This window comes from Phoxinus phoxinus (genome assembly GCF_949152265.1).
Source record: "Phoxinus phoxinus genome assembly, chromosome: 9".
Taxonomy (NCBI): Eukaryota; Metazoa; Chordata; class Actinopteri; order Cypriniformes; family Leuciscidae; genus Phoxinus; species Phoxinus phoxinus.
Window position 1 is genome coordinate 32,629,009 of NC_136884.1, and position 144,179 is coordinate 32,773,187.

Here is a 144,179-nt window from a genome sequence, read left to right on the forward strand (position 1 = left end):
ATGCAAGTACTCTGAAATAGAGAGTATAAAAAACTGAGTGACTCTAGTGTATTTAATCTTCAATGAACACAGCTCATTAATTCCATTCACTCCCACCTAAAAACGGGTGCGCGTCTGCGCGCACGTGGGCAGAGTCAGTAATAGCGGCGGTAGTCATGGCGACGGAGAGTGACAGTCGCGCAAGCCAATCACTTGTTTCGTCCCGAATGGAATTAATGAGCTGTGTTTTTTGAAGATTAAATACACTATAGTCACTAAATTTTTATACTCTCTTTTTCAAAGTACTTACATTTTAATTATGTATTGGTATATAAAGACAGTTTAAGCCAATTTGAAAAAAAGTTCTTTAGACAATTCTTACCTACACAACCTTTAAAAAGTCTTATCCGTCAATGACCCAAAAATAGCCTAAAGATCTCAAATCTATACATATAAATGTGTGTGTTTTAATCTTTTTTCCTTTTTTTTACAATAGGAAACAGGCCAGAAGTATACACAGTAGGCCTACACAATCATTTAGTTATGCATTATAAAAACACAAATACACACACAGTGGAGTTGCTGGAGGTAGCCTAGTCCAGATAAAAGTCTTTACAGATAATGTTAAAAAGGGGATTTATAGACATTAAATACATTTATGTAGGTATAGAAACAACTATTAAAAATTATAAATTTAATAGGCCTATTTATTTCTTACCAGAGCTTTAGAAAATTGCGATGACGTTGGGTCTATTATACTAGGCTAAATTAATTTGCCTTTTGCGTCTTAATCTGACGCATAAGGCAAACCGTTGAAATTAATCAAGAGTTCCTTGTTCGTCAATGCGGGGCACCTTCGACGTCTTCTCTGTGGCACTTGACCATGCTTCAGTTTTTGATGCCCTGGGAGTGAGAATGGGTTGGGTATGTGTAACCATGGAATAAAGACTAAACTTGTGAACAGTATTGGATATGAAGGGGTGAAACCGACAATATCAGTATAAAGAGAATGAGGCCATGCTCCAATAAATACAAGTGAAAATACTGGGAATTATTTTTTGTTTTTGTTTCATGTTTTACTGATGGTACTCAACCAGAATAATACTTTTACCGCCGCCGTTCCCGCGGCAGTAAAATTGCGGGTGTGTATTTGCTGCCTTTGACCGCTAAGAGGCGCTGCAATCGCAGACTTGCGACTGAAAAGTGTCAGTTTATTCTCTCTATTGCGTAATCTGCCGCCGCGCCGCGGCTCATTGAGAGTGATTGAAATGTGGTACTAGCAGATCAATGCAAGTGAAACATGTAGTTAAACGAATTCATATAATCACAAGACTGAAATTAAATGTAATACATTTAATAAATAATGAAAACAATTCAACACAAAACATTGCACTAGAAACATATTAGGCTACATCAATGAGGCTTTGTAAGAGCATAAGACGTGATCTTAACAGCGGTCCGATGATAGCTCTGTGGACAACGCAACAGCACGAGCTTCATGGAGCTTCAAGCGATGCGAGATCGAATCTCACTAGACACTGACAGCGTTAAATGTTTACTATTCTTCATGCTTAGATAGGTAACTGTTTATTGAAGTCAAGCGTTTTGTTTAATTATCAATGGCACATTACAACATACATTTGCTACTTTCCAGTAGAGCCGCAGCACAGATGACAAAACTGATGAAGGAAGATTATCAGCCGATCGCGTCAGAAAATGAAAATGATGAAGCTATCTTTAATCTGCCAAATTATTGTTTTGTGAATCATTCACGAAATTGAGATGACTGACATTGATACCCGCCATAGCAAAGGAAGACATTTTTTAAAACAGATCCTGGACATTTCAAGGTTTAAATAAAGTGTCGGGGGCAGTTTATTTATTTAAAACAGGGTTGCTTCGAGTTAGAGTTTATTAGAGTTTCTTAAAACAGAATCTTATTCTTGCGACATTTTTAATTTGTTGTGCTATCGTGCTGCTGCTAAACTAAATAACATTTATAGAATAATTATGAACTTAAATGAAACAATATCGCAACATTTCGACATAAATTATCTGAACTGTTTTTATAATTTAATTCAGGGCGATTTAGCCTAGACTACATTTAATTATAGCCTAGAGATTTTCACCCTTGTCCGTTCCTCATTGGGAAGCACTCACATGATAGCTAAACATGTCTGAGTAGATCCTCTGCACCTCTCGGTTTCATACGGATTACCTAATCAGATAACATTTATTAAATATTTGGACATTTAAAGGCTTTAGACATAGCCGATTTCTTATCGTGACTGAGCGGAGGCAAGTGGCTTTCGGTTCATTTTTGTGACGCGCAGTTCCCGGAGACAGAGACGACAGATAAACTTTTATCCTTAGCCTAATACGAATAAAAGTTTACAGTTTTGAACGATGTAGGCTAGGCTACTCTGATCTGTATGACTAAAAAACTACGGAGTAGCCTATTAGGGCCTAAGTTATTTTAGATGTCTGTTATGAGAAAAATAAATCCAAATAAACACGCTGCCGCATCTGCCGAACACTAATTCAACATACCAGAATAAAACCCGACTTTAGAACAATGGATAGCGCCACTCAGCGTGGTGTGCCAAAATACTTAATTATAAACTTCAATATTTCATTCAAAATAATCTCAAAACGCTTTGTGACATTTTGAAAGCCGTGCATGCATTAAGGCACTGGAACCATGAACTGAAACTGGTTCTGATTTTATTGTTTGTCGTTTAAACGTGCCTGTTGCATATCTTTGTTTTATATATTTTAAATGGTCTATTGGTGAAGTAATTTATAGCATTGATTACTGTGGAGGGAGGGGGGATTAAAATAATTCAGCAGAAGCGGGGATGTTTAGACCAGAAGGAAATCCCCGTCCCCCTGGCAAATCGCACCTTGCTTAAAACCGTGTTTTTACAGACTCTTTATAGGCTAGGAACTAGTGATGTATGTCTCGAGACCGGTCTTGGTCTTGAGACCGGTCTCGAGACCACTTTTACGTGGTCCCGGTCTTGTCACGGCCTTGACGGTCTTTGGTCTCGGTCTTGTCTTGGTCTCGGACCTCTCGGTCTTGTCTAGGTCTCGCTGTCTGACCGACATAGTGGTCGGGGGATTTTGCAATACAATACTGCAATATCCACAACGACACAACGTTCGATAATGCAGCATTATTAATTATTTCGCGCCCTTCAAATGCAACCAATCACATGCATGTATTTGTTGTTACAGAGCTGTTTCGCCTTTTTAGAATAATGTATATCTTAATGGTCCAGTGGTAAAACTTTCGCCAACCGTGTCAGAGGTTCTGGGTTCTACTCCGCACTCGTATAGGTTTTTTTTTTTCTCGTATAGTTTTTCTCTCTCATCAAAACCGATTATGTTCATCAGTGGTTGTATATCAAGCAGGGACACATTTGTGTGCATTATGTTTTGTAATTTCACCAGAACGAATAGAGAGTATCCGCAACGGATTGAAGCGCGCGTCCGAGTGAAGACAGTGCGGCGTGTGCGCGAGCCACACGAGAAAACACTGTATCCGCGCCACTGATCGCAGCGCAACGAGCACTTTGATCACTTGATTTAAAAACCACATATCAGTGACATGATGGGTTTTAACTTCATTCAGGAGATTTTGGGTAACTGCACAACTGACAGATGACTTTGAGCGCACCGCCAATGTGTGTGTGTGTGTGTGTTGTTTGATTTCAGTATTGTATTTAAGATGGTGTTAGACTAAATAAATGGTCTTAAATATTCTCTGCATATCTCCGTTGTGTTGACTAAACATTAGGCCTAATCCAAGTTTATATTTGTGTATCTTTAATCTGATGTTACTATTTCATCAACACATTAAGTATAATTTCGATTGGTTACATATTTCTCATTCTTAGACAGTTGTTGGAGGAGCAAGATGGTGTTTGATGTTTTGTCAGATGAACCAGTACCAGTCATGTCAGTCCTCAACAGTACACACAAGTTAAGGGAGTCTCAATCCTCTAATAGTGCAGTAACAGCCGTCATGCAATTGCTACACAGTTGATCTCACCCAGTCTGCAAAAAACATTTACAGTGAGCTCACAGTCACACACATGACATGGTCTGTCTCTGTTGTTCTGAATGTGTAGTTGAGGTAATACTGTCTAATATGTATTGAATGTAAACTGCGGCTGAACCCTAGTATGCTGCTGTTCTTGAATTCATACAGGTTATTGCTTAGCTTCAACACTAGTCTGTTTTTTTCCCCTCCGGTCTCGACTTGGTCTCGGTCTTGGTCTCGTCTTGGTCTCGATACCCTCTGGTCTTGGTAGTGTCTTGGTCTCGGTTTAGGCGGTCTTGACTACAAGTCTACTAGGAACCAAAAAAAAAAGAGGCTATCCTGTATAAAAACATTTTTTGTTTGTTTGATTGTCTGCATTAATAATAGGCTATGACATGCATTATATAAAATGTACCATAAATGTTTGTCGGGGATTTGAACCCGTGTCATCCAAATGATCGATACGTAAGTTCTGCCACTCGGCCATGAATTTATTCACTGAGAAATGCCCGGTTTCTCCAGTCTTCTCCAGAGAAGCGCTCATCAATCGTCTCATTCCTCAATAGAATAGTAGACAAATAATCAGCTTCATTGCACCTAATTAATTTATTTTTTGTTATTTTTGCTGTTATTATAAAAAATATTTTTTTATCACGCTGCTCCCAACGGGCAATAGGTGTCATGAACCGGGGTTTCCTTCCTTATCTCTCTGTCTCCCTCTCGTGGTTTGTTTTCTACTTGCATTTACACTTCTACTCATTACCCTCTCATTATTACTCCCAGCTGCTTCTTATATCCTCTGCTCATCTCTCTCTTCTCTCTCCACCTGTACGCCCTTCTCCCCTGATGAGACACGCTATTTCTGGTCTTCCTCTCCCCTTTGTTCTCCGCCAGATTATTGATTCATGTCACATACGTTACTGTTTGCTTACCTGCTGTCTTGTCGTGTCCTGTCTGGAACGTGTCGTTCTGCTAACCATCTCTACACAGCCTCCTGCTGACGTGAGTTTGCTGAGACCTGTTGTGCCCACTGGTTACCTGGACCCGCTCTCTGTACTCGCCGGTCTTCCCCGCTACTGGCAGTGCGCCAGCCTTCTCGTTTGCTTTTGAAGAGAAAGTTTCTGTTGACATTATCGCCTTGTTGGCTGCCTGTGTCCCCTTTTGTGGATTACCTGAGTTTATTAAAGAGACATTATCTGCCTTTGCGTTTGGGTCCTCTCTCTCTCCTTCTGAACTGTGACAGAATAATCTGGCCAACATGGACCCAGCGAAGGATGATGCTCTCCAGACCGCCCTCGAGATGCAGGGAGCCATGCTGGGCCGTCATGAGGATGATTTGGTCTCCGCCCGTCATGCCATGGAGGTTCTCGCTGCTCAGATGACCGACTTGACCCAGCAGTTTCACCACCTTCGCGCTGGAGCGCCTTCTCACAAGAATATCGACGCTCCAGAACCAAGAGTGAACAATCCTCCTTGCTATGCAGGTGAACCGTCTGAATGTCGTTCATTCCTAACGCAATGCGAGGTTGTGTTTTCTCTTCAGCCCTCGACATACAAGCAGGATCGCTCCCGCATCGCCTTTGTGGTCTCCCTCCTTACTGGCCGGGCACGGGAGTGGGGTACTGCCGTATGGAGCTCCGACGCCGACTGTTTAGACCGTTATGGGCTCTTCAAGGAGGAAATGTTAAGAGTTTTCGATCGCTCCGCGCACGGGGCTGAAGCGTCTCGCCTCCTCTCAACTCTCCGCCAAGGGAAGAGGTCTACAGCCGACTTTTCCATTGAGTTTCGCACTCTTGCTACCTCCTGTGACTGGAACGAGCCCGCGCTGGTGGCTCGCTTTCTCGAGGGTCTTAATGCCGACATCAAGGACGAGATCTTAGCCCGCGAGACCCCGCTCAACCTCGACCCACTCATCGACATGGCTATCCGCGTGGAGAAGCGTTTCGAACTTCGCCGCCGAGCCCGCCGCCTTGAAGGATCTCTACTTTTCGCACCTGTCTCTCCATCTCCGTCCGCCACCAACCCAGAGGCGGAGCCGATGCAACTGGGCGGGTTAAGGATCTCCGCAGCGGAACGTCAGCGCCGGATTACTGGGCGTCTCTGTATGTACTGTGGTTCGTCTTCTCACTTCCTTTCTACCTGTCCGGTAAAAGCCAGAGCTCACCAGTAGAGAGAGGGTTACTGGTGAGCGCTTCAACTTTAGTCCCTCCGCCACGCACCCGCACTACTTTCCCTGTTCATCTTCGTTGGCCGGGCTCCGCTGTCTCCTGCCGGGCATTGATTGACTCTGGGGCTGAGGGAAGTTTCGTGGATGAGGCCTGGGCTCGTGAACAGGGCATTCCTCTCATTGATCTAGAGAGCTCTACCCCGGTTTATGCTCTTGACGGCAGCCCTCTCGCCAGGGTTCGCTGTGCCACGGTTCCGGTGAGTCTCACCGTCTCCGGTAACCATCGAGAGACTATTTCTTTTTTTATTTTTCATTCTCCCTATACTCCTGTTGTGTTAGGACATCCCTGGTTAGTCGAACATAATCCACAGATTAATTGGTCCAACAGCTCCATCCTCTCTTGGAATTTGCCTTGTCATGTGAAATGTTTAGTGTCTGCCCTTCCTGCTGTGTCTTCTGTCCCTGTGTTTCAGGAGGAGCCCGGCGATTTGTCTGGCGTTCCGGAGGAGTACCATGATCTGCGGGCGGTCTTCAGTCGTTCCCGGGCCGCTTCTCTTCCTCCCCATCGATCTTATGACTGTGGTATCGATCTCTTGCCGGGTACCACTCCTCCGCGCGGGCGTTTGTACTCTCTCTCTGCGCCGGAACGCGAGGCACTTGAGAAGTATCTCTCTGATTCTTTAGATGCTGGTACTATTGTTCCCTCCTCCTCTCCTGCCGGCGCTGGTTTCTTTTTTGTTAAAAAGAAGGATGGTTCATTACGCCCCTGCATCGATTACCGAGGTTTGAATGACATAACAGTCAAGAACCGTTACCCCTTGCCTCTCATGTCATCCGCCTTTGAAATCCTGCAGGGAGCTAAGATCTTCACAAAGCTAGATCTCCGTAATGCATACCATCTAGTCCGGATAAAGGAGGGGCACGAGTGGAAGACCGCGTTCAATACCCCCTTAGGCCACTTCGAATATCGCGTTCTTCCTTTCGGGCTGGTCAACGCTCCGGCCGTTTTTCAAGCGTTAGTTAACGACGTCCTCAGAGACATGTTAAACATTTTCGTTTTTGTTTATCTTGATGATATCCTGATTTTCTCCCCCTCTCTCCAGGTACACACTCAGCATGTTCGCCAGGTTCTCCAGCGTCTCCTGGAGAACCGTTTGTTTGTAAAAGCGGAGAAGTGTACTTTTCATGCTATTTCCGTCACGTTCCTTGGTTCCGTAATTTCCGCTGAGGGCATCAGTATGGATCCCACCAAGGTTCGTGCCGTTACGGAATGGCCTCTGCCCGACTCGCGCGTCGCCCTACAACGTTTCCTGGGGTTCGCCAATTTTTATCGTCGGTTCATCCGTAATTTTAGTCAGATCGCCGCTCCTCTCACTGCCCTCACTTCTGCCAAGACGCGATTTTCTTGGTCCGATTCGGCACAGACTGCCTTTGATCGTCTAAAATCTTTTTTTTCATCCGCTCCTATTCTAATGACTCCAGACACTAACAGGCAATTCATCGTCGAGGTCGACGCTTCAGAGGTGGGCGTGGGAGCTATCCTCTCCCAGCGCTCATCTGCTGATGAGAAGGTCCATCCCTGCGCCTTTTTTTCTCACCGCTTGTCACCCGCAGAGCGCAACTATGACGTTGGCAATCGCGAGTTATTAGCCATCCGGTTGGCCCTCGGTGAATGGCGACACTGGTTAGAGGGTGCTTCTGTTCCGTTTATAGTCTGGACGGATCATAGAAATTTGGAGTACATTCGTTCTGCTAAGAGACTTAATGCACGTCAGGCTCGTTGGGCACTTTTCTTCGCACGTTTCGATTTCTCCATATCCTACCGACCTGGTTCAAAGAACCTAAAGCCCGACGCTCTTTCTAGGCAGTTCGCTTCCCCAGAGGTTGCTTCCACCAAGGAGGAGATCCTTCCTCAGGGCATGGTGGTGGGAGCCGCGGTCTGGGGAATTGAACGGCTCGTTAAGCGCGCGCTCTCGCACTCCGTTACTCCCCGTCTTTGCCCCAGAGACCGTTTGTACGTTCCGCCTTCCGCGCGTCTCGCCGTAATTCAATGGGGGCACTCATCTAAATTGTTCGCTCACCCCGGTGTCCGAGGCACGATTGCCTCTATTCGATCTAGATTCTGGTGGCCCACTCAGGAGCGCGATATTCGGCGTTTTATCGCTTCTTGCACTGTCTGCGCTCAGACTAAGGCCAGTAATTCGCCTCCCGCTGGTCTTCTTCGACCCCTACCGTTACCGTCTCGACCGTGGTCACACGTCGCCTTAGATTTCATTACAGGTCTTCCCCCATCCGAGGGAAACACTGTAATCCTTACCGTCGTCGATCGCTTTTCTAAAGCCGCTCACTTTATCCCTCTTCTTAAGCTCCCATCCGCGAGGGAGACAGCCCAGATCGTTGTCGACAAGGTGTTTAAGATTCATGGTCTCCCCTCTGACATAGTCTCCGATAGGGGTCCTCAATTCTCGTCCTTGTTTTGGAGGGAGTTTTGTCGCCTTATCGGAGCCTCTGCCAGTCTCTCCTCCGGGTTTCACCCTCAAACCAATGGTCAGGCCGAGCGGGCCAATCAGAGTATTGGTCGCATCCTTCGCAGTCTTGCGTTCCGTAACCCCGCCTCTTGGTCCGAACAGCTTTCCTGGGCTGAGTACGCCCATAATTCCGCTCCATCCTCCGCTACCGGTTTGTCGCCGTTTCAGGGTTGCCTTGGTTACCAACCTCCGCTCTTTCCTTCGCAAGACTCCGAATCTAATGTACCTTCCGTCAGGGCTTTCATTCAGCGTGCTAGGCGTACCTGGAGAGGAGTTAGGACCGCTTTATGTAAGACTCGTTCCCGCACTCGACGGGCGGCTAATAGACGTCGAGTTAAGAGTCCCCGTTACACGGTCGGACAGAGGGTTTGGCTTTCCACCCTCAACCTTCCACTTCAGTCCATGTCTCGCAAATTGGCCCCTAAATTCATCGGTCCTTTTCGTATTCTCAAGGTGCTCAGTCCTGTCTCTGTCAAACTAAGGTTATCAGCTAATCTCCGACGCGTTCACCCTGTTTTTCACGTTTCTTGTATTAAACCCGTTGTGCGTGCGCCTCCCCGTCCTGTCTCTACGCCCGTGCGCGTTGAGGGCTCTCCCACCTACAGAGTCCGCAAGTTACTTGACGTTCGTCCTCGAGGGCGCGGTCATCAGTTCCTGGTCGATTGGGAGGGATACGGTCCTGAGGAGAGAAGCTGGGTTCCAGCTCGGGATATCCTGGACCGCTCGCTGATTGATGACTTCTACCGCGCTCGCCAGTCCTCCTCCTCGGGTGCGCCAGGAGGCGCTCTTTGAGGGGGGGGTACTGTCATGAACCGGGTTTTCCTTCCTTATCTCTCTGTCTCCCTCTCGTGGTTTGTTTTCTACTTGCATTTACACTTCTACTCATTACCCTCTTATTATTACTCCCAGCTGCTTCTTATATCCTCTGCTCATCTCTCTCTTCTCTCTCCACCTGTACGCCCTTCTCCCCTGATGAGACACGCTATTTCTGGTCTTCCTCTCCCCTTTGTTCTCCGCCAGATTATTGATTCATGTCACATACGTTACTGTTTGCTTACCTGCTGTCTTGTCGTGTCCTGTCTGGAACGTGTCGTTCTGCTAACCATCTCTACACAGCCTCCCGCTGACGTGAGTTTGCTGAGACCTGTTGTGCCCACTGGTTATCTGGACCCGCTCTCTGTACTCGCCGGTCTTCCCCGCTACTGGCAGTGCGCCAGCCTTCTCGTTTGCTTTTGAAGAGAAAGTTTCTGTTGACATTATCGCCTTGTTGGCTGCCTGTGTCCCCTTTTGTGGATTACCTGAGTTTATTAAAGAGACATTATCTGCCTTTGCGTTTGGGTCCTCTCTCTCTCCTTCTGAACTGTGACAATAGGCTTATGTCGCCCACCGACGTCTAGGCTACAATATGAAATAAAGGCTATATTGTTCTCGTCTCTACTTTTAAATTATGATTATATTTTTCTGTCCTAAACAATGTTCTATAGTAGCCTATTTCATCTGTTAATTGACAATAACCCCGCTTACATTTCAAAATACGGCAATAGCTGCTGTTTTGCACAATGTCCCTCTGCGCCACCTGGCGGTCATTTCGCGAATCTGGCGTGGCGTTAATAGGCATTCTGGTTGAGTACCATTTGTAAGTGTGGGCAGGGCCGTTTGAAGGAATTTGGGGGCCCCAAGCAAAATGGACATGGAGGCCCCCCCGTGTTAGATAAACATTATCTGGAAGGTTATTATAAAGTTGCGACAGATGACTATAATACCTTGTTAAATAGTTAATAAACAGTACCAGTAAAACACGTGGGTTGTCCTGATACTGTACTTCAAAATGTAACAGAATAAAGTAACTGTTCAAGGTCCATTGGTAACTTATAAAAATAATGTCATATGCGTAAACTGTTACTACCGTATATCACACGACACTAAGCTATGAAAAAATCATGTTCCTCTGCCTCTTTCTGGTTAGATACTGTTTATAGATGGGTAAAAAGACTGTTTGCTAACTGTTAAATGACAATTAACTAAAGATTAAATAACTAACAATTTACCATCTATTAATGATGGTTATTATAAAGTGTTACCGAAGAGATATGTTAGCATTTCCATATTTTGATATTAGAAGGGAAGGGATGCAGCTGCTTTCACAACTACCAATGCTTAAAATCATCCCAAGCTAATGTTTGATGCACAGAATTTATTGTGTGGTTTTCCTAACCCCCATAAATAGATTATCACGGTGGAATAGTTAGTAGGCTATAGCATGCTATGCCACTTTCATCAAAACCTATTACAAGCTATAGCAATGTCATGTCATTAAATACGATAAACAGTGATTCTGGAACAGATCTGCGTCTTCCTTATCCCGTTAAAAAAACATATTACAGCAAAAGAAAAGTTGCACTAACTGTTCGTTACCAGCAGCATTTGCCGTCAGGCAGGTAAAGTTAGCTAACATAAACATATTTTTGCTAGCCTACCTGCTGAAAAATTACACCATTTGTACAAGACAAGTAGAGCTATTTTATCCAGTTTATCACTTACCACTATCTTGTTTTTCTTTTTCTTTTCTGCCTTCCTGAAGCATAATTCCGCTTCATTATGACTACCGAGGAGGTTTTGTATTTTGCCGGTGTTCTGTCGATGTAGTATATACTGTATACTTTGTCAGAATAGCATACCGGAAGTTGATTTTTATAGCGGGTTCTGTCAATTTAGCCTACTTTATCAAAAAAGCATACCAGTGTTTGTGAAGGGTATGCTGTTTTGATAGCCCCTGGTTTAATAAAAATACAGTTTATAAAGGGGTATGCTGTTTTAAAGCCCCTGGTTTAATAAAAATAGAGTTTCTACAGGGGTATGCCGTTTTGATACCCCTGTAGAAACTGTATTTTTATTAAACAAGGGGCTATCAACATAGCATACCCCTTTATTAACTGTATTTTTATTAAACCAGGGGCTATCAAAACAGCATACCCTTCAATTAGGTAATGTGTATATATTATGCGATATAATACACAAACACTTACCGCTTCTTAGGTATGCTGAAATTATGGTTTAAATGTAACGCATGCGCAATTCCACAAATTTTACTGCTGCGCATGCGCATTAACCGAAGGTATCCCATTCTGATGGGTATGATCATAGATATTATATAGAGACTAGATGCCCTATTGGCTGCTGGGCACTGAGAAATACGGCCGCCATCTTAAACCGGTCGTACTCCTAGTTTCGTTGCTTAGCAGCAGTCAGATTCCAGAGCACTGTGGAGCATTTTCCTGTTCTAATCGGCGGACCAGCGCAAATAGGGCCCGGGATTACTTTTCACAAGTACATTTTAACATTACCGTACTTTTGGTTGTGTTTTGTGAATAGAATATTACCAGATAATTGAGAAGGAGCAAGGATCTTTGATATTACTGTACAGAAATCGTAGCCAGCCAACGTTCTAGGCTAGGTTTACTGCACCACTCGGCATGGAGAGGTTGGGTAAAGTCAGTTTATATACTGTCTATGGGTAAAGTAATTATTACAAGAGCTTCTCGGTTATCAGATACAAGCATTCAACGGCCCTGTAGCATAAACATATACAAATATAGGTTATTTGTGTTTGCGCACGTGATATCAGGAAGCAATTAACGTTAACTTACCTGTGTAATACACACATGACGGCGATGCGCAAATCGAGTGTGTGTGTGTGTGTCACAACTTATTAAAATATCTTACTTTACTGCAACTATCTGTTACTGCTTCTTTATCATATTTATAGTGTGTGCTTTATAAAATACCTTATCCTGTATCACATATTTTGATTTTGGACGTCTGGTCACTTTATATCTTTATTATTACTGTTAAGCCTACTATGAATATTAAAATATGCCGAACCATGTGTCATTTATCATATTTATATTGTGTGATTTATAAAATACCTTATATCCTACATCACATATTTTGATTTTTGACGTCTGGTCACTTTATATCTTATATCAGAATATTATATTACTGTTAAGCCTACTATGAATATTAAAATATGCCGAACCATGTGTCCTGTATCATAGCTACATGAATGACATTTGCAGAAAAAAACCCTGCGTGAAAATCAGTTCGGTATTCAGTGAGATATGATTAATTAAATGCGCTGACAGCTCATTGCACCTGCCATACAGATTACACTGAGTGGAGCGGGTGACCGGTTTAAGATGGCGGCCCCACGGCTCGACCGCGCTAGTAGGCAGTAGCGGTCGATAGGGCGTCTATCTATATGATGTCTATGGGTATGATGTTCCGTCAGAACACCGGCCGCAGAGATCGCGTGGTTGGCTGGCTGCTGTCAGCGAGAGGGGCCCTCTTGAGGGGTATCCCGATAACAGTGTCATTGCACTTTACTGCATTGACTATCAAAGGGGTGCTCACGCAGTTTGTCGTTGCATTTTATTCTTAACCAGTCGTTGTCTTGGGGCCCCAGGCCAGCTCGGGGCCCCAAGCAATTGCTTGGTTTGCTTGCCTTGTCGCGACGGGCCTGAGTGTGGGGGGGAAAAATCCAAATCTACTTCGATTCGATTCTATTCATGTTGTATGGATTAGTTTTTACATTGTGCCCCATCAGCATATTAAAATGTAAATGACTGAAACACTAGATAAAGGGTGAAGGTGTGTTTAGATTACGTACTGTCATTCTTCTAGTTTTATTCTCATGTGTCATGTCAACCTTAAAACAAGTTTAACTTGTTTTGCCGAAATGGTCTACTGAAAAACTCCCTCCGGTCTTCATAAACATGTAGAAGGGAAAGAAAATTAAGAGCCGCTGCTCAACACGACAGTTTAGAGGAAGAAAAGAAAGATCTACAAATATTATGTATTATTTGAGGTGAGTGTATCTTCTTTTTTTTACTTGTCATCATGTATGTGTCATCTCATGAGGTTTCAATCTTTTTGCTTCTGTTTTTGCTTCTGTTACGAATTCGGCAGGAAGGTTCAACATGATACAAGAAACATATCATAGCAAGGAGAAAATAAAACAAACAAACAATAATAGCTGAAAACGACGTGCCTGTAGACTGAACACGTAATACGCAATGACAACTCACCAATTTCACAAATTTGCTTTTTTTTGTTTTCATCATTTTCAAAATCTTGTACTTTGAAACCTGATTGCAAAAGTTAACATTTTCAGGCCCCCAAAACACCATTGTCGTGTAAATTAATGGCCAAAACAAAAAAGTTTTCCATTTTTAGTTAAAAAATCATGACGTCACATAGAGGAGAAGAAAGACCTGTAATGGAGTCACCAGATCAGCTCCGCCCACTCGTTCACTCTCCCCAGTGATAACCATCCAACATTAAAGTAATTGAAAGCTATACATTTTTTAACATTCGGCTTCAAAAAAATATAATTTAAAATATCCTAATAAATTATAATAAAAAATCCTCACATAAACCTATAATAAATGTCATATATCTTTGCCTTTCCTGTCTAACCGATAAGACGTATACAGAAATTTTATAAAAGTTATCAAACAGTCTGCACTGCGTAAATTATAAATTAAATATAGACTAATCCTTATTAAAGATTCAAAAGTTCTTTGACTGATTAACTTTACTGACAGACAGAATTATTGGCTGCTGTCCCTTTAAGATCTGCTGCTGCATGACACATCTGACACGTGCCTCATTCTCTCACAACCCTGTGTCCATTTAAGACTTTTGCCCTGTTTACACGAGGGTGAAAATGTAAAAATATTTTATCAGATGTGCCTTTCATTAGGTGGTGACGGCGTTTTTGGGGCTTAAACAGGAACAGTACAGGAAAATAACAAAACATTATCAAACTAAAAAAATATGATACTAATTTCATTGAAAAAAAAAAAACTATCATTTTTGATCGACACGCGAAGAGCAGCGAGGGTTAAAGCAGCAGCTTTACCGTATTAAACATGAAAAACAATGTAGGCGTCTCTTTCACTTTCAGTGCTTCACATTGCCACCTAGCTGACCAGTGTTGCCAGATTGGGCGGGTTCCCGCACAATTGGGCGGTTTTGAATTTGATTGTGCGGGTAAAAAAGGGTTTGGGCGGGTGGACAAAATTTGGGCTGGTTTGGGGTCAGTTCGGCGGTTTTCAAACATCTACATTTTAAAGTATAATTGGTTAACTAAACTAAAGTGTGCATGTAGTGCATAAAATCAGTCATCGTGACATTACAGCACACACATGCAGTGCAGAGTCAGCTGGCGTTGGTGTTGACGTCACCGACGAGCACGCACTTTTAGCCAATCAACGAGCGATCAGCAGAAGGACGCGATTTAGCGCGATAACTTGTAGCTGTATATTCAAGTGATCGCTAATGCCAAAGTGACATGCAGTAAGTTGCATCTACAGTAAAGAGTAAGATAGTGAGCAACTCTATAAACGTACACATGTGGGGCTTGATGACTCGATGGTGAATAACTGATGAGGAGAGCACAGTTGAATGACTTGAATTGAAATTGAATATGGGACGACTCCGAGCCATTTTCATGGTCATGTGCACACTAGCCTAACCAGACATCTGCAACATTTACACCGTCCAGACTGCATGCACTCTACTTGTCCCTGAAAGCTGCTGAAAAAGGTTTGCATGAACGATGAATCAGATTTGACTGCTAAATTCTGCGTTATAATCTGCAATGTGCAATCTGCTTCCGAGGCTTAAAGTCAACGGTTCATTTCTTGAGTGCCGTTTTAACAGTGTCCACCTGGACATTTAAATTCATATTTGCTAATTCTCCTTGATTATTGCCCTGGTTTGATCCGTTTTCCTTGATTTTTTTTTATTTTTTTATTTTATTTTACCATCGTTATTTTGTTTTAAGGAGATACAAATTGTGCTTATCAACCTTGAATGACATGGCCATAAAATTATATCACATTATTTTGGTAGTAAAATTTTGGGCGCTTTTTTCTTGGAGTGGGTGGGTTTTGGTGAGCTTTTGGGCTGGAAATCACCGTCCCAATCTGGCAACACTGTATCTGACTAGAGTGCACACTACATCGAATTTCACACACTTTTGCGTCGCCATATGCACGCAGATTTTTCCCCCATAACGCTCGTCTAAACGCAGAACAAAAAGTGATAACTTTTGCGTTTTCTCTTCAGATCGTTTCCGTGTTAACAGCCTGAATTTCACTAATTTAACTGCTCTTATGAAAATACTCTACAAAACAGACATTTTGGCATAATTGTGTATGTTAATGTTCTTTCAAGCGAGAAAGAACCGTTTTCTGGTTACGCTACCCAAAGTATGACAAAAATGAATGGATGCTGCGTTTGCGTTAAATATGCGTTAAACTGGACAAAATGTATTGAATGCGTTAATGTTGACAGCCCTATATGTGACCCGCCACGGAAAATAAGGACACAAGTCTGCAGCACAACTTTTGAGCAAAATGAGAAAGAAGTGTTTTTTTTTCGAAACGGGTGATTTTCGCTTTTTTGCAGAATCTGTTAGTTGAGATCACGAAGAAGCCTCTCCATGTTTTAGATATCAATATTGGTATATTTAAAATCGTACATTTTTAGGTTGAAATCGGCTTGTTTTGTGAGATTATAGCTTGCAGCAGGGGCGTGTCATTGTCTGTGTGTATTTCCATACTGGATAAGCCGGCTTTTGTTTCTTTTGTTATTGCCCTCGCCATCCAAGGGAACAGCGTGGTAGGACTGGGCGATATAATATCGATATAAAAAATATATTGATATATTTTTTAAATGGGATATGGAATTAGACCATATCGCATCGATATAGTTCAAAGTTGCGCTGTGATCCTTGCTGCAAGCTGCTGCGTGCTTTTGTAGCAGTCTGCGTCTCAACAGCCCAGTGTACAACGCGACAAATACTCACATTAAATGTTTACGCAGAGGAACAGGACACTGCAGTTCTCAAAAGTTTATTATTTGCATGTGCTTTAAAGCCTTGCCGGTTAAACATGTCGTTCGCTGCTGAAGCGCTGTTCTAATGCGCTTTTCTGCGCGCAAACAGCCGACGCGCTAATGCACTAAAAGCCTGTCTAACAGCGCCTGTATACTGGACTAAGTTATCTTTCGAGTCTTTTTGAGCTAATACGGTCAAATACACTCAAGGTATACATAAAGAAAGTTGGTTATGTCTAAATTGAGAGAAATCTGCGTGTCATATTATGCTACATATTAGACGCGTTGCTTTCAGGTCTTAAAGAGACAGTAGCCCTAATAGTAAACATACAGCCGCTTGTCCTTAAAGGGATTGTTCACCCAAAAATAAACATTTTGTCATTCTTTACTCACTCTAATGTTGTTCCAAACCTGTATTCATTTATTTCTTGTGCTGAACACAAAAGAAGATATTTGGAAGAATGTGGGTAACCAGACAGTTGCTGGTCCCCATTGACTACCATGGGAAATAAATATAGAAGTCACTGGGGAACATCAACTGTTTGGTTACCCACATTCTTCCAAATAACTTCAACAGAAGAAAGAAACTTATTCAGGTTTAAAACAACTTGAGAGAGTAAATGATGACAATTAACTAAACATTTGGGGAGAACTATCCATTTAATGTTAATAAAACAACATGTGCTTTACAGCTTTACAGGGGGAGCTTTACAGGGGGTATGGCTTATCTAAATGAGATGTAAATGAGCCCTATTGTCACTCCCAGCAGCAGAGAGGTGAGAACTGCTCAATCTTTAGAGGCAGATTTCTCCACTTTGAATTTTTTTGAGTGCCTACCTTCAAATGGCCACAACTTCTCCAAATATTATCAGATTTCCATGTGTTACACATCGTTGGAAAACTTGGAGACTACACTTTCAGAATCTGTGAATAACTCAAAATGCTCCAGAACCGACTTGTGTCCCTACTTTCCGTGACCGGTCACATATATATATATATATATATATATATTTATATATATGTATATATGTATTAGGGCTGTCATTAATGCAAAATTAGCTTTAAGAGCAGATGTCAAGCTGATGAGGGAAAGTAAACAGTTAATTGCTGTCTGCCATTTACTGTCAATTTGTGGCTATCAGACTGCATATTGAGAATGAGGAGATGTCGTCACGACACAGTGCCCTGCCCCAAGAGGCCGCGTCATCCTCCCCTTTCCGCCATTTTGGGAGGATACCTGCCAGCACCGTTCATTGTTTGTATTGGTAGTAGAGGAGGTTGTCGCACTATTTTATCACTCCGCTCAAGTAGCAGTGCTTCGCCTTCAGAGAACATAGTTCCCAGTATTTATACGGTTAAAATATGTCTGTGTCTCATGTGACTTTGTTTTTTGTACACTCTGTGACTATACAAATCACAACATGTAAATAGGAAAATGTTTGCGTTATTTTGTCACTTATTTGGATTAGTATGCTAGCTGCAACCATTTACATCCAGTCTTTGTGCTAAGCTAGGCTAGCGGGGGGTGCGTCAGACAGAGTTACGGCACGCACAGAGATGAAAAGGGTATGTATACTATGGACTTATCTAACTCTGGGGGATAAGGTGAATAGGCTAAAGTCCCAAAAAGTCGGAGTGTTCCTTTAAGACCTCACGTATGAATCTATTATACTGATACACATGCCATTTCTTTCTCAACTGTTTACATTTGGAGGAAATGAAACGAGTGAGGAGAGGCAGGTTTGTGTGTAACTCGCAGAGAGAGAGAGAGAGAGAGAGAGCAGCTGGTATTGTGTGTATCTATTCTGTGGGATTTGGTATTGGAAACATTTAATATATTTCAGTATCAATATGTATCGAGAAATCTATATTTTTGACAACACTACTTTGCAATTAGTTTATTATTTCAGATACCTTTTTAAAAGACTACAATTGTAAAATGTATCTATTATAGTGATGCACCGATGTGAAAATTGTGGCCGATACCGTTAAAACCGATTAATATTGCTGTTATGGCCGATACCGATATTTACCGATGTCGATATCTCTGTATAGAAAACACATTTTTATGATAATCAAATAAAGAGCTATTTTCCAAAACACTTTTTTTTTTTTTTTTACTTTGGTCATTTATTTTCTGAAATTACTGGTATTGGGCACCTTTACCTGTATGCAAAATATGTCATCAGATTTTCAGAATAAAAAATAAATATTTATATATGAATAAATTTTTATAAAGGATACAAGTGTGTCCTGAATTCAACACTATAGAATATAGGCTATAAGTGTTTTGTAATGAATATTAACCTTTATGCCTCATTATATATTTGACGACGTTGAGTGCATTAAGGGACAAAAATGTCCACTCTAAACACTACCATAAAACAATTATATATTTACATTTTTTTCCACTTTCACTGAGTTAAATATTTTAACCAACATCAGTCCTGAAAATAACTACCAAATATTTATTTAATTTTCAGAATTTTAACCCCTTAAATGCCATTTGTTTACATGATGCCACTGTTTTTATCGATGGAGAAAACATAAAAAAATGAAAAACAATTGTGTACTACATGCTAGGTGGATTTCTTGGGAGGGAATTATCACAGCCTGCATATGTCCATGATTAGCAGCAACATTGATTTTTACTCATTTTTATTTTTTGTGTTATGTCAGATTTTAAAAAAATATCACACTTAGCGCGTTAAGGACCAAAAATGGTCACATATTAAACACTGCCTAAAATATTATATATTATTATTATTTTCCACTTTTACTGAGTTAAATCTTTTAACCAGCATCAGTCCTCATCATAACTACCAAATATTTATTTAATTTCAGGATTTTAACCCTTTAAATTCCAGTTTTGGTGACTATACCATCAATTTGTATAAGAGGAAAAAACACTAAAACGTAATTATTTTCCATATACTAAATGCAAAGAGAAAACTTTAGCTTTGGATTAGCACAGTCTTGAATATGTCAAAGATTAGCTGCAACATTATTTCTGGTGCATTTAAAGATTTTGTGTTATGTCAGATTTTTAAAAAAAATCACACTTAGTGCGTTAAATACCAAAAATGGTCACATATTAAACACTGCCTAAAATATTCTATATTATTATTATTTTCCACTTTTACTAAGTTAAATATTTTAACCAGCATCAGTCCTCATCATAACTACCAAATATTTATTTAATATCAGGATTTTAACCCTTTAAATTCCAGTTTTGGTGACGATACCATCAATTTGTATAAGAGGAAAAAACACTAAAATGTAATTATTTTCCATATACTAAATGCAAAGTGAAAACCTTGGCTTTGTATTATCACAGTCTTGAATATGTCAAAGATTAGCAGCAAAATTATTTTTGGTGCATTTTTATTTTTTGTGCTGTGTCAGATTTTTAAAAAAAATCACACATAGCGCGTTAAGGACAAATTTGATCCTATTTAAACCCATTAAAATATCAATTTTTGAACCCACTGTCATAATATCATAAAATCATACTTTCTATTCAAATACCCTGTCATTACCAAGCCTTGGGGTAAAATATTTACTTTTTACTGTTTTCCACCAGTTGGTACCATTTTTCATACAATTGACATACTGCAAACATCTGCAGTATTGCAAACATTTTCCTGATTTCTACTAGGTGACTATAACCTGTGCCTGTCTCCCTACACATCAAAAATTGCTTGGTGACGTGGAAACATCACTTGTGACCCAGATCTTGATTCCATATTTTGCTGGTTTGCTGGGCATATACTGCCGGAATCTGCAGCGGCCTCGGAACCCGACCAGCTGCTCGTCCACACAGACGTCCACCCCGGGGTTCAAGAGAAGGGGGAGGCGGTACAGCCACTTATCCCAGATCGGCCTGAACGCCGCCAGCTTGTCATCCCGGTAATGTCCAGGTCGGGTCAGCCTGTCGTCAAATCTTACATTTGAACTGAACTTCTGGAAATTGCGGTGAGGCATGGTGGCCCTGAAGATGGGCCGGCCTGTGTGGTCATCCCACAGGCTCCGGGTGGACTCATTTCTGGACTTGTAGACTCCAGCCAGAATTAGCACCCCAAGATAAGCCTCGACTTCTGTTGCATCCACATTAATCCAATCTGTCTCGGACCGTCTCCCCTGGAGATTTGTTCTGTCCACAATTAACTTTACCATCTCCTCCGTGAACAGTAGCTGAAATGCAGACCTAGGGTCCACGATGCGAGCTGTTGCGTAATGTGTTGGTCCGGGTCGCAGTACCTTAGCTGGCACGTAGCGGAGCGTCTTGGCGTTAGTGGGTGACCAGTGAAGTCCATTTTTTGATGTCCACATAGGATCGGCAGTCTCCTCTGTGTCATCCAGTTCATCACTCGGAGTTAGAATCCGAATTCAGCTGAAACTCCACAGCATCATCTGAGGCGCTCTCCGTTACACTGCCATCAGACTCCGGCTCGCTGTCTGTTAGTTCAGTAAGGTAGTCGATTGCTTCGGTGGTCGTGTAGGTTTTCTTCATCTTGTCGAGTGTGAAATGGCCGCACCAAAGAGGTGCAAAGCTTTATAACTTTTGCATCAACCGCACTTGTATAAACACTGATTTCTCAACTATTCTAATCCAAAACAAAGGCAGACTTTGTTTTGGATCCCTCGCAGCTACATCTTTGTGTTGCCGCAAGATGCAAGGTGTTATTATTGTCTAAGGACTGACTGCATGGCTGTGTTTGTGCCTCTACGTAGGTGAGAAATTATAAATTAACTTTGAAACATAGACTGCAAAAAAAAACAAAGCTGTGTCAAAGGTTCATGTCTGTGCGTAAAATACGCATGAATCAAACCGAAAGAAAACAATGCATCGAGAAGCGCTTTCTCTTGTAAATGCACACACACACACACACACACACGCCTACACACACATCCTACACCACCGACACACGCACAAACACACACACACAGAGAAAGGGAGAGATAGAGAGAGTATAGACATAAGGGGTAAAATATAACCTTCAGGATATTATGATTTTTGTCACTCGCCTAAACACCATGTATTATATTTAGGCCCTACACACACACACACACACACACTTTTGTCAATGCAGACACACATTGCTCTCCGACATCCACACATACTCAGAAACATAATTTTAGATCATTGAGCCATTAAAATGCTTCATAACACCTTCAATAGTGCCCCTAGTGGAAACCAGGAAAATAACGTGCATTTCCCCCCATAGGGAATACCTATGTAGTGACGTCATCTGGTGGAATACACTATATAATGCAAATATAATGCTTTTGCTTCAAAATGAAAGGATGTTTCAACATAAGTCATGATTCATGTATTAATGACGGCCCCGGCTTTAAACTACGTTTTAATGGGTTTCAATGGGCCATTTTTGGTCATTATGGTGCTAGGTGTTCCTATTTGATCTACACAGTGTGTGTTATACATATTATGCAACATGGGATCATTTTTTAAAAATTTATCCAAAAAGTCACAATTTTGCCAAATTACATACCATTTGCATTAAAACAGCGAAAATGGTCAAAGAAATTAAACTGAAAATGACCAAAAATGTCCTAATGCAGCATAAAGGTTAAAATAAGAAAGAATAAATTGGCAATGTCAATAGCCGCGTTTCCGTTACAGATTTGCGCAATGTCCATCTCCCATGTTAAGCAAATGCGCTTTTAGATAACTTTTATTACATAATCAGAAGGTATTAGCTTTCGATTCGAATTTGTTCGTTTTAAAGTGGACATTTCAAGCTTTAGCCTACATAGGCTATATTTTGTTTCAGTTCTCGCGCTCCAGTTCACGGAGATCATGAAAGCACGCCTGATTGTTTTATTTTATTTTACAAAAGCACAACATTTTATTGTTATTGTGAGTTTACACAAATAAAAGGTGCTGCGAATAATGTATTATTATTTTATGTATGACCAGAAATGATAGAGTATTTTAAGCTATTTCCACTGTTGATAGGAAAATGCAAGTATTTGCGCCCGCGCCTCCTAGAGGTGGGGGGTTCGGGGGCATGCCCCCCCGTAAGCAAATTTTGTGCATTTTTATGTTAAATTCATCAATCTGGTGCAGTTTGAGAGTTCAAAATTAAAAGCTCCAACCCATATTAAGTGTGCAAATTAAACAAAGAAAAAAATAAAACCTCTTTTAGTAACAGTGTCTGTCTACATTACACTACTACATAATAATAGTTATAATATTAATCTCATGACAGTAGTCTAATAGCCATATATTGTAAAACAAATGCACTGAAGAATAATGGAAATTTTCATAATTAGTTTTGTACTAATTTCTATACTTGAAAGAGATAAGCACGTGATCTTTTATTTTGGCGGAAACTGCATCAAGCTTTTATTTTGGCGGAAAACATGGATACAAATGCGTCTTATCAAACTTCTCCTTTTATCCCATAATTTAAAGCGCTAAAACCAGCTGTCAGATGTTTTTGCGCCACTCCCGGTTGCTGAGCAACGCGCGTGAGTTTGACAGCTGCCTGTCAGAGTGAATCAGTCGTTTTTTGGGATTGTATAATCTAGTAAAAGAAATGGACAAATACAAGCAGTGTGTGGACAGTGCACAGTAAAAGTTTACAGCGTGTGCGCAGCTTTCATAATACGATACATACATTTAATTAACTTTTTATTTATTTTTTATTCTGCAATTTTGCGCCCCGTCCAGCAGATGGCGCCCCAGGTGGCCGCCTGTGTTGCCTGTCGGCAAAGCCGGCCCTGATTGTTAGCATGCTTTTCATCCATTCAATGGTGAAACGAAACTCTTCTTATAACTCAAGGAAGATATTTTTCCACATCCACATAGACTGTTTTTTTACTAGGGTGACAATACATCAAGACTTTAGAGTAAAAGCAAGCTGCAGCCGATCGATACTGTATAGGCTACTGACCTGGAAGTGAACGTGCATAGCCCGTTGCTTAGGACGTTAGCTTAATTTCTACTATGTTGCCAAATTTATGGATTGAGCCAAACTGGACTGTTTGGCAAGACGACTGCTGTTCTTTGCAATTCCTATTACGACTATATAACTACATTCTGCCTTATACACAGTTATATTTAGCCTACCGCGAGAGATATGTATTTCGCTTTGGACGCGCGAATGCATTCAACATGTTCAAACGTCAAACGCAATAGACGCAAATTTGACGCTCTCGCGTTTGGTGTGAACGCAGCATAAGCCTACACACACGTCAAATACACAGGAATGATTATCGGTCTGTTCACATCGGCACTATTTTGACATCGGAACGATACCGATGTATAAAAAAAATTACTCTATCGGCCGATATTATATCGGCGGCCGATATATTGTGCACCATATAATAATAATAATAATAATTAATAATTCATTACATTTATATAGCACTTTTCTCAGTACTCAAAGCGCTTTACATAGAAGGGGAAATCTTATACATTTATATATTATATATAAATTCCCACTCATAATGGTACAAGCTGCATAAAGCAGTTTCAGCTTTTTTTCTCTCTCTCTCTTTAAGAAGCATGCATCCAATAATAAAAAAGTTGATATCACAATGAAAGAAGACAGCAGGTGGTTTGGGCTTTCCGATTTTTAAATGGAATGCATGGGAATTTGCATTGAGACCCTTAGCATACTGGTAAATCTATCAGCATCTGTTTCTTGACGTAATTTGGAAAAGAATATTGTTATTTTATCTACTCCAATATTCTGGATGAAAAACTAGCTAAATTTGGTCCGCTGACTCCGCTCATATCTTATTTGATCAAGTATGGAATTTGGTTGAGAGGACAACAAATCTTCAATCAAGATTTTATTCTGAGCCCTCATTATTGCATAACTCAAAAATACCATGGAATAACTTGATGATGTTAGCTTCCAGGAATCCAAATCATCAAAATATTCATTTTAACTTTGTTCATCGATGATACTGTATCACAAAAACTTTTTCAGATGAAGAGATCATCTTCATCAAACTGTCAATGTTGTTCTCAACAGCCAATTCGCACTTTCTTTTTTTCTTATTTTTTTAACATATGGTTTTCATAGTTGAAGTATTAAGGACAAATCTTTTTCTTTTGGTCTAGCTGAGGTGATTCAGGGGAAAGATGACATCTGTTTCACAGCAGCTTCTGGACACACTAGATGCTCTTGACAGGGTAAAACTGAAGAGGTTTAAATGGCACTTAAAACATGATGGTCTTGCTTCAACTGCTGATGTGGAGAAGGCAGATGTCATTGACACAGTGGATCAGATGGTGGCACGTTGTGGACCAAAAGGAGCTGTGAAGATCACACTGGACATCCTTAGAAAGATGAAATACACCCATCTGGCTGAACAGTTAGAGGACAAAATCAAAGGTAACAAACTCCTGGTGAATTCAGCATTACAATAATTCTAGGCGAGAGGATCTTTTGAAAATCCCACGATTCAATTCAAATCAAACCCAAATTTCTATTCGTTATTTGCATAGATTTAAAATCTATGATCAAATCTAAAATGTATGCATATATCAAAAAATCGAGAATTGAACAGCAGAGAAATGAACAGTCTGTAAGTGCCAATTGGCTTTATGCACAGCTGCGCTATTTCCTGAACTTCAGGCAGCTCCTTTGTTTCCTGTCTGCCATTATTGGACAAGCTGATTAATCCAGGTGTGTCTGATTATTGTTGTTGGTCAGGCTCACCTGGATTAATCAGTTTGTCCAATAATGGCAGACAGGAAACAAAGGAGCTGCCTGAAGTTCAGGAAGTAGTGCAGCTGTGCATAAAGCCCATTGAGTGGGAGTTATTTAGTTTAAATTATACACGCTGCATAACTGCATTAATTTAATCTGATTTAATCATTAAAATGAGTGAGCATCAAGACAGACAGACATGTATATGAAAGGAAGTGACTATCATCTAGATATGGGTTGCATTTTCCAAAAGCATCGTAAGCCTAAGTTGATTGGTGGAAATCGTTTTACGATCAATTTAAGCTTATGATGCTATGGGGAAATGCAGCCCTGATCAGTGGCCGATTGTTTGGAGTTGGAGATATAAGACACGGGCCATTGCATTCTCTATATTTATTACTTTAGCCTCAGACACAGAACACATTCTCTTTTATAGGCGGGTATTTGTTCGTTAACACAGAAAACTGTGTGTGCGTAAAAACGAAAATAGCCTTATAAGTGTACATGGAAAGATCTTAATAAAAATTTGACGTGTGCTCAACTAACTAAATGAAACATTATTTAAGACTATTTTCTATTTGTTAAGTTATTGATATGAACTGCTGTTGTCAAGTATAAGCTTAATTCATAATACTTCCTCCGTTGCTCTCTAAACTGTCTGGTGGGTGCTGCACTGTCGCCTTCTTTGAAATGACATCACATTATTTAACATTTAGAAAATATATTTTTTTTAGCCACTTAGAGAATCACCTTATAGAATCACGCCAATTGATTGGCTGATGGCGTCCGCGCGACATGGCTCCGCCCCGACGCACTCACGTCGCGTCATCACATTCGCGCGCGCGCCATCTGCTCCTCAGATTTCTCTGCCGAAAAGAAAACTGTCAGCAGCGTGAGGAGCTTGGCCGCTAACGCAGCGTCTCGTTCCCTATTCAGAGAACATAGGTTACGTAAGTAACCAGAGACGTTCTCTTTCATAGGTTCACTCAACGCTGCGGATAGCGCAGTGGGAACGGACTACCAAACTCGCCAAGCTAGAACGCTTTATGACTGGTAAACAAAAGAGACAACGACCAAGAAGAGTTCAAACAGAAAGAACCTGGGAACCCGGGGTCATGTCAAGATCCAAACTATAGAATCGTACAAAAGTGTGCGGAGAGGACCAACCTGCCGCAACACAAATGTCCTCCAAGAGTGCTCCTCTAAAAAGCGCTTGAGAAGATGCCACACTTCTGGTGGAATGAGCTCTAATGCTAAGGGGTGAAGGTAAGCCACGCACCCCGTAAGCCAACGAGATAGCCTCTGTAACCCAGTGGGAAATCCTCTGCTTCGATGCAGCAAGCCCACGGCGGCTAGCACCGAAGCAAACCAAAAGCTGATTAGATTTCCTCTAACCGCCTGAGCGGTCTACATAAATCTTGAGAGAACGAACTGGGCAGAGCAAGTTAAGCTTCCTATCTTCCTCAGAAGAAAATGGAGGAGGGTGGAAAGCGTTAAGGTTAACTACCTGTGAGCGAAAAGTTGTGGAGAGAACCTTGGGGACATACCCTGGTCTCGGCCTCAAGGAAACTTTGACCAGGCCAGGGGCAAAGTCCAGGCAAGACTCGCTAACAGACAGGGCTTGCAAGTCTCCCATCCGCTTTAATGAGGACAACGCTAGCAAAAGAGAGACCTTGAGAGTCAGGATCCTATCCGGAGCTGACTCTAAGGGCTCAAAGGGGGCCATCGTCAAACCCTCTAGGACAACAGAAAGGTCCCATGAGGGAACTCTAGGGGAGCGAGCCGGTTTCAGGCGCTTCACCCCACGCGTAAAAGCAGAAACTAATCTTAATTTACCCAGGGGAATCTCATCCGATTCCCTATGTGCTGCAATAGCTGCGACATCAACTCTGAGAGTGGTAGCAGCCGCCCCAGCAGCAAACTTCTCCTGCAGGAATTCCAGCACTGAACCAACAGGGCAGTTAACTGGGTTCCTATCATGCGCTAAGCACCAATTCTTAAAAACCTTCCATTTGGAAGAATACAGTCGCCTTGTAGAAGGGGCTCTGGCACTCGCAATGGTCTCCTGAACGTCAGTTGGGAGACCAGAGCTTAATGTTAACGGCCTTTGATCGGCCAAACATATAGCTTCCATATGTCTGGGCGAGGATGCCAAATCTTGCCCTGCAGCTGTGACAGCAGATCTTCTCTGACTGGGATCCTCCAGGGGGAAGATTCCAGTAGAGGAATTAGCTCCGAAAACCATGGCTGAGATGGCCAGAACGGAGCCACTAAGAGGAGGCGGACTCTGCTCTCTCTCACTCTGGCCAAGACCGCCTGGATCAGTTTGATGGGCGGGAAGGCATAGAGTTTCTGCGTTGGCCAAGGGTGAGCGAACGCATCTATCCCCAATGGGGCCGGGTGACTCCGTCTGGCGGTTCAACATCCATTCCCCCGATCTGAGTTTCTGTCTCGACAGAAAATCTGCTGCGAGGTTCAGAACCCCTGGGACATGAACCGCTCTTAGAGAAAGGAACTTGCTCTGAGACCACAGGAGAAGGTGACGCGCATGCCGGTCTAGGCTGCGCGACCGAGACCCTCCCTGCCGGTTCACATGTGACACCACTGCCATGTTGTCTGTTCTGACAATGACATGGTGCCCCTCCAGGAGAGGGAGGAATTGCTGCAGAGCCAGAAAAACGGCTCTTAACTCCAGGCAGTTTATGTGCCAAGAGAGAGCCTCTCCAGTCCAGACCCCACACGCTGGTCTGCCCTCGAAAACTGCTCCCCAGCCGGTGAGAGAGGCATCCGTCGTAACCATCTGGCGACGAAATACCGCACCCATGCTGACCCCTTTCCGAAGAAAAAGAGGGTCCCGCCATACTGACAGGGCTCGAAAACAACTGTGCGATACCTTCAGTAGACGAAGGGTTGACCCGGAGGGTCGAACCCCTGAGAGCTTCACCCACCACATGAAGGGTCTCATGTGGAGTAGGCCCAGCGGTAGTACAGAGGAGGCCGCGGCCATAAGACCCAGCATCCTGCGGCAGGTGCCCACAGACACATGATGGCCTAGTGAAAAACGAGCCAAGCATGTCGTCAGGCTGGAAATCCGTGCAGGGGCCAAGCGGGCCTGCATGAGAACGGAATCCATGTTCACCCCATAGAAAACGGTGCTTTGAGCCGGAGCAAGAACACTCTTCTCCGAGTTCAACCTCAAACCGAGAGACTGGATGTGACTCAGAACAATGTCTCTGTGGTGGGGGCCACTAGCTCCCTGGACTGGGCTAAAATAAGCCAATCGTCCAGGTAATTTAGAACACGGATGCCCTGGAGCCGCAATGGGGCCAGAGCTGCATCTATGCACTTTGTGAATGTCCTCGGGGCCAAAGAGAGGCCGAAGGGAAGGACCTTGTACTGGAACGCCCTTTCTCCAACGGCGAACCTGAGGAACTGCCTGTGTCGCCAAACAACCTGGATGTGAAAATAGGCATCCTTTAGATCTATCGTCACAAACCAATCCCCTGGCCGAATCTGAGATATGATAGCTTTCAGCGTCAACATCTTGAATTTCCCTTTGTAAAGGGCGAAGTTCAGTCGGCGGAGGTCCAGTATGGGACGCAAACCGCCGCCCTTCTTCGGGACCAGGAAATAACGGCTGTAAAAGCCCCTCTCGGATTCCCCTGGAGGGATCTCCTCTATTGCCCCTTTGAGAAGGAGGGAAGAGATTTCCTGCTGCAGTACAGAAGCCTGAGTGGCGCGGTCTACTACAGTCGGAAAGACCCCGTTGAAACAGGGGGGATTGCGGCAAAACTGAAGAGTGTAGCCGAACCGAATTGTGCGAAGAACCCAAGACGATACCCCTGGTAAGCGCTCCCATTCTGGAAGGAAATGAGATAGAGGAAGAGGAATGTTGTAGTTCAGACGACATACCTGAGTGAGGGTGCCGTGTTGACGTTCCTGGGGTAAAAAGGTTGGCTGTGCAGGAAGGCTCTTGGCGTCCTGGCACGTGACGGGAGGCATCGATGCTGGGGTCATGGTGACCCGGTCCGCCTGCTCCAGAGGAAAACGGAAAGTGCCTCCGAGGGTGCGGCTGGCAGTTATAGAGAGTGTGCGGGGTGAGGGGAGAAAGCAGAAAACGTCTCCTTCCTCCCGCACTGGACTGAGTCGATATGGTGAAATATGGCCTGCACTTCGAGACACTCTGAGTGGCGAAGGTGACAGGGCAAGGAAAGGAGAGCTGGGGGGTGGGCAGAAACGCTTGCGCGGTCTGACCCAACCCTGAGAAGGCAGAGGAGCTCTCCTTTTTCCGACCGGAAGGTCAGGAACGGCTCTGGGCCGCCGAAGCGGTCGGTTTGTCGGACCGCTTTAATTGGAGGCGTTTGTGAGGCCGTTGACGGGGAAATGGGCGACCGCGGGCTCCCCAAACCGTGGTAGGTGGGGGATGTCCCTGTTCGCTCCTCCTGGAAGAGAACTCCGGTCAGGAGAGGGACGTTCTCTGGGTTGCACCGGGGGTGGAGCAGAAGGTTCCCTAGCCCTCCTGGGCATGAACTGCCTAAATGCGGCCGACTGGGATTTGGAGGAGCGGAATTTCTCAACCACTGCGTTGACCGCCTCACCAAACAACCCCGTCTGAGAGATGGGGGCGTCCAAGAGGAAAACCTTCTCTTTGTCCCGTATTTCCGTGAGATTAAGCCATAAGTGGCGCTCCACCGCCACGGAGCCGGCCTGCAAAAAATGCTTTTCTTACTTAGTATTTTTGTTTTGTTTCCAGTCCAAATATCTAAAAATGATTAATTCAAGAAGCATTTACTAGAGAAGTAAAATGACATAAGAAATTCTATTTTGTTTTAAGATAAAAAGAAAGTAATTTAAGTAATTTTTGCTTAAAACAAGCAAAATTATCTGCCAATGGGGTGAGCAAAAAAATCTTAATTCGAATGGAAAACAAGAAAAAAAATCTTAATTCGAATGGAAACCAAGATTTTTTTGCTTACCCCATTGGCAGATAATTTTGCTCGTTTTAAGCAAAAATGACTTAAATTACTTTCTTTTTATCTTAAAACAAAATAGAATTTCTTATGTCATTTTACTTCTCTAGTAAACGCTTCTTGGTTTAAGAATTTTTAGATATTTGGACTGGAAACAAAACAAAAATACTAACTAAGAAAGTATTTTTTGCAGAGCGACCTAAAGCACGTGCGGTATGCTTGGTGGCCCTTAATGCTAGATCAGTAGCCTTACGAAGCTCCTTGACCGCTTCAGGGGTCACGCCGTCGCCCTCGTCCATTTCTTTCAGGACGTCCGCCTGGTAGGCCTGGAGAATGGCCATAGTGTGCAGAGTCATGCCTGCCTGCCCAGCCGCCATATAGGATTTTCCAATGAGAGAGGAAGTAGTCCTACATGCTTTAGAGGGAAGGAGGGGGCGCGACTTCCAGGACGGCGCAGACGACGGAGCAAGATGGTCGGCTAAAGTCTCCTCAATCGCCGGAATGGCGGAATAGCCCTGTTCCACAGAACCTACTAGGTTGGTGAAATCAGCAGCTTCCGCATTAGTGAGGCGCGAAGAGAAAGGCTGCTTCCAGGATCTGGAGATCTCATGATGCAGATCACTGAAAAATGGTAGCTTCCTCCGTTGAGGCCTAGAATTAGGGCCGCTGAGAAGCCTCTCGTCGAGTTTAGAAGATTGAGACTCACGTGGCTCGTCGGGCCAATCAATAGTAAGCTTCTCCGTAGCGCGAAAGCACGTCCACGAGCTCCGCGTAGGCCGCAGTAGGCCGCGCTTCCTGGCCGCTCGGCGGGATAACCTCGTCGGCGAGAGTAGGCCCGAAATCCTCTGAGTCGGATGCCTCGGTAAAAAGTATATCCTCCAGCCCAAAAGAAACCGCGTCGCGTGCTCCCGGGCTGGGGCGCAAATAATCATGTGAAAATTCGACTGGCATGCCACGTGCGTGCCGAGGGGAGGGAGGGAGAGAAAGAGCGGGGCTCGTCTGCTCGAACTCCACGTCCTCAAGCTCTACATCCGATCCCCAAGCCGCGGATCCTCGAGAGGCCTCGGGAGCGCGGCAGGGGGAGACGAATGATTCTCTCTCACAGACCGCGAGCCGCGATTTGAGGGTTCTGAGCAACAAATTTTCACAGAATTTGCATTTAGACGATCCTATAATAGCCTCACGCGCATGTGAAAAACCCAAACATTTAACGCACTTACTGTGTGGGTCGTCGTTAGCGATGTAACGAGCACATGGCGGAGTACAGCGTCTGTAATCCATGGCAGCTTCACCGTAAGGAGAAACAGAGTTCCGCTTAAACAGTCGCAGAAGCGCCGAGAATAATCCTTGTAATAGTTGTTAGCTTTCAGAAAAACCACGAGCGAAGGGCAAACGTGACCGCTTCGTTCTGAAGGTAGAGAAATCTGAGGAGCAGATGCCGCGCGCGCGAATGTGATGACACGACGTGAGTGCGTCGGGGCGGAGCCATGTCGCGCGGACGCCATCAGCCAATCAATTGGCGTGATTCTATAAGGCTTCAGACAATCGCCACATTCAGAGAATATCCCACTGCGCTATCCGCAGCGTTGAGTGAACCTATGAAAGAGAACATCTTCCCTGGTCACTCCCACTCCATACCTGTAACCTATTCACTGACTAATACTCCCATTCCAACATAATCCTGTTGTAACAGAGTAAACTATCTGTCGCTGTTTTTCCATATCCATAGGAAGGGAATTAAAAATGATATGTCTAGTAATACTACGAGGCACTAGAGGGTGCTTGTTAGACTCACATGGCTTGTAAATAAGGTGAGTGCTTGCCTTAAGAAGTAGATGACTGGGAGGATTTCCGGAACGGACGGGCGTGACATGGTAGATCTATGGTTTCAAAAAAAGAGATGGAGATGCTGGTTCATGCTTCTATTTCCTCACGATTGGACTATTGCAATGTGCTGTACACTTGTCTGAATAAGTCTTCTATAGATCGGCTACAAGTCGTGCAAAATTCTGCTGCTAGGCTTCTGACTAAAACCAGCAAGAGGTCACACATTACTCCTGTGCTGAAGGCCCTTCACTGGCTTCCTGTTGGTTTTAGAGTACATTTTAAGATTTTGATCATTACTTTCAGAGCCTTGCATGATCAAGCGCCCTCTTACGTCCAGGATCTTTTACATATGCATACTCCATGTCGGTCTCTGAGGTCTTCTGGGCAGGATCTTTTAACTGTCCCCAGAACACGCCTTAAGACTAGAGGTGACCAGGCTTTTAGTGTTATTGCTCCAAGGCTTTGGAACTCGCTTCCTTTAGCTCTGAGAACTCTGAGTTCTGTGGAATCTTTTAAAAAACACCTAAAGACTCATCTTTTTGGACAAGCTTTTAACTAACAATATGATTTGTCTGTTATTGATGTGTGATGTTATTTTATTTTTTAAGGAATTTGATGGTGGTAGAGTTGTGCTTGGTTTGTTTTTTGTACTGTGCAGCACTTTGTGACCCTTCATTGTCTGTGAAAGGTGCTATACAAATAAACTTTACTTACTTACATGGCAGAGGGATCCGTTTGAACGGATTGACGGCGGATTGCAAACAAACTGTATCATGAGTGTAGCAATGGGTAACAGTTCAGATGGGGATAGTGATGAATGGTCATCAGACATGGAGGTTAATCAAACTAAAAAGGCACAGAAAAAAATAATGGACTGAAACGAGTAGTGGAGGAGAGAGTGCTTCAAGACAAACAGCTAAAAAGATTGGAGCGAAACCTAGTGGGAGCAGTAGGTCTGATGATGACAAGCAGGAAGAGTGGAAATGTATTATTACGCTCAGTAATGATAGAGGCCACGTTCATCCAGTACAGATAACTACAGCAACTGAGAGGGAAATAGGGAAAATTAAATATGCTAAATAGCTGAGTAATAGAAGAATTCTAATATAAACAGTAAATAAAAAGCAGCAGGAGATGATTCTGCCTTTGGGGTGGAAAGATTAAAGTGCACATACCAGGAGTGGCAGCAAAATTAAGAGGAGTGATTTCAAATGTACCGCTGGAAATGTCCATTGAGTATGTGAAAAATGAGATAAATGGTAGAAAAGTACTAGAAGCTAAAAGACTCCAAACAAACAAAAATGTTGTTAAAACGGATAGCTTGTCTGTGCTACTTGTTTTTGAAAAAATAATGCCTTCTGAAATCCAAATGGGATGGATCTGGTAGACAGCTGCGTTGACTGGATTTAATAAAGCACAGTGGACGAAAGCCCTCTTTTCTGATGAGAGCAAATTTTGCATCTCATTTGCAACTCCAGCCGATGACATGGCTCCCCAAACCAACACAGACTGTGGAAACTTCACACTGGACTTCCTCTCTTCCTCCAGACTCTGGGACCTTGGTTTCCAGATGAGATGCAAAATTTGCTCTCATCAGAAAAGAGGACTTTGGGCCACTGTGCTTTATTAAATCCAAAGTCAACGCAGCCGTCTACCAGGACATTTTCAGAGCACTTCATGCTTCATTTCCCACCAGGATTTGCACCTGTCCACACTGCCAAAAGAACCAATGACCATGGTATTACTGTGTGATTACTGTGTGATTTCATGTAATATTCAAATTTTCTGGGATTTTGATTTCGTGGGTTTCATAAGCTGTAAGCCATAATCATCAAAATTATAACAAATAAAAGCTTGAAATATCTCACTTTGCATGTAATGAGTCTATATAATATATTAGTTTCACTTTTATTAGTTTCATTCTTGAAATAAATAAACTTTTTGATGATATTCTAATTTTATGACCAGCACCTGTATATCACAAACAAAACAACATGAAAAATGTTAGCTCATTGTTATGTTAACTCAAACTCTCACATCATCAAGTTTTAAAATGAATTGCCTGGACTTGCTAACTTAGGTTCCATGAACAATAAAATTCCTTGGAGTGACAAACACATGTAACCTTTGCTATCTGACTTGTGAAAGGGCCTTTCGAGAAGGGATTCAGGTTTTCACTTTCGTTTGGAATGCTGTTCCCTTCCCGGAGTGCCCTTCAAGGGTGCAAATATGTAATTTTGAATTTACGCATAAATCTCTCTCTCTCTCTCTCTCTCAGAACAATTCCAGATGAGCAGCAGTGCTCAGATTAGAATCAGTGTTGATGTGAAAGCTGAAACAGGTGGAAATGTAAATGTTCCTGTATTCACTGGAAACACCATCACAGGTCCAGTAAACATTTATGGCTCAAATGCTTCAGCAAATGGTAAATTTTCTTTACTATGACATGATACAGTACTTGTAATAACATCTGAATAAAGACTGGCTATGTTACAACCTCTGTAATTTTAGTGGGACACACATGATTTAGCACCATTTTCCGCATATTTCACTTAATATTTATCTGATGCTGTATTTCTGTAATTTACATAATTTTTGTCCTCACAGATCAACAAAAATGCACAGAGACAGCAGAGAAACACACAGAAAAACAAGGTAATCCAACATAAGTGTAACAATAAAAACTCAGAGCAAATTGATCAGATACAACAAAGTATTTTGCACAGCCATACATTTTAACAATATGTAGTAGCACCTGCGATACAACTACACCACACCAATTTCTCATGGGAATCCTAATTAAGAAAATACCAAAATGCCTAATATAATACTATTAATGATTGGATTGCAAGCTTTACCAATACAGAAGATAGTTCATTAATTCATAGCTGATGTGATACTACACAAAGAATGAAAGAGGGAATTATTAAATACTTGATACTGAGTCCCTTCAGAAACAAGTATGAAATCAACAAAAACTATCATACAAAGCAAAAAATTAAAATAAAATGCGGTGTACATGGGTGGATTCACTTTTTTCTACACAACAAAATATCAAGAGTGTTAAATTAACACTACTCAATATTTATAATTAATGTTAATAATTATATTGCAGTTTAGATAATTAAGTGGTGATTGATATTAATGATGGCACCAGCTGTTAACAAGCAGAATCACTGAAGAAAATGGGGACAACAAGAATAAAAAAGAGAAGTCACAACTACAACTGATGAACTGTGTAAAACACAATGTGAATGTAATCACTCTGCATGAGTCATTAATAATGATCATTGGGTGATCAAAACATCAGTCAGTTTTGTTTAATACTATTTCCTCAGTCCTGTTTGTTTGTTTATTACAGAATTTTTAAAGCTGCAAAAGTTTATAGAAACTCACAAAACCAGCATGAAAAAAAAAGTAGAACACATTTTTGAGGGGAAGATGGAAAATGAAGTACATCTTAAGGACGTTTACACAGAACTCTTCATCACAGAGGGAGATATTGAAGACGTCAATCAGGAACATGAGATTCTGAAGATTGATGATGCTTTCAAGATGAAGAAATCACAGGACAGACTAATCAAATGCAATGAAATATTCCATTTATTGAGGGAAAACAATGAGACAAAAATTGTGCTGACCAAGGGAATCGGTGGCATTGGAAAAACTGTTTCTGTGCACAAATTCATCCTAGATTGGGCGGAAGGAAAAGCCAATCAGGATATACACTGTGTGTTCCTGCTTCCATTCCGAGAGATTAACATGTTAAAAGACAAAGAGGTCAATCTCCATGAGTTTCTACTGGTATTTTACCCTGAACTGAAGGACCTGGAAAATTCAAAGTTATATTCTAAATGTAATCTAGCATTTATATTTGATGGACTTGATGAGATTCGACTGCCTTTGAACTTCAAAAGTGGAATTCTGTCAAGTGTCAAGGAAAGATCATCTGTAGATGTGCTGTTCACTTGTCTCGTAAAAGGGAAATTGCTTTCATCAGCTCTTGTATGGGTGACGTCACGACCAGCAGCAGCCAATCAAATCCCTTCTCAATATGTAGGTTTATTCACAGAGGTGCAAGGATTCACTGACCAACAGAAGGAAGAGTACTTCAGAAAGAGAATCAAAGATGAGACTCAGGCCTCTAGAATCATCTCACACATTAAGACATCTCAAAGCCTTTATATAATGTGCCATATACCCGTGTTTTGTTGGATCACAGCCACAGTACTTCAGAATATTCTCATCAGGAACAATGTAGAGAACATCAGCACAACACTCACTGAAATGTACATTCATTTCCTGCTGATACAGATGAACATGAAGAGCCAGAAGTATGATGGAAAAGAAGAAAGAGAACTTAAAAAGCTCCTGGATTCAAACAGAACAATGATTTGTAAGTTAGCCAAACTAGCATTTGAACAGCTGAAGGAGGAGAACATTATGTTCTATGAGGAAAATCTGATAGCATGTGGTATTGATGTGAGTGAAGATATTGAGCTCACAGGAATGATCGCTGAGATCTTTAAGAAGGAAGATGGACTTCATGAGACTAAGGTCTTCTGCTTTGTGCATTTGAGTGTTCAAGAGTTTCTTGCTGCAGTGCATGTGTTCCTCTGTTACCTGAACAAGAACAGTGAGGGGCTTCAGTTTTTCTTTGATGACCAAGAAGAAAGCATCACTCTGAAGGACCTACTAGAGAATGCAATTGATAAAGCTATGAAGAGTCAGAGAGGACATCTGGACCTTTTCCTGCGGTTTTTGCTGGGCATTTCACTGGGATCCAGTCAGAAACTACTCAAAGGCCTGCTCACATACAATGAAGACACCACAGAGAGCCTCCAAAAAATAAGTAAATACATTAAACAATTACAAGACAGGTGCCCAATCTCAGAAGAAGCGTCAGTCAACCTATTTTACTGCTTATTGGAGCTCAAGGATCATTCATTATATGAGCAAATCCAGAAATGCCTCAGTTCAGATGCAAATCCAAGAAGAAAACTCTCATCTTCATTATGTTCAGTGTTGGTCTATGTACTGCTGATGTCAAAGAAGGTGCTGAACGAGTTCCACCCGAAGAGGTTTGTGTCATCAACAGCAGACTGCAAGAGACTTGTCCCAGCTGTAAGATGTTGCCGAAAAGCTCAGTGAGTAATTTCATTGGCCAATGTTTAAGCAACAGTTTTACTTAACAGCACTAAGTAATTGTGTAAAAATACAGTATTTGATTTTGAAGGAAGCAATGTTTAATTGCAGATATAATGAACATTAGAAATTAATTCTAATAAGTATTGGTCAGAAATAGACTCAAGTATAGAGGAAATCTTAGAGATTGAGATTGGGGAAACAGATTATATTCTATATCTTGGTAATATACCAGATTCAGTTAGTAATACGAATAAATATTACTACTAGCAGCTGCAAAAAAGTGATTACTTGTTTATGGCTCCAACATCTTGCCCAAACGAGAACTCAACAAATTTATACAGAAATTTATAAAATGGAAAAGATGACATTCAAGTTAAAGGGATAGTTCACCCAAAAATGAACAGTAATTACTCACCCTCATGTTGTTCCAACCCCGTAAGACTTTCGTTCATCTTCGGAACACAAGTTAAAATATTTTTGATGAAATCTTAGAGTTGTCTTACTCCTCCATAGGCTTCTTAACCCTCTGGGGTCTAATATGTATTTGGGGTCCTTGAGATGTTCTGACATGCTCTGACATTTGTGCTTTTTTCAGTTGCTTATAAACATATTAATGACAAAGGTGTAATTACACTCTATTTATCACAAACATGGCTACCATAATATGTGAGCAACATGCATGTACATGTTTGTATTTTTGAGAGAATAATGTTTATGCACGTTATTCAAAAAAACAAAAAATTAAAGTGTCTGAAATAACGCCACAAAACACATAGTAAATATGTGTCCACAATACTTTTGAGTGATGGATGTTGTCGCCTAGAGTTTTTCCTTCAAAATGATCTGAAAATCATCCTGACTAATCATTGACATAAAACAATACATTGATTTAAATTTGGTAAAACACTTTTTGTTTGGAAAGGGAATATGCGCAGGGGCGTGACTGATCCAACACCATCATGAAAAGTGAGTGGTTCACACCTGAGAAGACAATGCCCCGCAATAATGAGCTTGCATAATGAGCCTTTCATTCAGGTGTGTCACACAAGAAAGAATGTGAGGACAAAATAAATAAATATATATATATATATATATATAGTCATACCTGGAAGCAAATCCTGTTCAAATAGGCTATATGGGCCATTCTACAGAATGGGTTCAAAGTTAGATTTGGAAACGTTTCTTTTTTTTCACAATTTTTTTTGTACATGCAAATTGTATGATATCCAATGTAAACATTTCTAGTAATTGTGCAGTTATTCTCATACTGTATTTTCAGAAAGTTTTGAATTACGCCCAAATGTGTCACTAATAAAAAACAATAATAAATAATTTAATGAGAAGGCTTATATTGACCTATAAAGATTATTTTACATCTACCTTGTAAATGTTTTTTGCTATTTTATTAAAAAGTGTTCACATGTAAATCAACAACAATTACAATTTTAACAATATTTCAAGTGTAATCTTTCTTCTTCTTTTTTAAGTATACATTTTATAATTTCAAAGTTAAGGATTCATTAATTTAATATAGCCTAACGTTACATTGGAACAAACACTATAACATCTTAGTTGATGAGTTTATTTTTGAAAAAACATACAATATATTTAACATATGAGCAGAAACTGGCTAACAAAAGCTTATTTGATGTCTATTTTAAAAAACTAGTCACAACCAGTAACAACAGCGCGCATATGTGCCGTTCATTCATTTGCACACAGAAATGCGATTCATATTTAAACAGTCTTTTTGCGGTTTACAGATCCTATTTCATATCGTGATTAGAACAAAGCATTTAAGAATAAAAAACTTACTACTAATCCTCAACTGGATCCATTGCTCCTCGAAGTGAATCCAGCACTTCTGAGGTAAGTTTCCCAGGATTATTCCTCACAGCCTCGCAATATGACATAGTACATTCATCTGATTAAACTTGATTTGTTTTATCGAGCTGATGTGGCCGTTTTGCATGTTTGCATGTATTGCCTCTGATCATTTGCGTTTGAATTTGCGCTCTCCGTGGGCCTGGTCACATTAAAAGATAACGAGTTATAATGAGCTGAAATGAGAACTCGCTCTTTTTATATAGATTACATAAACAGAGAATATTTGTTTTAGTTTTTAATAATTTAAAAGTACACACTTAAATGATTATAAAGAGATATTGCTCATGCCTGGGTGAATAGTATTCGCTAAGTTTTGTTTAAGTTTAATGACGTGCACCAGAAAAAAAGTTCACGGAGACGGAGAGGCAGAAAGCACACCCTGTTTATTTTCTTTATTTTACAAAAGCACAATGTTTTATTTTGATTGTAAGTGGACACATAAAAAGTAGACATTTAACAGCTTATTTTTTCATATTTCTTAAGTCTGTATGACCAAAAATAAAGTCTTTAATAACTTTCTGGGCCGGCAAGTTTCAATCCCTTAACCTGTTAGCCTTCACCAGAGCGAGGACGCTCTGAAGCGTTTTTTTTTTTATATAGTTCAAAGTTACTATCAGATTTAATGTTATTACCTTGACAAACTATACATCATTAAAAAGATATAAGTCTCACGTTTCAGTATTTGACCACTATTGTATTCTGAGAAACTTATAGTGACAGTTATGTCTTAATTTGTGTCAGGATTTATGTAATGAAAAAATGAGTCGATACCTTTAATATGAATTATGAGCATCAGCCGCGTCCATTCTGAAAAAAACTCTCCTGCTGTTGTCATGAGAACGCGTGACAAAACAACGTCCCTCGGGGCTTTTGGCTCAAAAATGTGCAGATTTGGAGAAATATTGATAGATTCTCATAGGTTTACATCAGATTTCTATAGACAGGAATAATATTTATTGAATTTATATCAAAATGCGTCCATGTAAGCATAATGCGCGCTGGATACACTGATGTACTGTGTTTTCAATTCATACAGCAGACTGAGGGCGCCAGAGATACACAGAATAATCCATATATGGATGCACAGTGCACATGAAGAAGAGCCATACCATGTGACCTTCCAGGACGCCACTAACACAAAGCTAGCTTTCAGAGATCGTTGTAACATGCAGATAAAGATGTTTTGAAGACAATAAACATGATTGCAATGATATTTGATTTACCTGTGTTCTTCGAGCCATGTCAGGTATTTTTATAATAGTAGATTATATTTATAATGTAATTCTAATCGATAGACTTTAGCATAGTGCAGAATACTATCAAATAATACATTTTCTGTCTGATTTTTTTATCTGAAGCCACATAAGATCGCTGAAGGTTATTTAAAACACTCGACTTGCAATATAAAGTAAGTTTGGAGCACAAACATGGTTTTAATCTCATAAATTGTCGTGTATTGATGGTGTGCTAAGCTAACATGCTAACGTTAGCTAGCTCAGGTGCACCTGCCATCTAGCTGTTATTTTTATGAATTTTTCTAAATAGGAATGCTTACTGAAATGTTTCTTTGTTCAAGAAAGGCATTTGATACAGTTTCAATGTGAAGTGATAATTATGAAAGAAATTAGGGGGTGAAAAACCGTGAATAGCCAGTCCTTAGCCATTATAATGCAAACAAAAGAAATGCATATTACCAGGGCCATAAGCAGGCTGGAGATGTGTGAATGAGTGCAGGAGAGAGTGACACTGAATGGGGCTCGTTTGCACCACAAAACAATAGAGACAATAGACTGAATAGATGCTTATAGATGACAATAAACACAAGTTTGCATTTTAGAGTCAATTCAAAATAAAGTCATATGACATGATCTTGAAAAACATTTAACAAAATACAGAGTTTTAGACTTATCACCTTCAAATTTTAAATATAACATGGTCAGACATGTGTCTTTAGCTGGAGTGCATTTCTAGAGTGCTGACGGGCCAACTTCAATTTAATTTTCATGAAGATGTTTCATAAAAATAAATTTCTAATAACTTACACAACTTTTAAGCTATTCATAATTTTTTTTTTCATTATGACAATAATTAATTCTACATTTCCAATAAAGTGCCAGGTGTCAGCTTTCAAATGAGACCATACTTGTGTTTTTAGGACAAAGGGTTAATAAACACTATCTATTTTAGTGTGGGTATGCCATTTCTGGGGATTTTTCAAAAGTGGCGCTTCAGGCTAACAGGTTAAGAAGCCTATGGAGGAGGAGTGAGACAGATCTCAGATTTCATCAAAAATATCTTAATTTGTGTTCCGAAGATGAATGAAAGTGGAACAACATGAAGGTGAGTAATTACAGACAGAATTTTCATTTTTGGGTGAACTAACCCTTTAAGACTACAAGAAGAGACTTTTGAAAAACACTGGGCAAAATGGACTATACATATAACAAAACAGAGATGGGAGCTAAATGTATGTATATAAAATTTATTTCACACATGTAAGCACCGTGAGAGAATATAACTTCAAGCTGCATGAAAGTATGGCTATGGACATGACAGTATTTGTGTTTGTACGCATGTCTACTTATGTATGAGTCTATAAGCGTGTATAAGTATATATGTTTACATGATAACCTGTTTACTTTTTTTGAAATAATTTCCATGTAAATACCCATGAAGCTGTGTTGACTGTTTGTTGCTGTTTGTCTTTGTTCTCAAACGTAAAAAAAAAAAAATTCATATAAACATTTTGGTTTGGCAGGTTTGATGGCTGTAGTCTTGATGAAACATCCTGTGAAACTGTGTCTTCAGCTCTACAATCTTCAAACTCCCATCTGAGAGAGCTAGACCTGAGTAACAATGACCTGCAGGATTCAGGAGTGAAGCTGCTCTCTACTGGACTAAAGAGTTCAAACTGTCCACTGAAAATACTGAGGTTTGATTTTCAATTTCACTCTCAACATCTGAGGCTGAATCATTGAGTCAGTAATTTATATCAGATCAGTTTGTTTCATGAATGATTTATCTGCAGTGTTGAACAACAATGCACAGATGACTTGTTAACTTAGACCAGGGGTGTCCTGAATAGCTTTGTAACAAATTAGCTCTATGAAATATTAATAATCAATAATAACTGGTTATAACTGATTATGAATATTTGGATCAGTTAATATAATTAACTAAATGTAGTAAAATTAATATTACAATCAACCCACCTGTTCGCCCCGTGAACAATCAGCGTTAATTGTTTATTAATTCTAAGAAATATTCATTTCCGGGGAAGGGAAATGTCTTTCTTACTGTATAGTACTAAGAGCCTGTAGTCAAAATCTAAATCGTAAAGTAAACTTTGTTGCGAGCAGAGAATCAGAACCAAATACGTATTGTGCACAAGTTTTATTAACTAAATCACAAACATAACTAATCTAAACACATACACACATGCATAGGAAAAAGGGTGAGTGACAGAATTGAACCGGAAACAGGAAATGGAACTATGGGAAAGATCCATTTAACTATGAAGAACCATCCGCTTATCATTTTCAGAGCACCTCATTAAATTGATATTTAAATGGCCTTTGCAGTGGAAACAATTCTTGAAGTTCTTGGAAAAGGATGTTGATGGCTCCGAGAGTGTCGAACATTGAAGTCGCAATTGTTTTCTTCTGGATTGAAGAAAATACAGTCTGACTCTGTTCGGAGAGTGAAGGCATTGCAGATGGGGGTCTTCAGAAGACTTCTAGTAAAGCATCATCTTCACATCAGGATTTCAGGAAGGACCAAGAGAGGGAAGGCCTTGTGTAAATGCTATTTGAATTCTGAGAAAAGTCCCACCTCTCAGGGTTGGCTAAACAAATATAGAAGGGGGAACGTCCAGGTGGGAATTTCCTCTGTTGGGCCGATTTATGGCTCTGTCTCAAGTGTGGTTAGACATAGCCATTGCGGTTTGTGCGGGCACACACAGAGATTTTGTGTTTACACCCTACCACTATTTTGTGAATACGCGCTGGTATTCAGTGACATGTTTCGTTTTGAGGTGGTAGAACAGATTAGTCGTGTGTTACCGAACTGTTGCCAACGCACTCTGTATAGTCTGTTTGCTGCTGCTCGTCAGACGGCTTAAATCCGAACCAAGTCCAAATAATCGATCTTTTTCACCAGCTCCTCCGTTTCGCTTTCAGCCATGTTTACTCAAGATGATGACGAATATGATGTGTTTCAGCCGGTTACAGCTCGAGGGCTCTAAATTTCGCGGGTAGATTGTGTCATCAACATGCATTATCGCGATAATGCAATAGAATTAAAATCTCTATCGTAGGCCAATTTTGTATCGTTTATATCGCATTTCGTTTATATCGCCCATTACTAGAATTAACGGTGTATATCAATATTATGTGACATTGCTAACTGCTGGTCTGGCATGCATAATGTAGCGTTTTTAGTCATTTTTCGTGGACCTGTGTGAACGGGGATTGTTTCGATGATGTTTTGATCTATACAAAGAAAACACTTGTCCATTTTTAGTACATCGTTGTCATGTAAACGTACCCTCACAGTTGAAAGTAACGTACCTTAGTTGAAAGTAAAACTTCTGGAGGGTCAGTCTCAAAGGGATGAGCCCCAGTGTGTTTGGGTAGTAGTCTTTTAACTCCCCTTATTCGTCTCACCCATTGATTGTGGACTGAACAATGCGGAGGGATAAATGTTGAAAGGGGAAAATGTTCCTTTGTCTCATTCAACACCTTATTAACACGTTTAAAGTGGTCTGGAGGATTTGTGCATTATTAATCTAATATAAGGTAGAAAGTGTATACAAATATTACATGAATACTACCTACTACCTGTCCGCTTGATCCTATTCCCACTAACCTACTTCAAGCTATTTCTTCCTCTGTTATACCCACACTCACACACATCATAAACACATCTCTTTACACTGGTACATTTCCCACAGCATTCAAGCAGGCTCGGGTAACCCTACTGCTTAAGAAACCCATTCTAAATCCAGCACATCTAGACCGGTATCCCTTCTTCCATTCGTCGCAAAAACACTTGAACGAGTTGTTTTCAACCAGATCTCCTCCTTTCTTACGCAGAACAACCTCTTGGACAACAATCAGTCTGGCTTCAAAAGCGGACACTCAACTGAGACTGCTCTGCTCTCAGTAATTGAAGCTCTGAGATTGTTTCTCATTTGTAAGTCGCTTTGGATAAAAGCGTCTGCTAAATGAATAAATGTAAATGTAAATAAAACAGAAACTAACAAAGAAAGAACTGACTCCTCTTCATAGCAATTACATTTTGTAGCAAACACAGGAAATATAGCAATATAGCTGGATGTGGAAACAATGGCAACAATGAATAACAGGTGCATCATGCAATAGCTTGCTGGTGAATAGCCCAATGAAAAGAATGTCAATGTGTGTAAGATAAACATCCCACACACTGTTGGAATCATCTTCTCATTGGCTAAACATGTTGTCTGTCAATTTTACCATTAAGATAATTGTTGGAGATAAACAGGGATAATAAAAGGCTTTGCCTCAAGACTTCAAATTTTGATGGTACTGCTTGGATATTAATAAAACCTTTGAAAGAATTAACTTTGGAGGTGGGTTCAGTTTTGAGAGTCTAATGTATAAGACCACATACAGGTTTACAGCATATAATTGCATGATTTCTTGGAGAGCAATGGCAGAGGGTAAGTATTCCATGTGAAATGTGATGTAAACAAAATAATATATCAACATCTAATTGATGTTGACGCTAAACCCTTTTAAAAGATGTATAATTTGTTGATATTATATTGGCCCCTTATATATAAAAGCTTTCCTGTAGCTTAAACAGTAGAGTGATGGCGATTGCAAAGCCAAGGTCATGGGTTCGTTTCCCAGGGAAAGCGAGAACTGATAAGAATGTAAATGTGTGCCTTGGAATGCGATGTAAATCGCTTTGGATTAAAGCGTCTGCCAAATGGGTAAATGTAAATATAAATAATATTTTTAGATAGTAGTCTATATAGTAAATGTAAACAAAGTTATGTCGCCTGAGGGTGGCATAATGCACTTTAAAAAATTAATTTTAGTAATATACTAAAATATAATATATAGATTAATTAAAACATGTATCTTAGTAAAATGTTTATTGTCATGATTCATGTCTGTGTTCCCCTGTCTTGTCCTAGGTTTAGCAGTTCCCCGTTATGTCGATTAGTTCCCAGGTGTTTCTTATTAGCCACGCCCCCTTGTTATCTTGTTAATCTTGTTTGCCTGTGTATTTATAGCCCTTGTGTTTCACTTGTTACCTTGTCAGTTGTTGTACATGTATGGTTGCTGCTAGTTTGATCCTGCTCGTGGTTTTGTTTCTTTGTCGCTCGTGTTCCTTATTATTTTGTTCTATGTGTGATTTCATTAAAACCTAGTGATGGGCAGATCGAGGCTTCGTGAAGCAATGAAACAGTTGAACCAAATGGTTCATATTGTTTCGAGGCTTCGAATCAATCCGACACCCGTCTCCACGGTGCCACCTAGTGGTCACTTGCAGGTGTTGATCTGAAACAACCTTGACGAGCCATTAAAATTGTTGTTGTTTTTTTATTATTGTACTTTTCTAATATGTGAATCTTGTAACTAGGCTCCTCACTGTGCATAATGTTATTTTGGTCCTGCAAAATGAATATTAATAAAATAAATCAAGCCACAATGTCTCGCTTTTTTAGATATTTTTATTCAAAAATATTAATTTCTCTGCTGTGGAAGGACCTAGCCTACTTCTTTTTTTTTCAGATAATTTCTCCAGCCTTTGAAAAAATCCTCTCACAAGGGACACTTGTTGCTGGAATACAAATATATTTTTTAGCCATGACATAGGCTACTATGAGGAAAGATTACTGCCGATCTCTCTTTCCAGTAAGTTAGTGGATCATGAGTTCTGGGCAAATACCCATCGTTGATGTATTTTTTCACTTCCACTGTGGCATCAGCTGTAGCATTGTGTATCATCTGGGTTTGATGGATATGAGTATCAAAAGGTTCCCATAAACTGTCCTGTGTTTACTGGTGTTGATGTTGATGGGTCTGATGTTGACATTTCTACCCCCATCTTTAATCTATCTATGTATCTATCTATCTATTAATCTAGCTGTCTATATATATTTATATCTATGTATCTATTAATGTGTCACTATATGTATACTCTGTGTCTCTAGGTCAATGTGTTGTGTAAATTTAAATGTAAGCCTAAATATAACTAAACAAATCGCATTATAAATTCACCAAAAATTCGCTATCTCAAAATCAAACTCCTCTCACAAAAACCCACGAGGTCAATATGCGTTGATTTCACTTTTATACAGATGTGCGATCGTGTGGTCTGTTCCCGACGGTGTCAATCAAACGCTGATTCGGCGGATCACACCTGATGAAACATTTAGTGAAACACTTCGAGGCTTCGTTTGGCCATAGTCACGTGACATGGGTGTTTTGAATCACGCTTCGGATCAGTGTTTCGAATCATCTGCGCTTCGGGATCTCGCAAAGCTTCGGAACGACTGTTTCGCGTCAGCCATCCCTATTAAAACCCTGCGGATAGATCCTCGCCTTCGCCTGCTTTCTCCAGCACATTACATTTACAAAGATTTTAATCATTTTAAAAGTCCCTGTAAAGTCAAAATTAAGTACTGGTATGTGTTCTGAGTTTGTCACACCACAGAAAAATTTGTAATTAGCCATCAAGTCAAATTTGAATGATAAAAAAAAGCTGCCAAGTCAATAAAATAAGCTATCAAAATCTTGAAAAAAAATTTGCAGTATGCTCTGCTCTCAAACGTTGGGGGCGTGTCTGCTGGCTACGCTGAAACCACGCCCACTTAAGTGTCACTGCTACAGCTGGAATGGATGCTCCTAGTAACTTCTATGGGAAGTGGGACAAAATGGTGTGGTGTTACAGAGCCGGACTTGACGGCTCGGTCCATTGAGCTGCGCAGATTACATACACAGATTCGTCCCACTTTCGGTGTGTTTGGCTTCCCATACATTTCCGTGACGAAGGCATAGCTAGCTAGCAAACTGTAGACTGTAGTAACTAATAGTACTGACAGTAACTCGCAATTGAGCGGCGAACTGATGTGAATGTGCTCTAGTTATATTGTTAGGGGAGGGGCCAGCCTCAGTGCCTCCAGTGCAGTAGGGGTGGTTTAGCCCCGCCCAAAAAATCCTGAACACAGCAATGGTGAGAAACTGTTTAACGGTCTAACTCCACAATAGACTATGTGCACGTTAGCATATGCTACTTCCGGCTGTGAAACCGATAGGGGGTGTCTTTCCGGTAGCCTGATGGACGACGTAGTAGAGGATGTATATTCCGCCAAGAAGGCTACAGTACCCCACGTTGTGTAATCCCCTTTCTCTGGTTGTGCAGTCATTACTGCAGGGGCTCAGTGCAGCTTTCACTGTGTCATTGGGAGAGCCCTATTCTCTTGGAGATAATCCTCAGAAAACGTGTAGCAGGTAGTCGGAATTCTACTGTAGTGACATTGCAGCCTAAAGGATGCAGCGGGACATGCATATCTTCAAAGCAGGGAGAGTGTAACCCGGATAATCCAGGCTACGAGTAAGAGTTGAAAGATGTGTAAAAAGATGTGAAAAATTTAAAAGAATAAGAGAGAAAAACGAGTGCTTTAGAAGAGAAAGTGTTTCGTCCAATCATTGATCGCGCTGCATTGATTGACACTCCAACGAGCCAATGGTAGCAGCGCACTGAGACTGCGCCGGCGATACTGCCGCTGTCAGAGAGAAAGAGCGAGTCAGATGAAGCAGGATCTCCAGACACTCCATATCAAAGGATAGATGTTGAGAAAGAGAATTATAAATGCAATCAAACGATTACAGTTATGAGTGAAAGTGATAACTTTGAAGAGCTGACGACGAAGTGAGAAGACGACGAGACAGAGAATCGAGAATAAAAGCCGATGTAGATACACGGAGAACCAAAGCACCGCAGATAATCTTCCTATTGAATAAGATGTGACTTTTTTGCCTTGGTGAGTTGTTTTCTTATATTGACTTGACATTTCACAAGTTTTTGTAATGTTTTAGGTCCATTGCGAACGATTAAACTAACTTAACGCCGGTCCACTGATGTAAACAAGACGGCAACCGGAAACGAAGTACCCAATTTCCACCCTCAAGCCGGAAGTTAGCATTTTTCTCGTGCACAGAGCGAATTCAGTACTTCACAGTCTTTGTAATGTGTTTTAGCAATACATTTCTAACATTTATAATGTGTTTAGATTTTTTTTTTTATAATTGCCTTTACAGGGACTTTACGGATTGTAAAAGTCAGACAGATTGAGTCATTGACATTTAATGAGTGTTTTAATTACTAAATCCTTGATTGTTTTGTTCAGATTGGCAGGTTGTAGATTGACTGGCCAGAGCTGTGAAAGTTTGTCTTCAGCTTTACAATCTTCAAACCCTCATCTGAGAGAGCTGGACCTGAGTAACAATAACCTGCAGGATTTAGGAGTGAATCTACTCTCTTTTGGACTAAAGAGTTCACACTGTCAGCTGAACATACTAAGGTTTGACTTTCACATGTACTCATTCACTGTGAACATCTGTAGTGATCACATTTTGAATCAGATTGTTCCAAATCTTTTCCAAGGTATTTTTTCATCTAGTGTCACTTTAAAACTAAAGCAAACATTTCTCTAATTAATTTCTGTTGGATGCTTACGTTTTTATTGTGAAACAAAACAAAAATACTGATTACAATTTGTGTTTGTGTGTGCTCTAAGACAATTTCATAATGCAAGACATTACCTGAAAAAAAAAAAACAGATTTATCCAGATGGGTTGGTCAAATCAGATTTCAAATTGTCTTTTGTGTAACTCTTAATGCAACACACAATAGGTTAATTCGACATCGGTTGTGGGTGGATGTAACCGGCAAGAATTTCCGGTGGGAAGCGAAAAAAACGAAATCAAATTTTAATCTTAACCGTTCTATTTCATCAGAAACAATCTGACAACAGGGCTTTAAGTGTAAAATACCGAACTTGTCCTTTTAACTATTATTTTATTTTATATGTAAATGTTATGAGTTGTAAGTCATGCACATATTTCCATTTCACAAAAAAATAACAGCTAGGGTATGTAGATATATCGGCCACCATAACGGTGCTGGCCATTATATGTTCATTTTAGAAATAATAAATTTTGGCCGATATATTAAACAGGGATGTGATTTTTCCGGATTAATCCGGATTTCCGGATTTTCCGACCAGAAAATGTGACCTACGTGAATCATGCAGATCTGTAAAAAAAAAAAAATGTGCATGACAGAGGGAGAGAGAGCAAGAGAGACCGCGCGCGTATGACGTACATGTAAGACAAACTGTTTCTACATTATCCCGCTTATATGGCTACCTCACATTATCTGATTATCAACCGTTAACTGATAAAATGGTAACACTTTTCAATAAGGTTCATTCAGCGCTGCCGCTCCCACCACGCGCATAACGCACTGTGCGTAGGGTGCCGAGTGCTGAGGGGGCACCAACAAATAGTCTAATGAAAAATGAATAATTATATTTTAATAATTATATTAAATATATAGCCCACTGATGGCCGCAAATAGTTTCTCCTGGAATCTAGAGCGAGCGAGTGAGCGCGCCCGCGAGACAGAGACTGTGCTTCAAACCGCGTAGCGCGTGCATGACAGAGGGAAAGAGAGAGCAAGAGACCGCGCGCGTGTGCCTCGTGAAGGACATGTAAGACAAACTCTACATTATCCCGCTTATTACATGGCTACATACTAAATAAATCAATAATTTGACTCAAAATATTGATTTTAAAAGGAGTTTATTTATTTAAAAACGATTTATATTGCTTCCGCTAAAGAAAATAGTCCGTCTCACTTCTCGTACTAAAGTAGAAGTAGATACTTGTGTTAAAAAATACTCTGGTAAAAGTAGAAGTACTGATTTAACTTCTTTAAGTAAATTTCCAAGCCTGTACTTTGGTACTTTAACTTGAGTAAAGTATAAAAGTAAAAGTAGCCATGCGAATGATTTAACCATTTTTTTTATGCAAAGCTAACGTTACCTGGACCACACAAATGCTTGAGTCCAAGCTGAGAAACCTAAGTGGATATGGAAGAAAGGTTCTTTATAAGTCAAGTCAAGTCAAGTCAAGAATATTTGTATAGCGCTTTTCACAATACAGATTGTATCAAAGCAGCTTCACAGTAATAAATTAAAATAATAATAAAACGTCCATGTTTGGTAATGCTAATCAATAGTAATATTGATTGATTAATTAAATTGAATATCCCCAACTGAGCAAGCCAAAGGCAACAGTGGCAAGGAAACGAAAAACTCCATCAGGTGACCTAATGGTGCCATAAAACTCCATCAGGTGACCTAATGGAGAAAAAAAAAACCTTGGGAGAACCCAGGCTCAGTCGGGGGCCAGTTCTCCTCTGGCGGTTATGAACTAGAGGCCGGATTTAACTGTAAGATTAAAACATTTATATGAATGCCTGGTTAAAGAGATGCGTCTTTAATCTAGTTTTGAACTGGGAGAGCGAGTCTGAGCAACGAACAGTATCAGGAAGGCTATTCCAGAGTTTTGGAGCTAAATGTGAGAATGCTCTCCCTCCTTTGGTGGACTTAGATATCCTAGGTATAACCAAAAGCCTCGAATTTAGCAATCTTAAAGAGCGCGATGGATTATAGGGCGATAGAAGATCCGTTAAATAAACTGGAGCTAAGTCGTTTAGGGCTTTATAAGTCAGTAACAATACCTTATAATTAATACGGAACTTTATACACGGGTTTCTGTGCAACGTCATCACACAGATGCGCGCGCATCTAAGAGGCAGAAAGCAACAGTCTTTACGGCTATATCCAGCAGAAGCAGAGATGACGCGGAGCTGTTGTGCTGTAAACTAGCCTAAATGCATAGGGTATGTCAGGTTTTTATGATTCGCAAACTTAGTTGGACAATTTCATTCTAGTCAAGTAACTAACGTTTTACATAATGTTATATTAATATGCAAATGAAACACAAGCAAACAGATCCAACTCTGAAATTGCAGTTTATTATTGAGTCAACAAGAATTTACAAACAATGCGAAATCTACGTTAATTACAATGTTCTTTTACAGAACTCGGCATAACATATAGCGGTCTTGCCTCTTGGATGCGCGCGCATCCGGTATTGTTTGTATACAAGAAACCTATGTATAGGTAACCAGTGTAGAGATGATAAGATCGGTGTTATATGATCATATTTTCTTGATCTGGTAAGAACTCTAGCAGCTGCATTTTGGACTAACTGTAGCTTGTTTATTGAGGATGCAGGACAACCAGCTAATAGAGCATTACAGTAATCTAGTCTCGAGGTCATGAATGCATGAACTAACTTTTCTGCATCAGAAACTGACAGCATATTACGTAGCTTAGCAATGTTTCTAAGGTGGAAAAATGCCGTTTTTGTAACATATGAAATATGATTTTTAAAAGACAGGTCGCAGTCTAGTATGACACCCAGGTCTTTTACTGTAGAGGATAAAGTAGCAGGACATCCTACTATGTTAAAGTTGTATTGTGAGAGGTTTTTGTGGGCGGTTTTTTGAACCGATGAGTAGTACCTCCGTCTTGTCTGGATTTAATAGAAGAAAATTACGCGTCATCCAATCTTTTATATCTTTAACACACTCTGTCAATTTTGATAATTTAGCGTTTTCATCCGGCCGTGATGAAATATATAATTGAGTGTCATCAGCATAACAATGGAAACTAATTCCATGTTTCCTTATAATATTTCCAAGTGGCAGCATATATATTGAGAATAATAGAGGGCCTAGCACAGATCCCTGCGGCACTCCATAGTTTACTGAAGTTATGATCGATTTTTTTTCCATTTAAATAGACAAAATGGTAGCGGTCTGATAAGTATGATCTAAACCAGCTTAATGCTTGTCCTTGAACGCCAGTATAATTTTGTAGTCGATCTAAGAGTATTGTGTGATCTATAGTATCGAACGCAGCACTAAGATCGAGTAAAACTAGTATTGAGATACAGCCTTGGTCTGAAGCTAAAAGTAAATCATTAGTGATTTTAACGAGCGCAGTTTCAGTGCTATGATGTGGCCTGAATCCAGACTGAAACTTTTCATAGATGTCATTTTCTTGCAAAAAAGAGCTCAGTTGAGCGGACACAACTTTTTCTAATATTTTAGACATAAATGGAAGATTTGAAATGGGTCTATAATTTGCTAGATTATGTGGGTCTAATTGTGGTTTCTTAATGAGTGGTTTTATAACTGCCAGTTTAAATGTTTTTGGAACGTGACCTAAAGATAGAGACGAGTTAATAATATTGAGAAGAGGCTCTTCCACTGTAGGTAACACTTCTTTCAGTATTTTAGTTGGTATAGGATCTAATAAGCACGTTGTTGTTTTAGATGAAGTGATAAGTTTATTTAGCTCTTTTTGTTCTATAGTTGTAAAGCACTGTAATTGTTCTTGCGGGGTGATGATTGAGGCTGATTTATAAGGCGCGATTGAAGATTGAGTGTTTACAATTGTGGTTCTGATGCTTTCTATTTTCTCAGTGAAGAAGTTCATGAAATCATTACTGCTAAACTGTAACGGGATATTTTGGTCAGGTGACGTTTGTTTATTTATTAGTCTAGCCACGGTGGTAAATAAAAATCTTGGATTATTTTGGTTGTTTTCTATTAGTTTGCGGAGATGCTCAGCCCTTGCCGCTTTTAGGGCCTTTTTATAACGTGACATACTGTCTTTCCACGCGATTCTAAAGACCTCTAAATTAGTTTGTTTCCATTTACGCTCTAATTTACGGGTTTCTCTCTTTAGAACATGCGTAGTATTGTTGTACCATGGTGCTTTACTTTTCTCTCTGACCTTTTTTAATCTAATGGGTGCAACAATATCCAATGTTCTAGAGAGAATGGTGCTCATAGTGCTAGTTACTTCCTCTAATTCGTCTGTTTGTTTGGGTTCAGGCAGTAACTGAGACAAATCAGATAAGCAATTTGAGAAATTATCTATGGTGGATGGAAGGATTGTTCTGCCTGGTCGGTAACGCGGCGCAGTATGACATAGTACTGTAGTCCGTAATATACAAGTTACCAGGAAGTGGTCACTGACACCATCACTTTGTGGAATGATATCTATATCGGTTGGATCGGTTCCATATGATATAATTAAATCGAGTGTATGATTAAGACGATGAGTTGGTCCGGTGACGTTTTGCTTGACCCCAAAGGAGTTTAATAAATCTGTGAACGCAGCCCCTAACGCATCATTTGAATTATCTACGTGTATGTTGAAATCTCCAACAATTAATGCTTTATCGACGTTGACCAATAGATCTGAGAGAAAATCTGCAAACTCTTTTAGGAAATCAGCGTAGGGCCCTGGCGGTCTATATACGGTAACCAAGGCTAGAGATAATAGGGATTTTTTCCTTACATCTAAGAGCGTAACATTTAATACAAGTACTTCAAACGAATTAAATTTGTCACCTGTTTTCTGAGTAACATTAAGAATATCTCTATAGATTGTTGCAACACCGCCGCCACGACCAATCAGACGGGGCTCATGCTTATAACAGTATCCTGGTGGAGTGGACTCATTTAGACCGAAATAGTCATTTGGTTTAAGCCAGGTTTCAGTAAGGCAAAGTACATCGATGCTATTATCTGTGACTATTTCATTTACAATAGCTGCTTTAGGTGTGAGTGATCTAATGTTCAGAAGACCTAGCTTTAGAAATTGTTTTTGTTCACTAATAGCGAGATTTTCTGTTTTAATAACAATTAGATTTTTCCTAGATCCTACAGTAGATTTATTATTTGATCTCACTAAACGAGGAATAGACACAGTTTCTATTAAATGTTCTACACTAGTATTTATATCAATTAATTTGGTGCAGCAGAGACTGTGATTTGGATTTTTGGTAACTAGTCAAACGGTCTTTAACGTCTTGGAGATGTTATCCGACAGAAGATCCGCTCCATTTCTACTTGGGTGTAAGCCATCAGCGCGGAAGAGCCTAGGACGCTCCCAAAACAGATTCCAATTATTTATAAAGAGCATTTTCTGCTCATTGCACCATGACATTAACCATTCATTTAGCGCGAATAATCTACTGAACTTCTCATGCCCTTGTCGATACGTGGGAAGCGGCCCAGACACGATGATCGTTATTTCAGGCGATGCGGTGCGTACCGTCTCGATTAGGTTCCTATAATCCTTTTTCAAAACCTCCGTCTGCCGCAGCCTGACGTCGTTCGCTCCTGCGTGCAAGACGACAGCTCCGACGCGCTCGTCACCGTTCAAGATCTCGGGTACTCGCGCAGCGATATCAGAAACACGGTCATCAGGAAAACAGTGGCTACGCACCTTACTTTTACCTGACGTAGCGTGGACGTTCCGAACAATTGAATCGCCGATAATCACAGCATCGCGTTCCGTTTCGCGAAGAGGGGAGAAGCGGTTCTGAGTGGAAATCTCGAAAACCGGGAGGGGCGGAGAGATTCTTCGCGTCTTCCGCTGCGAAACAACCCAAGCTTCGTGACGGCGCCTCGGAGCCGGGGTGTATGAAACTTGTGAGAACCGCCTTGGCGCACGGGACCAATGCTGAGAGACGCACGGTGTTGACGCAATCGGAGTCTGCGGATTATTAACTGATTTGTGTGCATCGACGCGAGATGTTTCAAGAGCTAAACGCCGGTCTCTTAGCTCGGCTTGTCTCTCTAAAAGGTCGCTGATCTGCTTCTCTACAGCTTCCAGCTCAGACTGCACCGCCTGCAGCTCGAATGTGTCCTCACCTGCACCAAAAGGTAGACAACATAACGTTACATTTGATATATTCGCCATTTAAACAGATGGACAGTAAGTTAGCAACGACGCTACCAGTGATGCTATCAATATTAACGCTAATTTATAACTGAAATCTTGGATATAATCTGTCTTTTTAATGGTACGGGTGTGATGTAGACGCACGATAGGCGAGAAAATGTTCGTTTGTAAGTGAGTGTAAAGAAGACGCGCTCAGCCGTCCGACCCACAGGTGTAGCGGACCGGTATTGGGTCAATCGGTTTGAGACGCGTCTACTCAACAGTCCGCGTTGTAACTATGAGAGTTTGAGCAGCAGTGCTTCTCAGTGAGTAAAAGTAGAAAATGTTCGTTTGTAAGTGAGTGTAAAGAAGACGCGCTCAGCCGTCCGACCCACAGGTGTAACGGACCGGTATTGGGTCAATCGGTTTGAGACGCGTCTACTCAACAGTCCGCGTTGTAACTACGATATTTTGAGCGTCAGTGTTTCTCAGTGAGAAAAAGTAGAAAATATTAGTTGTAAGTGAGTTTAACCCCCTGGGGTCGGCAAACGCGCGGGCGCGTTTTGCTCGTTTTTTTTTACATAGCAGCAAAATAGACCTAAAATACTCAGTCAGTTTTGGTCATACAGCCTTAAGAAATATGAGAAAATAAGCTGTTAAATGTCTACTTTGTTATGTGTCCACTTACAATCGAAATAAAACATTGTGCTTTTGTAAAATAAAGAAAGTAAACAGGGAGTGCTTTATGCCTCTCCGTCTCCGTGAACTTTTTTTCTGAAGCACGTTTCTAAATTTAAACAAATCTCAGCGAATACTATTCACTCAGACATGAGCTATATATCTCTATAATCATTTAAGTGTGTAGTTTTAAATTATCTAATTCAAAACTAAAACAAATATTCTCTGTTTATGTAATCTATATAAAAAGAGCGAGAGATCAGCTGTGCTCATTATCTTTCTGGCACCTCATTACTCCGCTAATGTGACACGCCCATCGAGAGCGCGCGCTATTCAAACGCAGATCTGAAGCAACAACACATGCAAACCAGTCAACGCCCACAACAGCTGGACAACACACTCGCTGTGAGGAATAATAATATCGTGATAATCCTGGACATTTTACCTCAAACGTGCTGGAGTAGCCGAACAACGGATCCAGCTGCAGATCATCAGTAAGTGCTTTGTTCTAATCGCGATATGAAATGGTGTCTGTAAACCGCAAAAGACTGTTTAAATTTGAATCGCGTTTCTGTGTTTGAATGAATGAACGGCGCATGCTGTTGTTTACTACAGCTCGCGCGAGTTTCGCTTTTAGCAAACTATCTATATTGCCTACTGAGATGAGTAAAAATCGACTGAATACGTTGAAATAAAATGTATTTGTATAAGCAACATATTAAACTGCAAATTAACATTTATTCCCTAATATATATTATAAAAGACCATATGTTACAGACGAAATATGAAAGACAAAATTTCGTTTTGGATAGATTATTTATAAAGCTTTTACTGCCACATCAAAACCTAATTTACAAGGTGCAAACAAAATCTTAAAAGGTCAATATAAGCCTTCTCTATAAATTATTTTTGTGTTTTATTAGTGACAAATTTGGGGAGAGGATAGCCTACATAATCCAAAACTTTCTGAAAATACGAATGAGAATTAACTGCACAATTACTAGAAATGTTTACCTTGGATATTATACAATTTGCAAGCATACAGTTTGTGGAAAAATACACTTTTTTCAAGATGTTTCCAACTCTGAACCAATTCTGTAGTAATATATATATATATATATATATGTATATATATACCGGTATATATATGTATGTATGTATATATGTATGTATATATGTGTGTGTGTTGTCTTTGCATTTTTTCTTGTAGCCACAGTGACACCTAAGGCTCATTAGTATGCACTGCAGCATTAGCAGGTCTTTGTCTTCAGGTGTGAATGAGGACATTATTCATGACCTTCTTGGATCATTCACGCCCACCTGCATATTGCCTTTCCAAACAAAAAGTGTCTTACAAAATTTAAATCAATCTATTGTTTAATGTGAACGATTAGCCCGGATGATTTTCAGATCATTTTGAAGTAAATACTCTAGCCGACAAGATCCATTAGTCAACAGTATTGTGGGAATATGTGAAGTTGGTCGTTTGTGGTCTTATATCAGAAAATTTAAGTTTGAGTTTTTTGAATAACCACGCATAAATAATATTCTCTCAAAAATGCAAACATGTACATATATGTTGCTCACATATTATGATAGCCATGTTCGTGCTAAATAGAGTGTAATTACACCTTTGCCATTAATATGTTTATAAGCAACTGAAAAAAATACAAATATCAGGGCATTTCAAAACATCTCAAGGACCCCAAAAACACCTTAGACTCCAGAGGGTTAAAGAGAGAAATCCCGGATTTTGAATCAAATCGACGGAGCTCAAACACAAACAACGCGTTCAGGAAGTGACGATATAAGCCATTGCCTACATTTTAAATGGATGTCTGCAAAATAGGCCTAAAACATCACATAGCCTAACGTTATATGATTATTGTGACAGAGACTGCGATTCCAGGTTAATGAGATTCTGACTGAGTAGCAAGATATGAATTCAAGTATCAGTATATTTTCCTGCTTTTTTGTCCTTAGCCAATCACATGCCTGATTAAAGTCGATAAATAATGGATTATTTCCTTCAGCTAAGACACTTCATATCCGCACTGTTTGTCATGATGGTATAACCAACAGTTACTACTTTGAGTAAATGCTAATTAATAATCTGTTTGTAGGGAGGGTCATAAGCATCAACATATGTTTAAACCAATGAGTAAATAAAAACAGCAATGAAAGCAGCTTTTGTGATTTTATATATAAACACCAAAATATATTCAAAACAAAGAAACTACATTCAAACAGTATTGCAAAAACACCCAGCAGACAAAGATATATAAATGGTTCTGTATAAGAGTTGAAGTTCCAGAAATATATGATAAAGTCTTTATAACGTTCAATGGTGTAAAAGGTTAAAGGACAAGTTCGGTATTTTACAGTTAAAGCCCTGTTTTCAGATCGTTTCTGATGAAACAGAACGGTTAAGATTGAAATTTGGACACATGCTGCTGTCCCGAGAATTTTCGGTTTCTGTGGTAACAACCCCACCTCCACAATGGCTGCACTGGAAATATCCTTCCTAAAACGCATTAAACTTTCGTTTACAAAGACGTGACACTCAGTGAGTGGTCAGGGTTGGCAGCCATATTACGCCAGAACGCCCACCACACACCAGCTTACTGGTGGAGAGGAGACAGTGATGAAGCCAATCAGTATCAGTATATGGGGATGATTAGGAGGCCATGATGGACAGAGGCCACTGGGCATATTTTGGCCAGGATGCCGGGTTACACCCTTACTCTTTTTCGAAGGACGTCCTGGGATTTTTAATGACCACAGAGAGTCAGGACCGAAGGACGGATGAGACGTCAATTAGTACAAACTGAATTTGTCATTAAAATGTTATAATGGCTTAATGACAGCCAATGTCAAAACCAACCACCTGACAGTATAATGTAATGTTCCAAAGGTCTGCAAGCCCAATCGGGCTGGACTGGGGACATTTTTTTGTTTTTTTTACAGATCGGGCTCAAGTCGGACTCTGGCTTATTTAGCTTCTCTCCTTTCATTGTGCCCATAATATACATGCAGAGCACACGTCACATAGTGTGTATGAAATATTATATTATATTATATGGTATATTGATTATATTATAAATATTATATACATCGCCTAAGCAACACAAACGCAATAAGCATTTATGCACACGTCGCGTCACTCACTTGCATTAACAGGTGACAGTTGACCATGCAGAGCATCAGGGAGAAGTTGGAGCGTGGGGAGTTGATAAAGGTTCCGATTAATATTATTTAACATTAGCCAGTTGGCGAAGAGTTCTTCATTTTTGAACATTGTTTTCAAAATTGTTCTTCAGTTACTTAAAAGTAGGCCGTTTATTTACTTATTTTTGCGGTTGGATCCCGTAGCGCTATATACTCTACTGCATGCTTATGATTCTCTGTAATATCTGTCCAATTTTTGTGGGCATGTTTCAGGCCTACAAAAAAAGTGTACCTCTTAGTAGCGTGTGACTTGTGTGTGTTTGCGTGTAACAGAGACCGCGCTCATCTGAGAGCGCGTGACCGAGAGAGCGCATCAAAGAGAGCGTGTCAGAGAGAGCTTAAAGTGATATTGATGTTGGTTTCGGGTCGGGTTGGGTTCGGGCTGAAAAATTGCAGGCGTGGTCGGGCTGGGGCCGGGTAGGGCTTGAACACCATGGGCCAGGGCCGGGTTAGGGCTGGAGTTTTTGGCCTGTGCAGGGCTCTATAATGTTAACCCATTGTTACGTCTCCCCCTTAGTCTAGGGATAAAATAGGGAACGACGAACAAACAGTGGAGAGACTTTGAGGATCTCCAGCTCTCCAGTCCCAGATTCACAAAATACACCAACAACAAGTTTCTATTTGAAATGGCGTGTCTGCCTTTTATTGTTCCACTTAGCAGGGGTTAGAAAATAAAGAGAATCTTAAGTAAAGGAACACATTACCAAATAAATCCAAAACCAAAAGTATTACCTCGGGAGGAGGGCCCAAATCAAAAGAAACTCAAAAACCTCTACATAAAAGGAGATAGCATTAACTTACCTATACAAAACAGAAAACAAAAACAAAACAACATATAACTTCCCTCACTCCCTAACTAACCATTAACCCTCAGGGGTCTGAGGTGTTTTCTGGGTCCTGGAGGTGTTCTGACATGCTCTAACATTTGTGCTTATTTCTGTTACTTGTGACATTTTCATGACTAAAGTATTATTACACTGCATTCAGCACAAACTCTGCTACAATAATATGTCAGCAGCATGTATGTAAAAGTTTGTAGTTTTGAGATAATAACATTTATGCGTGGTTTGTGAAAATGACCCAAAAAAAAGTCACTGAAATAATGTCATGAAAGACAAACTAATTATTTCGTCGCAAGGCTTTTGAAAATTGTATCACGTAGCCTAGAATATTTGCTCCAAAACTATGTGAAAATCATCCTGAATACTCATTCAGATAAGACAATATATTGATTTAAAATTTGTATGACATGTTTTGTGTAAGAAAGCTTTATGCGAGGAGGCGTTAACCACCATGAATATTGAGTGTTTCACACCTGAGAGAGACAAAGAGCCTCCCATAATGGCCCTATTAGGAGCTCTCAGGCACTATCATTACATTACCTTGCACAAAGAATGAGGAGATTTAAAAAAAATGGCTTTTTGATTGTTTGAATTTATTTACAACACAACATCATCCAAAGATACACAACAAATGGCAAAAAGCACATTATTTAACACACTGAACTAAAGACAGAGACTTAACCAGTCACACACCTTTCCTTCCCTGAAACATAGTGCATACCTGTCATTTCCAAGGTGTTTGATTTTTCACTTTACCTCCTCATGCTCATGTTGAAGTCAGCAGGACGGGTAGCTACCTAAAAAAAATATATATATATAAAAAAGCTGTGAGCATGCTGATATCAAGAAGAAACCAGGGCTGCATGATTGTGGGAATACATTTTAGATTTCTGGTGAAAATTCCTTTTTAAAATTTACTAAATACACACACACACACACATATATATATATATATATATATATATATATATACATATATATATATATATTTGTTGTGCCTTGTAGGCATATACCTGCACTGCAAAAAATGATTTTCTTACTTAGTATTTTTGTTTTGTTTCCAGTCCAAATATCTAAAAATTATTAAATCAAGAAGCATTTACTAGAGAAGTAAAATGACATAAGAAATTCTATTTTGTTTTAAGATAAAAATAAAGTAATTTAAGTAATTTTTGCTTAAAACGAGCAAAATTATCTGCCAATGGGGTAAGCAAAAAAATCTGAATTCGAATAGAAAACAAGAAAAAAAATCTTAATTCAAATGGAAACCAAGAATTTTTTGCTTACCCCATTGGCAGATAATTTTGCTCGTTTTAAGCAAAAATTACTTAAATTACTTTCTTTTTATCTTAAAACAAAATAGAATTTCTTATGTCATTTTACTTCTCTAGTAAACACTTCTTGGTTTAAGAATTTTTAGATATTTGGACTGGAAACAAAACAAAAATACTAACTAAGAAAGTATTTTTTGCAGCAGGGCTGAATCAAATAATAAGAACAGTATAGCAGGCATAGTTAAAAAGGAACACTTCAGTAACACTACACTAGAGAAAAACATATTGATTATCATATGTTACTTACTTCAAATGTTTACATCGATATGACGTTATGAAATGAGATTGGAGTAAAATCATGGTTTGCTTTTCAAACGCACGTCGCGCGACTGCGTTTTCAAACTCTCACAGCGCGTGCAGGGGACATTCACTGAAGCATCGAGCAACAGTTCAATGGCAATATGAAGTTTATGCAACAATAACACTAACTAATATAATTCAGGATTATTTCTTACCTTAAAATCGTTCTTGTCTTCAAATCGCGATCTTCTTCTTCAGATGTAAACCCAATAATCTCACAGCATGTCTTCCAAACTCGACGACTGAAGAGGACTGATAAAGTTTGCCGCTTTGTTGTTGAGGTAATGGGGGCGTTCGCGCGACACATGGACGATTTGCATCTCTATATGTTTTGCGCGTGTGGGTGTGGTCACATTAAAACTAATGAGGAAGGGTTAGAGAAACTGAATATCTTGTTGGTTTTATACAAATTACTTAAACAGAGAATATTTGTTTTCGTTTTGAATCAGATAATTTAAAACTACACACTTAAATGATTATAAATATATAGAGCTCACAAATGTGTGACAAGTATTCGCTGAGTTTTTTAAATGTTTAGAGACCGTGCGCAAGAAAAAAAAGTTCAGGAGACGGAGAGGCAGAATGCACACCCTGTTTAATTTCTTTATTTTACAAAAGCACAACGTTTTGTTTTGATTGTAAGTGGACACATACAAAAGTAGACATCTCACAGATTCTTTTTTCATTTTTATTAAGTCTGTATGACCACAAATGACGGAGTATTTTAAGTTTATTCAGCTGCTATGTGAAAAAAAACGCGCAAATCACGCCGGCGTGATTGCCGACCCCAGGGGGTTAAACAGGAGAAAAGTTATAGGTATCCTCCACCCTACATTACCCATAAACTCTTTACTAAACATAAAAGAAAAGAATAGCAAATTTAAGAGTCACATTAAGATTCACACATTGTGACTACACACACCAAAGAACGCGACCAGCGCTCCCTTGTCTGGGCTTGGAGAGCGGAGCAACCTCAAACGCCGTGATATCTCTCTCCTGCCTCAGCGCTCTCTCTGCTGCTTTGTAGTAGACTCCTCAGGACACGCACCAATCAGTGCACGGACAGTGCTCACAGGTTAACGAGCACAGGTGGTAGCCCTTAGTCCTATTAGTCAGACACACGAGAAAGAGAGAGAAAGAGAGAAAAACATACGCACAGAACACTCGATGTAACAGACACACAATGAATACATCCTTAGACGTAACACTTGATTACAAACACAAAATGAATACGTCCTTGGACGTAACACCATAAAGCTAAGTGTTTTTTTTTTTTTTGATAATTAGTCTGCTATGCCATGTTTATGACATATTTATGACAAGTTGTGTTGTCTTGGTAATGTCAAGTTGTCATTACAAAGACACTGACAGATTATGATGTATTGGTTTATGTCAAGGTGTCATAACAAAGACATCTCACACAATGTCATATTTGCATTTAAAATGTCATAATTGAGCAAATGACACTTAATGACAGTTGTCATAAACATGCATACAACCTTCATATTCATGACATGTGTCATGTCATGATTATGAAGGTGTCATGTCAGTCTTATGCACAGCCCTTCAAGTAAAGTGTTACCGAAATTTCAATACATTGTATCTGGGAAACACCACACACTCAGTGTAGAGTGCTGATGTACAACTTGTTAATATATTAAGTGTAGCATGTAAGAAGAGTATTACAAGGAATTGATATAAGCCGGACATCCCCTTACTTGGAGAGTGGATAGATATTGCTAAAGAAATATATATGGAAGAATTTACTTTTTTTATTTTTTATTAAAAAGGACTTGTTTCACAAATACTGGAAGAAATTGATTGAGTCCTGTAATGTAAACAATCAATGACTATATGTGAATCTACACTTGCCCCAAAACAGAATGTATACCCCTTGTTCTATGGTTCACTTATTTTTTCTTTTTCTTTCTTTCTTTCTTTCTTTCTTTCTTTCTTTCTTTCTTTCTTTCTTTCTTTCTTTCTTTCTTTCTTTCTTTCTTTCTTTCTTTCTTTCTCCCCCCCCTGTCTTTCTGAATGTTGTATGCTTGAAAAATCATCAATAAAAATACAGTAAAAAACAACATCAACAATATCCTCTCCATCACATTAGAAAAGGAAAAAAACACCCCTTTTAAATCGGATCGAGCCCAATCGGATCGATTAAGGTATATACACAAAGGCTTTTCAGTCTGATTGAGCTGTCAATCCAATTACTAACAGATTATTTGGTTGCATGTAAACATAGCCACTCAATCAATGTCCTTTTCCAGAGACTTGTTCCTACGAACCAGTTATCGTCATTGTGCCAGAACCCTGCAAGAAGAAAGACTTGTCAGTTAACCCTCTGGGGTCTGAGGTGTTTTCTGGGTCCTGGAGGTGTTCTGACATGCTCTAACATTTGTGCTTATTTCTGTTACTTGTGACATTTTCATGGCTAAGGTCTTATTGCACTGTATTCAGCACAAACTCTGCTACAATAATATGTCAGCAGCATGTATGTAAAAGTTTGTAGTTTTGAGATAATAACATTTATGCGTGGTTTGTGAAAATGACCAAAAAAAAAAGTCACTGAAATAATGTCATGAAACACAAACTAATTATTTCTTCGCAAGGCTTTTGAAAATTGTATCACGTAGCCTAGAATATTTGCTCCAAAACTATGTGAAAATCATCCTGAATACTCATTCAGATAAGACAATATATTGATTTAAAATTTGTATGACATGTTTTGTGTAAGAAAGCTTTATGCGAGGAGGCGTTAACCACCATAAATATTGAGTGTTTCACACCTGAGAGAGACAAAGAGCCTCCCATAATGGCCCTATTTGTCACAGCAACGCCCTCATCATCACTCACTCCATCCTCATCATCACTCGCTCCACCCACTCGTTCACTTTCCCCTGAGTTCTAATCACCTTCACCTGGCCTCTTCATCAGTCACACCCTTTATACACCACTCTCACTCACCAGTCATTGTCTGGTCTCGTCAAACACCACTGACATACAGACTCATCCACGCTACTCACCTCAGAGATTCTACTTACCTGTCGTGTTCGGTGTCTCCCATCTGCTGTCTTCAACCATCCGTCTGCCTTCCATTAAGAACCCTCGCGAACCCTTTCGCCAGCATCTACAACCAAGAGACATTGTTTACCATTCAGTTAAGTCTTTGTGAACTCTAACTTCAAAGTATCTACTCACCATTGCATCCCGGATCTGTTGCACCTTGTTCAATAAACTTCAATTCAACTTACCACCTGTCTGCTTCCGTTGTATTCGTGACAGAAGACCAGACCAACATGCAAGCTGCAGCCGATTCCGAGGATTCACCACCGCGCGATACTTTCGCGGATCTGGTTCAAGCTGTTAGTCAAGCCTTACATCAAAATCCACCAGTTAATCCTCCATTCATCGATGATGTCTCTCAAAATCCTCACCTCCCTTCACTTCCGCAAACACCCGCTGCTTCGGGAGCTGCCTCTGCGAGTCCCATGGCCCGGCCAGCGACATACTCAGGCGAGGCGGAGAACTGCAGCGGCTTCCTCCTGCAAGTATCATTATAGAGTTTGAGAATCCGTCAGCAAGTGGTCGTTTTTTGATGACTCAATGGGTCTCGAAAATCTCATTCAAAAGACCATTCAAGTTTCCCAGCGTTTCTCAGCATGTGAACATCCTGCATCAGCCGCTGTAAGTTCTCCGTCCTCCGCACCGTCTGCCGCTCCTCCAGCACCAGAGCCCATGCAAATAGACTCCTCTCGTCTCACTTTAATCGAACGTCAACGAAGGATCCAGCATAACTTGTGCATGTATTGCGCTTCCGATCAACACCTCCTCAGTGGCTGTCCCATTCGACCTCCGCGTACTGCGGTAAGCACCATTCAAGTTCCTCCTAAAATTGAAACTCTCAATCGTACCATGGTTCTGCTACTCACCCCTCGTCTTTGTGTCTCAGCGCAAGCCTTACTCGACTCCGGTGCCGAAGGGAACTTCATTTCCACCCAATTACTCCAAAAGTTAAACCTTCGAAAGCTCAGAACGCATCAAGATCTCTGAGTACAAACCATTCAAGGTAAACCTCTGGGTCGAGGAAGAATTCGTCACTTTTCACCCACTGTCACTCTACAGATTGGATGTCTTCATACTGAGAGGATGTCATTCATGGTGCTGGAGGAGTCAACTGCTGAACTCATCCTGGGACGCCCATGGATGGTACAACACCAACCCTGTCAATTGGAGAACTGGAGAGATCTTACGCTGGGGTGAACAGTGCTTTTCTAACTGCTTGTCTTCAATCAAAAAATCATCTTCTTCCTCTCCATGTAAGATAAACCCATCGTGTCAAGTCAATTCTACCACAGTCGAGAGTCCTGAAGTCCAACATTCTGTGACGATTCCCTCTGAGTACGGGGCGTTCCAGGATGTGTTCAGCAAACAACTAGCGACCCAATTACCACCTCACCGGCCATGGGACTGCGCTATCGACCTGCTACCTGGAGCCACCTTACCCAAAGGCCGTATTTACCCCCTGTCCATCCCGGAGCAGAAGGCCATGGAGGAGTATGTGGAGGAAGCTCTTCATCAGCAATTCATCCGTACATCTACCTCCCCTGCCGCTTCGAGTTTTTTCTTCGTGGGTAAGAAGGATGGAGGCTTACGGCCGTGCATCGACTACAGACACCTGAATTCCCAAACCATCAAGTACAGCTATCCTCTTCCTCTGGTCCCAGCGGCTTTGGAACAGTTGCGTGGGGCTCAAATCTTCTCCAAGTTAGATCTTCGTTCTGCCTACAATCTCATCCGTATTCGACGGGGTGACGAGTGGAAGACCGCGTTCGTCACTCCCTCCGGCCATTATGAATACCTCGTTATGCCCTTCGGACTGTCCAACGCTCCAGCAGTCTTCCAAGGTTACATGAACGAGATCTTCAGAACCTACCTCAATCGGTTCGTCATAGTGTACATCGACGACATTCTCATCTTCTCTTCCTCACTCTCTGAACACCGCAAACACGTCATCCAAGTCCTAGAAAAACTGAGAGAACATCAACTGTACCTTAAACTCGAAAAGTGTGAATTCCATATTCCATCCGTACAGTTCCTGGGTTACATCATTGACCAACATGGGGTACAAATGGACCAGAGGAAGGTGGAAACCATTCAAAACTGGCCACAACCCACTTCAGTCAAGGAGCTCCAGCGGTTTTTAGGATTTGCAAACTTCTACAGAAGATTTATCAAGGGTTACAGTCTCATCAGTACTCCGTTAACCTCATCTCTGAAAGGCCGGCCCAAGTCTCTGTCCTTATCCTCAGAAGCCCTCCAAGCATTTCACGAACTCAAGAACGCATTTGCTACCGCCCCAATACTGGTTCATCCCAACCCCGATCTTCCTTTCATCGTCGAAGTGGACGCTTCATCTACCGGTGTTGGGGCTGTGTTATCTCAGCGGCAGGGTAAGCCTCCCAAACTCCATCCATGCGCCTTCTTTTCCAAGAAGCTGTCCCCGGCGGAGCACAACTATGATGTCGGCAACCGGGAACTCCTGGCTATCAAACTAGCACTGGAAGAGTGGAGGCATTGGCTGGAGGGGGCTAACTACCAATTTGAGGTTATAACTGATCATCGAAACCTTGAGTATCTGAGAGAAGCTAGAAGATTGAATCCTCGTCAGGCCCGCTGGGCACTCTTCTTCACCAGGTTCGACTTCCGTGTCACCTATCGCCCTGGCGGTAAGAATGTCAAAGCAGACGCCTTATCCCGTCTTCACCAATCCTCCTCCGAAGAAAACTCTTCTGAACCCGTCCTTCCTCCAGCCATCTTCCTCAACCCCATCATATGGGACATTGATGAGCAAATCTCCCAAGCTAATAATCTCCAACCTGCTCCGCCGGGAGGTCCAGAAGGGCTCACCTTTGTACCACCTCAGCTCCGTACCACCCTTCTGGACTCTGCTCACACCGCTCCGGGCTCTGGACATCCAGGTAGTAGGCGTACCCTCTCGCTCCTCAGTCAACGGTACTGGTGGCCATCCATCTCCCAGGACGTCTCACGTTACATCAGTGGATGCTCAGTCTGTGCCATTACCAACACTCCCAGAAAGCTCCCTGAGGGTAAATTAGTGCCTCTACCCATTCCTCAGCGTCCATGGTCCCATCTAGGCATTGACTTTATGACTGACCTCCCTCGATCCAATGGATACACCTGTGTGTTTGTTGTAGTGGATCGGTTTTCCAAATCATGCAAGTTGATTCCAATGCCCGGACTTCCTACTGCCTTTGAAGCGGCCGAAGCTCTCTTCACCTACGTCTTCCGAAACTTCGGCATCCCTGAAGAAATCGTATCGGACCGACCTCAGTTCATCTCTCGGGTATGGAAGGCTTTCTTCAAACTCCTCGGAGTCACGGTTAATCTATCTTCCGGATATCATCCCCAGACTAACGGTCAGACTGAGCGGAAGATCCAGGAGATTGGACGTTACCTCAGATCCTATTGCCACCAGTACCAAGACAGCTGGAACCAATTCCTCCCCTGGGCTGAATATGCCCAAAACTCCCTTAGACAAAGTACCACTGGACTCACCCCATTCCAATGTGTCTTAGGGTACCAACCTCCTCTTTTCCCTTGGTCAGGTGAACCGTCAGAAGTTCCAGCTGTCGATTATTGGTTCCATCAAAGCGAGAGGGTATGGGACTCAGCTCATGTACACCTTCAGCAGGCAGTGCGGAGACACAAGAGACAAGCCGACCGTCACACAACCGAACCTCCTCAATACCACCCTGGTCAAAAGGTTTGGCTCTCGACGCGAGACATACGCCTCCGCCTGCCCTGCAAAAAGCTGAGTCCTCGATACATCGGACCATTCACGGTGCAGAGGCAGCTCAATGACGTCACTTATCGTCTCAACCTTCCACCTGAGTATAGAATTGCACCATCATTCCATGTATCTCTGTTGAAACCTCACACTGAACCTGTCACTCCTCCCTCCTCAGTTCCTGCCCAGGATGACGTGCCTCCTCCTCCCGTTCCCGTAGAAGAGGAGTCCATCTACCGAGTTCACGACATCTTGGACTCTCGGCGACGAGGTTCCCAGTTGGAATACCTGGTCGACTGGGAGGGCTATGGACCTGAGGAACGCTCCTGGGTTCATCGAGATGACATCCTTGACCCTACTCTTCTCACCCAGTTTCATGCCGACCACCCTGACCGTCCTGCACCCAGAGGTCGTGGGAGACCTCGTCGCCGTACTCGCCCCTCTTCTCAGCCGTCAAGAGCCGCCTCGGGAGGGGGGGGTACTGTCACAGCCACGCCCTCATCATCACTCACTCCATCCTCATCATCACTCGCTCCACCCACTCGTTCACTTTCCCCTGAGTTCTAATCACCTTCACCTGGCCTCTTCATCAGTCACACCCTTTATACACCACTCTCACTCACCAGTCATTGTCTGGTCTCGTCAAACACCACTGACATACAGACTCATCCACGCTACTCACCTCAGAGATTCTACTTACCTGTCGTGTTCGGTGTCTCCCATCTCCTGTCTTCAACCATCCGTCTGCCTTCCATTAAGAACCCTCGCGAACCCTTTCGCCAGCATCTACAACCAAGAGACATTGTTTACCATTCAGTTAAGTCTTTGTGAACTCTAACTTCAAAGTATCTACTCACCATTGCATCCCGGATCTGTTGCACCTTGTTCAATAAACTTCAATTCAACTTACCACCTGTCTGCTTCCGTTGTATTCGTGACACTATTAGGAGCTCTCAGGCACTATCATTACATTACCTTGCACAAAGAATGAGGAGATTTAAAAAAGAACGGCTTTTTGATTGTTTGAATTTATTTACAACACAACATCATCCAAAGATACACAACAAATGGCAAAAAGCACATTATTTAACACACTGAACTAAAGACAGAGACTTAACCAGTCACACACCTTTCCTTTCCTGAAACATAGTGCATAGCCTACCTGTCATTTCCAAGGTGTTTGATTTTTCACTTTACCTCCTCATGCTCATGTTGAAGTCAGCAGGACGGGTAGCTACCTAAAAAAAAAATATATATATATATATATATAAAAAAAGCTGTGAACATGCTGATATCAAGAAGAAACCAGGGCTGCATGATTGTGGGAATACATTTTAGATTTCTGGTGAAAATTCCTTTTTAAAATTGACAAAATACACACACACACACACACACATATATATATATATATATATATATATATACATTTGTTGTGCCTTGTAGGCATATACCTGCAGGGCTGAATCAAATAATAAGAACAATAGTATAGCAGGCATAGTTAAAAAGGAACACTTCAGTAACACTACATTAGAGAAAAACATAGGCTATTGATTATCATATGTTACTTAAAATGTTTACAATCGATATGACGTTATGAAATGAGATTGGAGTAAAATCATGGTGCGTTTTGCTTTTCAAACGCACATCGCGCGAATGACTCAAACTCTCACAGCGCGTGCAGGGAACATTCACTGAAGCATCGAGCAACAGTTCAATGGCAATATGAAGTTTATGCAACAATAACACTAACTAATATAATTCAGAATTATTTCTTACCTTAAAATCGTTCTTGTCTTCAAATCGCGATCTTCTTCTTCAGATGTAAACCCAATAATCTCACAGCATGTCTTCCAAACTCGACGACTGAAGAGGACTGATAAAGTTTGCCGCTTTGTTGTTGAGGTAATGGGGGCGTTCGCGCGACACATGGACGATTTGCATCTCTATATGTTTTGCGCGTGTGGGTGTGGTCACATTAAAACTAATGAGGAAGGGTTAGAGAAACTGAATATCTTGTTGGTTTTATACAAATTACTTAAACAGAGAATATTTGTTTTCGTTTTGAATCAGATAATTTAAAACTACACACTTAAATGATTATAAATATATAGAGCTCACAAATGTGTGACAAGTATTCGCTGAGTTTTTTAAATGTTTAGAGACGTGCTCAAGAAAAAAAAGTTCACGAGACGGAGAGGCAGAATGCACACCCTGTTTAATTTCTTTATTTTACAAAAGCACAACGTTTTGTTTTGATTGTAAGTGGACACATACAAAAGTAGACATCTCACAGATTCTTTTTTCATTTTTATTAAGTCTGTATGACCACAAATGACGGAGTTTTTTAAGTTTATTCAGCTGCTATGTGAAAAAAACGCGCAAATCACGCCGGCGTGATTGCCGACCCCAGGGGGTTAAGTGTGACTATCATTTGAACTGCTTATGCTCATCACTCACCTTTCTGATGATCCTCCAGATTGCTACCAACCTATTAATAAATAACTGTTAGGTTTACCTCTGTGTCTGCTCTCGTGTTTCATGACAGCCTATATATATTGGTTATCGGCTTTCAAATAGGAATCACCGATCCAAATTTTTTCACTTCCGATCCCTATACCTGAATTTGGATATCGGCCGATACCGATACTATTCCGATACCAGAGCTGTGTTTGCTTTAATTTTATTATTATCATTCTTGTTGATTTTATATGATGCTGAAATAAACTCCTCTCAACAGGCAAGTATGATATGTATGCATGTATGTCCCAAAAGGCAACTTGAAGTATGTATAAGTTCAGAAAAACAGGAAATCCTGTTAACAGGAAAAATCCCATTCTGAAAACAAATATGCAACTAAGGATTTCAAATTGATTGTCATGTCAATATTTATTACATTTCATAACTACATTTCATAACTTCATAAGTCTTGAAAATATAAGAAAAGTGCAAGTGTAAACATCTAACACACACACTATCAATAAAACAGTGTACATCTGAACAGCACAAATCAAGAACACTGGCTCTTGTAGAATCAACAAATCATGTTTTTAAAATGTAAAATATTTGAAAATAAATATAAGAATCAACAAATCATGTTTTTAAAATGTAAAATATTTGAAAATAAATATAAGAAAAGTGCAATAACTAAACATATTTTACTAACACACACACACACACACTGTCAAACAAACACACACACACACTTACACGCACCTATTTACACACACTCACACACTATGAATACAAATTATATTACATGCGCTTCATGAGGCAGATCTCGTGCTCTCTCTGCCGTGCATGCGCTACACAGTTTTGAGCACAGTCTCTGTCTCGCGGGCGCGCTCGCTCTAGATTCCGGAGATTTTAACTAATTCACGGGCATCAGTGAGCCGCTATCATGAATGACTCCAGAAGTGATTCCTGACGGCTCCCGTTGTCTTTCTGCCCCCTGGCTAAAAAAATCATCGTGCTCTTTTACGTGGTGCTTTTTTAAATGTTTTATGGTTGGATCGGGAAAATCCGATACGTGAATTATGCTGGTATCGGCCCCGATACTGGATCGGATCGGCCCCATCCCTACGTTCAAATATAAAAAATTATCGGTTAACGCATCGATCAAAATGTTCGCAATAACAACAAAGGAATTTTAAGTATCCCCATGCATGTCTTGGTCTCTCTTTCTGAGGTGCGCTATATCACTTTTACCTAGATTCTCTGCCTCTCATGCAGGGGAAAATAAAGTAATATAATGTAGTGTAGTGTATTGTACATGTGAGTCAGAATGTGTCTAAGTAGTGTAATGGGTATTGTAACAGGAATTAATTACTCCCTGCTTTATTGTTCTGTTCAGATTAGTCATCTGTAATCTCACTGGTCAGTGCTGTGAAAGCTTGTCTTCAGCTCTACAGTCCTCAAATTCCTGTCTGAGAGAGCTGGACCTGAGTAACAATGATCTGCAGGATTCAGGAGTGAAGCTGCTCTCTAATGGACTGGGAAGTTCTCATTGTCACCTGAACATACTAAGGTATTTAGGAACACAAAAATGAATGTGATCAAACTAAACATGCATCTTTAGTCATGCTCTTGACTAATGTCTCAGCAGAACGTCGTTCCCTGAGGGAGGGAACAGAGACGTTATGTCAAAGACTTGTGGTTTCACTTGGGATCCCCAATCGCCTCTTGAGTTTTAGAAAAAAGGGCCAACGGTATGACTTATTCAGGTTTATGCTGAGGAGCCAACACGGGATCCCGGCCTATCAGTGGTGTGTTGTTCAGGGTTGTGGCAGAAGGAACATAACGTCTCCATTCCCTCCATCAGGGAACAAGTGTTACATTAATAACCAAGACATTCCCATCTGTCAGCCATGTTCACATTTGTGTCAAAGACTGGCTATGGAAAATGCTGCAGACACTGAACTGTTGGCAACAGATGCTGGCAAGCTGTAGCATGCCCTTTTGGCAACTGCTCCCTGTAAAGTCGTAACCTACCCAGAGCCCCACATAAGCCCTCATGTGCTTGCCTGGCAGAGGGAGCTCTGGCTTGAGTGATAGTCTCCACACCGCTGGTGGTAGGCTACTTAAGTCCTCCGTGTCCCATGCAGAAGCCACAGGTGGAAGACCCATAGTTCCGGACAAGGGTGCTATATGGTGCCCTGTCCCTGAGAAAAGGGTCCTTCCTCAGGTGAATCCGCCAGGGAGGGCCTGTCACAAGGAACATCAGGTCCGAAAACCAGGTCACTGGGAGAAACATGTATTTGAATTGGCCCCCGGGCCAAATGTGGGCCAACGGGTCAGGTGCCGAGGGAGTAAAAGAGCTGGCAGTGGGAGGACTCCTGGGAGGCAAACAGGTCTACCCAAATTGACTTCAGATCAGCTGGACCACCAGGGAATGGAGCTTTCAATGTAAGGGAGTTTTGGATCAATATAACAGTATATTACAGTAAAGTAGAACCAAGGTAATAGCTAAATTATTCAGAATTAATATTTAACACTTTATCAACCTTTCGTCCACTGATAAGGGACTCAGAAATCAGGTGCCATGGATTAGTTTTAAGACCCTCTAATAGTTATGTTCATTTAATGGGATTTGTTCATGGATAATTCTACACCATTCTCATGGGAGCGTAAGCAGTTGTGAGAGCAAGTTGGCCGCATGATTGAGGTTGCCGAGAATGTAAATACCTGAGACTCACAGATCCAAGATTGGCCGTAACCCACTGCCTTTCTTTGGTAAGATTAAGTATGATTCAAGCCGAACTAAATCAGCTACCGAGAACTGCTGGGCAATAGTCCGCTGTCTGATGCAGAAGGATCCGCGCCATCACTCGGCAGCAGAGGAGCCAGAGGTCCGTGGCACCGACGGAAATGTTCCCACTGTAACCCTCAGGTCTCCAAGAGTATTAACCATACTCAAATCTCTGCATTGTGCAGAGGTAACGGGCTGGGTAACTTCAAAGGGGACTCTAGCCTTCACGAGAAAGAAGGGTCACAACCACAGTGTCGTCATGGTCTTGCAAAAAGGACATGAATCATACACGAACACAGTTCCAACATGCTCTTGCCCCAGGCATGTGAGACAGTAATCGTGGCCATCAGATGAAGAAAATAAATGACTGCATCCAGAAACATCTTTAAAAAGATGCTCATCAACCGTGCTTGCTCTTTTAGGGAAACCTGCTCTTTGCGCTGAAGCGCCAAGGAGAATTTCACTACGCTTAACCCTCTGGGGTCTGAGGTGTTTTCTGGGTCCTGGAGGTGTTCTGACATGCTCTAACATCTGTGCTTATTTCTGTTACATGTGACATTTTCATGGCTAAAGTCTTATTACACTGTAACAAAGATACACAACAAATGGCAAAAAAAGCACATTATTTAACACACTGAACTAAAGACAGAGACTTAACCAGTCACACACCTTTCCTTTCTTGAAACATAGTAGCCTACATACCTGTCATTTCCAAGGTGTTTGATTTTTCACTTTACCTCCTCATGCTCATGTTGAAGTCAGCAGGACGGGTAGCTACCTAAAAAAAATAAAATATAAAAAAGCTGTGAACATGCTGATATCAAGAAGAAACTAGGGCTGCATGATTGTGGGAATACATTTTAGATTTCTGGTGAAAATTCCTTTTTAAAATTTACAAAATACACACACACACACACACAAACACATATATATATACATATATATACATATTTGTTGTGTCTTGTAGGCATATACCTGCAAGGCTAAATAAAATAATAATAACAATAGTATAGCAGGCATCGTTAAAAAGGAACACTTCAGTAACATTACACTAGAGAAAAACATATTGATTATTATATGTTACTTCAAATGTTTACAATCGATATGACGTTATGAAATGAGATTGGAGTAAAATCATGGTGCTTTTTGCTTTTCAAACGCACGTCGTGAGACTGACTCACAGCACGTGCAGAGAACATTCACTGAAGCATCGAGCAACAGTTCAATGGCAATGTGAAGTTTATGCAACAATAACACTAACTAATATAATTCAGAATTATTTCTTACCTTAAAATCGTTCTTGTCTTCAAATCGCGTTCTTCTTCTTCTGATGTTGTCACAGTGTCTGGTTGTGTTTCCCTGGGTTGTCACTAGAGGTCCTCGTTCTCACGGTGTCTTTCACATTTGACTTCAATTCCCAGCATTCTGTCTGTCACTCATTAGTTCATTACACTCAGCTGTTTCCCATCACCTTGTTAGATCTGTGTGTATATATACCCTGGCTGTTTCTGTGTTAGTTGTCGAGTCCTTGTTTTATGTCCCACACTTTGGATGTTGCTGTCTGTTTCTTGTTCCTTGGATTGCCTTTGTTTGGATTTTGACCTTTGCCTGAACTGATTGTGAGTACGGATTACCCATTAAAAGTATACTGCATTTGGATCTACGTGTCTTGTGTGTGTGTGTCGTGACAGATGTAAACCCAATAATCTCACAGCGTGTCTTCCAAACTCGACGACAGCAGAGGACTGATAAAGTTTGCCGCTTTGCTGTTGATGTAATGGGCGCGCTCGCGCGACGCGTGGACGATTTGCATCTCTATATGTTTTGCGCGTGTGGGTGTGGTCACATTAAAACTAATGAGCAAAGGTTAGAGAAACTGAATATCTTGTTGGTTTTATACAAATTACTTAAACAGAGAATATTTGTTTTCGTTTTGAATCAGTTAATTTAAAACTACACACTTAAATGATTATAAATATATAGAGCTCACAAATGTGTGACAAGTATTCGCTGAGTTTTGTTTGTTTAGAGTAGAGACGTGCTCAAGAAAAAAAAGTTCACGAGACGGAGAGGCAGAAAGCACACCCCGTTTAATTTCGTTATTTTACAAAAGCACAACGTTTTGTTTTGATTGTAAGTGGACACATACAAAAGTAGACATCTCACAGATTCTTTTTTCATATTTATTAAGTCTGTATGACCATACCTGACGAAGTATTTTAAGTCTATTCAGCTGCTATGTGAAAAAAATCGCGCAAATCACGCCGGCGTGATTGCCGACCCCAGAGGGTTAACTGTGCACTGCTATTTGTGATGGCGAAATCCGCTGAATGTGCCCTCTCCACCAGCCAGAGAGACCTTCTCTGTTGCACACTCCTATCATTGCTTTGGTGACAGGAAAGAGTGATTGCTGTCTGCAAACACTCGGCTCTGAAGCAAAAATCTGAATGAGTGGATGCCTGCCACCATCTTGTAAACCCGTATGTACGAGGGATGGCTCAACATGCAAATTCCCCTCGCCAGATCCATTGGGTGTTTTTCTAAAACTCATAGGTGACTGGTGCTCCTAAGTAAGCAAACAACAACCCTATTTCTCTGACATAACATTGTATGTGACTGACAGATAGGGTTGTTGTATGTATCCAGTTATTCACTAAAAATATTTGTTTGGACTTTAGATTGATTGGTGCATAAGTACTGATACTTTTGTTTGTATTTGCGGTGTTTGTTTGTAGATTGTCTGGCTGTATGGTGAGAGAGGAAGGCTGTCGTTATGTGTCTTCAGCTCTGAGTTCAAACCCCTCATACCTGAGAGAGCTAGATGTGAGCTACAATCACCCAGGAAATTCAGGAGTCAAGTTACTCTCTGATACACTCAACCATCCTAACTGCATGCTGGACAAGCTAAAGTATGTTGAGCATATTAGAAGTGTCCCTCTACTGTTTGTGTGTATGTCTTTAATGATTTTATCAGATGTGCAGAATGTGAAACTTTGTGTGTTTTATAGTGTGGATCATGGAGGAGAATTCAGAATTACAGCAGGACTACACAAATGTATGTGTACACACACACACACACACACACACACACACACACACACACAAACCTTTAGTGATTGTTGTTTTGTGTTATAAATGTTCTCTCTTCTGTTCAGATGCCTGTGATCTCACACTGGATCCAAACACAGCACACACTCGTCTAATTCTGTCTGAGGAGAACAGAAAAGTGACACACGTGAAAGATTATCAGTCATATCCTGATCATTCAGAAAGATTTGATACATGGTCTCAGGTTATGAGTAGTGAAAGTCTGCCTGGACGCTGTTACTGGGAGGCTAAATGGAGTGGACATAAGGTTGTTATATCAGTGACATATAAAAGAATTAGGAGGAAAGGAGTGAGTGAAGATTGTGTGTTTGGATACAATGGAAACTCCTGGAGTCTTATCTGCTCTGATGACACATTCACAGTCTGTCACAATAATAAGGAAATTGACACCCATGTTCTCTCATGCTCCTCTAAAAAAATAGGAGTGTATGTGGACGTGTCAACCGGCACTTTGTCCTTCTACTGTGTCTCTGACACACACACACTCTCACACTTACACACATTTGCCTCCACATTCACTGAGTCTCTCTATGCTGGATTTATGTTTTATTATTTGAATTCCTCAGTGTCTCTGTGTCAGACTGGCAACCCTGTGAGACATGACACTCTCACATCCCACTGAAAGCTGTACTCTCACTTTATTTACTAAATGTATTTAGTGCTGTCAGTGACCCTTGTTTTTTTTACTCAGAGTAATTGTGTGAATATGTGAAAGGGTGTTTATTGTTGTTTGTAACACCACATTGTGTACAGATATACTCAATCAGAATAAGTTTGTTAACCCTCTAAGGTCGGCAAACACGCAGACGCGTTTTGCTTGATTTTTTTCACATAGCAGCAAAATGTGATACTTAGCATTTCCACATAACATACTCCGTCATTTACGGTCATACAGACTTAAGAATTATGAAAAAATAAACTGTTAAATGTCTACTTTTTTATGTGTCCACTTACAAGCGAAACAAAACATTGTGCTTTTGTAAAATAAAGAAAATAACCAGGGTGTGCTTTTTGGCTCTCCGTCTCCGTTAACTTTTTTTTTGGAACACGTCTATAAACTGAAAGAAAACTCAATGAATAATACTATTCACTCAGACATGAGCAATATATCTTGATGTATATCTTATCTATAATCATTGAATTGTCTGCTTTAAAATGATCTAATTCAAAACTAAAACAACTATTATCTGTTTATGTAATCTGTATGAAAAGAGAGAGATGTCAGTCGTTCTCATTACAGCTAGTTACAGCTCTTTATCTGCTAATGTGATCACGTCCACCGAGAGCATGCGCTATTCAACGCAATAGCGCAATAACGCAAATGATCTGAGGCAATCCATGCAAACCTGTGAACGCCCACATCAAGTCAGTAAAACACACCAAGTTTAATCAGATTCATGTACTTTACGTTGAGACGCTGTGAGGAATAATACTATCGTAAGAATAATCCTGGAAATTTTACCTCAGAAGTGCTGTTTTTTTGATGGATTAACTGATGGAGCTGAGGATTGAATAGTAAGTTCTTTATTCTTATAAGCTTTGTTGTAATCGCGATATGGAATAGTGTCTGTAAACCGCAAAAGACTATTTAAATTTGAATCGCGTTTCTGTGTGTGAATGAACGCCACAGATGCGCGCTGTTGTTTACTACAGCTCGCAAAAAGACTCTTAAAATATGAACCGCGTGTCTGTGTGTGAATGAATTAACTTTTAGTTTAGCTTTTACCAAACTATATTGCTATACTGAGATGAGTAAAAATTGATTGAAAAATGTTGAAATAAAATGTCTTTGTATAAGCAACATATTAAACTGCAAATTCACATTTTATATGCCCTAATGTATCATAAAAAACGATATGTTACAGACGAAATATGAAAGACAACATTTCATTGACTAGTTTTAGATAGATTATAAAGTTTTTACTTTAAGATAGACTACTGCCACATCAAATAAGCTTTTGTTCGGCAATTTCTGCTCATATGTTAACATCCATCCATTTTCTAAACCACTTTTTCTCTTGGGCTGCAGGTAACGGGAACTACATTCTTAATAATTATTCAACGGTAGTGCGATGATGCTATTTTATTCTAGCACATTATTATCATCAATCCCTCAATGCCTACAATTAAAGAGACAATTATCAATTAAGTAAGCTAACTGTGTTACTTAATTTTGTTGGGGGGATAATTATTCAAACATTATTTCTTCATTGAGTTCATTCAACGTGATGTTTGATGTACATCAGTTACCCCAGTAATACTCTAACAAACGCCTTACCAGAGAACAGCAATCCAAATTATAATTGAAATACGCTATCCCCACCTACTGAGACAGGAGAGCGTCTGCAAAAGTGGCCATCAGCCTGGACGCAGAGGCCAGCAAGATTATACTGAGAATCAGAGAAGAGACCAAGTGGGAGGTACACGTGCCTGAACATCACCACCCAAAGACTGCTATGTAGTGGACGCTACCTGGATGACTGAGGAGACAGGGAAGATGTAGAGAATGTGGCCATGAATCGAATACTTTAGAAGATGCTTCTAGCCCTACAGTGTACAGTATCTAGTCAGCATATGACCTGATGATGATGATAGTGAAATATCTGCAGAGTTAGGAGCTGCTCTCTTTAAATATTAAGGCACACCACCTCTAACAACTATGCAATATTCAATCTTAGAACCAAATATACTATGTTTGTGTTGGGGTTTCAAACCTCACTGAGATTTGCTTGTGGACAGCTCAGAATTTGAACCCTTCAGTTACAGTGTGTGACTTGCCTCCCCTGAGCCCATTTACTTAAAAGACAAAACAAACAAAAACGCGTTTGGTGGGGGGTGATTGAGAATGAATGGGGGAAAGAATAGCCTATTGTGAAAAGGTTCAATATTGAAGACACCTGGTGCCACACTCTAATCAGCTAATTAACTCAAAACACCTGCAAAGGTCTTTAAATTGTATATTTAACCTGTTAGCCTTCAGCGCCACTTTTGAAAAATCCCCAGAAATTGCATTCTCAACCGAAAACAGATTCAGTTCATTGACGCTTTGTACTAAAAGCACAAGCATGATCTCATTTGAAAGCTGACACCTGGCACTTTATTGGAAATGTAGAATGAATTATTGTCATAATGAAAAAAAAAATTATGAATAGCTTCAAAGTTGTGTAAGTTATTAGAAATTTATTTTTATGAAACATCTTCATGAAAATTAAATTGAAGTTGGCCCGTCAGCACTCTAGAAATGCACTCCAGCTAAAGACACATGTCTGACCATGTTATATTTAAAATTTGAAGGTGATAAGTCTAAAACTCTGTATTTTGTTAAATGTTTTTCAAGATCATCTCAAATGACTTTATTTTGAATTGACTCTAAAATGCAAACTTGTGTTTATTGTCATCTATTAGCATCTATTCAGTCTATTGTCTCTATTGTTTTGTGGTGCAAACGAGACCCATTCAGTGACAGTCTCTCTCCTGCTCACATTTACACCTCTCCAGCCTGCTTATTGCCATAAATATGGTTTTCCTTTGTCTCCATTATAATGCCTAACGACTGGCTATTCACGGTTTTTCACCCCCTAATTTCTTTCATAATCTTCACTTCACATTTGAAACTGTATCAAATGCCTTTCTTAAATAAAGAAATATTTCAGTAAGCATTCCGATTTAGAAAAAAATCATAAAAAATAACAGCTAGATGGCAGGTGCAACTAGAGAGCTAGCTAGCATGTTAGCTTAGCACACCATCAATACACGACAATTTATGAGATTAAAACCATGTGTGTGCTCCAAACTTACTTTATAGCGCAAGTCGAGTGTTTTAAATAATCTTCTATGATCTTATTTGGCTTCAGAAAAGAAAATCAGACAGAACATATATTATGTTATGGTATTCTGCACAATGCTAAAGTCTATATCAATTAGCATTACATTATAAATATAATCTATTATTATAAAAATACCTGACATGACTCGAAGAACACAGGTAAATCAAATATCATTGCAATCATGTTTATTGTCTTCAAAACATCTTTATCTGCATGTTACAGCGATCTCTGATAGCGTTGTTTATGTGAGTGACGTCCTGGAAGGTCACAGGTTATGGTTCTTCTTCGTGAGTGCACTGTGCACCATATTTGGAAAAATTCTGTGCATAGATCGCCCTCAGGCTGCTGGATGGATTGAAAACACAGTACATCAGAGTATCCAGCGCTCTTTATGTTTAGATCGACGCATTTGGATATAAATTCAATAAATATTATTCCTGTCTATAGAAATATGATGTAAACCTATGAGAATCTATCAATATTTCTCCAAATCTGCACATTTTTGAGCCAAAAGCCCTGAGGGACGTTGTTTTGTCACGCGTTCTCATGACAACACGGGAGTTTTTTTTGAATGGACGCGGCTGATGCTCATAATTCATATTAAAGGTATCGACTCATTTTTTCAATACATAAATCCTGACACAAATTAAGACATAACTGTCACTATAAGTTTCTCAGAATACAATAGTGGTCAAATACTGAAACGTGAGACTTATATCTTTTTAATGATGTATAGTTTGTCAAGGTAATAACATTAAATCTGATAGTAACTTTGAACTATATAAAAAAAAAACGCTTCAGTGCGTCCTCGCTCTGGTGAAGGCTAACAGGTTAAATGGCGAAGGGAAGGAAAAGATGTGGTAGAAAAAAGTGTACAAGCAATAGGGATAACCACACTCTGGGGAGGATAGTGAAACAAAACCCATTCAAAAATGTGGGGCAGATTCACAAAGAGTGGACTCAAGCTGGAGTCAGTGCTTCAAGAACCGCCACGCACAGACGTATGCAAGACATGGGTTTCAGCTGTCGCATTCCTTGTGTCAAGCCACTCTTGAACAAGACACAGCGTCAGAAGCATCTCGCCTGGGCTAAAGACAAAAAGGACTGGACTGCTGCTGAGTGGTCCAAAGTTATGTTCTCTGATGAAAGTACATTTTGCATTTCCTTTGGAAATCAAGGTCCCAGAGTCTGGAGGAAGAGAGGAGAGGCACAGAATCCACATTGCTTGAAATCCAGTGTAAAGTTTCCTCAGTCAGTGTTGGTTTGGGGTGCCATGTCATCTGCTGGTGTTGGTCCACTGTGTTTTCTGAGGTCCAAGGTCAACGCAGCCGTCTACCAGGACGTTTTAGAGCGCTTCATGCTTTTGCTGCTGACCAACTTCATGGAGATGCAGATTTCATTTTCCAACAGGACTTGGCACCCGCACACAGTGCCAAAGCTACCAGTACCTGGTTTAAGGACCATGGTATCCCTGTTCTTAATTGGCCAGCAAACTCGCCTGACCTTAACCCTATAGAAAATGTATGGGGTATTGTGAAGAGGAAGATGTGATACGCCAGACCCAACAATGCAGAAGAGCTGAAGGCCACTATGAGAGCAACCTGGGCTCTCATAACACCTGAGCAGTGCCACAGACTGACCGACTCCATCACGCCGTATCGCTGCAGTAATTCAGGTAAAAGGAGCCGCAACTAAGTATTGTGTGCTGTACATGCTCATACTTTTCATGTTCATACTTTTCAGTTGGCCAGCATTTCTAAAAATCTTTTTTTGTATTGGTCTTAAGTAATGTTCTAATTTTCTGAGATACTGAATTTGGGATTTTCATTAGTTGTCAGTTATAATCATCAAAATAAAAATAAATAAACATTTGATATATATCAGTCTGTGTGTAATGAATGAATATAATGTACAAGTTTCACTTTTTGAACGGAATTACTGAATTAAATAAACTTTTTCATGATATTTTTATTATAAGACCAGCACCTGTATGTAAGTCGCACTGGACTATAAGTCGCGTTTATTTAGAAATTTATTTCACAAAATCTAAGACCAAGAACAGACATTTAATCTGGAAAGGCAAGTTATTCAGCTACACAATAGCACACAGAACAACAGGCTGAATAGGTGTCCGGCATGTTAACGTAACACATTAACAGTTATTCAGCTACACAATAGCATAAAGAACATATATCTGGGAGGCTGAATAGGCTAAATTAACATTAGCTAGAGAGTCCAACAAGTTACAGGTAAGCAAGTTCACCAAGCTCCTGATCTCATTCCACATCACTGAATTCATTGAGTTCTTCCTCGGTGTCGCTTCTGAACAACTCCGCCAATGAGAGCGTAATCCCCACATAAACTTTGAGTCATCTTTAATATTTCTCTAATTTACAGAAAGTCTCTATCTTTTATCACTTTTAAGATATAGCCTTTTGATATTGAGATGTCAAAATCTAACGTTTTAGGAAAAAACCTCTGGCGCCTAAAGGGTTAAAGGTACATCTGTGTCTGTGACCAGTGTGTACAAACTTGATGACTGCTGAAAATAAGTTAAAAACATTAACTTGATCAAATTTATACTTGGTTGTAATAAATAGAACATTACATAGTGTAAAAATACAAATTATAAAACGTATAGTTCCAGTCCTTGATTCTGATTGGTTGAGCAACGTTCGAAGCCGTTTTAAATTACTCCACAAACAGTATTACATTATCATTAGTATTACTGCGCAACTGCTGTTTGTGATGTTTTGTTGCTGCATGTGTTGCTTGGCAACCTCTTTGGAACTACATTGCTTGGCGGAGGGTAGAACAGCTAAGGGGGTTTTAGGCACTCCGCTCCGCGTCGTAGCTAACAACGCCCCTTAGCTGTTCTACATCCACTGTAAAACACGGCTTCAAGGGGCTTATTGCTTTTATAGAATTGTATTTGGTCATTGTTGTCACACACACACACCACAATGCCGTAACGGGCTGTGTCATAGTGCTGCTGAAGCTAAGATTGTTCGCCAGCTTAGTGAAACGGAACGTGATGCGCTAATTTATGATCGAATAAGAAAAAATATGCACATGCGTGGTCACTGGATAAATACCGGATAAATAATACTGGATAGGAAAACAGTTGCTGGTCCAGTATGGAAAAAATACAATGGAAGTCAGTCAGGACCAGAACTTTACGCTTGCCCAGCTTCTTCAAAATGCCGTCTTTTGTCTTCAGCAGAAAAAAGACTCTAATACAGGTTAAAACAACTAAAGGGTGAGTACATGATGACAGACTTTAATTTTTGGGTGAACTATCCCTTTTAATAGATTTTTACAGTACTTTGGTATGTACATTATTATATCGGATTCAAAAATGTCTTAATTCTGTCTGTTTATTGTCATGTCCTGAGGCACTTCAGTGAATTTGTGCTTAAATAAATAGTAAAATGTGCTCAGTGTCTGTAAAGTTGTGTCCCTCAGTCTGAACTCAACCCCGTCACACCACACATTCTCCGCCCGAAATAATAGAGACTACACCTATATGTGGATATATATAAATAAGATTAAAAACTTTGGTAACACTTTAGATGGGGAATTTGCCTCAGTAGCAGTTCTGCATCACAATCCGTACAGCGGCGCTTCCGTAACATGAATCCGTACAGTGACGCTTTGAATCAAATGTACAATGAATCACTTCCGGGTCAAATAAAGTTATATACCTTTGGAAACTGTGTTTTGTCCTCTTAATCTTCTTCACGCATTGTCGAAGTCCACGCCCTTTGAAGACGACATTTCACCGGTAAGTACAATGACACCCGAGTGGCATTTAAAAATTCAGCGAATGAAATGAATGAAGTTTTGGTCATGTGGTCTATTGTATTGAAGTTAAACGTAATGGTTATTGGTGTTGAACATTTTTAACCTAAAATGTGTGTTATAAGGTTAATAAAACCCCATTTTAAACTGCGGTTTAAAAACGATGCTCACAAGGTCTTGGAAACGACCTGCGGTGACTGAACGCGCCATTTTTCGTAATTAACAATATTTTGCAGATCAGCGATATAAGGTCTTTTAAAGTCAACCAAAGACTCAAATGTGAAGTAAATTGTGTCATAATGAAATCTAACTACTATAAGACACCCTGCACGATGAGGCAGGGTGTCCATAAACGAAGTAAGTAAGGTAACAGCTAGTGGCTTAGCTAGGCAGAAGAAACTGCACTTTGACGTGCACTAGAAACATCTTTTGAACACTTGAATGAACAGTGCTAAACGCTTTTTAATAGCTGTCCTCTACATTAATGTAAGCCACCCAGGACAAATGTAAACATTTTGCTGCAACCCATTGATCTCAAAGAACTAGCTAATGAATACATGAATGAACAGTGTTTATACCCATTTTATTAAGTGTATATATATAGTTATGATGTAAACCACCCAGGACGAATGTAAAATTTTTGCTTCAACCCAGTGATCTCAAAGAACTAATGAACAGGTGAATTAATGAACCATTTATTCTTTATTTTTTTTTAAATCAAACATAACAGAAAACTCAAAGTCTTTAGTGTGTGTGTTTTCAGAAAATGCCAAAACACAACAAAACATATAAAAAATGGTCCGAAGAGGACATGAAGGCAGCCCTGGAGGAGCTGGAGGCAGGGGGGAGCCTGATACCGGTGGGGGCCCGCTACGACATCACCCACAACACTCTTCAGGACCATCGGCGAGGCCGCTACACCTACCAGCCCCACCCCAGCCGCGCCCTCCTCCCGGAGGAAGAGGCATCTTTAGTTACCTATATAATTTGGATGGGCAGGCACGGCTTCCCTGTGACAAGGGCCGTGGCGACGTTGATGGCCACTGGTATCGTCAAGGCCGGGAGCGCCACCCGGAGCTGTCGGCCAGGACCCCCAACTCCCTGGACCGGCAGAAGGTCTTCGGTGTGATGGTGCCTCGGGTGGAGGCACTCTTCAACAAACTGGAGCCCATGTTCAATTGTGACGAAACAGGCTTTGGGGATAAACAAAAAAGTAGGAAGGAGAAGGTATATGCACAGAGGGGACAAAAACACGTGTATCGTCAAACTGTATTAACAAGGGAGCACATCAGCGTCCACTGCTGTGCTAGCGCGGCAGGTGTGAGCATACCCCCCATGATAATATATGCCCAATGCCTGCCCAGTAATAGCTATGCGCTAGATGGCCCCCCCAACGCCCTGTACGCTGTCAGTGAGAAGGGCTACATGGACGGGCCCCTGTTCGTGAGGTGGATCGAACATTTCCTGAAGCATTCTCCGGCAGAGCGTCCACTCCTTCTAACTTGTGACCAACACGAGACCCATATGTCCAAGGACGTGGTGGACCTCTGTCGGGGCAATGGTGTGGAGGTGGTGTGCCTGCCAAGCCACACCACCCATGCCCTTCAGCCCCTCGATGTGTCCCTCTTCGGGCCACTGAATGAGGCCTTCACCAAGCTGGCTACAAATATGGGCCTGGTCAGGGGGGACCTTGTCCTGGGAAAAAAGCATTTTTCATCCATCCTAAAATGTGCTTACCCAAAGGCGGCCGACGTGGAGAACATGCTTGTTCCCCCTGAACAGGCACGCACTGGAGGACAGTGATCAGGTACAAACAAAACAATAGACACTGCATATATACAATAGAAACAATGCAAACAATAATTTACTTAATTTACTTTAATTTACCTTATCTCCTCTAACTTACATTTCAGATGATGATCATCCCTCCAGTGGCAGTCCACCCAGCCCCTCCTGGCACCACCATCGCCACAGCCCAGATCCACCCAGCCCCTCCTGGCACCACCATCGCCACAGCCCAGATCCACCCAGCCCCTCCTGCCACCACCATCGCCACAGCCCAGATCCACCCAGCCCCTCCTGGCACCACCATCGCCACAGCCCAGATCCACCCAGCCCCTCCTGCCACCACCATCGCCACAGCCCAGATCCACCCAGCCCCTCCTGGCACCACCATCGCCACAGCCCAGATCCACCCAGCCCCTCCTGCCACCACCATCGCCACAGCCCAGATCCACCCAGCCCCTCCTGCCACCACCATCGCCACAGCCCAGATCCACCCAGCCCCTCCTGGCACCACCATCGCCACAGCCCAGATCCACCCAGCCCCTCCTGGCACCACCATCGCCACAGCCCAGATCCACCCAGCCCCTCCTGGCACCACCATCGCCACAGCCCAGATCCACCCAGCCCCTCCTGGCACCACCATCGCCACAGCCCAGATCCACCCAGCCCCTCTTGGCACCACCATCGCCACAGCCCAGATCCACCCAGCCCCTCTTGGCACCACCATTGCCACGGCCCCTCCTGACATCATCTCAGTGCCAGTTGTTGCTGACTGTCTAGAGTGCCCCACCTGCCATCGACCGCCAAATCCTTTGGTCGCGGCTGGAATTATCCCAGCGGGGCTCGCCCACATCCTGGTCCCGCCACGCTTTGACCAGTCGGCCCGGAGGAGGCGGCGGCAGCAGGTTCCTGCCGTAGCACGCTGCATAACCAGTGAAGAGTTTGCAGCTCACCAAGCTAAGAAGGAGAGGGAAGAGAGGGAGAAGCAGGAGGCGAACAGAAGGAGGATGGAGGAAGTCAAGGAAAGGCAAGCATTGATGGAGGAAGAGAAGAAGAGAAAGCAGAAGAGAGAGGGAGAAGGAACAGAGAGAGAGGGAGAAGGTGCAGAGTGAGAGGAAGAGAGCGAGGGGGAAGGAGCAGAGAGAGAGAGAGAGAGAGAGAAGCAGAGGGAGAGGGAACAAGAGAGAGAAAGACTACGGAGAGAGAGGGAGCAGGAGCGGCTCCAGAATGACATCTGCGCCGCTTGCAAGCAGCCAAGCCCCCCAGGTTCTGCAACAGAGATAGTGGAGTGGGTACAATGTGAAAATTGCACCCTCTGGTACCACACTGAGTGTGTCGCTCATGTGGTACCAGAGGAGGCATGGCTGTGCAGGGAGTGTGCCATGAGCCACGATATGTAAATAGGTTTATAAATAGTTTTGTATATATATATCAATTATATGTTCTATTTTATATATGTAATGCATTCTTTTTTTATTTGTTTTAATAAACATGTTCCTAAAACATTTATCAAAATCAAAAGTGCATCAGTGTTTTCTTGTAGCTACACGGTTTCCTGAAAACTAAAGCCATGTTTGATACATTGCTGGGTTTACCTCATTGATTAAAAAAAAAAAAAAAAAAGTATACTGAAAACTAAATAATGTTCTAAATGAAGGACTTTTGGTGGAGGATACAATCTGTCATGATTCTGCCCTCGTGTCCTTGCTTTTTCTCTGGTCTTGAGGCAGGATCATGACAGAGCCATGTTTTGTGTGCAAGCACAAGTGTTTGGGCTGTGTGCTTGCGTTGTCTCGTCACTTAACCCCGCCCCCTTGTTCTCCTCGTTAGCCTTCATTGTTGTATCAGTTTCACCTGTTGCCATTATTAGTTTCTCCTTTTTAATCCCCTTGTGTTTGCTGTCCTGTGCCGGTTCATTGTCATACATAGTGTGAATCTAACCGTGAGTAATGTATTGAAAGTCTTGTCTTGAAAGAAGTATTTGATCCTGTCTTAGTTGTTAGTTCATCGTCTGAGTCTTATGGCGCTTTTCCACTGCATGGTACGGTTCGACTCGGCGCGGAACGGTTCGGCTCGCTTCGCTTTTCCACTGCGTGGTACGACTCGACTCGGTACGGCACGTTTCGGTTCGCTTTAACTCGGTTGCTTTTCCACTGCAGTTAGTACCGCTTCAAAGTGGGTGGATCCGCTCCTCGGCAACCAACGAGAGGAACGTCTGCACCTCGTCCACTGACCACGATTCAGCCATTTATTTTTATTTTATTTATTTTTTACTTCTTTTGTCAGGTAAGTACTCTAAAAACAGGTGCTACCGCGTTGGCTGTTGTCTGGCTATTTAAATCTAGCGGGTTTAGTGTCTCGTGCCGCAAATACAATGACGCTGAAGTGACGATTCTGTCTGACCAATCAGTGATCTGCAGTGTTTTCACGTCACATTCTAGTATCGGTACGGCACGCTTGGAACCTCAACAGAGGTGGTACCATTTAAAGCGAGCCGTACCGAACCGAGCCGTACCATGCAGTGGAAAAGCGCCAAAGCGTGCCGTGCCGTACCAAACCGTACCGTACCATGCAGTGGAAAAGCGCCATTAGTCTAGTGTTGTCTACCCTGTCTTGTTTTGCCCCCTCGTGGGTTTTGTTTTCTGTTTTTGTCATTAATAAACCCTGTGTGTCCTGCAAACTGTCTGCTATTGGGTTCGTTCCTGAAGATTTATAACACAATCTTTCATAATACACACAGCCTATCAAATAATAAACAGCAGAAGTAGTTTAGATCGTGAAGGTTAGTGTATTTAGTTCATACTGAAACTAAATACACATCCAAATCGGTTATTTCGGCCTGATAACACTGCATATGACGTAACAAACAGCAAAAGTTAAGGTAATTCACATAAATTTATATAAAAACAATACCTTCACGTCATCGAAATCATAATGCCCCGTTGTACGGTTTCATGTTACGCTCCAAACAATGACCGTACGGAATCTTGTGACACGTAACATAGTTCCCCACCCAGCGCCGCCTCAAGGAAATCGCCATTTACGAGCATTTCATAGGCCAAAAATAAACCAATCAAAGCTAAGAAACGAAGATAACACCCTCCTCCAGTAAACGACACATCAAAATTCATTGGTCTAATCTGTTAAGGGTCACTCTGACGTTTTTATGTGCCCGGAAGCGAGTTTTCGGGTACGGAAGCTGATGCGGAACTGCTACACTCCTAATTTCTGCTTATAATAGTTAGTAAGGTAGTTGTTGTTGTTGCGTTTGAGTTTAGGTATAGGGTAGGATTATGTGATGTGGAATATGGTCATGCAGAATGAGGCATTAAAATGTCCTTTATAAGTACTAAAGCAATATGGTGTTAATATGCAAGATGATAAGCAACTAGTTAAAAGTGAGAATTGGTCCCCATACTAAAGTGTTACCAAAACATAATCTGTTGCTATGATTAAAAACAAAAACCACCCATGTAAATAATCATTAAACAAAACAAAAGTAAAACAACAAAAAAGAAGAAAGTATTTCAACGTGTGTTGTGTTGTCAAACATCATTAAATGTTCTTATATTTTATATTTGAAGTATATTTTCATTACAATAAACTGCAATAGTTATATTATAACTGCTAAAATAATTATATTATTATATCTGCTAAGTGTATTTTTCAACAGAGTCCAAATTTATACTAAAACATTCAGGAATAACAACCATCCAGTTCTGATTTTCCATTTTCAAGTCAGTTTTCAAACACTATTTCACAATCATTTTTATTGTGTGTTTTATCAATGAATCTTAAATATTTTCAGGAAAATGCATTGATACAAACCAACACAATATGAAGAAATAACTGGCTATTTGTGTATTATCTATAAACGGGACATTTAATGAACTGGCAGATTTTAATAGTGCAGTGTTTTCTGTGGAGCACTCTATGTATTTCAATTCGGACACATGTATGAACTCTGCTTTATGAACTCATACACTCTTTTTAACATGTTTGTTTGTATCATATCTATCACTATTTAAATGTTTAATATAGGGATGATCTGGTAAAAAATAGTTAGATGGACAGTACATTTCTATGCACTTCTGTGATTCCAGACAGCACAGGACTTTTATTTTGGTATGGATATGTGACGTCATAAGGCTGCGCCGCGCTCCTGCATCTGTTGTGATTTGGCTGAATAAAGGTTAGTTTTAAGAATTGAAACTGTTTAAAAATATAGAAACAGGTTAATGGCTTTTATTTTATTTTTATTTTTTTACAAGCGATGTGAAACTATGTCAGCTATTGTATGTACCATTGTAATACATTATCTAACTTTAATGAAGATTATTGCGAGTAAAGCTCATCCACGCATGAGAAACAGCAAACTTGCGTCTCATTTCGCTCCCCTTTATCGTGAATCAGTTGATCATAAAAACGAATTCAGTCACTGGTAAGTATTGATGGAGAAACCGATATTTTGGACATTCCGAGTCAATTGAATCAAATACTTTGTGAAATGACTCCGTGGTTTGAATCATTTGAATCACGACACACGCGCTGTTCAAACAAATGAACGAGAATAACAAACAGTAACATGTGTAAGGCTCAAACAAATGAACGAGAATAACAAACAGTAACATGTGTAAGGCTCAAACAAATGAACGAGAATAACAAACAGTAACATGTGTAATGACAACTTCTACACACCAAATGCTAATGTTTTTATGAAGGTGTAATCATTTAAATATCTATAATTCATTACACCTAATGTACCATAAAGGTTAAATATGAAGTGTCTGTATAGTTTGTATTAATTTGCAGCTAGTTTTGAGTGTTTATAGTTTAATCATGTGATTTAAGTCCATTAACTCTCACTCTGATTGACTCTTACCAGTGAACTGAACTACTGAACTAGAGCTGATTGAGACACACTCAGAGATTTAGTGTGGATTTATTTTTCTTTCTGTTTATTCTCATCTTAAACAGGACAAACACACAGGAAGAAGCGACTGAGATCCACGTGACTATTATAAAGATGGCGTTTATTAAAGAGGAGATTGAAGACATAAAGATGGAGTTTATTAAAGAGGAGAGTGAAGACGTGAAGATTGAAGAAACATTCACAGTGAAACAAGAAGATACTGAGGAACAAACAAAGATTGAGTTTATTAAAGAGGAGATTGAAGAAACATTCACAGTGAAACAAGAAGATACTGAAGAACAAAGAGGTTGGTTTCATTCTCAAAGCTTAACTCAGTCATTTGATAATTATTAAAATGTCCAGCTCTACAGAAATAGAGAACACATACAAAAGTATAAAAAACAGAAAATAATACAGAAGTAGCCTAAACAAAATAATTATTCTGTGCAATAAACCCAATGTCTACTTCTGAATAGAGAACAATGAAAAAGTAATTTTTATATTCGTCCACAAAGGTGCTCATTAAAAGAAAAAATTTACATAATATTAAATGAAGCAATACATAATTTATAAATGAGTGGATCATATGAGTCTTCAGAGATGTTTAAAGCTGCTGATCTTCTCTGGTAGTCCATCATATCCAGCTTTTGATTTAAAATTTCACATCCTTTATCAAAACAACTAAAAAAAATCAGAGTTTAGCTAGTGTGTTGTTAGTAGAACAGAGTGAACTGCTAATATATGAAACAGGAAAAAATACTTCGTCCCTATTATGCTATTTTAAAGGTTCCTCATTTTTTTTGGAGTTTCCTACAACAGATTTACATGTATCCAAGATCAAAAACACTTTAATTTTCTCATAATAATCCGTGAGTTACTCTGATTGGTCAGGGGCCTATACCAAGAAGCCGGGTTAGGTGGCTAGCCAGCTATGTTTCAGTTTAGTTTGTGCCAACCCTGGGTTTTAGGGACGGTGAAAGTGGTTTGGTTTTTACCAGTGTTCATCACCATAGTAACTTACGCTCCACGGCTAACCTGGTGCGGGTCAGGTGATGTTCCAGGTAAGAGATCTCAAACCGAAATTGGACCAATCAGCTGTGAGCAAACTGAAATGTCTGATGCTATAAAGTCACTCCTGTTTCCACCCCAAATTAAAGTACATAGCAAATGATTTTTAAAGACAAAATCATCTGTTTTTTAGTAATGCTTATTTAAAATAATACATTTGTATGATTTAGATATTATTTATGTAATTAGTATACCCTTAATCGATCACACATGTATCATTTTAGTTCATCAATTATTATTACACAGAGTTTAAATCAAGAAATACATAAAGGTAATATACGCTTCAGAATCAATAGATGAAGCTATAAAATGACTGCATGTGAGCTTATGTTAAATTCTCTCTATACCTTTATCAACTGTATTAAACTAACTTCACAACTTTTACTTGCACTGATATACAGTCGCGAGACCTTTTCTTTTAGTTCCTCTTTCATAGACAGCTATTTTCTTCTTGCTGTGTAAATTTGTTTAAATTCGTAATATTTTAATACTTTTATTTAATACCGTAAATCCTCTAATATTGGCCTGTATTCTATTAGCGGCCGGGTCTCTAACATTGGCCGGTCTCGCTGTCGGCGGAGGTAAATAAAGGCCGGTCTCTAATAGTGGCCGGGGCTATTATTAGAACCAATGGTTTTCTGGCCAGGCCACAACATTATGCTTGTGATAGTAACATGCAAATACCACAGGGGGGCAATGTTTGCTAACGAATCCAAGCCATAGCTACGGTAGCCTGGTCATGTCAATCACTTCGCTCTTGACTTTTATTTGAGACTGCAGTCACCGGTAGGCTAACGTTGTTTACCATGGCAGCTGCGGAGCCAAAGAGGAGACGAAAATTTGACATCAAGTTCAAAGACAACGTGCTGGCATATGCTGCAGAGCACTCTGGGGAGCAAGCTGCTAAACATTTTAACATTGACCCGAAAAGAATAAGATACTGGAAAAAGCAGAAATTGGATCTAGCCGCAGCAAACAAAAAGAGAGCAAGACTGCCAGGAGGAGGGAGAAAAAAGGTTAGCGAGGAGTTGGACACAAAACTCTCTGAGTGGATCCATTCAATGAGGGACAATCATAACCGAGTGTCGAGGAAAATGATCCGAAACAAGGCTCTGGGAATCTACCCTACAGTGAGTGATAGAGGTGCGCGATTTCTGGCTAGCAGGGGTTGGCTGCAAAAGTTTTTAAACCGAAATGGCTTCGCATTGCGACGTCGCACCACAATGGCTCAGAAGGACCCAGATCTCCTCACAGAGAAACTTGTCTCATTCGTCGACTACGTGAGCAAGACTGTCGTCTCGAAAATAATTTCAGAGAAGGACATAATTGCAATGGATGAGACTGCCGTTTGGTTCAATATGGTGTCTCCCAGTACCATTGACGTAAGAGGGACAAAGAGTGTTGCGCTCAAAACAACAGGCCACGAGAAAAGCCATCTCACTGTTGTCCTTGCTGCCAAGGCTGATGGCACTAAACTCAAGCCGTTTGTCGTCTTCCGGGGGGCCATACGTGAAGTGAAGGCAATGCAGCAAGAGATCTCAAGAGCAGTCATCGCCACATCTGCCAATGGCTGGATGAATGACGACTTGACCACAGCATGGCTCAGATCAGTGGTAGGCAAATTCAGCTTTCGCCCGCGCCTCCTGGTGTGGGATGCCTACCGCTGTCACATCAGCACCTCTACCAAACAGGAATTGAGGTCCTACAACATCACAACCGCGGTGATCCCAGGAGGCTGCACTAAGTATGTCCAAGCCCCCGATGTCATGTGGAACCAGCCCTTCAAAGCGAGCCTACATGCTTCTTATGATGAGTGTATGGCTGAGGACGCAGACAAGCAATACACAAGTGGAGGGAACCTAAAAGCACCATCTCGCCGCCTGCTTGTGGACTGGGTTCTCGCTGCTTGGGACAAGCTGGACAAGAACCTGATCATCAAGTCCTTTAAAGTGTGTGGGCAGTCTGTGAAACCCGACGGGAGTGAGGACAACCTCATACTGTGCTTCCGAGAGGGACAGGTATGTTGAAATTAGCACTCGCGTCTATCACTATCAATCTCTCTCTCTTTCGCTTTCACTTTTCCTCTCGCTCTCTCTTCTCTACCATTAGATTAATTCCATTCGTGAGTGAGCCTGTCCACTGTGACTTGCAATAACGGCCAAACTAAATTAATGTATCGTTCTTTACAGCCCTGCGCTGCTGGACGAGGTGCCCTGATTGCTGCCCGCCTGCGCGAGGAAGAGAACAGACACGCAGCGGAACATGAGGACGAAGAGGAACTGTACAATAATGAACTTGTTGTAGAGGCTGGCGCGAGTGATGAGGAGATTACAGGGAGAGATGAAGAGGAGGATTAAACAGAATTGGAGTATTTTTTTTTTACTTCAAACCAAACGAGACAGGACACACAACAACAGAGGATTAGGACTATGATTGGACAATCTGAGGATGGTTAAACTTTGGAGCGGTAAGGTGTCTAAACCAGTAAGTTGCCTTTTGTTATTAAGCAATAGCCTAATTATTAGGGATGCACCGATACCATTTTTTCAGAACCGATCCGTTCCGATACCAAAAACCATGTGTGTTGAACTGATAATCACTCTTTTGTGTGTTAAACACAATCTACTTAATACAGACAACTTCATTACAAAGAAAAACAACAAAGAAAAAAAATATGACCATAATCTATGACAAAAAATGCTATTGTAAACTAGAATAGTGGATAATTAAGCAGTCAAATTTAGTCTAGAAAAATCACAAGTGCACAATAATTGTATTAAATCTGAACATGAAAAAACATTTAGTGGGGAACAAATATGAGAATAAGTGTAACACTAAATCTGGTAAAACGTTACACATTGCTCTTTGTATTGTTGTAAAATACATTAATTAAAAACAAGATAACAAAAATCAAAAAGATTAATTATTTTATAGCCTACTATAAAATCGAGACATGTTTTAAATGTATAGCACAGCGGTTTAATGAGGCAGCAACATGATGGATAGGACAGAACTAGAAAGGCTATTAATAATCGTTCATTGCGTCGCTGTATTATGATATGAAAGGCCCCAATACAGTGCGGCACACAGCGCTTATGCGCATCGCGAGCGCAGAATGATGCGCTTGAAGCAACACGAGTCACAGCGCGCAGCGCTTCGAGTCTGCATTGAAAAGTTCAAAGCACAAAGGAAAGACATATTGATGCGTAGTGTATTATACAGTATCTATCTTTGCAATAGTTTATTGAGCATTTTCTTTTAACAGTTTTAAATGTCAGTTACTGTGCGCTTCACGAACAGTTATAGTGCTCTGACTCTACTCCAGTGTTGTGAGAGACACCCGGTAGAAAGTAGTTAAGGTAGGCTACAGCTAGGCATGGGACGGTATGAAAATTTCTAATCATTGAAATAATTATCAATATTATCACGGTTTTGTTAAAACGATATGAAAGTGTTGGAAAAGAACTGATGCTCACACTGAAAACATTTCAACAAGTTTTATATTTGAAAATCAACAAACAACGAATAAAACAAGCAGCTCTATGCACTTTTTTAAGCAAGATTCTATTCTGTGGCATTTCCTTCCTTATAATGACGTCGTCATAGCAACGCATTATAACAGCGCACATCCATGCATCACAACGGACGCGCGCTCTGTTTCATTTAAATACAACTTGCCGTCTTGCGTCTCCTTTTTTGAGTGTATTGAAAATTTAATCAGAGTTGATTTATTGTTTACAGAGATTGGTAATATTGTTGTGATCATCTTGACTGGACGATTGTTTTGTAACATTACGCTGTAGGCTACAAAATGGATTTATAAACAAGTAAGATTTAAAACATTAATCTAAATTCAATATGTCCCCGTAATTATGTGGTAAAAAAAATCGGTGTAATAAGTGTACAATGAATCTATTATTATCCCTTAAATGGCACTCTTAATAATAGTCTTGTTTGAACTTGTTCGTTCGTCTTTGGCTCAAAGCCACTTGCTGCAAACTTTTCTTCGCGGAAGCTTCACGTTTATTTCAAAGTGAGTGAGATAAAATATTTAAACTCAAAACAACATTTTGTACCCAATTATTTCCCAGACGTAGTTTTGGTATTGAGGTCAAAGTTAACTTGCCTTGCGTTCGCTATACAACAGTGGGTGATGTTCACACAAGACGACTCTGCAAATTTGAAGTGTTTCTGTTGAAGCGACTTTTTGTTCTGCAGACAGGGTGACCATCCTCGATTAAGTTTCCCTCGGGACTTTTGTAAAAGCCAAAATATGACCACACCTCAGATTTGGTCCACTTAAAAGGCTGAAAAATCTCCCGAGCACGGTCACTGCCATCCGCCATTCCTTCTCGAATAAAAAAAACAACAACATTGCGCGCTGCGCCTGCGTCTGACTGTTGCTGGATGGACAGGATTTATAGTAGGTTATTAAAATCGCAATAATCAAAAACGGTTTTAATGATAATTCAATTTTAGACGATAATACTAACCATCAGTACATTTTATCGTGGTTTATCGTGAAACCGGTAATCGTCCCATCCCTAGCTACAGCAATAAAGTCCAGCAAGATAAAGTTGTTTAATGTGAAACCATAGACCTTTATCTACAGATCAAGTATAATTATAGTAACATTGAATCATCTTGGAGTGAGTTGTTCATCGTGTTGACTCGTAACCGAAGGCGACGCGCTGTTTGATGTTGAATGGAGAATGACTGACAGCCGCAGCAGAAGGAAAAGTGTACGCGATCTTGAATTTAATGACTTAAATATTAATTTATATCTCACATTATTATACTATATAATGGCTTCAGAACACTTATAATATAGTGCACGACAACTTTATGGTGCTTTATAATGTTTTTGTGGGGCTTAACAACAGCACAGAATAGTATACGCACAATATCGGATTTGGATCGGCCTCGTCTGACCGATACCCGATCCGGCAAAAATGTCAGTATCGGAGCCGATACCGATACTGAATATCGGATTGGTGCATCCCTACTAATTATCACCGTGTGTGGTTAAGTGTTTACAATGCACTACCGGTATGTTTGCTACGTTTTTGTTACCATATTTCTACACTGGAATTGAGCCTGAATTACCGGTATTTGTTGTTAATGTTCTGTATGCATACCATAATGTTATATGGTAACTGTACGTTTTCAATAAATGAACCTAGTATTTTATAGGTTCAAATAGACACAAAATCTCGTTTTTATTCATTCTACTGGTAGTTCGTTTTGCTCAAATAGAAATATACAGGCCTGTCTCTAATTCTGGCCTCCTTCCAATAAAGGCCTGGGCCGCGATGCGCTTGAGTAAAATAAAGGCCCGGGCCTATATTAGAGGATTTACGGTAAGTGAATTGCGCTGCTTCTCTCGCGAGAAATGTATTTAAATGAGTTTCACTCTTTCTCAGCCTGTGATTGGCTGTTCGCTACTGATGTCACACCTAACAGCTGACAGAGAAAGTTGATGATCAGCATCATGGTACCAACAAAGCCTGGTTGGATTGATCGAAACTAATCCTGTAACCTGGAGTGTGTACAACTACCATCATGGTACAGGCCCCAGATGGTCCAGTCTGTTGTGATTGGTCTACTCTGCTCTGATTGGTCAGATGGTCCTGTCTGTTGTGATTGGTCTACTCTGCGAGACCTCAGCGATCCCCAATCCTCAGCGAACGTTCACTCTTTACAGACAGTAACAATGGTGTTGATTTTACCATATTGATCAAGCCAGAGTCTGAATTTCTTTTGGAAAATATTTAACCCGAACCTCCATCGCTGGCACGACTTGAGCAGGATGTTTCTCAGTTATAAGTTTTTACTTAGTTTAATGAGTGCATTATTTTCTAATAATTAAATGGCCAGCAGTCAATTTTTCCACTTGAACTACGGTTGGCACACCTCAAGCAGGGTTTCAGACTAACATTTGAAAGCAGTAGCACAGTTGCCGCTAACTTCTACAGTTGGTAGCGCTGAGGGACAATGGGGAGATTTTTAAAAGAACACGCCAACTTTTTGGGACTTTAGCTTATTCACCGTATCCCCCAGAGTTAGATAAGTCTATACACACCCTTTTCATCTCCGTGCGTGCCGTAACTCTGTCTGACGCACCCACCGTTAACCTAGCTTAGCACAAAGACTGGAAGTAAATAGTTCCAGCTAGCATACTAAGCACTGCTACTTCTGCGGAGTGGTTTGCTCGCAGCCCCCCCTGAGAAGCACCGTGGTGAGGAGCAGAGAGTTCGCTCAGTGTTGCGCTAAACACTCCGCCCAGCAGTGCTTCGCCTTCTGAGAATATAGTTCCCAGTATGTATACGGTTAGAAGATGGCTGCGTCTCATGTGACCTTGTTATTTGTACATGCTGTGACTTTACAAATCACAACATGTAAATAGGAAAATGTTGGTGTTATTTTGTCACTCGTTGAGAGCAGTATGCTAGCTGGAACTATTTACTTCCAGTCTTTGTGCTAAGCTAGGTTAACGGTGGGTGCATCAGACAGAGTTACGGCAGACACAGAGATGAAAAGGGTATGTATGCACAGGGTGTCAAACTCATTTGGCCATTGGATGTTTTATATTAGGGGTGTCAAACTCAGTGCCTGGAGGGCCTGTGCCCGGTTGCATAAAGCACCTTAAGTGAAAATTTCCCTTAAGTTCGCCCTTATGTTTCCCTTAAACCTAAGGGTGTTGCAGAAAAATACCCTTAAGTGTTACTTAACTGTTTTTTTAAGTGAAACGTCATAAACACTTAGAATTTCCATTAAATGCTTTTTTTCACTTAAATAATCCCTTAAAAAGCGTTAAGTGTTGCATAAAACCCCTTAACGGTCATTTACCTAAGTATAACTTAAGGTTTGGAAATCGTAACCTTAAGAGTAACGCGGACAAAAAATAAGACGACATGGCTGAATTTATGGAACCAGCTGAAGATAATTATGTGCCAAGAAGAATTTTTAGGGATAGGGAGAACCATATTGTTGCATGAATACCGTTTTGATCGACGCGCAATATTTGACATCACTAACAAACTAGACGGCGCCCTTGACCGTGTCACAGATCGCAACCACTCTACCTGCGGTGTTACAACTGCTTATAGCACTGCGTTTTTTTGCAACTGGGAGTTTTCAGACGATAGTTGGAGATGTTTTCCACGTTCATAAATCGTCTGTCAGCAGAGTGGTTCACCGGGTTGCGGGGGCTATTTCCCGCTCGTGTTAGTGTTTTGCGTATCTATGGCAACAACAGACTTTTATAACGTGAATCCAGGATCGCTGTCGTGAAACACTTAAATGTTTCCCTTACCTAAGAGAACCGTTTAAGAGATTATATGCAACACCCTTAAGTTATTCTCTTAGGTAAGGGGAAATCGCCCCTTAAGTGTCATACTTAAGGGAAAAACTTAAGGTGCTTTATGCAACCGGGCACTGGAGTTTAGCTTCAACCCTAATTAAACACACCTGATCCAGCTAATCAAGTCCTTTAGGCTTATTTAAAAACTACAGGTATGTGTGTTGGAGCAAGGTTGGAACTAAACTCTGCAGAGCTGTGACCCTCCAGGAAATGAGTTTGACACTCCTTATTGTTTCGGCAACGATAAGCAGTGCGTTGTCTGTGGAGACATAAAAGGAATAAGAAAGACTGCTCTGTAGTAATCAACTGCTGTAGGATTGAGCTATTGAAGTTGAGCTTTCAGGAATGAACTGAAAATGCTTCCTCTGCTTCGCGCCAGTGTTCACGCACCGTCCATAACAATAGCAACAACTTGCTCGCTGCTATTATGCCTGTGTAAAGTGAGGCCACCGTACCCCTGTTGTTTAAAACGTGTATCGCGATTAGTTTAACATCTCAACCGTTTTCAATCGTCACATATTTGTTTTTTGTTTGTTTGTTTTTATTTATTTGTTTGGATTTATTGTTTTTAAATCCCGTCTTAAAACTCATTTATTTTCTTTGGCTTTTAACTCAGTTTGAGGGTTGACTTTCAGTTTTGTAATATGGTTGACTTTCAGTTTTGTAATATGGTTGTATTTATCTTTATAGTTAATTATTGTTTTATTATTTTTTGTTGCGCTTCTGTTGTATATTATTGTTTATTTATAGACTGTGTTCAGCACCTTGGTCAACAGTGTTGTTTTTAAGGTGCTTTATAAATAAAGGTGGATTGGATTGGATTGGATTGGATATTTGTATCGATTTTCAACCGGCTGCGAGTGAATCGTTACATCCCTAGTCATCAGCATAACAGTGATAGGAAAAAAACATGTTTGACTATGTAAAATGCAGCAGACAGATCCAGCAAGATGAGAACTGAGGATTGGAAGCTGCTCTTGCCAGCCTCAGAGCTTTAATAATCAAGAGCAGGACAGTCTGTTGAGTGTCCGCTTTTGAAAACAGACTGGTTGTTGTCCAGGAGGTTGTCCTGTGGAAGGCAAAGACTTGGTTGAAAACAACTCGTCCAAGTGTTTTAGCAATGGATGGAAGAAGGGATAAGGGTTTGTAATTTTCCAGATGTGCTGGATGTAGAGTGGGTTTCTTAGCAAGTTCTTACAAGTCTCCAAACTCATCCTTTCCAATCACCCTACTACCTGTCTGCTTGATCCTTTTCCCACTCATCTACTTCAAGTCATTTCTTACTCATTTGTACCCGCACTCACATCATCAACACCTCTCTTCACACTGGTACCTTTCCCACAGCATTTAAGATGTGAGTAAGTGCGGGTACAAATGAGGAAGAAATTACTTGAAGTAGATGAGTGGGAATAGGATCAAACAGACAGGTAGGAGGGTGATTGAAAAGGATGAGTTTGGAGACTTCTAGAATGTGTGTGTTAGCTGTTAAGATGTGCGTGTCAGTTTGTGGTGTAGAAAGTTGGCCGGTAATGGTGGTTGTATTATTTATGAAGAATGTAGTGAAGAAAAAGTTTTTCTCTTTTGCAGAACACTTTTCATGGAGATGAGTGATAATATGTAATAAATATGCTGATAATATATAATACATTTAATTCAGGTATCAATTATCTATGAATATTTCTTTAATAAAAAAAAATATACAAAATCTGTCAAAGTACTTATAGCTTTTAGTACACAAGCCGCAGTTCAACTGCGCTCGACAAACGCTGCCAGTTTGAAAGCAAAATGGGCGTGTGCTGCTCCCGCTCAACATATGTGTAGTTGACAAATGGCCAAGAAAAAAAAGTACTTTTTTTGGAAAACATAACTTTAAGAAAAAATACATATATTTATGGAGTATGAAAACCTGCAGTTTCAGAAAATAGTAGAGGTCGCTCATTTTGTCAATGACTTAACATTTTTTTCACGTTTTCACTCAACAGTACTTTAAATGTGTCCTATGGTGTGACATTTAAAAAATACTAAGAAATTATATTAAATGACATTTAAAAAAATACTTGAGAGAATTGTTCACATTATTACAACATTATTTTCTTAGAGTGATATTTATTTTACATGAAAGTACTAATTCGAATAATTTTTACTATGAATGAACTTGATCAACTTTTCCCTACGAATGTCAATAAAACTTTTTCGCCAACCTTACAAAACTGTTTGAAATTGTACCTATCTAAGAGGAGATATTATTGTAACTCTCCTAATGCCAAACTTGACTCTTTTAAAAAATAGATATTTTAAAATAAGTATATTTTTCTGTTGTTTTATGTTTGTCACACCATAGGACAAAACGTCACACCAAAGGACAAAGATAGTCATTGCATAAAAAGAGTCAGAATATAGCCTAGTGTTTATTGTAACAATTATATTTTATTTATTCTTCAACAATATAAACTGAAACACTAAAAGTAATTTTGATACTTATAGATCCATCAATAAGGAAACATTAATGCATATAATATATTTGAGAAATTCAGTAAAATGCCATTTTAAAACAATACTGTGACATTGTCAAACTGCAAAATTCATCAGTAAAACAATAACAGTGACATGAAAATAAAATCCCTTAAAAACATTGCATAAAACCCTGCCCACAGTGTCTTTTTTCCCCGCAAGCAGTCTGCTGTTGGTGTCTCTTGACAAGAACAACTCTACTTCTTTTCTCTTTTCGACTGCATTTTGTTTCAGCTGTGGCTTTCTGCGTTTCTCCCTGAAATTCTTGTTTACTTTATTTTCACAAAGACGGTTTATTTTTTTTCCGCATTTTACTGTTTTTTTTGTTTTTGTTTTTTTCATCCTGAATTTTATTTTTAAAAGTTTGTTCTCCCTCTCTAGACTGGTAAGCTTTCCCTTGATTTGTTTTGTATGTTCTTTTAGTTTGGCTTCAGTGGCCTGTGTTGCCGATATTAGAGGCGCTGTTGGTGACAACATTGGAAGTTCAGGGCGAGGTTGGGCCCACAGGTCCTGCAGGAGGTTCCACTGGCTCCTCCAGTACACTGTCAGGAGACGGTGGTGTTGTGTTAAGAATGGCAAGTAATGCCATTTCCTTTACCCTGCATCTTTTTTTGGATTCCTTCCAAATCTTCCTCAATTCAGTTTGTCTCATCCTTCCTAGTGCTTTAATGTTGAATGTATCCAATTCCCAGAGAGCCTTCTTTTCATTTTATGTAGTCTCCAAAAAACGGCAATAAACATTAAAAAGTAAGTCATTATTGAATTTAAAATCATCAAAACTGGTCAAAAAAGAATGTAAAGTATGTTAACAAACTTTATCTATTTGTTTTAATAGCTTCTTAAGGAGTTCTTGTCCTATTGTGTGACATCTGTGTCCTATGGTGTGACAGGCCAAAGTGTCACACCAAAGGACATTTCCTGTCACACCATAGGACATTTTAGCTTTTGTGGCATGTTAATAACCATGCTAATGCTAGCTGAACTGTCATTAGCAATTGGCATGATACATTTGCATAAAATTACATATTCCTGCTATTAAAAATACAAATTTGAATTAAAAAATGAAATTTAATGGTGTCACACCAAAGGACAAAAAAAAACTTAGCATATGTTTTCAGACCACTGAAGTTAAGTATTTCTCTTGGAATTGTTCAAATATTTAACTGCACTGCTCATGGGCTTTATAGGGGTCTTCAGTCACATGACCTTGAATGGGATCTTTCAACTAAATGTAGTTGTCCATTATATTGCCCAATATTGCCCAACTTAATATCAGGTTATTGCATAACACCAAAGGACATTTTTTTCTGTGACACTTTATGAAATTCCTACACTTTTGGAAATGTATGTATAGGAAAAGTGATGGCCACTTAGTGAAATAGACACTTGCACAATTATGCCAGGAGTGTCCATTAAGAATTTAATCATTATTTTCTCAATTTATAGAAGTTCATATTTATGAAATAATTTTGTCTACCGTCACGCCATAGGACAATTTTGAGATTTGGCTCAAAGTTGTAGAAAAATAAAAAATAACTCTGGTATTCAAACAACAAATTCATGTAAAACAAGAAAATGTTTAACCATTTACAGTATTCTAAATTATGAAAATGTTAAATAAATTATTTTTTATCTTCTGTGACGTTGAAAAAGCCACGTCACGTCACGTCAACTACCCATACGCACTGCTTCTGTGCTCCGCTAACGTGTGCAGTGTGAAACCAGCGTGAGGCTCCGTGTGGGTCGGGATGTTTGTATTCTTTTTAGCTTTTTTCTGCCTCTTCAAATAAAACACTTAAAGTGACCCCACATTGACTCTTCTACATGTTTTTTACATGGCTAATTTACAATGTGAAATGTGATTTCCATTTAGAGCACTATCTGGATTTGATAATCAAAAAAAAAGTGTGTATCTCAATCAGGATGATCCAATCCAATTTTGCTTTGAAAAACCGGCATGGAAGTAAAATGGATTACCAAATCCTGGAAAGCAAATCATGGGATTTCAAAATCCAGATTATTCTGATCCAAATTAAATTTTTGAAAAACTGGGCCCAGAAGAATCTGGTGTATCTTCAGCAGGATTCTTTATTGAGAAGATGCTGTGTGGCACTTCAGTCATCAGTCTGATGTACTTCGATCAGAGCAAAGTTCTTTTTCAGTCTTCGTTTAAGGTTAAAAAGAAAGGGGGCTCCTCAGGTATTTCGAAGGACATTGTTATGGGGACAGGACATCAATGTCCCCCCTATAAGTCTCTGGGCCCTATGCACTCTGTCCCCTTTTTCTCCCGGTGCAACGTCCCTGAGTATAGGACAGGGATGGGAAATGTCGGTCGGGGAGGGCCGCTGTTCTGTAGAAATTAGTTCCAGCCCAATCAAACACACCAGGGGCCGTATTCACAAAGAAATTTAAGGCTAAAAGTAGCTCCTAACAGGCGAATTTAGGAGCAACTCCTAAAAATAATGGGCGTGTCACTCCTAACTTTAGGACTCCTAATTTTTTTCACTAAGAGTAATTCACGAAGCATTTTAGCCCTAAAAGTAGCACCTAAGTCTGGGACAGCTTAAAAGAAGTCGAGAGGACTCCTAACTCACTAAGACCTATTCACAAAGGATCTTCGCCGCGCGACGCAGTGTATTGGAGACACTCAATGACACGGAGTTATTACAAAGATACCGCCTTAACCGTGAGGGAATAGATTGTTGTGGATCTTGTGAGGGATGCAATAACAGCGCCAACTAATCGCAACAACCCAATCAATGCCGAATTTAAATGTATGATAACACTTCGCTACCTGGCAACGGGGAAAATGCAATTGTGTAATACACTCTGTAGACCCCATATTATTCGACAGTTCTTTTTCGACAAAGTTTTCCTTTGGACATTCGCCAACTCCAAAGAAACAAAGCCAGCTTTATGGATATTGCCGGTGTGCCCGGAGTGGTCGGTGCTATAGACGGACACATATTAAAATAATGCACCACGTCAGGATGAGGACATGTTTGTGAATAGAAAGAAAACCCACTCAATACCCAGATTGTGTTCGATGCAAACTTCACAATTCTCGATGTTGTATCCGTATCCCAGTGCCGAATTTCCCTTTTATTACGTTTTTTTTTTTTCAGCACCAACTGGGCCAGCAGCAGTAACTGATCCTGCGTCCAGTTGGGCTTTCTTTTCCGTTTTGGCGAGTTCATAATCCGCCGTCATTCAACTATTACATTACTTCAATAGGAGCAATATTTCCTTGCTTTAAGTAGGGTCTATTTAGGCTAATAGGATGTCAATTAATCAAGCAAGTGTTAATGCAAGTGTCGTTTTTCATTATTAGGCAAGTGGCGGTTTTCATTAGGGTATTAGGCTACCTTGATTTAATTTAATTCACAACTTTTCTCTCTCTCTCTGCCTTTTTAGAATTACACTTCACTGGGGCCTGCACAAACATGTCATTATATATGCATTTCGATGACATTACTATTATTATTTTGTGTAGGACACAGACATATTTAGATGTCGTAATTCCATGATTTGGTGCGTCTGTGTTGGTTCGCATGATGGCCCTGTCATCTAACAACCAATCACCGTGATCATTGCGAGGAAGCTCGTGCATGAGAATTGACGTCATCCATAGCAACGAAGACCCACTCTTAGTTTAGGAGTTGTCATTTTTCCTTACTAAGAGTAGGTCTGAAAGGCGTTGTGAATAACTTTTAAGAGAACACTCCTAGCTAAAATCTTTTAGAGCGATTTAGGAGTACTCCTAGTGGTAAGATCAAATTCTTTGTGAATACGGCCCCTGAACAAGATAATCAATGTCTTCAGGATCACTAAGCGTTCAGGCAGGTGAGGTTTTTTTTTCAGGGTTGGAGCTTAACTCTGCAGGACAGTGGCCCTCCAGGACCGATGTTCCCCATCCCTGGTATAGGATCTAGTTGTATGTCGGTTTTGACGTTTTACATGTCTGTATGTTTTGTTGTCTGTTGCTTTGTACCCTTAAACTGGTGTTAATTTGTATTTGTCTTTTTTCGACTTAGACCTGATGGTGCTGAAAAAGGAGAGTGAAGTACTGAATGAAATGGAAGAGAAAGATCAATGTAAGAATCATGATTTCATAACAAAAGAAAAAACTTTTAGCTGCTCACAGACTAAAAAGACTTCCTCACGAAAAAAGGGTAAAAAGACAGGAACTAGAAGTAATTTCCCATGCCAACAGTGTGGAAAACAATTCACTCTAAAAGGAAGTCTTAAAAAACACATGAGAACTCACACTGGAGAGAAGCCTTACACCTGCCAACAGTGTGGAAACCGATTCACTCTAAAAGGAAGCCTTAACAGGCACATGAAAATTCACAATGGAGAGAAGCCTTACAAATGTCCTCAATGTGGATGTAGTTTCAATCAACATGGAAACCTTAAAGCCCACATGAGAATTCACACTGGAGAGAAGCCTTACACCTGCCAACAGTGTGGAAAGACATTTGCTGAAAAAGTCTGCCTTAAGTTCCACATGAGTGCTCACACTGGAGAGATGCCCTTCACCTGCCAACAGTGTGGAAAGACTTTCGCTCAAAAAGGAAGCCTTAACAGACACAGGAAAATCCACTCTGGGGAGCAACCCTACACATGCCCTCAGTGTGGAAAGAGTTTCACTCAAAAACTTCACTTTGAAGACCACATTAGAATTCACACTGGAGAGAAGCCTTTCACGTGCCAACAGTGTGGAAAAAGTTTCAACCGAAAAGCAATCCTTAACCGGCACATGAAAACTCACACTGGAAAGAAGACGTTTACATGTGGTCACTGTGGAAGAAGTTTTGGGTATGAAATAGCTCTTCTGTACCATATGAATTCTCACTTATGAGTGAACTGTTTTTATGTCATTAGTGTGGAATGGTCATAAATAAACAATATAACAGAAACAGGCTTTTGATTCAAATATACAGAGACATGGAGATCTGGCAATAGTCGCTTTTTCCACTGTCACGCCAGTGCGAGCCTGGGCGTTCAGCGGGCCAGTAGAGGCTAATAGCCTTTGTCCTGTAGCACTGAGCCCAAAATCACACCGTTTCCACCATCGGACCAGAAACTTTTGGGTGTTGTAGTTTTAATAACGTTACTAGTTGTTGCAGAAACATGTGAAGAAAACTACAAAGTTTGCTAGGCGTTAATCTCGCGATAAAAAAAATTTATGCCGTTAAAATGGGTTTGCGTTAACGCCGCTAATAACGCGTTTAACGGCAGCGCAGCGCGCAGAAGCGGCAGCGCGCAGTGATATGACGGGGAAGAAAATAGTGCTAAGCCATTACGAGGTCTGACCTATCCATAGACAGCGGTTTTGTGCTTTAAATATATCACTCTTTTGAACACATATTGATTTGAGAAGAAAAAAGCTTTATTGCCGTGACCCCAGCAAACTTGCCGGACTAATTTCATCTTGACCAAAACTGGACCGGAGCTCGGCTCACAGGACGCTGTCGGGGGTAAGTCATGGTCAATGCACCACACTGCTTATGGGGAAGCTATAGAGATTCATGTCTAAAATCCTGATCTAACCCTTTAACCCCAAATTACGGCAATTGCTGCTGTTTTGCACAATGTCCCTTTGCGCTACCTGGCGGTCATTTCGCGAATGACTTTGAAATGCGACTGGATTATTTTTACCGCGGTTGTTTTGCCGCCGTGGCTGGCGCAGTGGTAATAGGCATTCTGGTTGACTACCTACTGTACAGGCACTTTTGTGTCCTTGGCCGTTTTTTATAAATAAATAAACAATCAAATGCACAAATACATTGTCATTATGAAGTTAATGCTCCAACATCCTAGTAACCACCAAATCTTGCCCCTGTTTTCTTTTAAAAATGCTTTTGCAAGGGCTGTTTATTAGCAGATTTTGCAGTTTTATGCTTGTCCCCAACCCAGACTGGCCCTCTTTGAATGTTAAAAATGTATATTAAAGGATCGATTTAAAAATATTTTTTAACATGTTTGTCTTAAAGACAAATTAAATAATATCATACCATCTAAATTCCATATGTATATCATAATTTTAAACTATTTTTGGAATAAAATAAGTCTGTCCCCAGGTTTTTCGTCATTTCCACCTCCCTCAACAAAATCCACCTTAATACATCTACCTTAAATATTTTATTTACTTGGTAACCATGGAAATATTAGTGAAAGGATGTATTAGTTCAGGCACATGTGCTCTTCAGCACAAGAAAATAAATCAAGGTAACTCAAGCTTTTATACAGAGTATTTTTATTCAGTGTCATTTCCACCTTGGCTGTAGTTTGGTTGAATTATATACAATATATATGAAAATAATGTATTTATGTTTATTATGAGTAAACAACATGCTAACCCATACAGAAATGCAATATATTCACATAAATGTGAAACACTGTTAAATATTTTGAAAATATATTTTCAACATGCATAAAAATTCAAGCATAACAGTTGATCTACATGTTGCATGTATAAATATGTGTACATGTATGTGACAATATATGTCATGCCTCATGTCATGAAAATACATGAGGCATGAATAGTGTCACATTGTCACAGATGGTGTTGAACAAAACTTCATGTGACTTACCGTTTCCATCTACTCTCTGTGCGTTTAGGGACAACACACTTCTCATTCAAATACTTTTGATATTTTTGCTTCTGGACTTTTTACTAATTGTTAATTTACATAATTTGCTCTTTACATTATAGTAAAGCTACCCAGCTGGCATTCGACTGACCTTAAACGTTTAAATGTCGTTGAAATAATATCAGTTTATGAAAAAACACTAATTCAACGTCAAAACAACGTTGAACACCAAATGGTTGTAATGGTGTTGTTAACTCACTATGGATTCAACATAGAAATATAAATAAAATTGAGTTGTACGTCAAATCAACTTTTTTTTTTTTAACCATGACATTTAAACATTTTGTTGAAATATATCAGTAGAAAAATAACGTTGTTCCAATATCCAAACAATGCTGATCAATTAACTGTTGAAAAAGTGTTGATGCATGAATAATGATACAACGTTGAAAGATCAACTCTGAATTAAACGTTTGTTAAGTAACATTAATTCAACGTCAAAACAACGTTGAACACTAAATGGTTGAAGTGGTGTTGTTAACTCACTACGGATTCAACATAGAAATAAAAATACAGTTTTGAGTTGTACGTCAAATCAGTAGAAATACTGATACATGAATAATGATACAACGTTGAAAGATCAACTCTGAATTAAACGTTTGTTGAGTCGTGATAAAATCGCTTTCTCTGCAATAATAATATTTTGAATAGAAATAAGTCTTTATGTTTTTCATAATTGGTTTAGTAATGGGTTATTAGTGAATCAGTTATTTAATAATGAGGGAATTTATACATTTGCAGACTCAGTAGGATAAGGGTTTAGGTTAGGGTTTAGGTTAGGGTTAGAACTGAACTAAAATAATTATAAGGTGCTTTAAGGCAATACCTGCAGGTGTACAGATGCTGTTCAAAAGCAGTGTATCCTCCACACTCTCTGTCTGTCCTCCTAGACCTGAACATACCTCTGTCGGCAATATCTGTTTCTCTGGGTTAAAGCCTAATTTTAAAATTAGATCCATGTTTTTAAGTGAGATAATTTCTACTGGAACAATTTCTTTAATAATGTTAATTGGACTCAAGTTTGGTCATTACCTCAAATTCCTCCTCATAGTTTATCAAGGTATTCCTTCCTACACAAATTTAAAATTGACATTGATTTAAAATGCTCTTTCTGTGAATTCTCCATGAAACAATGTCTCATTTTTGGTCTTGCCAATACCCAGTATTTTTGGAATAATGTGAAGATTTTCATTGCTGATAATATTTTAAAAACATTTTCTTTATCTTACAAACATGTGATTTTAGTTTTTTTTGTATTAAAGCATCGCTCTTTAAAAGAGTTTGGTTTTATTATAAATTTTATTTTATTTCTATGTAAATTTCACATTCATAAATGCAAGGTAAAGCTCTCTTTTTATGGTGCTTGAAATTAAAATGTATGTAGATGTGATGTCAAAATCTAAAAACAGTAAAGCAATTAAAGTAATTAATGCTCCTTTAACATTTTAACATAATATAAATAATAAAATATAATGAATGGTGCTGACCTAAAGTATAAATTGCATTGTAGTCCTATGGAATTTTTATAATGTATATCTATTTTTTATTTTATTATGTTCTTCTTGTTGAGGCATGCAAATTATTTTTTGTTATATGACATATGGCACATACTGTTGTTGACGATATAAAAGCATAAAAAAGCCCTTTTTTACTGAGAGCAATTACAAGGACTTGATTGGAGGACGGTGCTTGTCCATCACACAATTAAAGGCGGTGATCTGCATTCTATTGGCTCTGACGGTTCCAGACAATTGCGCATGCGCGAAGTGGGTCTGTGTCGTCATCTTCAGGCAAAGATTCTCTGACACTGGACCGTTTTACTGCGGTCAAGCCAGCCGCCACCCCGAAGTGCACTGTCAATCTAGCCGCCGCTATATTTAGACGTTCGTCCATACACTAGCTATTACGGTATAACCGTCATCTGGATTGAAAACAATTGATCTTCCGGCGAAGGCTATTTCACATTAATTTATTCTTTCTTTCTGTCTGTCTGTATATAATTATCTATCTATCTATCTATCTATCATCTATCTATCTATCTATCTATCTATCTATCTATCTATCTATCTATCTAGCGATCCATCCTAAAATAATTATATACTGTTGTGTCTATACATTCAAAAAATCTTTAGAAAAAAATATCCTAGTTTACACAGCCCAATTTCACCTCAGATGGAGAGTACACCTTCTCACCGTGTCACCTGCACAGTTTCAGGGCATTCTGATGTTGTATTACAAAATAAGAGCACAGTGTCACATATGAAATGACAACAGATTCTGATGTTGAATTTCACATGTAAAATTGTTTAATGGCATTAGCCTACTATTTACAAATTATTTTCAAAAATACTCAATATTAAAAAAAAATATTTAAAGGGACACAGCCTGGAATTAACAACAATATTTTACAATAAAATAAAAAGTGCATAATTTAAATAAAAATAAAAACACTTAAGAGCACAAAATGCAGTCCCAGTTGTTGACTTTGGCATGTTCCAGCTCCCCTTCAGTCATGCCCAGGCACTCTTCATGGTACCACCTCTCGCAGGTGTCACACTGGATCTAGAAAGTAATACGTTGGAAATATCACTGATCTGCTACAAACAGAGATCCACGGTTTTATATTGCTACTCCTTTTTTACTTTCCAATTCATCCTTCACAAGTGAAAAAAACAAACATACCCAGTTTGTCATAGGAGGCCCACTTCCACTTGGCTTTTTCAATGAGCACATGGCACAGTTATTGGCCTCATCAAACACTAAAATATTAAAGTATAAACAGAAATAAATTGGTAACACAAACATAAGTATATATGTTATAATTTATTATATTTTAATATAGATGTGTATCTTTTGAGCTGTATTAAGCTGTGATACTACTCTGACAACCCTACATTTTGTGGTGGCTTTAATGTAATAGTATATAACCTGGCTATGAGTGGCAACTCTTACACTCTCTCTTCGCTGCACTGTGAAATTCCTTTTATAACTGTATAATTTCCTATAAAGCTGCATTAAAGATTTTTTTATTCAAATTTTTTTTTTATATTACTACTGTTTTACCTTACACTTGACTTCTGCATTGTATATTTGAATGCTGTCTACAGTATATTTTGTAAAGCTGCATTTTATTTTGTATTACTCTACACAACAGACAAACACTTGCTTTACAAACCTGATTCTTTCAGTATCTGGAGAGCCATCGTTTTTCGCTCTTGTGCCATTTCCTTTTTAGATGTTCCAAATTTAACAACTGGAACAGCCGGAAATGCCCTCATAATTTCCTTAGCCATCTAAACAAACAATAATATTTAAAAACATCATTTGGACTGTGTCAGACTCCAGCATATGTTAGCGTTTAAAATACCCTAATTATTTAGTATTCTGTCATTTTGTACAACAATGTGTATAAAATGTTGAAACACAAACATTAACTTAATTTACAGAAAAAAAACAGAGAGATAGGTATTACAACACTTCACATACCAAGATGACAATGACCCCACAGCTACTGGCATCCCGCTGGAGTGGATGTTTTAGAACGCCTCCTTTCCAGTTGATGTCCACCCCTCTGTTTTACCATGGCACGTTTTCCTCGTGTCTAGGTACTCACTGTATGCGATGTATTACACGAATATGTATTAATTAGGAAAAAAGTACAGAAAGTATGGTTTCAAATTTAAACTATATTCTCAACATTTAAGAATATAGTTATTATTATGGAAAGTCTAAGTACGCACAAATAATTTTCTTTAAATCTTAATTTCATTTCTGAGTCTATAACACAACAAAATATTTTCATCGCCTTTCTCAACACAACAGTCATAAGCAATCAGCTATTATCTACAAGGTATGGAATGTAAATAAAATAAATTACTTTATTATAAAACAAAGTCTTTGCAATGTCTCCTTTAATATTGATATGATTAACCATTAAGCAAACTGGCCGGTAAATACCTGAATAAATTAAATAATATTTAATAAATGTAGCATGCTACCCTAACATCATCTGCATGCCCCTAATCAGGAGACACTCATAGTTAGGTTAATTTATGTTATGCTCCATCCTTACTGGGATAAACTCTTTAGCTGGAGTTCAACATCCATTACTTAAAGAAATATTACACAATATCCATATGAAAAAGATTACAAAATAATAAAACCCTATGGGCATTAACATGCACCACGAAAAACAAATATATATATATGGATTATAAATTATACTAACAGTATAAACACCTTAAAGTATACAAACAATTTAAATGGAGAGAGGTGGATCCCTTATTAGTAGGGAGGGAACGAAATCTCTTCAGTGCTGCAAAACTACAGGCAAATAGCCATAGAATGTGGCTTGAGGATGTAATGAGTCATACAAAGAATACCTGAATTTTTTGGCTGCATGAATGGAATCAGCTTTCTCTGAGTAACTTTTTGAGGGATCTACCAGGTACACAGTGTGGTTGACCGCATTTATGTACTGAAAATGAAAAGTGGGGAGAATGCACATCTTTTAATAATATTCCAGACACTGTAAATAATGACAGATCTCATTCAGCTACTCACCAGAAGTTTCCAGTGGACCTTGTTGATGTTCACAAATGAAACAATTGCCTGATAATTCTTCAAGTTGACCTAATGAAGATAAATAATAATTACCTTTGCATTTTAAACCATCATTAAGTATATTTACCTTTTTAAAGCAAGATGGAAAGCAGGCAAATTTGTTATGTAGTTTTGCAATAGTTTATTATTTTTCATGTGTAAGCCTTATAATATTAGTCCCTGCAAACACACACACACAAATTTGCATATTCACACTATAGTCCAGCCATTGTGATCACCTTTGACAAACTCTGCCGGGCAATCTGCGTGCTGTCCCCACTCAGAATCACCCATGCTGTGTAGTGATGGAGAATGTAAACTGAGTTCCCCATCTCCAGTTGATTGACAGCCAGATGAAACAGGCCTTCAATTATCTACATAAGACATTTTGTGGAAATGTTTTTGTTTTTTTAAGTTGCATTATAAATTAGCAATACAATGTTAAGAAGACATCAAACATATATCTGTTTAAATTATAAGGATACACAATTAAAACAGCAATTTACCCTGTAACATCAGTCAGATTTGCTGTAATTTGCTGTGAATTTTATGTATTATAACCATTAATTTCAATATTTTAATTTCTAAACTAAAAAACACATTCCCAAAAAACACATGGGTAACTAACCATGTTTATGATAAAACATTACAATAATTGCCCATCATTAATTGGTATCTATTCAGAACAAATGATTCAATAACAGTAACAGTCATGACATGATGTAACGTTGTATAAGCTTTATAACTACAGATTTATAGTTCTAAAAATTAAATGCAGCTTGTATAACTTAATTTGTAAGAGAATGAGATGCACACTATACCTCGCCATATAGCCACCGGTGCGGCTGAAGAGTAGTACGGAGCTCTTTGTGGCGAATAATTATGGTTTGTCCTGTGTTTTGGGTGGGGATCACAGAAACCACAACCTCTGCGTTCCTTCTTTTCCACAAGGAGGTGAGCTGCATGCCATAAATTTCAACCAAACATTACACATTGATAATATGATATTTTTAACAAATATATTGTTTCTTTTTACTTGTCATACAAATAATAACCTTTAAAAGTTACTACTATCAGTTAGATCGTTTGATACTAGAAACCCTTCTTACTTGATGTTGTGTGGTTAACGGTGTCTTGGATGGTTACTGGGGCTTATTTGAGATATCCGCAGGTAGAGCTTTTCCATCCAAAGTTTTTTCATGGTCCTCCTGCAGGGATGAACTAGGCAGTGGTGAAGACTTTTGGTCTCCAATGGGACCCACAGGCACTGAGGTCTCAACCTATCAACAGTGTGTTTAAAAACAGATCACATTGTTAAGGAGCATCATTTAACAGTCTCTCCATCTGTCTTTTAATTTGCTTTTTTGAAAACATTATTAAAGTGTTCCTGGGGGCGGGCTTTATGTACATTTAGGGTTTGTGATGTCACAATGTCATGTAGTCCTAACCAGCCGTTTGTTTTAGTCCTTATTTTCCTTTTCTTTCAACTTTGAGCGTTGTCACTTTTGCAGATTTTGTTTAAGCTCAAACAGCAACATTACACACTAACTAAAGTTAGAAAAGTCAAATCATAATCACCCCTTTAAAAATATTTTTGTTTAACAAGACTTCATGTTTCAGGTGCAATTTACATTCATTGTTTTTCTTAAAATTAAGTATAACAATATTAAGTAAATACTTTTATAGTGTATGAAATAAAATAAAATTAATTGATGAAAAAAGGGGTTGGCTGTAAGATGTCTATGAGTAGTAAAATTTCAGATAGGCTGCATTTCCTTTGGCTGCAGAATAACTAAAATTGTTATATTAAGAATAAGATTGTTACTGTTAATTCTGTAGAATGCATCACAGTATTACGTTTAAAGTATACCTTCTTGTTTGATTTTTTGAAAACAAATGGCTTGCGGAGTGGGGTGACATATCTCCCCTTCTTCTTCTGCTGGCGTTCCTTCCACTTTTCTTCGTCCACTCTGAATGTCTTCATAAAGAGAATTAAAATAACTTTGTAGAGCTGGTTTAGATATCAATAAATAAAATAGGATGACATACAAAATATTATGTTCTGTATATATAGTTTTCCCTAAAAACTGGTACCCATCATATCTTCAATGACACATTTATTAAAAGTATTCAAACCTTTCTTCTGAAAACTCTTTCAGAGTCTTCGTACTCCTTCAGGAGAGCGGTGTGACTTGTTTGATATCGGGCCACAAAGTCATCAAGCCTAGTGAGCCGTCCAGAAGTGAAACGAATATGCTTTAAGTCCCACTGGCTCTTCTCCATGATTCCCTGTGTTTTATTGTCCTCTGTTATGTTCTGAGCAAGAAATAAAAAACAGGTGAATTCATAACATAATTTATCATTTAAACACAATAATAATACTGAGACAGAGGTCATGTTATGATAAATGTATTATAATAACTTGTCTTTTGAGCTTTCTCAGGACATTATATCTCCTAGTGCTCTGCTCATAATGAGGTCCCGTCCCATGTCGTCCAAGGTCACCTTTGTACAAAAAGAAAAGAAGCCATGTATTTTCAGAAAACGTACCCAGATTTTTCTATCCGAATAGCGATATTTTGATTAATTATGGCAAACCTAGCATTATCCCGGTCCACAATCCAGCATATGGGAGAAGATACTTGCTGAGGTGATTGATGAGGCCTTTACAGAAATACACATTGTGCTCTCCATTCCTGTCCAGTGGAGCATTTGAAATAATTGCCTTGCAACGTTTTGCAAATTTGTTGGCTCCTTTCATGTCCTAAATGTAATGTAACAATGTGTTGTTATTATTAGAGGTGTGTCTGTAAACTGTAGGACTTCAGGCACAATTCAATAGAAGACATCAGCCCTTAATAAACAAGGAACAACAGTTATAAACAGTTATTTAAAAATGCTGCCAAAATTGTTACCATACTGTTATATGAGTTAGAGGCTACAGTTTCTGTGTAATTCATATTTCTTTCTATCTAATTCTATTAAATGATGATGATATTTAGTTATTTTATATTTTAATATACTTTCAAATATAATTTATTCCTGTGATCAAAGCTGAATTTTCAGCATCATTACTCCAGTCTTCAGTGTTGCATCATTCAGAAATCAGTATAATATCCTGTTTTGATACACAGGTATTTTTCAATGTTGGAAACTGTTGTGCTGCTTAAAGGATAATTCCGGCATTTAACACCTTGAGTCTATATTGTAGTTTGTTTTGGATGAACAAGAGTGGTGGACAACATTTTTTTGACAATGGTTCCTCTCTCGAGTTTTTGACTATAAAAGAATTGGCCATGGACCCATTTAACATTGGAGTCAATGGGCATGTCCGAAAATGTCATTAAAACAGCCAATAATGTTCGTTTACAAAATTGTTAAACTCACCGAGTGATTAGTGGTGTTCGTTGATGATTATAAACAATATATCGTCGCAATATATGATTCCAATCCGTTTATTTTGCTATAGTGAAGGACTCAGTCCTTCAACAGAATTCAATGGGATTTTACAAAATGACGAATAAAACACGACAGAAACTGTATTTCGCAACACTTTTTGTTTCTGGAACATCAACTAACATCATCACTAATCACTCGGTGAGTTGCACAGTTTTGAAAACTAATGTTAAAGGTTGTTTTAATGACATTTTCGGACATGCCCATTGACTCCAATGTTAAATGGGTCCATGGCCAATTCTTTTATAGTCAAAAACTCGAGAGAGGAACCATTGTCAAAAAAATGTTGTCCACCACTCTTGTTCATCCAAAACAAACTACAATATAGACTCAAGGTGTTAAATACCGGAATTATCCTTTAATATGTTCTTTTACAACCTGTGATACTTTTTTCAGGATTCATTAATGAATAAAAAGTTAAAAAGAACAGCATTTAATCAAAATAGAAATCTTTTCTAACAATGTTTCACGAGTTCACACTTACATATAATTTGAGGGGGTAAAGTTTAATGCGTATTTGGCATGCTGTCCGGAGGGAGGAAAAATGTGTGATTAATCGAGTTAATTTTTTATATCATTTGACAGCAAATGTCTGTGTTTAGTCATGCGTCATGTATGGCATAAAAAAAAAGGCATTAAAAAGCATTAGATTTAATTTGAAGATACCTGCTGAAACCCTGTTCTGTCATTAATAACTCACTTTCAAGCCCCAGAAAGGTAGTAAAGACATCAGTGCTTTGTGAAAAAAAAACATAATTTGCCACTTTATTTACATATAATCTCCAACGCACGTTCACGCAACGTCTGCCCTTGCTGCTCTAGTGGAGATTAATATTTTGTAAATAAAGTGGTAATCTTTTTTTTTTTTTTTCACAAATAAAACTCGACTTGTCTTTACTACCTTTCTGGTGCTTGAAAGTGGTAGTTGCGTAGAATGTCAATGGAGGGAGAGATAGCTCTCAGATTTCTTTAAAAAGATCTTCATTTGTGTGAACGGAATGTCTTACGGATTTGGAATGACATGAGGATGACTAAATTATGACAGAATTTGCATTTGTAGGTAAACTAACCCTTTAACCATAACCACTGACTTCTTGTATTGTTTTGCAGATGCTGTCATAAAACGTCACGAAAAGGCAACTGTTGGACAGTTGGGCCAGGCCAATAATTCCAAGTTGGCAGAACTGAGGTTTCAAAACAAGAAAAAATGAACAGTTTTATAATGACTTTTTTTTAATGATACATTGAGTAAAATAACGCTTGGGGTAAACAACTTGAAGATACTTTAACGTTTTGTTCTACAATGTACACTGCACACATTCACACCCAAACATCTAGATACTTATTAAAAACTTATGATTTCAAAAGTTAACATAGCTTCAACTAAATTCATGTTTTCAGTATACAGGGTCTCCGCGGATCCTTAAAAAGTCTTAAAAGGTCGTAAATTCGATTTTTCAAATTTAAGGCCATAAAAAGTCTTAGTCTTATTTTTACTTATGAAAAGTCTTATTTTTACTTATGAAAGGTCTTAAATTTTAGATGACACGTTGACTTAGGCATATCTAAATACTTTCCAAATGAAAACTATCTAATTAGCGTACGTATTATTATTTTTATTATTCTATCTTTGTGGATTTGCTTGTTCACGTGACTGTTCGCGTCATTTACGGCAGCGTATTAGCCTACTTCTGTCTCCTGCGCGCGAGAGGAGAGGATAAGAAAACAATTAAATGTCAGTTCAATAGTAAGTTCATTCTTTGTGCTTAGGATTGTCTATGAACTATGATGATATTGTAGTCATTGTTTAAACTACGTAGGGCCTACGAGGCACTGCGAGTGCGAGCTGACATCGCGTTTGTCTCTCATGCTTGCTTTCACTGCGTGATGTGTCAGTGCAGTTATAGATATGTCCCCAAATTAGTTTTTGTCTTATTATATTTATATCATATTATGTTGTTATATTAGAATATCACATGAGCAAGAGTGCCGTTTTCCTGTGCACAATTGCAAATGTGCTATTTATTTTATACAACAGTTAAATTAACATTAAAGTTAACATTGTGTGTTACTTTTTATATTGTCAATATTGTTTGTTTCCCCCTTTATTTCGCCAGAGAGAATTTCATAATGAAACTGTAGTCCAACAGACAGCGATGATTTGTTTTTAACTGAAATCCGCGTTTTGAACGAATCATTTGATTCAATGAATGAATCGGCCGTTTGAACAAATCGGTTGAATAGATGACTCCAACAACTCGCTTATTAAAGGGTTAGTTCACCCAAAAATGAAAATAATGTCATTAATGACTCACCCTCATGTCGTTCTAAGCCCGTAAGACCTCCGTTCATCTTCGGAACACAGTTTAAGATATTTTAGATTTAGTCCGAGAGCTTTCTGTCCCTCCATTGAAACTGTATATACAGTATACTGGCCATGTCCATAAAGGTAATAAAAAGATCATCAAAGTAGTCCATGTGACATCAGTGGGTTAGTTAGAAGTTTTTGAAGCATCGAAAATACTTTTTGGTCCAAAAATAACACAAAATAAGACTTTATTCCGCATTGTATTCTCTCTCCCGGGTCTGTTGTGAATCTGCGTTCAAGACTCCGCAGTGACGCTGCTGACGTAAGACGCTGATGACGTGTTATCTGGTGCGCCCGAGCTTCGTTTACAGTCTGAGGGAGACGCACGCTATATTCAAGCTATTCTACATTGTTTGCGTGGATATCATTTTTTTAATGGTGCGTAAATGTGCATGTCGCGGATGAGACACTTTTACAGCGTGCGTTTCCCTCAGTCTATAAATGAAGCTCGGGCGCACCAGATAACACGTCATCAGCGTAACTGTGAAGGATTGACAACAGACCCGGGAGAGAATACAATGCTGAATAAAGTCTTATTTTGTGTTATTTTTGGACCAAAAAGTATTTTCGATGCTTCAAAAACTTCTAACTAACCCACTGATGTCACATGGACTACTTTGATGATGTTTTTATTACCTTTATGGATATGGACAGTATACTGTATATACAGCTTCAATGGAGGGACAGAAATCTCTCGGACTAAATCTAAAATATCTTAAACTGTGTCCCGAAGATGAACGGAGGTCTTACGGGCTTAGAACGACATGAGGGTGAGTCATTAATGACATTATTTTCATTTTTGGGTGAACTAACCCTTTAAGACAGTGACTTACTGCCACCTACTGATGGGTTTAGTTTCATATTTAAAGTACCCTTTAATTAAAATGTTAAAATTGTAAATCATTTCATATTTAAATATTGAATAGCTTTATTTATGCAATTGTAAATGAAGTGTAAATATAGTAATGTCAGTTTGGATGCCGCTTCTGTGTCATCTCTGCACTGCAAGGATGGATTTTAATTATTTAATTTGACAGTGGTACGGTGTTATTCTAATAGAATTTAATTTGAATGTTAGAATTTGACATAAAAGGTGATGCATACCTCTAAATACGTTTAGAAATCATTTCCATATTTAGGTGAAAATGCCCCTGGAAATCAATTTAAGGTGGCAAATATTGCCCCTTAATAAAAATGTAATTTCAGTCACTACTGTAAACTGACCACTGCATAGAATGTTAAATATGAATATCTTCGTGAGTCTGCTATCAACAATGTAAATGTAAACAACAGGCCTAAACCAGCCATGGTACCATTACAAAATCAGTAAAATATCATCTAATTATTATCAACAAAACTTTGAAAATATCGAGATATATTTTTGTTAATATTGCACACCCCTAATGTACGGTATTAATTTTTATTTCCTCAGGTCTTAAAAAGCCTTAAATTTGACTTAAAAATGGGCAGATACCCTGGTATAGTTGTGTGCAATTTAGGTTGTACAGGGATGAAAATTTAAGGGCCACAACAGGAAAAAAAGAAATGCTGACAAGCAATAAAAATAAAATGCAGAAGCGTTTCTTGAATGAATCTATGCAACGTCTTCATGAGAAGTTCCTAAAAGAATTTCCTGAGGAAAAGATTTCTTACTCACAATTCTCCAAGAGGCGTCCCTTTTGGGTGGTTAGACCGAGAGTACAGGACAGAGACGCATGTCTCTGCAAAAGACACGCCAATACACAATTCATGGCGGATAAGTTGATGCATTGTAAAGTGATTAACACAAATAACGTTGACGACCTCATGGCCTCTCTCTGTTGTGAGAATAGCACAAAAGAATGTATGTACCGTGATTGTGTTAATTGCAAAGAAAAAGAGCTGCAAACAGCCTCCTTTGATGGTGGTGAGAATGTTTGGTGGCATGAGTGGAAGTCCATTACTGAGGAGAGAGAGAAAGAAAAAAAATGGGCCAAATGTAAAGTTTCAAGCACATTTGACAGTCAAGACCAAAGTTTGTGACACACTGGAATCTTTACTGGAAAAATTCTCATCTGTGCTGAAAAATAAATTTGGGAGACACACATACAACATGAAGCACCATTACACGGCAATCCGCCATTTCAAGGAGAAGATGGGAGAGGGAGACTAAATTTTACATCTGGATTTCTCCGAGAACTACCTAATATGGGAATGAAATCCAGTCTGTGCAGTATGGTGACACTCACCAACAGGCCACATTGCACACGGTTGTGCCTATACGACGCAGGGAGTGATGTCCACATGTTCCCTGAGTGCCTCCATGAGGCATGATACAGCAGCCATTTGGGCCCACACAAACAAAGTTTAGCATTTTCTGAAAGGGCAAAACCCAGGATTAACTACTCTTCATGTTGTCAGTGATGGGCCAACCACCCAGTATCGTTCCAAGAAGAATTTCTTTCTTCTGTCCACATTGCCTTTTGAGATGGGCTGGACAAAAGTGACCTGGAACTTCATGGAGGCTGGTCATGGCAAAGGGCCTGCAGACGGAGTTGGAGCAGCAGTGAAACAGAAAGCAGACAGAATGGTTGCAATGGGAAAGGAAATATCAAGTCCAAAAACTCTCTTCAATGAGCTTCTAGCTTCGAAGACTAGCATCAAATTGTTCTTCATTGAAAATGAAGAAATTGATGCAATCGATGCTCTTCTGCCAGATGACCTTCAAACTGTTCACGGCACAATGACAATCCATCAGGTAAGCCTATTAAATTCAAATAGTCTAAAATTTACTGTGGGCCATGACATAATATTAATAGTAATTTGGCAATGGTAATAATTAGTTTGTGTCCTTCCAGATTGTTTCAGAGTGTCCTGGTGTGATCTCCTGGCGCATCCTAAGTTGCTTCTGTTGATCTCCAAATGTCTGCAGCTGCTTTGATCCGCAAGTTGTGACCTTCCAGAAGGAAGGATCGGTTGCCCTCTCACAAGGCCCACCGGCACAGCACAACACATCCACCAATGTGCTGCAGCGCATTGAAGAAGTCAATGACGGCCTGACTGGAAACTGGTGTGTCGTCATATATGATGGAGATGCATTTCCAGGCATCATCCAGGAGGTGGATGCAACTGGCAGCTGTGTTCCTGTTAAAACAATGAGTGGTATTGGCAGTAATCGGTTCTTCTGGCCGATGCGTGATGACGTAATCTGGTACGAACCAGACAATGTTCTTGGTCTCATCCCTGAGCCTGTGCCAGTAACTAAACGCCATGTTCAAATCAATGCTACTGCCTGGCAGGAAATTTGCCAGATACTTGATAAGTAACTGCACCAGTCATTTGATAGGTAGAAAACTGCAATGAGTTGAGTCCATTTGACACACATTAACTCCAGATTGTATATGTTATGGTTATCTGTTACGATTGTATATGATCTAGTTATCTGTTTTGTATTTTTGCTAAAGAGCGGTCCACACTCCCACAAGGTTATTGTGGTTATGGTTGATGAACTTATGTTATAACTGTTTTTTACAGTTGTTGTTTATGTAAAACATGTTAGTTATGTCTTGCCTGTTTTTACGTAGCCTATGTGGTTGTGGCTAAGATGTTACACTTGTGTGTTTTTAACTGTTCATGATGGTAGAATTTTTATGTTTCATGCACACAGACACCATGACACTACATTCAGTCTCTCTCTATCTCACACACAGACACACAGTGTACAGCTTTTTTGAATGAAATTAATGTTTTAAGCAGGTTCATAAATAATCAATTACATGGTTAAAAAAATATGTTGGACTGGCAATTTAAGTAAAAATTAACAGAAACAATCTTTCCACCATAAACCGTAATTTCCACCACTTTCCACAAAAAAAAAAGAATAAACAATGATGTGGATCTAAATGTATTTTAAATCAAGTATTAAAGGTGGGGTATGTAATTCTCTTTTTTTGGCCAAAATCACTTAAAATCCTATTCCTAACCCACTTACAGCCACTGAGTTAGAAGCACTGAAATAAAAATTAAGCAATTGAATCATCTGTGGAACGGGCAGGACTCGAAAAACTCCAGCCAATCATTTCCAAGACCACCTAGAATCATTGGACAGTAAGTGCGTCAATCAATCGGTCGTACCATCCCCCCCTCCCCCATCCATGTCCATGTTCTTTGAATGGGTGGAGTCAAAGGAAAGAAGGTAGGACCGTTTGAGTTGTGTATTTTCAAAATCTGCCAGCCGTTTTGCAAATCACATACCCCACCTTTAATAGTTCATTGCTTACCATATGTGTGAGTGACTTTAAAAATTAAACATAGACCTGAGCAAAAATGAAATGCTGTAGGCTGAAATCCCAAATCGCAGCACCTCGTGGCATTTAGCAACTTTAAATAAAAATGTATTAAGTTCATGAAGTATTAAGATTTATTTTGTTACATGATTAGGTAGCCACTGATGTTGTTGACTGATACATAATCTTATATAATCAGTTTTACAATATTATATTGTAATAAAATACATAAATCATCATTAAGTTAAAGATGCTCAGTGCCATAGGCAAGCTTACTTTTTATACTTTTTTTCAGCTTTGAGCATTACCACCAATCACACAAATCTCTGTTGAGCTCATAATGCAATAACCAATCAGATTAGTTTAGATTAGTTACCGTTGAAGAAAAAAACTGCGGATTCGCAGGAGTTTTTGCTGCGTTCTGCTCACCTCAGTCATTTAGACCGACAGATTGCGAATTATGTCGTGGGAAAGTGCAGATACGTTGTAAGTAAGATATTAATTTATAATCCTTTTGTTTTTCATGCTACTAAAATAACAATGTCTTGATTTTCTTACACATAAAAAGCAATTAACTAATTCATAAACGGGTCTTGACTGTGCGACACACAAGAATGACCCCACAGAAAAACATTTACTGTAATCTTGTAACGAACAATGAACGACAATAATGATGTTTTTCACTTAAAAGGTAAAACAAAATTTGATAACAGCTTCAACCTTTTTGGGAATAATATCTGCTAGATATGTGCATCATATTTTGTGTCGAATCCTAACATTTAATCAATAAATTTAAAATAATTATATTCTGACAGGATTTGGTCTCAGAGAAGGGGTTCTGACAGAAAAATTAAATTTCCCCACTTATATCTAATTCAATTCATGATTTTTATGAAGTTGCGAAGAAATGATAATATATTAAATGACAGTAAAAAGACACAATAGAGCTGATGAAAATCAGTGTAAAAGTTAATATTTGCAATGCTGAGGAAAAGCAGAAGCAGCAGGGGCCGGCTACATACACGGTTAAGACTAGTCTTACAACTTAGTCATCACATGTTTTTCTTTATAACTGTTCATAACTGTTTTTTAAGTCAGTTATATAAAAATTTAGATTGGTCTAATTTGATACTAAAAAGTAATAGGCTACTGATTGTCCCTTGACTCAACGCTAGGTGGTCATAACACATTTTTATGCAACTGGCAGCAGCATCTGAAATAGCATTGTCTAATGCAGCTCACAGGGAATTAGTAATGACTTTCTTAATTAATAAAGGACATTATTAATGCTTCGTTTTAAAACAAAATGTTTAATACATTTATTTTTGAAAATATTGAAAAATAGAAACTAAAATGTAAATGTAAAGTTTAAATTTTGCCACTAGGTGGCAGCAATTCACTTTTATTGAGTCATTGAGATGCAACCGATTCATTCAAACGGCTCATTCGTCTTATTGATTCAGGAAAGAACTGAAATAAAACTTGACTTGACTTCATAAAAATCATGAATTTAATTAGAAATGAGGGGAAAAATTTCTTCAGAAAATTAATTTTTCAGTCAGAATCCCTTCTGAGACCAAATCCTGTCAGAATATATTTTATTATACTATCATTTCATTGTCACTTCATACAAATCATGAAATTGAATTAGAACATTTAATTTTCTTAAGTAATCTATCCACTTATTTCAGTTGCTGGCATCACATTTCTATCTGGATAATTTAGATCAGTTGTGGGCCTCTCTCACCTGGTTGCCTGTATTGGAACACTTCATTATTATTATTATATATATATATATTATATTATCAAATATGTCAGGCTTTTTATTTGTGCTTTATTGATAAAACAACAGGGGCCTCATTTATAACCGGTGCATACGCACAAAACAGGCCCTGAAAGAGGCGTACGCCACTTCCTACGCATAAGTTGTGATTTATAAAAACAAACTTGATGGGAAAATGTGCGCACCTGCACGCAAACTCTGACCCATGCGTACGAACGTTTTGGAGACGGAGCAGTTTGGCGACACCGATGGTGAGCTGGAGTTAAATGTCTTTTTGGTGACTTTTTTAGACAGAAAATCGAAATTAAATTATACATATACAGAAAGATAATTCAAATATAATTTCACTCACCAAACCTATCACTTGAAGCAAATATCCACACCTTAAATGTCCGCGCCAGCGAGCACGTTGGGCCGTTTAGTGAAACTGACGCATATCTAACCGGCAGATGAAGTAAAACTGTAAATCTTCATTATGAGTCCTAAATAGGCTATAGTGCATGTTCACAATTATAGTTTAAATAAAATAATGATTTAAAATATGGTTTACTTCCGATATAAACATTTAGATTAAATTTGCCATTCTCATTAATGGAGTTAAACACTTAAACTAGCCTACATGAAATTTACTGAAAAGTTAATATATATTTAGCCTATATATAAATAGCCTATAAATATTTGTTGTGGATGCAATGCTTTTGAACACTTTTCCTTTGGCATGTTGTGTTTTAATGTTTTAACTACAGAGATAATTGCTTATCATGATAATAGCAGATTGTGCAAATTTAATGCACAACAATGTCTATCTATGTTTCCATTAAAAATATAAATCAATTAAAAATACTATTTGGTCAGTGGAAAAGATTGAGAAAAACTTTCTCTGAAATGTATTTTACACTATTTGATTTAATTATTCAAAAACAAGGCAAGGATAGGCTACAAAATTATTTTTATTAATGTAATGTGACGGCACATCCGTATTTCATATTTTCCTAATGTCTTGTACCGTTAAACATGTTATCACGTGGATGAATAATCATATGCAAATGATATGCAGATGAGGATATGCATAGTAAAACTAGGCGTCGTAAGCTCCATATATGGTTATTTCGGGGAGGAGACGCATGTGCACTCAGTCTTCCGCGGAGTGGGATTTATGAAGTGAATCCTGCGCAGGTTCTGGCGTACGCACGCTTTTATAAGTCTGAATATTTTTTTGCGCACGCAATTTCTGGCTTTTGGGCGCACGTACACTTTTAGTAAGGATCCTACGCACAGTTTTATAAATGAGGCCCCAGAGCTGTAAACATTTGGGTTTTTGACCTGCCACAAGATGGCACTGTTTTCAACATTCCTGATGCTTCGAATGTTTTCCTGAAAAAAACCCCAGCATTTTACGTTTTTCATAATTTACGCAATGTTATTCAAATTGAAAAACCCCATAAAAACAAACAGTAATGTAATGGGGTGAATGCAAAGAAGCGCACAACAAGATATTAGAATAAACAGTCTTTAATAATATATCTGCAAATTACTTAGAACAGTTAGAAATAGAAAACAATCAGAACTTAAGAAAACAAAAAATAATAATAATTTAAAAAAAAGTCAATGATCATGACACAAACTAATTTAAGCCTCATTCAGTGTTTTCACCATCCAGGGATTCTGGCTCCTCCATTACGTCCCAGGATTCTGGCGCCTCCATTGGATCTGCGGTCTAAACGTCCTCAAGTTGTTGAAGACTCAGCACATGATTATTTATGTGCTGGACTTTAACTGAAATGGGTAGTTGCTGTACCAAGTCATTAATATTGCCAATGTAAAAATTACTTGGTACAGCATAATCCTCCATCTCACTGTCCAAAAGAATGATCATATTGTCTTCTTCAGACACACCGATTATCGTCAACACTGCCTCAAGGATCTGGCGCTCCACAATCTGGTGGGGGAAAAAATCCACACTTAGGGTTAAAGGTCAGTGTTGCAGTTAAATTCTTATAAACAGTGAGAATGTATCTAAATTGAAATTTCATTAAAGGTGCTGAAAATTAAGTTAAGTTAAGTTAAGTTAAGTTAAACTTTATTGTCCAGTCTGTTTTCACAGAGCGGAAATTTATCTTTGACACTGCGACATACATTCACATTAGCTTACTTCTTAAAAACACATCACACATCAACAGCACAAATATAGTAGCAACAGCATAAATACAGAATTAAACACTGAAAGCAAAGAAAAAGAGATAATAATAATAATATTGCCAGCCGTTCCAGGCTATTGTTTAGCTTAAAACACTGTACGATTTAAGATAATCACTGCCATTGGGAGAAAAGATTTTTTATAGACGTTTCTTCTAGCCAAGGGAATTTTTAGTCTACGCCCAGATGGGAGCAATTCAAAAGTAGAGTGAAGAGGGTGTGTACTATCTTTAAATATCACAATTGCCGTTTTTTCCATAAGATGATCAAACAAGCCCTGGAGTGGCTGTTGTTTGTGTCCGATAATCTTATTTGCTTGATTAATTATTTGTGAGAGTTTGTTCTTTTGTTTTAATGTTAAATTGCCGTACCATGAAACAATATTATATGTGAGAATACTCTCAATCATTGATCGATATAACATGGTTAGAGTCTGCGAGCTGACATTAAAACTTCTCAGTTTCCTGAGGAGACCCAAACGTTGTCGTGCTTTTTTATGAATGTACTCTACATTACTTTCAAAATTGAGTTTCTCATCAATAATTGTACCCAAGTATTTAAAATTCGAGACCTGCTCTACAGTTTTTTCCTTTATGATAACTGGTTTATATTCAGAGGTAGTATCTACTCTTCTCAAATGACTTCTCAGACATAGCTCTTTTGTCTTTTCAATATTAAGATGCAAGAAACTACTCTCAAACCAACAAATAATACTGTCAATGTACTCAAAGTATGAGGAGCAGTTAATTTCTTTCTGACAGGAGACCAATGCCATATCATCGGCATATTTTATAAGGGTAAGGTTATCATCATTGCACTTCAATTCATTGGTGTATACGGAAAAAAGTATTGGGGACAGTACACATCCCTGCGGTACCCCAGTATCTAAAACCAAACAGTCTGACATGACATTATTATTAATACAGACTCGCTGAGGTCTGCCTTTTAAAAACTCCTTAATCCATAAAATCATCCAACTACTAACACCTAAATCATAGAGGCGCTTTAAAAGAAGATAAGGTCGGACAGTGTTAAAAGCGGATGAGAAATCCATGAAGAGTATTCGAACATAGGAATTTGAATTATCTAGATGAGTTTGAACCTTGTTTAAAAGAGTGAGAGAGGCATCCACAGTGCTCCTATTGGCCCGATAGGCAAATTGCAGGGGGTCTAGGGATGTCTCGATTTGGGATAACAGTTCCTTACTCACTATGCGCTCTATACATTTACAGAGAATAGATGTGAGTGTGATTGGGCGAAAGTCTTTGAGAGATTTTGCATTAGGTATTTTCGGCACCGGGATGACAATGGAATTTTTCCAGGCTAATGGTACAAAACCATTGTCCAGGAAGATTTGAAACAATGGTTTTACTACAAATCAAACCAAAAAAACATGTTTACTATAGTTAAACCATGGTAACCACAAATAAACAATGGTTTTGCTACTCTAACCATTGTTTAACCATGGTATTTGTAGTAAAACTGTGGTTATAAAAATGGTAATCATTTTGCCAAAAAACCATGCTTACTACACTTTTACCATAATAAAACCATGGTTAATTTTCAAATTTGTATGTATTTTTATACTACAAGTCCTATATAGTCCTATATATAAATCAATAGAAAATTAAACTGAATATTTAAATAAATTGATAGTCCTGCTGCACGGGTTTTCGTAATTATTGCAGATAATATAACAAATCAATAATTATTGATAGGCCTATGTGGCAGGGTAAAGCAGCTTGTTTATTGGTTTATTGGAGGGTGGGTAGAAGACCAATGAGGTGAGAGCACCCGTAGTATTTAAAGACCTTTATTTTGACGTCTGTTTACGTGGCTTGCTGATTCCGGGCATTTCCTTCCCATTCCTGTTATCCTCAGGTATGTTAAGGCTAGCAGTATTTTGTAATGAGGCGGACACAGCTCTCTTGTAATCTGTACTATTTATAGTTTGATTTATAGCATTACTGGTTGCATAGACATTGTGAGGAATGGTGGCTGTATGCGATCTCAGTTAAAATAGTGCTGAGTATAGTGAGTGCTGGCTGGCGGATTGGGTGGTGTTCATCTAAGAACCGTAAGTATCTCATTCCCTTTCATTTGGGATGTTTTAGATTTAGTTTAATTGTCTGTGTTTTGTTAAATTGAAAGAGATGTACTGCCTGCGCTAACAGTTACAATAGCGGGTGTGTGAGTGCTGGCTGGCGGATTGGGCCGCGCGCATTGTGAGTAACCATACACTGGACATTTGGGTGGTGTTCATCTAAAATCGTAAGTATCTAATTCCCTTTTCATTTTGGATTTCATAGATTTAGTTTAACGTTTTGTGTTAAAGGGAAAGGGAACTTCCCCATCTGTAAACCCTATCTAGTGGGAGGACGTTATAAGGAGATGCCAATCTTGTTTTCGTTGGTTTTGGATTCCATCTGTCTTTACTTTTGTTGTGGGATTTATTTTGCAACTACTGCGTTTTGGCTACTATTATTAGTAGTAGTTTTGTTTTGGGTTATTCTTAACATTATTTCATAATAATTTCTGGCCTTTTTGTGTAATTTTTGACCATTTTGAGCTGGATTCTGTTTTACCAATCAGGCACTGCTCTCTGCTTAGTCCCACCTGGTCCGGAGGCTGTGGTGCCTTTTTGATGTGCCATTTTTGTGTTTGTATCATTGGGTCTCTATGTAGTAGCCTATAATTTTCTAATTTAATCAGTGGCTGACCATTTTTTTGTGTGTCTCCAGGAGCCAGTAGGATTCGATGTGGAACGGGGGAGGCCGGTTGCCTTGATATAGAGGTGTGTACTTCACAGTGTGTGTGTATTGACACTTTTGTCTTGCAGTGCTTTGCAGTCTGATTTGGGGTGAATTTAAGTAGGGTTGGACAACCTCTCGAGTGCGCCCGGCCTGCCTTGTCCCTGTGAAGCCTGGCCCTGGAGAAGTATTTGTGTATGGTGTGAGTTAAGGATGATTGTGATGTTTTATTAAAATAAAGTTTTTTTTTTTTTTATCGTGACCCCTGTCTCACTGCTTTATATCTTTGCCCTCAGTGGGAAATACTTACCTGTGTCTTTTCTGGAGTAATTCCCTGGCCCTCCACCAGGGTGGCGTAGTCTGGTATGAATTTAAGTGTGATTTAAAACTCTTTGCACAATTTGTCTGCTATACTTAAAAGGGCTTTGTTTCATTTATTAGGCTAGTCTACTGTCACTAATAGAAGAAAAAAATCTAAAAATTAATTAAAACGAATTTAATTAATAAATAAATAATAATATTGACGCACATGCTTCTCTCTCTCTCTCATAACTGCATAAAGCCGGGGACACTTACTGTAAGGCCGGTTATGAATGTAATTTGATACTTATGACTGATCATGCACGCGTGTTCGGTGCGTTCAGTCTGTTCACAGCGGTGTTTAAAATCTGAGAGAGAATGTTTCTAGTCGTTAAGTGTGTCCAGCATTAGTCTGCTATCAGTGGCTCAAACCTCCGTTACTAACTCTAAAATGACGTTCTGGAATTAGCAACGGAGCATGGGTTTAGTTGCGCAAGGAATTAGTCCTACATACAAGAGCGTTTTAATGACAAACTTTACAAACGTCTTGAAATGCATCCTCTGAACAATGTTTCGAGGTGTGGTAACTGTAGTATAAGCGGAATAATTGACTCCAGGCCGTTGAATTATTAGAAAAATAATGCACACCCGAGGTGTAACTCTGCTTCGTATCGTGACCGCATTATTTTTCTAATAATTCAACGGCCTGGAGTCAATTATTTCATACTTATTTCCATGGTGACGCGTCATGCTTGACATGTGACACATTCCACAATAGCACTGTATGACTGAAGTAACTGTATGTAATTACAATTAATTATAACGTTTTTTTTATAAGTAATTAATAAACAACTTTTTAAGCCCTTTGCAGTGGATGTCCACTGGTGCAGAGTGAGTGTTTTCAGTTAATTGGACTCTTTATTAAAAGTAATAAAGTTAAGTCAAGAGCAGGGTGTTCTCTTTGCCAGAAAATGTACTCCTGACAGAAATCAATAAATAAAAAATATTTTAAAGAAATCTAATAGGTATGCTGCTTTTTACTGCAGGACACAGAGCCAGAAGACATCCATGCCAAAGGTATGAACATTGGGATTGTAACTTTTTTTTTTTTTCTCCTCTTTGGCTTAAGTTCACCCTTGGACTGGGTATTAATATAGATTTCCTGATTCGATTACGATTCACAAGATCTCAATGCTTGCAGTTTAATGATTTTTTTTTTTTTATGACTTTTTACTTGTCTTTGCTAATCTTTGAAATGTATATGCGTTTACTTTGACAGTCATGTAGTTTGAAGAGTCAAATTTACCTCCTCCATTTGGTTGAATATTGCCTTTTAGGTGGGTGCCCTCCACCTTATCACCGACATACAGCTCCACCAATGCTTCTCTCCATAAAGAGATGTTGTACAGCTTTGTCCCACATCTCAGACGAAGGTCCAGGATTGGAATATTTGCCCGAGTCATCCTGGCCCCTTGCACCTGGAAAATAACAGACCAGTGTCACAGATGAGTGTTTCTCAGTTCTGGTCCAGGTATCCCCAACACTAAATATTTTCTATGTATTCCAATCAAGGTTAATTCACCTAAATGTGTATCTCAAATAAGAGTGTTAGGGTACTCTAGGACTGTGATTGAGAAACACAAGTATAATAGCTTGCATTTACCTAGATTTGTACTAGACCAGGATAATGTACTAGATATTCAATTATACATTTACATTCACTCACTTTTTCTACAGTTCCCTGCAGACTCCAATACCCAGGATGCGTGAAAATGTGCTCTTCTTCCCCAGTTGCACATGGGGAAGGAGGACAGAGAGCCTCCTTTGCAGTTCTCTCTGCCTCCTCTGTTATGGCCAATGGTGAGGTTTCACATTTTCTGGTTTCACGATTGACAAAAATACATGGCCGGCCATATCTTTTAGATAGGTTGAAATTTTTTACGACATATGACCCATCCTCTTCAAATTCTGGGTCACTGCCATTTTTTATTGACATAAATTCGTTCTGTTCATCTGTTAGGACAGATTCCGTGGTCACTTTATATGTTCCAACATAAATTTTGTTGTTATTGGTAACAAAAGTTAAAGCCTTTTGGCTTCTGCGGTTACCCACATACTTTAGTTTAAGTGGTGCTTGTTTAAGCGGGCTTGCAGTTTTCCCGCTGTGTTGCCGCGTTGATCCCTGTGTGCTTCAGCACAATAAGGAGAGTTTTTTCTGTGAATGAGCAATACGGGTGAAGATCGCTTCCTTTTCAGGATGACGTTTCATCCGTGTGTTTCTGGATGCGTTTCTGCCTCCGGTTGATGTTCATGATCGCTGTCTCTCGTGCTTGGGCCTCGCGCACGCTGAGGCAGCTTTCGTGAACGAGTCATGTTCTCACTGTGGAAACATGACCGTTGCGGTGCTTCGATCGAGACTACGATGCCTTTCACGAGGGGGCCCTTTGGAGATTCCCCGATCTAGTTCGTCTTCTAGTTTATTCCAGAAGACGGCTACTTCAGTTAATCCCATTGGTGGTCATTTGAGGGTCACAGTGAGGAATAACCCGCCGGGTGAAAGATCCTCTTGGGCTTCCCACTCCTCTGCACCGCTGCCATTGGAGCCTCCGGAGGAGCGTGCTGGGCCACCTCGTGTGGTCCCAGTCGTTTCTTTCAGGGCTCTGCCGGAGGACCAGATGTCGATCGCTGCATCAGAGGGAGAGCGGTCATCTTCTGGAGATGATGACTCAGCTGCGTTGCTCCCTTCGGGTGTGGCAACGTTGTCCGAGCCAGATCCGGAAATGGCCACTATGGCGATGGCGAAGGTATCCCCCCAGTGGAACGGTCGGTTGCGATGCAGCCGTGTACTAAGACCGCGTCCACCTGGCGGGGTGACCCTTCGCTCCCCTACATGTAGGGGACATGCGCTCCCCGCATGTAGGTTCTCTTTCAGTCTGACTGGAAAGGCTTACACTGCGTGTGGGGAAGCTGCTTCTGCCCTGCAAGCCATGGCGCTCCTTTAGGTCCACCAGGCCAGGATGCTCTGTGTCATGCAGGAGGGTGGTACCGACCCAGGGGTGCGGTGACCAACCAAAGTCACCGCATGTTCCCTGGGCCGGGCGATGTCCATGTTCCCTGGGCCGGGCGATGTCCACTCTTGTGGTCCAGGAGCGACACCTGTGGCTCACCCTGGCTGATATGAGGGAGTCGGACAAGAGTAAGTTCCTGTATATCCCAGTGTGGCCTCTTCGGCGACGCGGTGGAGAGCTACACCCAACGTCAAGCACATCATGCCCTGGAGACAAGCTGTTGCTGGTCCGTCCCCGGCGGATGCGCCTCCGGCTGCTCGTCGCCATGGGCACCCTCCTGCTGCCTAGCCGGCCGCAAGAGAGGTGCCCAGCCCGCTCGGGGTTCATCGAAGCCCCCCAGCAAGAGGAGAGGTAAGCGACCCTGAGACAGACGACCCAGAGGATGTACCTGCTGCTCTTCAGGAGGGTGCCTCTGCACCTTTCCTTCCCCCGGAGGAGGGCCGGGAGGAGAATCTTCTTTTTCCTTTCATTTCTGTTTGGTACCCACTTTCTCAATAAAAGAGCAGTTTCTACTTCCTCTGGGTCACTCAAGGTCGAGACTGGCAATCAAGGTTGACACTCAATTGCCTCGCCGATCCCAGTCCTCCCCCGTCCAAGAGGGTCAGAATGACAGTGTGCGCCGCCAAGTTGCCTCGCCGCTCTCATTTCCGCTGGGCAAAGAGGCGCGGAAACCTGGACCCGACGCCCCCGGGCCTCACTCCTAATTTCCCCTCCTTCCTTCACCTCGGGGCAGCCCGCAGCTGAATGCCTCCGGGCCTTACCTGCTGTCTGCCCCCCGGTGGAAGCAGGTAGGTGTTGCCTCGCACACCCAGACCCCTCTCTTGGGAGCAGCAATGCCTCCGGAGTCGGGTCCCTGCCTTCCACTTCGCTGCTCCTCCGCGGGTACGCCGGTGGCCCGGGTCGGCTCGTTGGTACAGTCTCTCGAAGCCTGGCTAGCGCTTCCAAAACCGCCCCGCTGGCTCACCCGTACCATCCGGCTCGGCTATGCAATTCACTTCACCCGAGTGCGGAGTGTCGATGCCCCTGTCTTGATGAAAGAGATCGACGTCCTGATGGCGAAGGACGCGATCGAGCTGGTCCCTCCAGCCGAGATGAGGTCTGAGTTCTACTGCCCTTACTTCATTGTACCCAAGAAAGGCGGTGGGTTACGGCCAATCCTGGACCTGCGAGTTTTGAATCGTGGCCTGCACAAGCTCCCGTTCAAAATACTCACGCAGAAGCGCATCTTCGAGTGCATCCGTCCCCGGGATTGGTTTGCAGCGATCGACCTGAAGGATGCTTACTTCATGTCTCAATTCTTCCTCGACACAGACCGTTCCTTCGGTTTGCTTTCGAGGGTCGAGCATTTCAGTACATGGTCCTACCCTTCAGGCTGGCCCTGTCGCCCCATGTCTTCACGAAAGTTGCGGAGGTGGCCATTGTTCCCATGAGAGAACGTGGCATTCGTATTCTCAACTATCTCGACGACTGGCTCATTCTAGCTCACTCGCGAGATCTTTTGTGCGAACACAGGGACATGGTGCTCCGACACCTCAGCCAGTTGGGGCTTCAGGTCAACTGGGATAAGAGCAAACTGCCCTTCGCAGATGATCTCTTATCTCGGTATGGAGTTGGACTTGGTCGGCCAGACTGCGCGCCTCACAGAGGAACGCATCCAGTCAGTGCTCAACTGCCTCAATTCCTTTCAAGGCAGGTCAGCGGTCCCACTGAAACAGATTCAGAGGCTCCTGGGGCATATGGCAGCCGCAGTAACAGTGCTCGGTTTTCTGCATATGAGACTGCTTCAGTGCTGGCTTCACGATCGAGTCCCGAGATGGGCTTGGCAGAGCGGCACGTTCCGGGTCAACTTGACCCCGCACTGTCGCCAAACCTTCAGTCCTTGTTCAGACCCTGTGTTTCTACGGGCCGGAGTGCCCCTAGTTCAGGTGTCCAGGCATGCTGTGGTTTTCACAGATGCCTCTGCCAACGGATGGGGGGGTCACCTACAACGGGCATGCAGTTTCGGGTCTGTGGACGGGGCCCCAGCTGCATTGGCACATCAACTGCCTAGAGTTGCAAGCAGAACATTTAGCCTTGTGTCGCCTCAAGGGGCTTCTACAGCACAACCACGTACTAGTCCGTACGGACAGCACTGCGACCGTTGCGTACATCAACCACCAGGGTGGTCTATGCTCCCATCGTATGTCGCGACTCACCCGCCATCTCCTCCTAAGGAGTCAGAAGCATCTAGGGTCGCTTCGAGCCATTCAGATCCCCGATGTGCTCAGTCGTGCAGCACGGCAGCCGCCCCTTCCGGGAGAATGGCGACTCCATCCCCAGGCGGTCCAGCTGATTTTGGGAATCTTCGGAGCCGCTCAGATAGATTTGTTTGCCTCTCTGGACATGACCCATTGCCAGTGTTTTTTTTTCCCTGTCCAAAGGTACCCTCGGCACGGATGCACTGGCCCACAGCTGGCCCCTGGGCCTTCGCAAATAGGCGCTCCCCCAGTGAGCCTTCTTGCACAGACTCTGTGCAAGGTCAGGGAGAATGAGGAGGACTTGTTGCGCCGTATTGGCCCAACCGGACTTGGTTCGTGGAACTCATGCTCCTCGCGACCGCCCCTCGCGATCTCCTCTCCCAGAAACGGGGCACCCTGTGGCACCCACGTCCAGATGTCTGGTCCCTGGCGGGACGTGGAGGTTCTAGGTGGCCTACCACAGGCTGTGGTAGACACCATCACTTCCGCTAGAGCCCCCTCTACGAGGCGCCTCTATGCGTTGAAGTGGAACCTGTTCGTCGGCTGGTGTTCTTTCCGCCGGGAAGACCCCCGAACTTGCCCGGTCAGAGTCTTGCTTTCCTTCCTGCAAGATGGGTTGGAGTGAAGGCTGTCTCCCTCCACCCTCAAGGTGTATGTTGCCGCTATAGCCCACGACCTGGTCATCAGATTCCTTAAGGGTGCCAGGAGGCTAAATCCGCCTTGTAATCCGCACCCCTTACCCTCTTGGGATTTGACTCTAGTGCTCAGAGCACTCCAGAGGCCACCTTTTGAGCCCTTGCCTACGGTTGAGTTAAATACCCTGTCTATGAAGACAGCTCTCCTGTTAGCTTTGGCTTCTTTTAAGAGAGTATGGGATCTGCAGGCATTTTCGGTCGACGAATCGTGCCTAGAGTTCGGACCGGGCCATTCTCACGCTGTTTGGTAAGTTTTAGTAAGGTTCCTACCACTCCGCTTGTAGATCAGGTAGTGAACCTGCAAGCGCTGCCCCCGGAGGAGGCAGACCCAGCCCTGGCTTTTCTCTGTCCCGTCCGCGCCCTGCGTTGCTACGTGGACAGAACGCAAAGCTTCAGGACCTCAGATCAGCTCTTTGTCTGTTACAGAGGCCAGCAGAAGGGCAAGGCCGTCTCCATGCAGAGGTTAGCCCACTGGCTAGTGGATGCTATCGTCCGGGCTTATGAGTCCCAGGACGAGCCTTGACCTACTAGATTGACAGCACACTCTACTAGGAGTGTTGCCTCCTCCTGGGCTTTGGTAAGCAAAGTGCCTCGCTGACAGTCATCTGCAGAGATGCGGGCTGGGCGACACCTTAACACGTGCGCTAGATTTTATAGCCTCTGTGTTGAACCTGTTTCCTCTCGTGTACTCGCTACGGCCAGTAGCACGAGGAATTATGTCATGTCGGCTTGCTAAACCATTCCCGCCCCATGGACCTGATACGTGCGTCTTTTGCTCCGTTGGTTCCCCAACAAACGGTTAACCTCGTGAGTTCCTCCATCACCCCCCAGGCACCAGGCGAGGCGGATCGCCCGGCGCCAGGTCTATTATTAAAATGAACGAGTAATATGTCATGGGCTGTTGTTCATTTTAGGTTAGCAGGAGGAATGAACCGTTAAAGCAACACTAAGTACGATTTTTTTATCTTAAAATAATGTTTCCAAAATCGTTTCAGTGGTTCATCAAGTCGTAACTGGTTGAAAGGCACTTATGCCTCCTCTTTGCGGTCCTTTTATCTGCTATAACCACACTATGTAAGATTGCCAGATCGGGTCGTGTTTCTGTAGTTCTAATGAGACATAAGATGGACTTCCAACCTGTAGGGCGAGCGCAGAGGAAAAGTTCCTTAGTGTTACTTTAATAATAATAATTTGCGCTATAAGCTCCCACGTCTCCTTCTTGCCCCGTGCTGTGACACCCGGCCCGAATTTAAGTATGGCCTTGTGTTCATCCACTTCTGGGCTAACAGTAAACACTGTTCCTCTGTCCAGTTGGGCTTTCTCATGCTGTTTGTTTTTTATTCCATGTTTGCTACATTAAAACCAACATTCAAACCACCACTTCAATAGACATACCAGCAAATATCAGTGTAATTGGAAAGAGTAGAACCATTTTTATAATTCTAAGCCAATCAAATACCTTATAGGAAATACACAGCATGGTGAAAAAAAAAAAAGATTTATACATTTATTATTTAACAGCTTTAATTTACAATTATGGCCCATTTTAGGACTTTTCTTGAGTTTCCCAATGAAAGAACCTGGCGTTATTGGGCTTTTTAGTGATACAAAAAAAACAAATGCCTCTGAATTTTTGAAAGACTTTACCCAGGAGTTAAAGCAGCTGCAGGAAGGCTTCTTTTTTAGAGGGAAAAAGGTTTTCATTGAATTGGATTCTGTTATGTGCGATACCCCTGCAAGAGCTTTTGTAAAAAACACAAAAGCTCACAATGGATACCATGGATGTGATAAGTGTCGCCAGCCAGGTGTTTGTTAACAACAGAATGACATACCCCATAAATGATTTTGTGTTATGACTGATTCATCATTTTCAGACAGAGTTGATGAGGAGCATCATCATCTTGGACCGCATGGATTTTTTGGTCTAGATGTGGGCATGGTGACTAGATTCCCTTTAGATTACATGCACCTTGTGCGTTTAGGTGTCACACTGAGATTGCTAAATATTTGGCTCAGGGGTCCTTTGAAGTTTTTGCTTGTCCTCCAGTCTTGTTGATCCGATTTCTCAAAGTCTAATTCAGATGCGTTTGTACATACCAGTTGAGTTCGCAAGGAAGCCGAGGTCTCTGAGAGAGCTAGACCGTTGGAAAGCTACTGAACTAAGACAATTTCTGTTGTATACTGGCATCCTTGGCAGTCCTCAGCTGTGTTCTTTGTTTAGCAATTATGCAAACACGCTACTCACAACATTTGTAAGTCATTTTGGGCAGCTTTATGGAAAAGATTCTTTAGTGTATAATGTGCATGGCTTGGTCCATCTGTCAGCTGATGCCCAACTGCATGGTTGTTTAAACTTTCTCAGGTTTTCCATTTGAAAATTACCTCCATACACTGAAGAAGTTTGTGAGAAAGCCAGAATTTTCTCTTGCGCAGATAAGAAGGTTATCAGTGGTTGAAGACATCAGGACTGTCGAGCTGCCCTGTAAAGGTTTAAGAATGCAACATTATGTTGGACCTGTTCCTGACGGCCTTCAAGCTACAGCACAGTACAGCTGCAGACTGAACAGTGGTCAATTAAATTTTCCACTGGCGATAATGTTTTTGCTATAGACAATGACATTTATGTTATCTATAACATTGTTCAGTCTGTTGAGGGCATATATGTAGTGTTTAAATTTTTAACAAAATTTCTACAACTATCCAGTGAGCTCGGATTTTCTCAGAGTATTTATTGTCTCTCAACCTACAGGACCGTTTAGGGTAGCCAAAACATCACAGATCTCTCACAAGTGTGTGCTCCTTCCTTACAAAGATAGATTTGTTGTCATGTCCTTCTTGCACAGCCAAAATTATAGTGCACAGATTGATTAGTTCTAGGACACAGCAACATTGTACCGGCCCAGATCTGGCCCATATGGAATGATGATCTGTTAACAGGCTTATTAAAGCTGAGATGACTCCATATTTAATATAAAAAGATTTTGTGGCTCAGATAAGGTCCAGGTCTGGTTTATTTATTTGCTCTTGGCTGACATGTGGCATTGCTATGGCCTGCTTGTGGCCCAGATCTGGGAAACAGGAGTGGACCACCCAAGGGCCGTCATTTAACACCACATGTGGGCTAGATCATCATTCCTTGTGGGCCGGATCAATGTTGCTATGTGGGTAAGTGGGGCTGTAAATGTGAGGGTTAAGGAGCAGGGTGGTGGGAGACAAAACAATTTATACTGACTAAAGACTGACTTAACACTGAAGAGCTGCTATACTCCACAAAGGTTTCAGGAAACTTGTGGATTTTGACAATGTAGGGTTTTTGGATGAATCGTAAAGGCAACAGTTTTGAGATTTGGTGAGTGTGTGGTATGTGCTTTTTTTCTACATTATAATTTATTTGGTGCATACTATTGTGCATGAGAAGAGTTTTACCTTGTGCTGCATATTATGATAGCGATAATTATGCTGATCTATACAGCAGCATTGATCACAGCAATCAGGACGTATACGTATATTGTGCGTATACGTACAATGTAAGTTTTCACAATAAATAATAATAAAACTTCTGCAGGAAAAGCTGGTATGCTGGTAATAACAAACTTTATCAAAAAATGCAAATATATTGATTGAAAGAAAAAGTCAAAAGGAGTGTTTCAAATAATGTGTCTTATGGATAATCTTTTCAAATATGTAACAATTTATACAACAATTTCTTTTTTTAGATGTTTCTACTCATTGAATTTATGGGAACAAAGACTGTAAAGATTATATCCGAGTCATGGTTTGAGGATGGTGTCACTTGGTGGCCAAATTATAGAAGTGATGAACGCATAAACAGAGCTATCCAAAAATGTGAAGAGCCAGGAGCAGACTGGAAAAAGTTTGATGTTCAAATCCTCTCAAGAACTGATAAGTGTTTTGAAATACACCAACTCTATAAACAAACTTAAATCTTAACAGATTTAAAATGATAATTATGAATGGTCTATTTCTGTTAATAAAATATACATTAATTTATATTAATTTAACAGTCAGTACATAATAGATTTGGAACACCAGCCAAATATTTATTTGCCCATAGTTGTTGCTATAAAGGAGATAGTAGTGTAGCACTGTAAAACATACTCGGTTACTAACGTAACCTCGGTTCTCTCTAGAAGAGGGAGCGAGTATTGCGTAAGTATCTTATGTTACAGGTAAAGTAATCTTTTCTCGAGATATTGAAGCCAAAAAATTATCCTTAATTTTGTATTTATTGTCAACGCGTTGCAGCAGCTAGCAGACCTAGAACGGGCTTACTAGTGCACTCATTGGCTGCCCTGCGGCAACTGCACGCATCAGAGCCCGCCAGAATGGGTGTGGCTTAGGTTATATAAGGAAGGGCTCAGGGGCTGCTTATCTGGTTTTCATCGACTGAAGCGATACCAGCTCGAGGCAGGTACAGCAAGATACGCAATACTCGTTCCCTCTTCTAGAGAGAACAGAGTACATTCTCTTACGAGAGGTTCTCCCGTATTGCGTAAGTATCTTACGCTACAGGAACCCCTTGTCAACGCCGTGCGTGCCAGCATCAACCACATATAGTCCCAGGGGACACCCGGGGGACACAGATCAGTGGGAAATAAGACGGCCAACCTGAGTGGGCCAGTACATGTGCATAATCACACAGTATCACAGTGTAGATCAGCCAGGGGAGCTAAAAATTAGCGTGAGAGCAGCCTGTGCGTGAATGAACCTGAGCAGAACATACTCGTAGCTTAGACTGACAGAAGTCTAGCCTGCAGGGCGGGAACTTCTAGGTTGTAGAACCTAACAAATGTAGAGGGGGAGGCCCAGCCTGCCGCCGTACAAATGTTGTGAATAGAAATCCCGCTGGACGAAGCCCACGACGAGGCCATGCCTCTAGTGGAATGAGCCCTAATGCCCAACGAGCACTGCAGGTCTTTAGACGCATATGCTGCCGCGATAGCGGCAACAATCCATCTGGACAGACTCTGTTTCGAGGTGGCGAGACCCTTAGTGTGCCCACCGAACGAAACGAAGAGCTGCTCCGAGCGCCTGAAGGTGGCGGAGTGCGTGATGTAAATCCTCAGCGCTCTGACAGGGCAGAGGTCCACACCGATTTCGCTACCAGAGCCCGGCAGGGCCGATAACGTAATAACCTGCGCTCTGAAAGGAGTGCCGAGTACTTTGGGGACATAACCATGTCTCGGCTTGAGGATGACTTTGGAGATAACGCGTGTAAGTCACCCACGTGCTTGACTGATGACAGGGCTATCAGAAAAGCGGTTTTGAGCGAGAGGCATTTCAGATCCACTACATCTGTAACGGTTTAAAGGGATGTGCTTTCAAGGCCTCTAGGACCACCGAAAGATCCCAAATGGGAACCGACGGGGGGCGCGGGGGATTTATCCTCCTGGCTCCTCTAAGGAAGGGGATGACGAATTCATTCCTTCCCATTTGCCTGACCGCGCATCGACTCGGCGAACGCCACAAACCTTCCAGGTGGCTGAGAAGTCACGTTCTGTGAGATATCAATTCTATCTCTGACTGCGCTAGAATCAGCCAATCGTCCAAGTAGTTCAGTATTCGCATGCCCTGACTTCTGAGGGGGGCGAGAGCCGCGTCCATGCACTTTATAAATGTACGGGGTTCTAGGAACAGGCCAAACGGGTGGAAGGTGTATTGATATACCTGACCGTTGAAGGCGAATCTCAAGAATGGCCTGTGATGGGGTATGATCTGAATCTGGAAATATGTGTCTTTCAGATTGAGAGATATAAAGCAGTCCCTCGGGCGAATTTGCGTGAGGATTTGTAATTTTGTAATTTATTTATGGATAACCCCTTGAGATGAACCATCTCATTTTCGAGGGGGTCCTTACAATACAAAGAAACCAACATCATAATAGAAATCATCATTAAAGTAAATACAACACAAGACTGTAACAAACATTTAGATACATGGATATTCATACACACACACTAACAATTCTCCCACAAGCCCAGTCCCCTCCCTTTTGGCCCAAACCATAATCAAAGACAATCAGTGAACCATCTGCGAAAATGCAAATACAAAATCAAGGTATAAATATGCTTACCCACTTCCATATACACATACAAATATAATAATAGTAGTAACAATAAATTGATAAAATAAAAAGTATCAGAAACAAGAACACAATGTTTGAGAATAAGTAAGAGATGATTTGAAAAAATAAATAAAAGGAGGTTATAGATCTGAGCGAGCTAGGAAGATTGTTCCAGTCTTTAAATTTAAATGCACGACGACCTACTTCTTTACTGATTCTAGGTACATAAAAATATAGCTGATCCATATGCCTTAAATTGTCTGGTCGTAATCATCTTGAACGGTCGCCTCATAAGGGCTTTATTCAGGTGTCTCAGATCTAAAATGGGTCTGAGAGCCCCATCCTTCTTCGGAACGAGAAAATAGTGGCCGTAGAAGCCTGACTCGCTCTGAGAAGGAGGTACTGGTTCCACAGCCCCCTTGCATAGCAGTTTTGCTATTTCTGCGCGAAGTAGGTGTCCCACTTCTAGATTCACTTTTGTTTTGGTCCGGGCTCGGAAGCCCGGGGGCCGACGAGCGAATTGCAGCGAATAGCCTTGCTTCACTGTATTTACCCTTTCCACACCCTTTCATGCAGATGCGTCGCGAGTGAGCGCTTTGTTTGTGTTTGGAGCTCCGTCGAATTTATTCATAAATCCTTGATTTTCTTCTTTACACTCATTTATAAACGAGAATTTTCTATTTTTCCAGCATGTGAACATATCTCCGATACTACTCTTTATAAAAAACAATCGTATTGCTTTGATATCGCTAGTTATATCCAATTTTCCAAACTTCCATTACGATCTTTAACGTTAGCCCGCTAGCATTTTTAACAGTGACAGTGTTTCCTCTAGGATTTTTTCCAGCTGTGGTGGCAGGCCCATTTCCCCAGGGGGAGGGGGCGTCGCCCATGAGTTATATTCCCATGGTCCACGTCCCCTTGCCCCAGGTGTTTAAACCTCCCCTAAGTATTAGAATTAGGGCTGGGTATCGATTCAGATGTTCCAATTCGATTTTGATTCGCAAGCTCTCAATTCGATTCAATTTCGATTCTCGATTCGACTCAATGAATATAGATTTAACACAAAACCTATATTTATAAAAAAGAACAGTGAACATAAGTTTACGAGTGGTTAATTAATAAAAGGAAATTAAGAGCCAGTATATTAAACTCTTATTATTTTAGGTACACTTGGGTACATTAAAACAGAACCCAACCATATATATCAAATGCATACAATAGACAGGATTTTGATGCAATATGAAAAATCGATTATTGAAAAAGTCAGAACAGTCTCATGTCTTGATCAAACAGGATCAGGTTATTTTAGGTTTAAGATAAAACAAACACAAAATCACACAGCATTAGAGTAACATGGAGGCTGCAAGCCTATGAAGTGTAGGAAAACTAATACTGGCTTTTGGGTGATATATAAATAAATATGGGGGAAAAAATCGATTCATAGCCTTTGAGAATCAATATTGAATTGACCACATTTTAAAAAACGATTAATCGAAAAATAGTTTTTCTAGTTAAAATATGAAAGGTTCCGAATTTAGAGCGGCAAAGCGATTATGCGCATCCCGTGCGCCGAATGATGCACTTGAAGCAACTCGAAGTCACAGCGTGCAGCGCTTCGCATTGAATAGTTACAGAGAATGTCTAATAAGGGTAGACGGGCGGGGATAGTTAAAAGCACAAAGCGAAGAGATATTTGATGCTTACTGTATTATATCTATGCAACAGTTTATTGAGCCTTTTCTTTTAACAGTTTTAAATTTCAGTTACAGTGCGCATGAAGAACAATTCATAGTGCTCTCTACACCACAGAACAGAACTAACGCAATAAACTCCAGCAAGATAAAGTCATTTTATGCAAACCATAGACCTTTATCTACAAATAAAGTAT

The 144,179-nt window shown here is 40.2% G+C and overlaps 3 protein-coding genes across 9 annotated transcripts in view; 2 read left to right on the top strand and 1 right to left on the bottom strand.

The window, feature by feature from the left end:
• The first annotated feature begins 13,237 nt into the window (after positions 1–13,237).
• LOC307004695 (NACHT, LRR and PYD domains-containing protein 3-like) lies at positions 13,238–77,551 on the top strand. 2 transcript variants are annotated; one of them, XM_079624100.1, is made up of 11 exons: positions 13,238–13,583; positions 24,720–24,993; positions 34,387–34,533; positions 34,716–34,763; positions 35,470–37,255; positions 41,902–42,075; positions 48,547–48,720; positions 72,058–72,231; positions 76,188–76,361; positions 76,461–76,507; positions 76,608–77,551. In XM_079624100.1, the coding sequence occupies exons 2-11, from the start codon at positions 24,741–24,743 to the stop codon at positions 77,180–77,182; spliced, it is 3,552 nt and encodes a 1,183-aa protein (XP_079480226.1). In that variant the 5' UTR covers positions 13,238–13,583; positions 24,720–24,740; the 3' UTR covers positions 77,183–77,551. The 2 variants fall into 2 exon arrangements, with proteins under 2 accessions (XP_079480226.1, XP_079480227.1); XM_079624101.1 differs by lacking the exon at positions 72,058–72,231.
• Positions 77,552–89,656: 12,105 nt separating this feature from the next.
• On the top strand, positions 89,657–106,778 carry LOC307004713 (uncharacterized protein). Of its 5 annotated transcripts, none has more exons than XM_079624125.1 (4): positions 89,657–90,414; positions 90,951–91,192; positions 102,251–102,402; positions 105,862–106,725. In XM_079624125.1, the coding sequence occupies exons 1-4, from the start codon at positions 90,212–90,214 to the stop codon at positions 105,865–105,867; spliced, it is 603 nt and encodes a 200-aa protein (XP_079480251.1). In that variant the 5' UTR covers positions 89,657–90,211; the 3' UTR covers positions 105,868–106,725. The 5 variants fall into 5 exon arrangements, with proteins under 5 accessions (XP_079480251.1, XP_079480252.1, XP_079480248.1 ...); XM_079624126.1 differs by having other exon boundaries at positions 89,657–90,165; XM_079624122.1 differs by lacking the exon at positions 102,251–102,402 and having other exon boundaries at positions 105,862–106,778.
• A 3,926-nt stretch (positions 106,779–110,704) lies between these two features.
• LOC307004726 (uncharacterized protein) overlaps positions 110,705–144,179 on the bottom strand; it is a 284,714-nt gene continuing 251,239 nt past the window's right edge. Inside the window, exons 2-15 of one of the 2 annotated variants that reach the window (XM_079624144.1) lie at positions 119,723–120,384; positions 117,026–118,802; positions 115,684–115,849; positions 115,508–115,590; positions 115,222–115,401; positions 114,956–115,063; positions 114,195–114,365; positions 113,325–114,044; positions 113,047–113,115; positions 112,866–112,960; positions 111,970–112,095; positions 111,659–111,776; positions 111,166–111,242; positions 110,705–111,045 (exon numbers count right to left, since the gene is read on the bottom strand). In XM_079624144.1, the coding sequence (XP_079480270.1) occupies positions 114,228–114,365; positions 114,956–115,063; positions 115,222–115,401; positions 115,508–115,590; positions 115,684–115,846 (672 nt within the window). In that variant the 5' untranslated portion in view covers positions 115,847–115,849; positions 117,026–118,802; positions 119,723–120,384 and the 3' untranslated portion in view covers positions 110,705–111,045; positions 111,166–111,242; positions 111,659–111,776; ... (3 more) ...; positions 113,325–114,044; positions 114,195–114,227. Of the gene's footprint in view, positions 111,046–111,165; positions 111,243–111,658; positions 111,777–111,969; positions 112,096–112,865; positions 112,961–113,046; positions 113,116–113,324; positions 114,045–114,194; positions 114,366–114,955; positions 115,064–115,221; positions 115,402–115,507; positions 115,591–115,683; positions 116,108–117,025; positions 118,803–119,722; positions 120,385–144,179 lie in introns of those variants that run through there. The other variant, XM_079624145.1, reaches the window with a different exon arrangement.

What these genes read in the sequence shown, in the direction of transcription:
- LOC307004713 (XM_079624122.1), top strand. Translation starts at nt 90,212, where the DNA reads ATGGCTTTTATTTTATTTTTATTTTTTTACAAGCGATGTGAAACTATG. An exon ending in AAAAACGAATTCAGTCACTG is followed by an intron (nt 90,415 to 90,950) that starts GTAAGTATTGAT and finishes CATCTTAAACAG; the next exon opens with GACAAACACACAGGAAGAAG. An exon ending in AGATACTGAAGAACAAAGAG is followed by an intron (nt 91,193 to 105,861) that starts GTTGGTTTCATT and finishes TTTTCGACTTAG; the next exon opens with ACCTGATGGTGCTGAAAAAG.
- LOC307004695 (XM_079624100.1), top strand. Translation starts at nt 24,741, where the DNA reads ATGACATCTGTTTCACAGCAGCTTCTGGACACACTAGATGCTCTTGAC. An exon ending in AGATGTTGCCGAAAAGCTCA is followed by an intron (nt 37,256 to 41,901) that starts GTGAGTAATTTC and finishes TTGGTTTGGCAG; the next exon opens with GTTTGATGGCTGTAGTCTTG. An exon ending in TACAGCAGGACTACACAAAT is followed by an intron (nt 76,508 to 76,607) that starts GTATGTGTACAC and finishes TCTTCTGTTCAG; the next exon opens with ATGCCTGTGATCTCACACTG.